At 37.4% G+C, this 144,179-nt stretch overlaps 3 protein-coding genes across 4 annotated transcripts; all 3 read left to right on the forward strand.

The window, feature by feature from the left end:
* The first annotated feature begins 508 nt into the window (after positions 1-508).
* dctn3 (dynactin 3 (p22)) lies at positions 509-5,786 on the forward strand. Its single transcript, XM_055212028.2, has 7 exons — positions 509-688; positions 2,021-2,105; positions 2,201-2,287; positions 4,298-4,381; positions 4,518-4,576; positions 4,899-4,958; positions 5,313-5,786. The coding sequence occupies exons 1-7, from the start codon at positions 587-589 to the stop codon at positions 5,397-5,399; spliced, it is 564 nt and encodes a 187-aa protein (XP_055068003.1). The 5' UTR covers positions 509-586; the 3' UTR covers positions 5,400-5,786.
* A 1,190-nt stretch (positions 5,787-6,976) lies between these two features.
* On the forward strand, positions 6,977-29,159 carry ttk (ttk protein kinase). The gene is made up of 25 exons (XM_073871815.1): positions 6,977-7,134; positions 7,610-7,706; positions 8,001-8,223; positions 8,792-8,898; positions 8,998-9,141; positions 10,562-10,636; positions 11,121-11,200; positions 11,282-11,379; positions 12,856-12,952; positions 14,248-14,353; positions 15,699-15,918; positions 16,001-16,107; positions 16,196-16,339; positions 20,333-20,475; positions 20,581-20,711; positions 20,787-20,916; positions 22,033-22,125; positions 22,206-22,363; positions 22,465-22,616; positions 24,172-24,296; positions 24,376-24,447; positions 24,535-24,711; positions 25,071-25,167; positions 28,545-28,630; positions 28,768-29,159. The coding sequence occupies exons 2-25, from the start codon at positions 7,619-7,621 to the stop codon at positions 28,849-28,851; spliced, it is 2,937 nt and encodes a 978-aa protein (XP_073727916.1). The 5' UTR covers positions 6,977-7,134; positions 7,610-7,618; the 3' UTR covers positions 28,852-29,159.
* A 13,501-nt stretch (positions 29,160-42,660) lies between these two features.
* On the forward strand, positions 42,661-116,486 carry bckdhb (branched chain keto acid dehydrogenase E1 subunit beta). 2 transcript variants are annotated; one of them, XM_073871817.1, is made up of 11 exons: positions 42,661-42,902; positions 43,309-43,386; positions 45,776-45,844; positions 50,451-50,584; positions 52,734-52,889; positions 53,708-53,816; positions 68,139-68,236; positions 68,922-69,032; positions 102,364-102,456; positions 113,352-113,493; positions 115,229-116,486. In XM_073871817.1, exons 1-10 carry the CDS (start codon positions 42,707-42,709, stop codon positions 113,484-113,486), a joined length of 1,179 nt encoding a protein of 392 aa, XP_073727918.1. In that variant the 5' UTR covers positions 42,661-42,706; the 3' UTR covers positions 113,487-113,493; positions 115,229-116,486. The 2 variants fall into 2 exon arrangements, with proteins under 2 accessions (XP_073727918.1, XP_073727917.1); XM_073871816.1 differs by having other exon boundaries at positions 42,662-42,902; positions 102,364-102,447; positions 113,343-113,493.
* Positions 116,487-144,179: the final 27,693 nt, after the last annotated feature.

The following is a 144,179-nucleotide window of genomic DNA, read 5'->3' on the forward strand; positions in this document are numbered from 1 at the left end:
AAAAAAAATATATATATATACAGGTTTAGAACAACATGAGGGTGAGTAAATGATGATGACAGAATTTTCATTTTTGGTTGAACTATACCTTTAAGGCTGTAAAATAAATACATTTCTGCATCTTCCCACACCACTCATTGGTTTTTAGCCTAATCCTTACGAAAATTAATTATATGGTAAATAGTTATAAATACAGCATTAAAAAATGTCCAAGGAAAAAATCAATTAAATTAATTTATCTTGAGATGCTACATTATAACATATTACAGTTTTATAGATATTCTTAGTTAAAACCTTACTTTGATTTAATTTATTTAATCAGCCAGCCACTAATCTAAATACTTTTTCCAGACAGTATTTGCAAAAGATTTTCTCAGGGAACTATAAAAAGTTGTAATAAATAGATAGATATTGAAATTAATTGTTATATTATCAGACTGGAGAAGTTCTGCTTTCTCTTCACTGGCATGCGATGGCAGCACGCGCTGATGCTGAAGCGTCCCATAACCGCTGCGTAGACGAAGAAGAAGAAGACAGTCGTGAGCGTCACTTCCGGTTTATAATACAGCTGCCACTGAAAAATAAGATGGAGGGCAAAAACAATATTGCGGATCTGGACGCTCGTTTGCAAGAGCTCGAACAACGCGTTTATGGAGAAAGAGGACAAAACAACACTAAACCAATAAAGGTGAATTCCCGTTAGATGTGCGCTTAACATGATGATCGCTTTCTCACGCTCGTGGTTGAGAGCCTGGACGGTACATGTTGTTTTGACAGATGAAGACTTTCACATCATAATATCTGTATTATGTTTGTCGTTAGTAGTTATAATGGTTAGTGTGCGAATCAGCTGTGTAAGACATCGCACGCTGGCATTTGACAGATGTTTTGATTGTGTAACTCTTTATGTTGAGGGTGTGGCAGAAAGATCAGATCAGATCTATGTGCTCTAGCAGAATATTATTAATCATCAAACAAAAGGGAAAACGTATATCATCATCATTCTGCTTGTTTTAGTACACCTGTGCTGTGAAGACACTAACTTCCCTTTGGATTGTCATAATTTAGCTGATCTTAGCAGATTTTTGTCTAGAAAGTATCAATTTAACGTTAAATGTGCTTTTATTAATACATTTTTTTTTAGAAATTAAATTTAAAATGTGCTCGAAACCCACCAGTGTTCTCATAAGCTGTGAAATACAGAAGTAAACAATAACAATTTCTCGATTAATCGTTTTTTTATGTGGTCGATTTACAATGGTATAATGTTGTTGCACACTAGCTTACACAGCAGAAGGAAGCTTTAAACAAATCTATGTAATTTACATAAAATAATATTTAAAATTCCCCTTTTTTTCTATTAATTCCCATATATATTCCCATGGAAAGCCTCCAGCCTTGAAAATTCCTGGAATTTTGCAACCCTGGAGTGATATTATCAACTAACAGTATTCATTAGTGATGCACCGATGTATCGGCCGCCGATATTTATCGGCCGATTTTTGATGAATTTGAAACCATTGGCATATCGGCAATAGCACGAGAAAGGCCGATACCGATTGTTTATTAAATAACTGCATAAAGAAATCCATTATATGTAAAAAGCGAGTTAATGTTGTTAATAAAATAAATGCTGAATAGCAAAAAAACACCTTTGAAGGTTGTCATGCTGTCTTATTATATTCGTTTTAGCTTAATTTGTGCATCTCTTATTATGTTGGTCAGTTGAATGTTAATTAGATCCAATCCATGTTCAGTAAAAATAATTTGATGCAGAAATAAACTAGCAAATAGACCAACTATATAGTATTGTATACAAGTGTTTAATATCGGTATCGGACAGAAGTTGTCTGTTTAAATCGGTATCGGCCCAAAAAGATCCTATCGGTGCATCCCTAGTATTCATTGAACATTTCTGCTGCAAACTAAACCATTTGTCACACCACAGGGCAATTCATCATCATGTATGTTTAAATATGTTGAAATGAAAGTTATAATCAACTTTCATTGCTTCCTCCAGTGTGCCGAATCACTCACAAGGATCAGTGCTGCTCTTGCAAATACAGCAAACAAGAGAGAGCGAGTCAAGATCCTTCACAAGAAAAGTGAGAGCCTGCAGACCTCACCAACACCTCATCAGAACATGAACAATAATATGCATGTTTTTATGTAACCTGCTCTTCATTTTCTTTTACTTCAGTTGAAGATTTGCTGAAGTATTTGGACCCTCAGTTCACAGACTTCATAGCTGTGCCAGATGCAATGAAACTGGAGTTTATTTTAGCAGGTCAGTACTTGGATTGATGAAGAAAATATTCTTTGTTTCTAAACATTTCCTGAATAACTCCTAAACATCTCTAGTGATTTCATGTTTTTGTCAGGCAGTAGTCCACTACATGACACACATTGGCTGGATTTACACTGCAAATCTTGATGCCAAATTCCGATTTGTTGCCTGTATCCAATTGTTTTTGACGACCTGCTTACATAATCTTTTAAAAACAGCTCGTATCTGATATCAACATTTACACAAAAAAATGTTTCGATATTAGGGGTGTCACGATTCTCCAAATCCTCGATTCGATTACATTTTCGATTCTGATGTCAATATTCAATTCGATTCTCGATTTTTAAATAAATTTTTTTAAGACAAAAAATTATATGCCTTTATTATTATTATTATAGTTTCACATTAACATGCACATTGCGTGCTTTTCCTTGTATGGGGGTTTGTGGGCTTTACTTTACACTGAGAGCTTGTAGAGAGAGAATTCCTTCTTGCACGCAGATAGACTTAATGCGCGCGTCTTGACTCCTATTATCTGAAATAAAACCGGTGCGTCATAAGCAGCTGCGCTTCTCTCTGTCTCACGTGCATGCGGTCTCGCATCTGTCCAAAGTCTAAACATAAACGAAAGTAATAATCCTTACGTATTTGTTCAGTTTTATGCGTTTCGTGCGGGCTGAGGCAAACTATACCTTTTGTTTAAGATATAACCTGCTGCATCTTGGCGGCTCTCTCGTGCACGTGCAGAGAGCTGCGCTCTGTCCGAAGGCAGATCACTAGGTAGTAATCCTGTTTATGATATGCATTCAAAGAGTTGTAGCAATACATGCCTCGTGTTTAAAATATAAATTGCGTTCCGCTGGATGGATGTTTTTAAAGGCACTTCTGAGAGTTTATTTTCCCCCGCTTGGCAAGCCGACCGGACGTGAGATGGGGGCGTGGCAGCATCGACGATCCCATTTTTTAATTCGATGTTCGGGGTTGTGACTTAATTTCGATCGATTTCGATTTAAAATCGAAATCGTGACACCCTTATTCGATATGCAATGGACACAGACAAAAAGATTATACAAGAGTATACTTTATTTCTGTAACAAGACATTAAACTTAAATACACTAAGCGAAGCCGTCGTCCTCCATTGTGCTGCTAAAAGGAGTCGTGTGATCATGGGTGGTGTCCACCTGAGTTGAAGTCATTTGCCAGCGTCGCATTTTTAATGACGTACGACACGTTTTGACATGGGAATATTCGATCTGTCCGCTTACATTGCGGACGCGAATGCATGTATCCGATTCATATCCGATTTATTTACACATATGAATAAGGCCTAAAACCGATCAGAGAATATCGAATTTTATGCATTTTTTCCTGCTTACACGTCTGTGGGTCATATCCCATCTGTGCCACTTATCTCATTTCCTGCCAGCCTTTTTAAATAAAGTTGCACGCCAGCATTTTTTGTGATTTTCACAAAATGCTTTGCAGGAAAATGTTCGTCTATAAATATATAAACATACAAATATATCAAATAAAAGAACAGACCCTCTGCTTTCAAACAAACAAACAAAACAGAGGATTTTTTTTTATTCTATCTTCATATTGTTCTCTTTTTATTACTTCTTAAATATTGGAAGATTTCTTCAAAAATACCAAGCTGCAATAATTGCATTTTTGTAAAGGAATTTTGTTCGAGATCAGATTTAGAACGATTATCAAAACATACACAGAGTTTAAAATGAATTAAATTAGTTTTTGCTTTAGTTTTTTATCAATTGGGATTACAGATTACTGTAAAAACTCATCAGGGAAGCGTCATTGGCAGGCAATTCTCTTAATTGACGAGATAACTCATCAATAGAGGGGAAAGAGTTAAAGGGAAAAAAATCTGAATTGAGTCAGTGTAAATGCACCCATTCTGGTCGATAGTTGTATTTTTTATTATTTTCATGTTTCTTGAATTAAGCAAACTGAACAATGTATAAAGCTCCTCCTTCTCCTATGTCCTACAGAGGAAGAGTTTTTGCGTTCCCAGGCCGCATTACTGGAACAGGTGCACAATCTGCAACCTCTTCTGGACAGTAACCACATAAAAGGTTAAATCTAGCTTTTTGTTTAACCTCCATTGTTTTATTCTGAATATAGCTTGTGTTTGTAGTTGTAAGTTACTTCACTCCTTCTTCTAATAATTCCAGTATTATAAATGCATTTTTCCCCTCATAACTATGACAGCGGTTCCAGAGTTGACCACTAAAGTACAGCGACTGTCTGAAATCCACATTCAGCAGCAGGTAATAAAATCACTTTAAATTGTTGTTCTCACTTTATTTAAATGCCTAAAGTTGATAACCATTACTTAATGTACTATACAAACATATAAAGAGCTCAATGCAAAACCAGCTAAGTGCGCCTAATATGTTTTCATGTAAATGAGCATTTCTTTATCAGACTCTTAATGGTTTCTTCCAACAAATCAGTATTTCTTAATGGCTTGAGGATTTGAGGCTTAAGTATTAACATTCGGTTAATATCATTATTTTTAATGGAGGTGGCGTTTAGCGTCTTTTACATCTGAGCTGCTCATATCTTTTTATCTCTGCTTCAATCCAACAGGATCAAAATGAAGAGCTGTCTTCCGAAGTGAAACGGCTTTTTGAAGAATACAACAAAATGGTATCCTTGTTTGCAGTAAAAGATAAGAATAACTCATTTCTGCTTATCATGTGGCCAAAACTTCCTGCAGCTACAAATCAGTTCAAGCTCGTTTTGAAACATTTGAGCCTAGTTTCATAGACAAGGTTTAGCTAAAGCCAGGACTAGGCATTAAGATGTTTAAGGATCTTTTAGAAACCTGCCTTAGATAAAGATATTACTGTATCTTGAGACAAATTAATGGCACTGGCTTATTTTAAGAGCCATCAGTGCAAGTTATTTTGTTTTAGTCTAGGACTAGCCTTAAGCCTTGTCTGTAAAAACTGGTGGTACTGCTTTTACACAAACTGTTTGCCAGCCTTAACCCTTTTGCAGATGTTTCTTTTATCAAAACAGTTCTCACAGTGGGATGAAACCCTTCGAACACTGGAAGGACCCAAGCAAGGCCAGCAGATAGATTAGGATAGTAATGTTTAGACTGATGTTTCATTAAAAACTGCTTCTCTCATCTCTATTTATCGGATATATAATTCATTATAAAAACAAAAGTCATTCCTACTCTAACCTTGTTATTCTTTAGTAAAATACAGTATTCATACTGCATTATAAGAAATTAAATTCATATTTACATAAACTAAATCCTCCAGTAATATAAGGTGCTTGGAAGTTATTTTCAGCCTATATTCTGTCATAAGTGAAGCATTGGGATTTTTCTAACTTGTATTTGTTATTATTTATTCCAGAAGTTGTGAGGGTGGTCTTTTTTGTTTTTATTACCCTCAAAAGGTGTTTTGTGAAGAAAAACCTAATAAAAATGAGAACCAATAAAGCAACATTTCAGTAGTGCTATTTATGTTGTCTTTGTCATTTTTATATCATTTCTATCTAATAAACATTTTTCAGAAGAATATGTTTATTGCACACAAAAATTACTTGGTATAATACAGCAGCAAATATATGTGCAAATTAATGTAATCAATATCGAGTAATGCAAGTAGACAAGCAGATTTAACTAAACACACTAATATGTAGGAACTTAAACATAAAACCAAAATGATTAAAAAAAAAAAGAAAGAAAGAAAGTAGTAGTTATGATATTGTGAAGACAGCATATACCTGATGAGAAACATTTTCAATTCAAATTAATCTGCAGCAAAATTTACAGAGTAAATCTTGTTTCATAGCAGCTTTATGATGAATATTGCCTTACAAACGCAAAGAGAGTGAGATGAAGGGTACAATAGTGAGATAAAACTGATTAAATGTATTAATTTCATCTCGTTAGTAAAAAATGCATTTCCTTCCGTAGCCCTGGGTTTCCCAAACTAGAGTTCGTGAACCCCTGGTGGTTGGCGAGGGAAATGCAGGGGGTTCCTGAAATGCTATACATATTAATTACAATTAAATCATAAAATGTAAATAATTATTTAAAAATATACACAAAATATATATTTTTTATTTTTTAATTGTTTAATCTGGATGTCACGTGACCATTACAAAACAACAAAACTGAGGAGCTCATGCAAAATACGTTTTATGTACAAATAAAAGAAATAACGTTATTTAAGCTCCTATAATAATAACAACAACTATGTAAACTACTGCTAAAAACTTTAAAACAAATAAAAATAAATGTTTTTAAAGTTGTAAAATGCAAATGTGCTATTAAATTATTTTTATATTAACTTAAAATGTAAGGGAGTATGTTTATCGTAGTTTTCTACATCCAACATAAGACTTTTCCTTCATATTTTATATGAAACTTTATTTAGACACATTTTTAAAAAATATATTATTATTATTATAAACATACTTATGAGACATAGGTGAAAACAACAATGCAACAGTGAAGAAAAACAAAACAGAAAGCCAAGGAAAAGAAAAATCCAGGGGTTCAAGGAAAGCCAATCGATACAAAATTATATAAAACACCAAAAAAGTATGCATACATTTAAAGTTTTAGTAGCCTTTTTGTTACTAGATAAAGATTATAATTTTACCGTACTGATTTAATAATGACGTGTGAAGAAAAGCCCCACCCCTACAGTGCTGTGAAGATCACGTGATCGCAGGGCGGCGCCGCAAATACGAAACGACCAATAGAATCGCGCGCCTTGGGGAAGTTGCGGATTTTGAAACGGCTGAATAAGAAAACATTTAACTCCACGTCGAATTTATCACCGTTTTCCGTCTTAATGTAAGTTATACGACTTTAAAAACAGTTTTTGCAGCGTCTATAATGTTAACCGTACAATGGAGTGCGTTAAGATGGAGTTTATTATTAATCCTTGTGACAATCGAGATCTTGTGTTGTAGTGAGTTTAGCCACCCGATCGGTGGATCTGTTGTCAGAGAATAATGAAAAGATTTATGTTTGTGTTGATATGTGGCTAACATTTAATGGGCAGTGAGGTCTTGTTAAGAATTGTTAGCAATATGATGATAAACTAGTACAAAGATTAACATATATTTTTGATGATATAAAAAAAAGACAGAAGGGGGGGGGGGGCTAGGTCTGTGGGACGAATATTTTATGTTTGCTTGTCTGATTGGGTGCGATTGTAAGATGCATAGATGTATGCTGCAGATATAAAGATAGACAGACAGATCGTGTTGTTGTCACTGTGTTGTACTGATGTGTGTGATTATATTGTGTATTGTTTAATGTTCAGTGTATAGAGATGGATGAAGAAGAGAGCACAGAGCGACAGATGCAGATCGCCATGCTGTGTCAAAGACTGGCAAAGATGAAGCAGTTATTCAATGATGGTAATAATAACTTACTTATTCCTGTTATAAATTAAATACACGTCTTGTTCAGGTTTCCCAAAGTCTTTAATCTTGAAAATATCAATACTATTTAAAATAGCCTGGATATATGTCACCAATCTCATATATACAATATATGTAAACATTTCATCAGATAGAAATTGGCATTTGTGTGTGCACTCTCTGATAATATTATTCTTCGTAATCCTTAAGTAGTAATCGTTAGGAAATTAAAGAGTATTAGAAATAGCAACACCATGCTATTTTAACCAAATGTCTTTGCGATTTACACAGATGACACGGATTACATTAACCAGGCCATCAGTTCAAACTCTCCTGACACCTGCCGGACATTTCTGACCAAAATGGAGAAGAAGGGCAATCTTCAGACTGATGCCAATTTTCTCACCAAGCTCATTGACTGCTACACTCGTGTCTTTTCCAGCATGCCATTGGGAAAGTACGGTCAAAACGAGAGCTATGCCAAGATGCTGGTCAGATTTGCAGAGTTAAAAGCGTGAGTCACCCGTGGTTCTCCTCTGTGCTTTTATTTTCTCTTGAATCCTCACAAAGCTTATTTCTGTACAGTGACAGACGAGCAATTTTTTTTTGTGGTCAAAAATAATCTTTGTTGTTGTTTTGAAGAGAGGGGTATATGAAGTGTCTTTTCATCTGTTGTGTTTTAGAGACGAGTAGGGTTCGGTAAATGTAATGATCTGAGTTAAATGTAAGCTGTGTGTGCTTTCAGTTCAAATAGATCAGATAAATACAGTCTGAGACAATAGTATCTTTAGCTGAATTAACGCTACAATGTGCTAACAGACACATTCAGAAAAGCTTTTGGGTAAATTTAACCAGTCGGGCAGTGGCCATGGGCGGGGCTTTATCAGTGTGACATCATGTTAACAATAGAATCGAAACAGCACGTCTAACGAGACTGCTTTGGTTTAATGAGGATTAAAAAACAAAGAGAGGGTGGATTTTTTTTCATTGTAGGGTGGTTGTGTTCACACACTTTATATCCAAATTATGCATAGTATTTGTGCCCTTTAAATCCAAATTTTTTTTTATCTGTCTCTCAACAGCATCCAAGATGTGGATGATGCTCAGGCTAGTTTTGATATAGCAAGGTCCCACTGCAAGGATTTTGCTTTTGTCCACATAGCTTATGCTCAGTTTGAACTTCTACAAGGTAAGACGTTGCTTTTAAAGCCACATGTGAAGCCAAACTTCCTTTAACAAAAAAAGTAATTTAGCTTACGAGTGACTGTTTCCTTTTTGTTTCTACAAGGCAATGTTAAGAAATGCACTTTGATTCTTCAAAAGGCTTTTGAAATGAACGCAAAGCCGAGACGCGTTCTGGAAGCTGCCGTGCGAAATCTAAATTCAGGAAAACAGCAGCTCCTTTCTCATGAAGATAAAGAGAACGCATCAGGTTTGTTTTTTTGTTGAAATTTTTTTGGCATGCTAAAAGGTTTTGTCCTCCTAACCAGCTGTGAGTGTGATGTTTGTTGAGACAAGAGATTTGTCCATATTTATGTTTGTTATGTCCATTGTCTATTTTAGTGGTAGACACACCTATAGACGGTTTCAGCAGTAACAACATTCTGCTTTTGTGGAACAAACGTAACTTCCGGTAAACTCCGAAAGGAATCAATAATAACAGAGTCCTTTAGAGTAGTTTATTTCTGATAACAAGCTAAATACCGTATTTTCCAGACTATAAGTTGCACTTTTTTTCATAGTTTAATAAGTAGAATTTAAAGATATTACTACTGACTTGACTCCATGATTCAAACACGAGTTTTGTGCAGTGCTGAGTAGCGCTTGTTGTTTGTTGTAAATCTCCTGTGATTGCCCGAAGCTGGGAACTGTAGGAAGCAGCGGTTCTGATTTGTCATTGACACTCGGGATCTGCTGCACAAAGTTTTCTCCAACGTCGTCCTGTCAGTCATTACTATCCTCACATAAAAAATGTACTCTTCCACAGCAAGCATAAACGTCATATAGATCGCATGTGCATGTAAACAGAATTGAAAAAAGGCTACAGTATGAATAACTTGCTATTAAAGCGACAGTAGCCCCTGTTTTTCTGATCGAAAAAAATTATCCAATCTGTAACTGGAAAAACATTGTATGATCCAAATTGTGAGTTTTGTGAACCATTGAACCACTATTAAATGGTGAGTATATCCAGTGTGGAGATGAGCAGGAACAGTTGGCTTGCATGGAAATCCAGATAAAAAAAAAACAAGAATAGCAGAGCATACATTGTGTTCAGTGCTCCTATAAGCTTTGTAATGGCAAAATTCGGCCCCTTGGTGAAAATTATTTGAGGAACCCTGTGAAATGTCCACAACATCGAGTGGCTTCAGCATCTGAAGTTTATGGACGGTTTCAGCAGTAACAACATAAACAAGCGGCTGTCATGGTTCGCACGTAACTTCCGGTAAACTCCGCTAAGAATAAATAACAACAAAGTTCTTTAAACATAGTTTATTTATATAACAACCAAAAAAACAACACATAGATTACCTAGGAAACCAAAACATTTGTTATTTTCCACGAGGCATTTGTTCAACAGATCAGTTTAGCAACTAGTCAGACCATTAAAAAAACGAAACCGGAAGTAAAGTTCGGATCCAAACGTGTATCGCATCAGCACACGTGCGTCGGATGAAACCGTCTATAGAAATTTCAGTTCAGTTCGAAGCAAATATTTATATTGATGATTGTAATTGGATTATTTTATGTGTTATTTGTGTTTTGATAAATGTTTTGTCTCAATATTCTACATTGAATTTATAATCTACCTAAAAAAAAAATTATAAATTTCTTTAAATATCTGTTTTTAGTGTCTGCCCATGAAAGCAGCTCCAGGAGATCAGATGGAACGTGTGACCTACAGACTGGATATAGTTTTTCTCAGGGGAATGATACACTTAAACATTAAAATGAATATTTACAGTGTCTTTATTATGAATATACCATTTACATTAACCGCATAATGTTATTGTACTAAAACAATATATGAGGAGCTCAGATGCAAAAGCTGCTAAACGCCACCTCTCTCAAAAATAAGATAATGATATTAACCGAATGCTCTCGTCACATATTATCTGTCATCAGATACATTTACTTCAAATCCACTTAATCACGGCATCAGGTCATTCGGAAATACTGGTTTGTTGTCAGAATCCATTAAAGATTTCAGACGCACTTAGCATCTGAGCTCTTCACATGTAGTTATGTGTTGCTGTTTATTACTAGTATGTACCGTATTGGTTCATTTTAATGAAACGTTGACGTTTCTCTAATTTAAAAAGTAAACATCAAATATTAAGTAAATATCAAAGTTTTAAATAACTGTAATAGTTTTCAGATAGTCCATGTAATGGCTTGTTGTAATTTTTAGGAATGATCAAAAGTTCAGTCCACAGGATGAGAACATACCTGCTTGGAGATCAGGGTCACAGCAAAGAAGAGTTGTCATGGTAAGGTGTGAGAAACGGTCAATCTGTTTGCAGATAGATGGGAAATAAATGGATGTAATTAATGTCTGATCCCTCATACAGGCTGATAGATTACCCATGGGACCTCTGTCCATACCTGAAAATGAGAGCAGCGACTCTGAGAGCGTTCAGAAACCAGAAGCTTCTTCCTCCAGAAGCAGGTCAGTCCTGTGCATCTATACAGTTACGGGAGGTAATGTAGTGTATATGATAAAGTAGTTATTTCTTCTGGATATTTATACATGGTTTATATATCATGCATATTTTACTAATTTAATCATAAATATCTTCTCTGATTAGAATTTGTTAGATGCATTTTTATTGATGATGCTTTTATACATTATCTTGGTCTTAACATGTATAACGTCGCTGCCTGATGAAACTCACGTATGTCCAAAATGGTAACTTTTCAGAAAGTGAAAAAAACACCGTATATCAAAAGCAGTTGAATGTAGCGTTGTCATACTTGGTACGGCATATTTACATGTAACCATATTCTTGCCAGTGTCATGATATAATCCACATTTGACCAAAATTGAGTTTAAATGGACATGCGTGCATATTTTACAGTAACTTTGATCGATACGCGTTCTTCCGATCATTCATTAGAATGGCCAAAGTCGCGTTTCGTATTGACAGATGAATACGCTCAGTTTATTAAATAGCCTACGTCTTAGTTAAATACGCTTACTTTATTTAATATATAAGTGTATTAAATGTCTCTTGCAAACCATTAAGGGACAATGAATCAATACACTGACATGGTAATGCTACACAACAGGGGCGTCAGTTTGTGTTGAAAAGTGGTGGGGACAAAAGATCTTATAAAAACATTACTGCAGGATGGGAAAAATATTGAATAACGCGCATCAAAAATGGGCATAGCGTAGGCCAGTCAACAACAAGAAAATACTCAGCATAAATTTATAAACCCTCAACAATGTCGAATGCACACATCACACATGTAACAGTCCCTGCAACACCAGCTCAACTGAACAATGCCAAAGCACCATACCGTAGAAAACAGCAGCGCGTTTAATAAATGATTACAATGAATTTCATTACATATGTACAAGAAAACAAACCATAAGCATACAACGCAACACATGTGAGACTAGACCACAAAACCAGTCTTAAGCATCGCTTGATTTTTCAGAACATTTTAACCAAATGCTTTCAAAAAGTGGTGGGGAAATCCCCAGCGTAAATATCACCAATGCTAGACAGATACTTTGTTTGCACAGTCCTACCGTAATTAAGTAACTCATAGATGTTAGTCTGGCGTCCGGGGGAAACGTTTACCTCGAAGGAAAGTCATTGTCATGTTTATTCGGCTATATCCAGTGCTGAGCTTCGATGAAACTTTACGAGACAGACGAGATGCTTCACAGGCGGAAGATATGCGGCGTGATTGACAGCTTTGACACCAAACGGGTACGTGAAAATCAGATGACATGATTTCACAACTTTTCATTGGCTATTTAGGTATGTGACGCATACTGTATATGGAAATGAACCTGGACATTCAATCTGTCGAAAAATCTCAAAATCGGCAAAATGAACATACGTGAGTTTCATCGGACAGCGACGATAAATGCATTTATTTTTTATTTACTTACTATTTATGTTTTGAACAGACAAGCACGAGGTTCAAGTGTCCGCTCCACCCTTCAGTTGTGTCCCTCAAAGAAAGGCACTCCAGATGGAGACTCCTACAGTTTATTAAACCTAAAGGTATAAGATTAAGACTGCCTTCCTATGAAATGACCACTGTTACTAAACATAAATGACCCCTTGAACTGAAGTATTTTTTACATGTGTGCATTTTATTTCATGTTTCTTCATGTGCTAGGAAATACAGTGAGGAAAATAAGTATTTGAACAGCCTGCTATTTTGCAAGTTCTCCCACTTAGAAATCATGGAGGGGTCTGAAATTGTCATTGTAGGTGCATGTCCACTGTGAGAGACATCTAAAAAAAATAATCCAGAAATCACAATGTATGATTTTTTTAACTATTTATTTGTATGATACAGCTGCAAATAAGTATTTGAATACCTGTCTATCAGCTAGAATTCTGACCCTCAAAGACCTGTTAGTCTCCCTTTAAAGGTGCAGTGTGTCATTTTTAGAAGGATCTCTTGACATAAATGCAATATAATATACAAAACTATATTAACAGGGGTGTATAAAGACCTTTCATAATGCACCGTTATGTTTTTATTACCTTAGAATGAGATGTTTTATCTACATACACGAGGATCCCCTTACATGAAAGTTGCCATTTTGTGCCGCCATGTTTTTACAGAAGCTGACAAATTTTTTTACTTAGTTGTCTCTGGCGATGACATGTTTTTTGGGTGACGGCTATCGTAGCTTCTCTATGTGTTTCAAAAGCAAGGGGTGAGCAGTGGACTGAGCCTTTGGTTACAATTCGCAACCTCACCACTAGATGTCGCTAAAATTTACACACTGCACCTTTAAAATGTCCACCTTCACTCCATTTATTATCCTAAGTTAGATGCACCTGTTTGAGGTCGTTAGCTGCATAAAGACGCATGTCCACCCCATACAATCAGTAAGAATCCAATTACTAACATGGCCAAGACCAAAGAGCTGTCCAAAGACACTAGCGACAAAATTGTACACCTCCACAAGGCTGGAAAGGGCTACTGGGAAATTGCCAAGCAGCTTGGTGAAAAAAAGGTCCACTGTTGGAGCAATCATTAGAAAATGGAAGAAGCTAAACATGACTGTCAATCTCCCTTGGACTGGGGCTCCGATAAAAAAATTATACATTGTGATTTTCTGGATTTTTTTTTGGATTGTCTCTCACAGTGGACGTGCACCTACGATGACAATTTCAGACCCCTCCATGAGTGGCAGACCTTGCAAAATAGCAGGGTATTCAAATACTTATTTTCCTCACTGTACATCTCTACAGAAAAGAAAACTGATTTTGTGAATCCAAAATAGCAGTAATTTTAGGACATGGGTACCTAAAAGTTATCCTTTAATTTTTTTTTATAGCCACCTGTAATAAGTCCAGATAATCATAGAGAAGACATTGAAGAGGTGGACACGATCACAGCACTTCTGCACAAACCAGAAAGAAGAGAGGCTTCTAGAATGGAAGGTAATTATCCAAGAAATATTTTGCCTATTTAGAGGAATTGTTTACTTCCCAAAAGAAATGTTGTCATCTTTATATTGTTCCTAATGCCGGGCTCACACTACAGGATTTTTAAAATCCTGGCCGATTATGGAAACTGATTGCTTGCACACACACATCAGGAGAATCATGCTCGCAATTAGGGCTGGGAGGTATGACGGTATACTTCATTACCGTGAAATAAAATATCAGACGTAACAGATTTTTCTATAGCGTGCATTCCACGGATTGTAAATAAGTAGGCGTGACTAACTCTGCACTCCCAAAACATAAAATAATCCACTCATAACAAACAAACGAGTAAATTCTGTAATTTCATAATAAGTGCCAGTAAATCCACCACGGGTTCCTCCTCCCCTCGTGCAGAGGGGTCTCGAGGTGTCACTCGAGCTGCACCACCAAATAAAGAAACTGCTTCTTGCACATAACACTAATAGTGGTACAGTTTTCTGAACAAGACAAAACATGGGGTTTATATCAATAACACGTGCCCTGCTGGAGTGATGTACTTTGATCATCATTTCCTCATAATACAAACATCTTTGATCAGTAATATGCAAGAATCAACCTTCTTAAAACAGACTTCATGGTCAGTTACAGGGTTCCCACGGGGCCTTGAAATCCTTGAAAGTTATTACTGTAAAATCTGTATAAGATCTGTTTACACACACACAGAGCTACTAAACAGAACTCCTCTTAGCCAAGCTCAATATTATTATTCATGACCCTTTAAAATAAGGTAATTAGGGATGCACCGATATGGAAATTTTGGCCGATACGATAACCGATAACTCTTTAAATTTGGGGGCCGATAACCGATATCTATAGGACGATAAATATTCAAATTATTTTCACAATGAAAAACTCGCAGACCGCGGACATCTTGCCTTTGCGCTAGACTAGCATACTCTTCTTAAGCCCGCAACACGTTTCATCTTCGTGCTATGTCACAGACAGCACCAATCAAAACTCCACATGGCCAGCAATGAGCATTTGAAGTGGTTCAACAAACCAAAATAATCCATCATTTATCGGCTTTCATTTATCGGCCTAATTTTGCTATCAGACCGATAACCGATAATATTAAAAATAAGCAGTTATCGGCCGATAGCAATATGTCGGCCGATATATCGTGCATCCCTAAAGGTAATAATACACCATTTCATTATAAAGGCAAATCCTAGGGTTGTAAATGGACATTTTTGCACTTCATAAAGCCACATACCTTCTATGTAGATATCAGAAAACAATTGAACACACTGTATCAATGCATTCTTTGGCACCTTTAAAGGCATTGTTTCTTTAATAGATACCGTTGACATCAACCAGATCATCAGCTCCAACTCTCCTGAAGGTTGTCAGATATTCCTGAAAAACCTTGAAAAGAAAGGAGATCCTAAATCAGACCCAGCGTTTCTCTCCAGACTTTTGGACTGCTACTCTAAAGTGTTCGCCAAATTTCCCCTGGCAAAGCATTGCAAGACTGAATGCTATGCCCGAATGCTTGTGCGATACGCTGAGCTGAAAGGGTGAGTTTATATGAACTGCACATGTTAACATTTTACCATACAACATACATCTTTACTCATTTATACATTGTCACCTTTGCAGAGTTGAAGATCCAGAGGAAGCTCAAGATCATTTCAGTATTGCCCGATCACACTGTAAAGCTTTCGCTTTTGTACATATTGCACACGCTCAGTTTGAGCTCTCCCAAGGTAACGCGTTATATTTTAATTAGACAATAGATGTTTGAAACTGGTGTATGGTATGTCTTTATAATAATGTGTTTGTTAAATCTCTCAGGCAATTTACGGAAGAGTAATTTGATTCTTCAGAAAGCCTTGAGTTCAAATGCACAGCCAGCTGAAGTGCTTCATACTGCAGTCAGAAATCTGAACTCTGGCAGAACTCGACTGCTTTCTGCCGAGGAGGAAGAGAGCACTCACGGTTTGTCTGATTTCAATTTAATCCTTATTTCGGTTCAGAAAGGACTTTAGCCCTTGACAAACAATTATAAAATTAGTCAGGGTTTCTAACTGGACATCAGTTTCTACTCCAATTCCAGCCTTAAGGTTTTTATGTAAATCATCTCCTCACATTCTCGGTTGCATCATATTTAAGCTTGATGTCCTTTAGTTATCTTGACCTATGATTTGAAACCCAAAATATACAGGGTTCCCACGGGTCCTTGAAATCCTTGAAAGTTATACATACATAGATACAGGTCAATGAAAGTGCTTGAATCTATTTTATGCAAGAAAAAAATCCATATTATTCCCTGTGTAGTGTAGGATAATATCATAAAATCTTTTGCCTTTTAAGCACACGTGCTAAACTGTTCGCATTTAATGCTTATATCTTCTATATGTGAATGTTGATTCATACCAAAATGCTTTTTTGCATAGTTGTGTTTGACACATGAAAACGTTTCAGGTTACGTATGTAACTGTTGTTCCCTGAGAAGGGAACGAGATGCTGTGTCTCCCTTGTCATACTTCCTGCGTCCCTATAACGCCGTCTTTGGCAATATTTCAGATTGCGATATACTTCCTGGCTCCTCATCACCCTGTCTTTGTCATTAATCCTCACCATTGGTTAAATTTAATATACACATTCAGACACACTTACCCCTGGAGACGTCCCCAAAGTGTCACTGTAGTGACGCAGCACGAGTTCCCTCCAAAGGGAACGGTAACGATGTATCTTAAAAGATAACACAATGTAACTTTGGTCTCACTTGAAATGTGTCCCCACATTTAGTCCTTGAACTTGAGGGTATTGGACCAGGAAAGTCCTTGAAAGGTCCTTGAATTTGAAGTTAACTAAGGGGTGGGAACCCTGATGTATGTGGAATGATACTTATTAATGTCTTTGTGTCAGTTTATTGTTTATAATGGTCTGCAAGTGTGCATTTCACATGTAATGCATGACCTTTCATAATAATTGCAAAATGCGTAAGGTCACGCTGGTGCATCACACGGCTAGTGCAAGACAAGTTGTGGTTTAAAAGTACTTTTTTTGCCTAAAATTACAACGGTTTTGCTAGATAAGACTCGTTTGGGATCTTTTAGAGCACTTTAAATACTGCATTAAAACTGCATTTATACTGTAAACTGTTGGGGTTCAATAAAGTCCATTTATATTGAGAAAAATCCTGGAATGTTTTGCTAAAAAAAACTTAATTTCTTCTCAAGAAAGAAAAGACATCAACATTATGGATGACATGGGGCAGAGTAAATTATCTGGATTTTTTTAAGTGGAATATTCCTTTAAAGTTGCAAAGGAGTCTAAATTCCTTGGTATCACCTTTGACAAACTTCTGTTCTTTATTCCATGTATAAATGCTTAAAGGACAAGTTTGGTATTTTACACTTAAAGCCCTGTTTTCAGATTGTTTATGATGAAATAGAACGGTTTTGACTGAAATTTGGATATATGCGGCTGCCCCGAGAATTTTTGGGTTTTTGTTATATCACCTCCCACCTCTACAATGTGTGTATAGGTGCACTGGAACAATCCTTCCTAACGTGCATTAAACTTTCGTTTACAAAGACATGAAACTCACTGAGTGGTCAGGGGTGTTCACTGATATGCTCACACGGAAATCGCTGCAAAAGATGCTTTCCAACAGGTGTTTTAGCATTCGTTGTAAACTTGTGGACCTATTTTTCCAAACGCCTCACACCCGTATATTCTTCCGCCGAGAGCTTGAATAATAGACACTCCAGCCCAGTTGGTGGCGATAATCCGCCTTTGCCAATTGCAAGAATACAAACAACTTTCCCGGCGCGGAGTAATACCTCACAGCACATCTAATACAAGTCAATGGAGTTGAAGGATAAAAACTCAGATAAAACCTGTTGGAATGCGTATTTTGCAGCGATTTTTGTGTGGGCATATCGGTGGGCACCTCTGGCCGCTCGCTGGGTTTCACGTCTTTGTGGATGGAGGTTTAATGCATTTTGGGAGGGATTGTTCCAGTGCACCTACAAACACATTGTAGAGGTGGGAGGTGAAACAACAAGCACCCGAAAATTCTCGGGGCAGCCACATATGTCGAAATCTCAGTCAAAACAGTTCTATTTAATCATAAACAATCTGAAAACAGGGCTTTAAGTGTAAAATACCGAACTTTTCCTTTAAAACAAGGTTCTAAAGACATGAATATCTTAAAGGTTTTATCCAAAACTAATGAGGAGCAGATATGACATCACTTTATAACGTATATAAAACTCTGATCCGATCGAAGTTGGATTGTGGAACTATTGTTTATGCCAGAAAAACATTTATATGATCTTTGGACACTATACATTATCAAGGCATACGACTAGCTTTCAATTGGTGATGTTCTTTAAAGGTGACATAGAATGATTGAACAGAGTATTTATCCTTGTTCTGTGATGTGACATGTAGACACACAAATTTTTGTTTGGGTCTGTAATGCCTTAGAAGCTTCCTAAAAACCTCTCTCAGATAGCTCTATTAGGGTGGGGGATTTCAAACAAGTGGTTTTGCACCTATTTGGCTCCCCCTACTGACTTAACTTGCAATCTCATTACTGATTGGCTGACTTTGCTGCCACTCAAAAAATGTAGCCAATTATTTTAAGGTGGAGGGGCAGTTAGATGCCTGTGATGTCATAAGCATCAGTTTTTCAGATTGGGCTGTTTTCTGGCGGACATTTCTAAAAGAGGAATTTCTGTGAGACTGAGATGTTTAGCATGTTTAGCACTTTTTGTATGTTTGTGAATGTGGATAGACTACCATTATTCAACAAAGACAAGGTAAAAATGGTCCCCTTTAAGCTGATTGATTTAGTAATATTTAGGGGTGTGACGGTTATTATATAACCGTGAGACCGACGGTTATAGTTGAACACCGTCATTAGAACTCTATAACCGACAAAACCATGTTATTAAAATATAAAAAATATATATCATAAAGAATGTTTAAATACTAATTAAAAACAATTGTCAACAGTCTGTGTTACACGCCCCACCATGTTATCACGTCACGCAATGAAAAATACAGAGCGGAGCAGACACTGACAACGCGCTGACATACAGGAGAGACCAGGGCACTTTTTGGTTACTTTGAGATTAAACATATTAAACAAAGTCTCACATTTCAAATCATCTCTTCCTTCTATTTAATTTATAGAATCAAATAAACATGAACGACCATAATAATCTACTAACTCTCCTGAAAGCACATTCACTGCTAGTTGTCTTGCTGTTAATTGTAAATAGACGTAGAGCAAGTAGCTAATCAGTGTTTAGTTTATTCAAATGCTGGTTTCACATCGCAAGCATGAGCAGCAGCGCGTATGCGGAGAGCGTTTGCCGCGCGTGACTATTGTGCTTTTACACGGCTGCGTTTGCAGCGCATATGGTGCAGTTTAATAACAGTATAACAATCTCAAGTTCACATTACTTTATTTTACATGCATTTATGAGCAAAACCTCTTCAAGACGCTTTTTAATCCACATTGTTTTCGTGCTGTTCTGGTCCGTGTAATGACAGATATAGACACAATTATAGACATTAAAAGCCCATGGCACAAATCTGTTTCTCTCAAGATTATTAAGATAATGATAGATATAGGATTCATTTATGCTGGGCAGAGAGTGACAGCACGCAGTCTTCTGGCACGTGTGTTTTTTAAATATTTCATTGCTTTCTGTTAAATTTCTCAAAGTCATTACTGTTTAAACCACACTTACATTCATGATTTTATGGTAAAATGACACTTTCGCGTCAATCCACGAGCATTTACAAGCAGCCCCCCCCCCCCCCCCAGGCGGTTATGTGACGAACCGTCACATTTGACTCACGTCATATCCGTCATCACCAATTCTGAAACCGGCACAGCCCTAGTAATATTAATACAAAGTTATAACTGCTTTTTTATTAAGCATTAAAAGCATTTGTGTGTTGCAGGTACTGTAGTAGAAGCACCAAGAACCAGAAAGGATGTTGAAAATCCTGTAAGGGTTCCCGAGATGCCACAAAAGCCCCCTGCCAAAGAGCCTTCATCTGAATGGAAGATTCCTGCTCTCATTAACAGACATTCATCTCCAGAGGTCTGATCACAGATCAAAAACATTCCTGTTTCACATCTTCACTGTTAATCTGATTCAACATTCCGATTGCTTGCTTCATAAGAATCTGTCTTCTGTCACGTTTAGGAGCGCAAGCCTCCCGCAGACCCCGTTCCCACACCATCCTCTCATCATGCTGTGAGAACACCAGCGCCCCCTCGATTACAACCGACTCTGAACTTTCAGACACCCAACTATAAAGACCCAAATGCAAACAGGTAATGCCCCAGCAGAATGTATGCAGGAGACATTAGGTTTTTTTTTTATACGTTTACTACACTTTTCCTCTGTAGTTTTGTCACTCCTGTGGTGAAGCAGAGGCCAGTGGTCGTTTCTGTTCCATCTACGCTTCAGAAAATGGGTCACACTCAGTTGCCTTGCACTCCAAAAAACCAAGTGTCCTACGTCCAGCAGCCATCACAGGTGAACATGCTCATCAATTCACTTTATTGTGCTAAAATAACTCCTATCATGAAATAAAAGTAAACGATACAACTAGGGCTGCGACAATTAATCAAGTGTCCCCTTAAAAATGCATCTGAAATTGATTCAGAATCAATTCTTTGTTTCATGCACAGCTCGTGCATGTACTGTACAGTAGGAAGTCCTTATCAATCTAAAATCAATATGAGGCGTTTATAACGTGCATTTAAAAAAGTCGTTGCAAAATTATTCAAAATATTCTTTATCTACGGAGCACCTAAGGGGACATGAAGAAAAAATTAAATAAAGTGTAGTTTCGCGTGCGCACGTGAAACTATTGCGCCTGCAGGTGAAAGCTTAAATTTCATGCGCGCACGCAAAACTAAACGTAAAAAAAAATTCTGCACATTAAAGTTTCACGTGAGCAAACTTCAGATTTTTTTACTCCAATGTCACCTTAGGGGCTCGGTAATTATCATGAAAATACCTGAAACAATTTGAAGAGCAGCGATATAAATATTCCTATAGACATTTCCTGGAATAGTGTTTGTAATGTTACTTCTTCTATGGCACAAAGGGAGTTTCTGCACGAGAGCGCCCCCTGGCTTTTGGATGTGCCGGGATTTCACTGTAATTCATTAAAATTAATTCATTGAGAAAACGCGCAATTGCACGATTAATCGTTACAGCTCTAGATACAACAGATGACATTTGTAAATCACCAGAAATTATTTATAAAAGTGTTCAGTTAGATATAGCTATTAAATTTATTATCTTTAAATAATTATTTCCTTGTGTTTATTTATTTTGTTAGATATTTAGTTTATTATCTTCATGTATATTTTTTTAAATAAAAAAGAATTTGAAGAGTTAGTCACTCCTGCCCATGTAGACTGTAGAAACATGTTTATGATGTGTTTAAGGTAAATAGCGCATGTTTTCGCAGCAATCGTGCCGCTCAATTTGCGTCATTCACATAGCCTCGTGCGAGTTTGCGTCTATTTGTGTCTTTGCATTGACTTTGTATGTAAATTATTCATGCAAATCGTTCAATTTGTGAATTTGGTTTGTGCGCCACATTACATTTCTAAACAGACAGTGTTATTTTGCTTTTAGACACCGGCCTCTGCTTTCTCAAATGAAAGCATCACAATCAAGGGCAAACAGTTCTTCATTTTTAAGATGATCGGGCGAGGTGGATCCAGTAAGGTACAAACAAACTGAGCTGGACTGTGTCTATAATTTTACACAAACCACTGTGTGGTAACAAAAGCCGTGTTTATTTTCAGGTCTATCAGGTATTTGATCATAAGAAGCACACATACGCCCTAAAATACGTCAATCTTGAGGAGGCCGATGCGCAGGCGGTGGAAAGCTACAAGAATGAGATTGAGCACTTGAATCATCTTCAACAGTACAGTGATCAGATCATCAAACTCTATGACTAGTAAGTGTTTCCATAACTGACCTCAGCATCACAACTGAATATAACCCCTGTAAGTTAGTGACGATCACACGTCTGATGAGATGTTTTCTGTATGATTGCAGTGAAATCACCAGCAGTTACATTTATATGCTCATGGAGTGTGGCCACCTGGATCTCAACACGTGGTTGCGCAACCGCAAGACCGTCAACCCGCTGGATAGGAAGTGTTACTGGAGGAATATGCTGGAGGCTGTGCACACTATTCACAAACATGGTAACCGCACCTTTTCACCACAAAGAAAAATATCATGATCTAACATTAGCTGCATTTACACTGCGTTTACATTACAGATTTGCGCAAAACTTTTGCATTATTTTCTAAATGTTGCCAACCAACTTTTGCTAAATTTCCATTAATCAACGTGACTAAAATGTAATTTTGTTCTCTCGCAATAAGTCATTCGGTGTGTACGGCCTCATATGGCATGCGTATGACATCAAAATACTGCGAGAGCAACTCCAATGCTATGTACACACCAAACACGGGGCATCTCGTTGCTCTCTCTAGATTACTCGCGGGATTTAACTTTGTGTCAAGCGAATTTTTCACTCGAGTTGAATATTTTCAAGCGTTTAGATGAATGGCACGTGTTTTCACGGTAACGCGCCACCCATATCGCCTCATTCGCTTCGCCCCACGTGAGGGCGCGTCTTTGCATTGACTTTGTATGTAATCTACTCGCGCAAATCATTGAACTCGCATCTGGTGTGAACCCACAGTAAAGCATACAGAACAGTACATTTCTGAATCACTCTCACGGTATTTTAATTTCATACGCTTGTCGGTTCTTCTGACTCTTTCCATTGCTGTTTTGAGAAATATTTCTTGTTTGAATTGCCTGAAAAACCACCTCACCCGAGCGTAAAACTTTTTTGCTATATATGGGAGTTTGTGAAATTGCCATGTTTCCATTGGACTCATTTTCAATTTGTGCCATTTGGCGAGTAATGGAAACGCAGCTATTGTCGAAATTTTTTTGGAAAAATCCAATAGGAAACAGAGAGGAAAGGCCATTAAAAGTGTTAAATGTGGTCTCAGAGGTATTATTTTTTTCCAAATTAGGTATTATTTTTTCAGACAATCAGGTGTCCTGTTCTGATTGAAATTCTATCTGCGTTCGCGTTAGTTCGTTTAAATATGGGCTTTAGCATATCTGGGCACATAATCAAAGATCTTTAATCTCCGTCTCAACGTATGTTTGATGCTGACGTCATATTCAGTGGTCGTTCGGCATCATCTCAGAACACTGCGCGCTCAACAGAAGTGTCTGGCTTACGTTTTATTTTAGACTTGCTTCAAGGCATATCTTCAACGACTGGACAACCATCGTCGTCTTCATGGGCAAATGCAAGTTTTCTAATAGCTGGGTTAACGACCCAGCGTTTAAGGACTAGCTCAGGCCTGTAGTAGGGAATAACAGGCAGGCTTATTGTTCGGTGTGTAAAAAAACATCAATGTCACTAAGTGAAATAAATGTGCAATATGTTGTCAACATCAGTCTCTAAATATAGTCTATTCTTTTTTGTATGTTATATATGTCAAAATCTGTGTAAATAATAGAAAGGTCGCTGATTAACACTTGCAATTCAGTGTCGTGATGGTTTTAAAAAATATTCAGAAGGTAGTAAAAAAGGTATTAAAAAGTAGTAAATTTAACTACTTTATACCCTGAATCAGAAACTTGTAGAGGATCGGGAGTGGACATTTTTTATTTGGGCAATTTGCACTAATTTAAACATTCACTTTAATTGCTTAATTGTTTTTTAAGGTATCGTTCACAGTGATTTGAAGCCGGCAAATTTTGTGATTGTCGATGCTTCACTGAAGCTAATAGACTTCGGAATCGCCAACCGCATTCAACCCGATGTGACCAGCATCATGAAGGACTCACAGGTGGAAATAAACTTTCATATGGATAGAAGATCATCTACGTTCCACATATTACAATTTTTTTGTTGTTGTTGTGTCTCAGGTGGGGACACTAAACTACATGCCACCAGAAGCCATTAAAGACACTTCCTCTAATGGAAGGCCAGGGTCAAAGGTAAAATGATATCATCCATTTGACATTTTGTTAAAGAAGACTGTAGTGGGATCACATTGATGTTTTTTTTTTTTTTGCTGTCTACAGATCAGTCCTAAAGGGGACGTGTGGTCACTCGGTTGTATCCTATATTGTATGACTTATGGAAAGACTCCGTTCCAGAACATCACCAATCAGATATCCAAAATTCATGCCATCATTGATCCGTCCCACGAGATCGGATTTCCAGATATTCCGGAAAAAGACTTGCTTGACGTGCTTAAGGTGTGTAAATATAGTACTGTATCAAACAGTTGTTAAAGGGTAAGTTCACCCAATGATGATAATTTTGTCATTAATTACCCTCGTGCCGTTCCACAGCCATAAGACCTTCATCTTCTGAAATCTGAGGCTCAGGAAGGCAATCATTGTTAAAATAGTTCATGTGACTACAATGGTCCCACCTTAAGTTTAGGAAGTGTTGATACTTTTTTTGGGCACAACACCCCAAAAATTAAATAAAAAAAACTTAATTTGTGTTCGGAAGGTTTGGAACGACATAAGGAAAACTAATGGCAAAATAATCGTTATTGGCTGAACAATGTATTATGCTCTGACTAACGTCCACCCGCTGTCTGTTTCAGAGGTGTTTAGTTCGTAATCCTAGAGAAAGGATTTCCATAGCAGAGCTCCTAGATCATCCGTACTTACAGTTGCAGTTACAGCCACAGCCTGAGTCAGGTACTGTATGTGTTGTTTATGCAATAATGTCATGCCAACTTCATGAGATGATGTTTCTAAACAGCATTAAAGGATTTCCCATTTATCCTTAACATCTCTACCTTTACTATAACTCGTCTTTGATAAGTAAATTAATATTTCTGAAGAAATGTACATGTTGGTACTTTAATTTGTCTGCAAAACTAACATCAAGCATAAATCAAATCTTTTCAAGTTCTTAAGGAAACACATTTAATAAATGGTGTCCCAGCTTTTTGCTGGTGGTATATTTTTTTACTCATGATTGATTTTTTTCCTTGCTAAAGAATGTCTCAGATCATAAAAGGTGTTGAAGCAAACCTGTAACAGTTCGTGTGAGGAATAAGGAAAAAAGTCATTAACACTTAAAGGAACAGTATGTAGGATTGTGGCCAAAACTGGTATTGCAATCACAAAACTTGTGGCCAATACACAAAATGACAACATAAACATCAGTTGAGGGCTGCAACTCCACTTTTTAAATGACAATATCCTGGCCAGACCACTGTTGTCAAGGATATAAGTATTTGAAATGAAAATGATTTCTTAATGTCTAGTGACATATCAGGACCATTTTATGATTCATTGATATAAATTTCTTACATACTGTTCCTTTGACAATAAGGTTCTATAGGCAGCCATTGTTATTGCAGAAATAAGCCCCGGCAGTATGATCATATTAGGGGTGGCACGGTTCATGAAAAAAATCCGAACCGTTCGGTTCGCTTGTCTCGGTTCGGAGCGCGTGTGTGCCGTACGGTTCAACGGTTCATGGCATGCGCAATGTAACCTCATGCCCTGTATGTGACCCCAGATAGCGTGTTTCCCTTTCGCGAATAGCGCGAAAGAAGAGGTGACTGCTGTGGAGAGTGAGTGCTGCCTGTCATGTTACGTGTAGAAATGTCAGAGGGAGAGAAATGGAAGTCTGCCCGGAGTTGGAGGATGCCCCAGCGTCATATAAGTTTGGTGTGTGGAAACATTTTTTATTTCATGTTACCTACTATGATGATATAGATATATAGAACTGCAGGCTATGGGTTGAATGTGTTCAAAACAGCCACACGCGACGACTGCCTTCTCTCCGCCCATTTATCTAATCTGAGGTAATGAACACTGTTTTACGTCTTTTCGTATTCAGCGCTATTTTTAGCCTTTCATTGATAAAACGAAAGCGGCTCATTTCCGCGTAGTTTCATTTTGCTACCGCGTGAAAGTTGCGCGATCTTATTTCATAAACTGCCCCTTAAAGTAATCAGGACAGAAGTAGTCAAAAGTGGACAAAAGAGACGGATTTAAATATTACAGGTGTAAACGTTATGTTTCTCTCTCGTCCACATATACTCTCTGCGGTAAAAAAGCAGCCTCTCAGTGATAAATCTTAGAGCTACACTGAAGTTGGGATTTTGATAAATGCAAGTTATCTTTGTGTGCAAAAGGCACATAAGTTCATGTAGATGGCAATACACATTCTCTTTTTTGCCAAATAAATGAAAAGCATGTTGAAATCATCAATGTCTTCCCTCTTGCTGTATCAAAATCTCACCTGGCTTTCATCAGGGATGTTCCCAATAATGTGCTTAAAGTCAAATTCAGTTTGTGCATGATTACATGATATAACTTTTTTTAATACTGTATCCTAAATTATGGATAATTAATACATTAATAAGATAATACATTTCTGGAGTGTTAAAAATTAAAAGAAAAAAATAACAACAAGAACCGTACTGAACCGAGAACCGTGACCATCGAACCGTGATATGAACCGAACCGAGGGTTTTGTGAACCGTGCCACCCCTAGATCATATTTTAAGAAAAAATGCATTAAATTATTAAATGGGCAGGAGTCAATTATTCCTCTTGCGCTACGGTAGCCACAGAATGTAACTATTAGAATAAAGCATTCAACAGCCGTGTGATATAACAAAGATTAATAAATGCAGAAAAACATTATTGCTTATCCTTACTACCTAACCCAACAAAACTGTGCCGGACTGCGATTCATACCTCCCTACTCCCCCAGAAGCACGCCCTCACACTGTACTTTAACTGGTCTGAGACAGGCACGCTTTTGCAGCACTGTGCTTTCATACTGCCACCGGTGAGGGCATCAAAATGGCCGGAAGTCATTCATTTTCAATGTAAGCCGGCAGCGAGCTCCGTTGGGCAGCGGTGCGTCATGTATGAAGTGAGCATCGAGGAGAGTTGACATCAGCTCAACTTTATGGTAATGAGCTATGACGCGGTTTGGTGGCAACCAATCGGAAAGTGGAAACGTCCGCTTGAAGGGATTCCAGAGAATGCATTCGAGCTTCCAGTACACCTTTTCTATAGCGTCATTAGTAGGGCAGCAGGAGCTTTTATTTACGCTCTCGCCGGTGGCGGTGTGAAAGCAGAGTAATGCTACGTACACACCAAACGCGGGGCATCGCGTTATTCGCTATAGATTACTCGTGGGATTTAACTTTGTCTCATGCTACTTTTTTGCTTGAGTTGAATATTTTCAACTCGGGCGAAGACGCGTATGAAGCCCCATTCAGACAGACAGCGATGTTATCGCTGTGTGTCGCCCGTCTCTTTTAATGAGGCGTTTCTAAATCTGCTTGTCATAAACAAATGAGTACCATCCACCCCAGTAACTGACAAGAGAAATGTGACGTGAACTCCACTGCTTCGTTCTCATTGGTAGTCGCTCCCGACATTTCCATAAAGTTAAACTTTTCTCAACTTTCTTGCGTCGCTGGACACGCCCATACGGTCGCCAATGGTCTCTTTCGCTCGTGCCGCCGGAAGTTGCCCAGTTTCCATTGAAATGAATGAGATTGCATCGCTCTGCTACTGCTGGTCGCTGGCTGTCTGAATGGGCGTGAGGTGAATAGCTTGTGTTTTCGCGGCAAACGCGCTGCCCGTATCGCGTCATCCGCACCGCCCCACAAAAGGACACGTCTGATCGCGTCTTTGCATTGACTTTGTATGTATTGTACTTGCGCAAATCGTTGAACTGGCGTCTGGTGTGAACCCACAGTAAGGATGGAATTGTTTTGAAGACAACAGGAAGTAACACACTCTCTTAACACTGGAGTCCATCGTAATGTTAAGTCTGTGCCCGGGCACGATACAGAGCGATCAAGTCAAACGAACCAGGCTTTGGGGGTAAAACGCGCTTGTGCGTGGTTTGGTTGGGATAAAGTGAGCACGCTCCAATGTAGAACCTTTACTTATATTAACAAACACAACATTGTCCTCAAGTGTCGTAAATTTCCTGAATGATTACAAAATGTTTGTGTTATTAAGTTTGCACTACACTGCTCTACAGCAATACTGATGATATTTGCTTTCAACATTACCTTTCTGTTTTGCAGCAGAACCATGTAACAGTGATTTAAAGAGAATACTGAATGAACTGGCGGCTCTTCAGTCACCCAACAGTATCGCCAGAGCTGCCAGTGTAAGTGTTCAACAGTTATAATGCAGCTGGTTTTGTATGGTATCGCTAGACTATAAATAATCAACTTAATCCAGACGTAGTATCCCACTATCATAAGTTTGTGAATTTAACTCTGTCTTTCTTGACTTCTGCTGCAGAACCTTGCCAGGATGTGCAACAGTGGAAAGAAATTGGATGTTTCTGAATGTGTGAAAACGACCAGTCAGACGCTGTGGAAATAAAACTGATGCTACTGTGAAGGTCGTCCTCCATGGCACTTGGAGATAACAGGTCCTGGATCTCAAAGCAGGACTTGAAGCCACTATTCATGATTTCAAAGCTTACAAGCTGCTGAGCCATTTGTTTAATTTTTCACTTTAGATAAGCTCTAAAGCTTCATGTATGATCACTATGCCACTTGTCACCTTGTTCTAGGTGTGTCAATGTTTTACTCCTATCCCTCCTGAACTCTTTCTTTTTTATTTGACTATATTGATACATTCTAAGAAACAATGACATAACAAATAAACCTTTCTATGTATATTCTGAATATTGTATTTATTTGTCATTTAGTAGTGTTGCAGCTTGATAAATAAAAAAATATTATCTTCTTTTTTAGGAATGTACGAAATGAATATCTTCAAATATCATTTTAAAAATACGTCAAAATATATGTACAGAAATATATTTTAAAAACAAATATTTTGTATATATTTTAAAATATTTTATATTCATGAATATTTATATTCATGTCTCATTGGAAGAAAAACATTTTGCAAACATATACTTTTTGTATACATACTTGTATGTTTTATACAAACTTTATACAAATATTTTGGCCAGGATTAATTCTAAAATTATAAATGTATTTGTTGCCCCTGAAATGCTTTTGCATTTCAAAAATATATTTAATTAAGCTTTACTTTCTACAAAATGTATTTGGATATATATTTAAAACATTTTTGGCCAAAGAAGTGCATGCGCACACACTACAGGGGATGCAGAAATCAAACTCTTGAGTATTGGTTACTATACAAGGTAATAAAATCACTTTACTCATAGTTTTGTTTTTAGTTGGAGACAGGGCCGCTGGAAGTCATTTTGAACAGGGGGTGCTGTGATTTTTTTTTTTTACAAAAAAACCTATGAGCCTGTAGGCCCAATTTAAAATACATTTTAAAAATAAATACATTGAGTTTCACACTACTTTATTGTCATATACACTTTAGTGCACACAGCAGGGTCGGACACACACAGACATCAGCTTAATATATGCGCGATTATTAATCAGAAGCAGAAATACTTATAACAATTCCAGGGGAAATTACTTTCTTTACAACTTCAGACATACATTACATATGAAGAGTTTCGTTGCAAAACGAGATAAATCCATTTTTTAACATTTTTGTCAAAACATGTTTATTATTATGTTATCATGTTATTATTTAGTTTTATGGTGCTACTTAGCTGTATTTTTTAAGTAATGAAGGTTTTAAATCAAAACAAACCAACTGCAGTTGCATTGAAATTAATTGGAATGCACAACCAAAAAACGCGATTTCTGAACAATTAAAAAAGCGGTGGTTATCTCGTTTTGCAACGAAACTTTTCATATATATATTTACATACAACATATAATATTATAACAACATATAATATTAAATAAACTTCAAAATTTTCAATGTCCAGACGAACATATTTTACTTTCGTTTTTAAGTTAGGATCACACGTCGATTAACAGTGGTAAAATATTCTCACAATTACATACCTTATATAGACTTTTTTTACTAAATAGTACTATTGCTGGCTTTTTTAACTTATAAATAATTCATACATTGAACAAAAATAATAATGGGTTTAGATCTGATATTGTATAATTTTATAAAGAAATACATGCTGTATAATTACATTTTTAGAATATATTAGGCTTTATATAAGGTTTGTACTCTAAAAATACTTTATTTGTTACAAACATGATATAAAGAATTTACAAACGTTCTCATTTCACCATATCCACAGGTAAAGAGTCATTATATACAATAAATTCGTGGGGAAGCATTTAAAAAACATTTAAAAATAGATGCATTTGTTTAAAAGCAAAGCATTTATTTACTTAGCTACAGATGAAGCAGCTACTTTGCGCCTTCTACGGTCTCATAATCGTTCATCATTTATGTTCAAGAGACTCAATAATAATCTTTTACATTTTAATCCTTTAAAAAGGCGTGTTTGTGCTGCTTCGCATCCATGTATGTTATAACAAACCCGCGTTGTCATGCCGTTAATATGCGCATATTATCAACGCGCTCTTTACTCTAGCAAAAGACACTTGCGTCGCGCATTGCGCCGGTTGTATAATAAAGTACAAAGTCTCTCATGAGGGGACTAATGCCCAGGGAGTTCAGAATTTCTGTGTGGGCATGCATCAACCAAAGGTGTGTGAGTCTTTTCTGGATCCTGGTGAGTGCGTATCCATGTCTTCAAAAGACGCAAGGCGGAGAAGTGCGCTCGGATGAGGCCACGGAGAGGGGTAGGCACATGAAATTAAAATCCAAAATACACGTAATAACCTACATGTGTCAAAAATAATTTCCTAACATATTCATAAGTAATATATAGACGGGGTTGTGTTGGACTTTAAGGCGTCCATCTGCATGTTCATAATTGGAGGAAAGACACAAATATCTAAATTGAATATTTATTGATCAGATATGAAAAGGTTTTACAGCGCGCCGGGTTGTTTCAAGGCCACAATAGGCAAGCAACAACCCCCAGCATTTGGGAAAACAACTATTTATAGAGTATGTGACGTCGATCTTCTTCTTAGAATCTCCACCCACAAAGGCTGCTTTTCCTCGTGAATCTGACTCCCTCACCACACCCAGTTTTAGCCTAATAGGCAAAGATAAACACACAGACAAAGGAAAAAACAACTGCTCTCCCCCAACTTTGAGAGTCCTGCAGTTTGTTTCTTCTCCCCCCAGTACTTTTCCACTTTACATATGATTGACTTCACATAGCATTACATATGATTGACTTCACATAGCATTTTATAATGCTTTCTTAAAAACAAATCATTAATAAAACATTCATTTATTCATAAAAAACAAACTGTAAGATAAAAGTGATTATTATGTAGAACACATTTCAATATCATGACATAATTTCATTATTCGTAAAATTGGTTATATGAATAAGGCACACATTAACTTCTTTAGATAGATAAACACATATTAAATCTTTTACTGCAATACTACTTCTAAGCAAACACTTTTATCATCATTAAAAAACATCTGTTCAGTATGTTTTCCCTTAGGGCTTTTTACAGCCCCCCTGGCTCCCACACACACATCAGCCACTTTGTGCCCTCGAGCATTTCATCCCTACATGTCAATGTCTTATTACAGGGCAATCTTCTACATTAGTCATGGGCACAAAGGCATAATCATTTATATATTTTAACACATTAATATTCATAGCAACATGTAATTGTATAAATCCAAACACCTCTACATGTAACAATCTGGAAATGAATGATTGCCAGTGAACTAATATCAAAAGCATGCACTTCTTTGTTTTCTCCTTAAAGCTTTGCTCTTATCTCCTTATCTCTTTGCTCGGCCACCAGCTGGAAATTCCTTCACTCAAGCTACCTCCCCCCAATAACCCTCCACACACAGACAGCTCTCTTGTACTCAGCACAGAAATCATTGTTTTAATAATACACATGAATTAAGATTATAAACAGCACGACTAATAAAATAAAATAAAATCCCACAGTTGCCGGTTTACAAACATTACAGGGTGCGCGAGCATCCAGGAGGCAGAAAGCCCGATTGGTGAGCTGATCCGCTTCTGCAACAACCTTAATTATTGAAGCGTTCTTTATTGTTTGTATATAAATAAAACTTGATTTTAGTTGGAACTGTTTTTCTGTCTTTATTTTTGCAGTGTTACTGTAATACATGTATGAATTATAATGTTGGGCTAACGTAATAGTCGCATTTACTGGTATGTTAACATCAGGCACCCAGCACTGACTCTGTTGGTACTATTATCCACGCAACAACTCCTTTGCATTTTGACTTACAGACACAGCTAGCCTACAACACAAGGCACGTCTCTTCTTTCTGCCTCTCGCAACCAGTTAATGACGTCGCCGAGCAACCCATCTATAAATTGTGCAAACATTTTTACTTTAAAAAAAAATCTCCCTCTCACCAACAGGGGGTGCTGCAGCACCCGCAGCACCCCCACTTCCCGCGGCCATGGTTGGAGAGTTATTAATGAAGACTTGGTGCAGGTCTACATGTTCTCGTCATAAAATTAGAAAATCATCAAAAAGTTTTATTTATTTCACTATTTCCGTTCAAAAAGTTAAACTTAAATTCATTCATTACACAAAGACTGATGTAAATGTTCATTTATCTTTGTGATGATTATAACTGACAACTAAGGGAAATCCCAAATTCAGTAGGCTCGGCCAATCACATTCTTATTGTACGCATAGGTATCTCAGGAGACAGGAAATAAACCTAACATTGAATTCGGACATGCCTTGATGCCTTCCTGCCTTGGAAAGCTGCCTCAGAAGCAGCAATTTAAAGTTTTCGGATGCAGCCAGTATCTCAGAAAATTAGAATATTAAATAGTTGAATTTTGAAACACCTGGTGCCACACTCTAATCAGCTAATTAACTCAAAACACCTGCAAAGGCCTTTAAATGGTCTCTCAGTCTAGTTCTGTAGGCTACACATGATGGGGAAGACTGTTGACCTGACAGTTGTCCAAAAGACAACCATTGACACCTTGCACAAGGAGGGCAAGACACAAAAGGTCATTGCAAAAGAGGCTGGCTGTTCACAGAGCTGTGTCCAAGCACATTAATAGAGAGGCGAAGGGAAGGAAAAGATTTTTTGTGAAACAAAACCCATTCAAAAATGTGGGGGAGATTCACATAGAGTGGACTGCAGCTGGAGTCAGTGCTTCAAATCCACCACGCATAGATGTATGCAAGACGTGGGTTTCAACTGTCGCATATTGTGTCAAGCCCAAGGCCGCCTTAATGCACGGGCTTACCTGGACTGAAGCCCAGGGGCCTCCCATGTTCGCGTTCATGATGAGCTGAAAATGTCATTTTGCTTTGTAACTTGTCAGGTTTTCTGTTAATCACTCTAATTGCACGTTACATGTCTGCTGATTGGTCCGTGGTAACTTACCTTGAAATAAAATGTAAGACGTAACAGTCAGATTTTTCTATTCCGCGTAATGTAATTAAGTGCGCGTTGTCAACTTGGCATTCCTGCATGTTAGACTGAGTGTGACAGAGAAACGGGAAATAATCCATCAACAAATGAAAGAGTAATTTCTGAAATTTCAGAATAAGCACGTGAGGTGCAGGTCTCTCTCTCTCTCTCTCTCTCTCTCTCGCTCGCGTGCACGCTCTCTGTGCTCGTGCAGCTGAGTCTCTGGCATGCAGAAGTCCCTCCAACCGTGCGAAAGAAACTGTGCCGACAAATAAAGAAAGGAGTTCCCGCACATAATGCTGTTAGTTGTTATAAAGTTTAAGTTCACTCGCGTGTATATAAGTGACGCGTGCGCAGCTGGAGCGATGTAGTTTGACGCGACGTCAGCTCCCGGTACACACATCTGTTGGTTTAGATTAGAAAAACGACAAAGAGACGTGTTAGAATATGTGATATAATGTCCTCAGTTGTTCTTAATGTTGTATGTTGTGCATGTGAGTTGTCACAAGAGGGCACCAAAGTGTTTATTATTATAAACGCGTTTGCGTATGTGTGTCCTCTGTAAGCTACCGTAGTTCTTCTCTGTGTTCATCTGTGTGAGCTGTTCTGACCGTGAGAATGATGTGTCGGCAGCCAGAAAATAAATATGCCTATAATGGCTAAAGAAAGATTAATCTCCATCCTCATTTGATCCTCCGAATGCATCGCTAGCTGCAACAGTAGCACAACTCAACAGGTTATGGGCCCAGGAGTTGTTCGGAGGAGCTTGTTTTCACTGTTAGAAAGTCGCAACGGACCGCGTGCTAACAATGGCGGATGAACAAAGAAGGACGTACAATATACCTCGACTAATGTTCGATGGAGATGAATCAAGGTATGAGATTTGGGAAACTAAAATGTTGGGACATTTTCATTTATCTGGACTAAAAGACACGGTGTTAAAAGAACCGCAGTCAGAAGCTGAGATAGCAGCGGATGCAAAGAAAAATGCAGACGCATATGCCGAACTCATTTTAATGTTAGATGATAAAAGTCTATCATTAGTTATGAGAGATGCGCCCAACAATGGAAGAAATGCTCTAGAAATACTGAGAGGATATTATGCAGGGAAGGGGAAGCCCCGTATAATAAATTTATACACGATGTTGACGTCGCTTCAAAAAGCAAACGATGAAAGTGTGATGGACTATATAATCAGGGCAGAGATCGCCATTACGGCACTGCGTAACGCAGGTGAAACGTTAGGAGACGGACTGCTAGTGGCTATGGTCTTAAAAGGACTGCCTGAGAGTTTTAAGCCATTCGCAATACACGTGGCGCATACAGATGACAAAATCACGTTTGCTGAGTTCAAGACTAAACTACGCGATTTTGAGGAAACTGAAAAGATAAAAGCTACTGAGTCAAGCGACAGTGTGATGAAAACTCATGGGAAAGCTGGACGACGACCCGCAAAGACGAACGCACGTGAGTGGAACAAAGATGATGCAGAGATAGTGTGTTTTAAGTGTGGTAACAAAGGCCATAGAGCTAGAGCATGTCGACAGAAAGTGTGCTGTAGTATATGCCGAAGAGACACACACAAAGACGCAACATGTAGACGTAAGGACATTAAAGACAGAAAAGATGGTGTGAGTAGAGCCTCAGAAGATGTCGAGGACTATGCTTTCAAGATGAAAGACAGAGAGACCCGTATCCAGCGGCAGCCAACGTGCAGCATCAAGGGAAATGGTCTAATGGTGGACACGGGGGCTACGTCTCATATCATCACGGACATAACTATGTTCAAGAGTTTCGACAACACTTTCAGGCCTGAAACACACAGCATCGAGCTGGCAGACGGCACTCGATGCAATGGAGTCGCTCAGCGGAAGGGAAATCCTGAGGTTTTCCTAATCGACAGCGGAGGACAGCAACGAAAGTCAGTGCTAAAAGACGCCTTATTTGTGCCATCATACCCCCGAAGCATCTTTTCAGTGAAGGCAGCGACCGCAAATGGAGCTACAGTTGTTTTTAAAGAAAACAAAGACACCTTGATAACCAGAGACGGTAACAGATTTAACATGTGTACGGCAAGTTATATTATTTGCATACTGGAACTGAATCTAATGATAAGTGTAAGGCCTGCCATGACATACAACCGTGGCACGAGATCTTAGGTCACTGTAACTATGAAGACATTGTTAAGTTGCAGGGTATTGTCGAAGGCATGCAGATCAAAGGTAAAGCTGGCAGACCCGAACAAGAGTGTGAGGTGTGTATTCAGGGAAAGTTTGCCCAAACCAGAAATCGGGACCCTGATGCTAGAGCAAAGGCACCATTACAGATGGTACACACAGACCTTGCAGGACCAGTAGCTACAGAATCTATGGACGGTTACAAATATGTGCAGTCATTCACTGACGACTATTCGAGCGCAGTGTTTGTATATTTCCTAAAGAAGAAAAGCGACACTGTACAGGCTACTGAAAAATTTCTAGCGGATGTATCCCCTTACGGGAAAGTAAGGTGCATAAGATCTGACAACGGAACTGAGTTTACGTGCAATGACTTTCAAGCATTGTTGAGGAAAAACAACATCAGGCATGAAACGTCAGCTCCGTATTCCCCGCACCAAAACGGAACCGTGGAGAGAAACTGGCGTACTCTTTTTGAGATGGGAAGATGCATGTTAGTTGAAAGTGCATTACCAAAGCAACTATGGCACTACGCAATACAAACAGCTGCAGTGGTACGCAACAGATGTTTCAACAAGCGTACAGGACAGACCCCTTATGAGTCGATAACTGACAAGAAGCCAAATGTGTCAAAAATGCAAAAGTTTGGATCTGTATGCTACACTTACAAGCAGGAAAAAGGAAAATTTGATTCCAGGTGTGACCAAGGTCGTTTTGTAGGCTACGACAAAAACAGCCCAGCGTACTTGGTGTATCATCCAGATACAAAGAAAGTACAAAAACACAGACTAGTCAAATTTGTGAGCAAAGCGGCTGCAGAAAAAGAGACACAGACAGGTGAGCAAGATCTAAGTGATGTTTATGTCGGAGTGAAACCCAAGACTGGTGAGACTACACAGAGAAGGAGTACAGAAAATGCTCCAGAGCCAAGTGTACAGAGTAGAAGTACAGATAGTGATAGTCTAAATGAAGCAACCAGGTCTAGTGATCGCAGTCAATTACAAAATGTGACAAATGGTGAACCCGAGAGTAGAAGATATCCGACCAGAGAGAGAAAAACACAGAGTTACTTGGATGACTTCGTAACTGAAAACAGTGATAATGATGAGGTGAATATCACAATAGATTATTGCTGCAGAGCGGTGTGTGGCATTCCACAGACTTTTGAGGGAGCAATGAGGTCAGCTAACTCAAAAGAATGGATAAAAGCCATGGATGAAGAAATCCAGTCTCTAAACGAAAACAAAACGTTTACCCCGACGATACTGCCCATCGGCAAGAAAAAAGTGGGGGGTAGATGGGTCTACTCTATAAAGACTGATGTAGATGGAAAAGACAAGTACAAAGCCAGGTTTGTGGCCAAAGGTTACAACCAGAGAATGGGAATAGACTATGGAGAGACATTTTCGCCCACTGCGGACTTGACAAGTGTAAGGATCGTGCTACAAAAAGCTGCACAAGAAAATTTACTCCTACATCAAATGGACGTGAAAACCGCATACTTGCATGCTCCCATAGACTATGAGATCTACATCAATCCACCAGAGGGTTACCAAGAGAAAGAAGGTATAGTTTACAAACTAGAGAAGTCACTTTACGGTTTGAAGCAATCCGGGCGAAACTGGAATAAGATTTTGCACGATTGTCTTTCTGAGAACGGATTCACACAAAATGCAGCTGATCACTGTGTTTATGCCAAAGAGTCAAATGGAGAAAAGGTGATCATAATTACATGGGTTGATGATTTAATCATTGCTGCGAGCAATCATGAGAGACTGAAAGAAGTGAAAGAGATGCTTGCAGAAAAGTTTAAGATGAAAGACTTGGGTAAATTGAAACATTTTCTGGGTATTGACTTTAATCTGTCAGATGGGTGTATAAAAATGACACAGGAAAAATACACTAACAAGATACTACAGCGTTTTAATATGCAAGATTGTAGGATCAGAGAAACACCATGTGAACAGAAATTAGAGTATACTGAAAATGCTGTAAAGATGAAAGATGTAAAAATGTACAGAGAAGCTGTGGGAAGTCTTATATACCTGACTGTTTGTACCAGACCTGATTTGAGTTTTGTTGTGAGCAGATTATCACAGTATTTTGCTGAACCTACAGAAGAACAATGGGTTACTGTGAAGCATGTGCTTCGATATCTCAAAGGTACAGCAGAAAAAGGGTTAAGTTTTAGAAGAAATGACTCTGAGAAATTAGGCATACAAGCCTACAGTGATGCTGACTGGGCATCTGATGCCACAGACAGACGCAGTACTACTGGATACTGTGTGAGTTTAAGCCAAAACAGCTCTCTAGTATCATGGAAGACTAGAAAGCAGCCAACGGTGGCTCTTTCCACATGCGAAGCAGAATACATGGCGCTTGCTTCAACCATACAAGAGTGTTTATACCTAGAACATTTACTGGAAGGTATAGATAACTACAAGTATGCACAAACTGTGGTACATGAGGACAATCAGGGAACAATTGCTTTTGCCAAAAATCCTGTGAACAGAAGGAGATGTAAGCACATAGACATAAAGTATCACTTTATCAGGTCTATTGTGAATGAAGGAAGGGTAACTTTGATGTACTGTTCTACTGATAACATGATTGCTGATATAATGACCAAACCTGTTACTAAGTTCAAATTAAGTAGGTTTGGAAATGTTCTTTTTGGAGAATAATATGTGTTTGACAAAGGGTCTACATGTATTTATATCTTCTATTTTTGTTATATAACAACCTGAGTACAAGTGGGGGTGTTAGAATATGTGATATAATGTCCTCAGTTGTTCTTAATGTTGTATGTTGTGCATGTGAGTTGTCACAAGAGGGCACCAAAGTGTTTATTATTATAAACGCGTTTGCGTATGTGTGTCCTCTGTAAGCTACCGTAGTTCTTCTCTGTGTTCATCTGTGTGAGCTGTTCTGACCGTGAGAATGATGTGTCGGCAGCCAGAAAATAAATATGCCTATAATGGCTAAAGAAAGATTAATCTCCATCCTCATTTGATCCTCCGAATGCATCGCTAGCTGCAACAGTAGCACAACTCAACAAGACGCAACGGTAAAGGTGCAAGTCTTAGAAAGTAAAGAGCGAAAAGACGATCTCAAATGATCATCCCCTAATAGCACCATTCATATTTATAATCTCCTTATCTTAAGATCTTATATACAGGTATGTTCCCTGTCTGTCTTGTGCATATTCATGCTTGTTCGTTTTACATGCTTATGTATGCATAAATACTAAATACAATGCAGGCTAAATAAATAACTGTTTAAAAAATAAGATTTTGTCTGTAAAGACTTATCTTTTGTTATCATTAATGCATTTTCACTTTAAAACTAAACTTATATTTTTAAAACTGTGCTGAGTATTTGGTTAGTGAGTGGCAATGAATTTTCTGCAAATGTGTATATTCCAAAAACTATATAAATATAAAGCTTATAGACATATATACTTTCACACATTTTGGTTTTATTATCACCACAAGTTGCTGTGTGTGGTTGTTAAATAAAGTGTCTTGTGTTTATGCTCAAGTGGGCTCAGTGATATGTTAATAATGATATTATGGTGTTTTCTGGGTCAAAGAGGGAAAGCTCACTGTGGTATGTCTCGAAAGAAACTAATGCATTTTGTGATGTAGATTACCTAGATATTACACTTAAAAAAAAAAAAACTAGACTATAAATCGAGGGTATGGGGGGCCTACAAAACCTCTCAGCCCCAGGGCCTCACATTAGGTTAAGGCGGCCCTGGTCAAACCACTCTTGACCAACAGACAGCGTCAGAAGCGTATCACCCTTTAAAAGGACTGGACTGCTGCTGAGTGGTCCAAAGTTCTGTTTTCTGATGAAAGTAAATTTTGCATTTCCTTTGGGAATTAGGGTCCCAGAGTCTGGAGGAAGAGAGGAGAGGCACACAATTCACGTTGCTTGAGGTTCAGTGTAAAGTTTCAACAGTCAGTGATGGTTTGGGGTGCCATGTAATCTCCTGGTGTTGGTCCACAGTGTTTTCTGAGGTGCAAGGTCAACGCAGCCGTATACCAGGAAGTTTTAGAGCACTTCATGCTTCCTGCTGCTGACCAACTTTATGGAGATGCAGATTTCTTTTTCCAACAGGACTTGGCACCTGCACATAGTGCCAAAGCTACCGGTACCTGGTTTAAGGACCATGGCGTGCTGTACACGCTCATGCTTTTCATGTTCATACATTTCAGTTGGCCCAGATTTCTAAAAATCCTTTCTTTGTATTGGTCTTAAGTAATATTCTAATTTTCTGTGATACTGAATTTGGGATTTTCCTTTATAATCATCAAAATGAAAGAAATAAACATTTGAAATAAATCAGTTTGTGTGTAATGAATGAATATAATATACAAGTTTAACTTTTTGAATGGAATTGGTGAAATAAATCTACTTTTGGATGATATTTGAATTATATGACCAGCACCTGTATATTACTAAATACTGCACAGTATACACAACATACTTTGTTTTGAAAGGAAAGTATAACAGATGTTATGCAATAATATATTGCAAAATATATGCTACGTGTCCTAATGTGATATCACATTGCATATAAGTTGTCCAGTTATGTTGGACAATATTTTGTGTATTTTTTCCTAATTTAATTGATAAGAGTGTAAAATAGATGTTAACAATCAAAGCTATAATTCATCTCATAGGAGATAAAAGATTGCACACATTACATTGTGGAATATAACATCTGTGCTCATTTTTGCAAAGACATGATATCCACTTACTTCATTTATACAAAAAATGTGAATACTGTCCAAAAACACACTGCCGTAATAAAAGCAAAATGTAAGTATGCTATTCACATGGCCGTAGCAAATTGGTGGGGTGTTAAGAGTTAACAAGTGCCATCCCAGTTGAAAAAAGTGCATTAAAATACACTTTAAGGACACTTCGTGAATGTAACATTTTCTTATATTTGTCTTGTATTATATGCAATGATTTTGTAGCTAATATACCAAATCTTTAGTTCTTTTTAAGGTTAAGTAAGAACACGTAAATGTACATAACTGTGCTACTTTGAGACCCCATTTATTAAAAAAAAAAAAAAAAAAACTATTTAAATATTACTGGTATTTAATATATATTTTTTTAATATAAATTTTTTATCTTATAAATGTATTTGCTAGTATGTAAATGCTTTAGTTATATTTTTATTAGGTATATTTATATTTTAGGTATATTTTTTTCCTGGGATCTATGTATTTAATACCTTACTGTTGACTAAGGGTGGATTATTTATTTTTTATGCAACAATGCTTATCATTATAATCATTTTAATAAATTGTTTGAACAAGAACTTTGTTTAGTGCTCTTATGAATGCCTTTAGGATGACTAAAGGTTAACTCCTAAATTGAATGAAATAACATTCAATTCCAAAAGGGGTCATGGCATGAAAATCTGACATTTTCCATGTTTAAGTGCTCTGATTGGGTCCCCAGTGCTTCTATCAACCTAGAAAATGTGAAAAAAGATCAACCCAGTAACTTAGTTTTGGTAAACCATTCTTTACAAGCACATGAAAAATTGGTTGTTGAAATTTGACTCTCCTTATGATGTCATAAGGAGCTCTTATTATAATAATACCACCCCTTAATCTGCACTATCCAATCACAGCACTGTCATTTAGTGCAGACAAAAGCACAATTGAGTTTCTGTTTCAACAAACCACCATCATTGTGATCAGTGTTTGAATTTCATCAACTCATTTGCATTTTAAAGGACACACCCAAAACGGCACATTTTTGCACACACCTACAAAGTGGCAATTTAAACATGCTAAAATAAATTATCTATATGGTATTTTGAGCTAAAACTTCACATATGTGCTCTGGGGACACCAACGATTTATTTGACATCTTAATAAAGTCATGTGCCATGGCTCCTTTAATGCTTATGTTCTGTTGAGATTAGCTTTACTGTTTATACTTGTGGTGTTGTCTCAGAAATAAATAAGAGAAATCAATAACCTACACATAATAATCGCTTTATAAATATCACATTAATTGCTAAAACACTTCGTCTAAGATGATTTTTAATAATGGGATCTGGAGATTCTGCTCCCGCGCCCTCGCGGCTTGAGTCAATTTCCGTCATTTTACACTAAATGAAAAACGAATTAGTCATTCAGAGAACTTCAAATAATTTTATTATTTTAATATGATTTTTTACAGTCTATGGGCTATTCCTAATAATATATGGAAAGTGGTAGCAAAAAGAAAGCGATCATCAGTCACCTGAAACAATATTTTATTTTATTTTAAATAAAATATATAGCAATTTTTAATTATATATGTACGGTATAACTTCTGGTATTTTAATAAATGAAATATTATGAATAAATCTGTGTAATAGATAAATTGTAAATCCAAGACATAAGTAGACATACATTAACATTATGTATATGGTAGTGATTTCCTAAAAGACAGCCCAAACTTCACCTAACATGATGGTCGTGTTTCAAAATTCAGTGCGCCTCCCTCCAACCTCTTCGTCTATTTTTTTAATTTAAAGTACGCGTTGCGCGGTGTTTGAGCACGGCCTGCAACCCTCCCACGCGTTTAGCCAATCAGAGCAGTGCTTCTGCGTTAGCGTGGTGACGTCGCAGCGTTCTTCCTGTTTGCCTCTGAACGCAATGGCGGCGGCTGCGCGGCTTCTGTTGAGAAGTTCAGGCGTTAAGTCCTCTTTTAGCGGCTTACCCGGCAGCGTGCACGGCAGTTTGGGGATAACTTTACTCAGACTGTCCCCGGACTGCACAACCAAGCCGACAACACAGAGAAGACATGCAGCGCACTTCACCTATCACCCTGACCCTGTCCCCACTCAGTATGGTAAATGCCCTTGTTTATATTTCACACCGGCTCAACACATAGTGGGATATGAAGTCATTAAATGTACGATTTAAATCATGCAAAAGACTGCAGACATTTGCATTGTGTGGGCAAACTCTCAAGTGAATTTAAAATATATATAAACAACATACAGCGCTTTAAACAGCATCTCTCCTCCTAAACCTGAACCAATAGAAAGACTCACACACAGATCCTGCATGTGATGATGTTTGGAGAAAAAGAGACAGCGCTTCGGTTTTGTTTCTAGTTTCATCAAAACTTGTAATTGAAACTAAACTGATTGTACTTGATATGATTATGTTATGAACATGTAATGAGTGTGGTGTCCATGTATCCAAACTACATAAAAGTTATGACAGTGTCACAATGTCTCACTGATTTCCAGGATCCACACAGAAGATGAATTTATTTCAGTCTATAACCAGTGCCCTGGACAACACTCTTTCAAGTGATCCCACCGCAGGTATTAATGTGATGTGTTATCTGTTGTCTTGAAATGAAATGTTTAGGTTATTTGGAGTTTTAATGTAGTTCAAGATTCAGTGTTGTAAGCCAGTATTTTTGCAGCAAGCCCATAAGGACAGTTCACCCAAAAATAATAATTCTGTAACGTTGTTACAAACCTGTATACATTTTTTTTGTTCTGATAAACACAAAGAAAGATATTTGTAAACAAACAGCTCATGAACCCCATTCACTTCCGTAGTATTATTTTTCCTACTATGGAAGTGAATGGGACTCATGATCGGTTTGGTTACAAACAATCCTCAAAATATGAAGAGTTTGGTTCCAAAACGCAATAAATCCATTTTGACAAATTTCGGTAAAAACATGTTTTCTATACCAAGAAAGTGACAAGATGAAAACCACTATTTTCTGTTACAGACTTTCACACAGCATCTTTAGGTTATAAAAACATAAAAAATTCAAATCCATAATTTGATTTTCAAAGATTTATTATAAAAACTGATTTTTTTTTCACAAAATGCGATAAATCCATGACAAGTTTTTTCAAAATGCTATAAATCTATTGAATCAATATATAAATGTGCATTCGTCTTTGCAATTTTATATTCATTTAGTTGACTAGTGTTATACACTGATAAAAAATAAACATTAATGTCATTAATCAAACACTTACTTTGTCATATTAAGAAGTTAGAACACTGTCATTGCTGCGGTTTTACTTGACGTCGTCGCTTAACATTTTTCACAACGATCAGCTGTAAAATGTTTTGGTCCTGCTCGATTTTTGTTGACTTCGAGTAAAATAATGTAAAGTTTTTCATAAGATCCTCTGGGGTCAATGTGTTAGCATTAGAAGCTTGATGCTGTCGGGAGAACAAGCACCCGTCTCCCGAGTGCCTCTCGTGTAAATTATTAGATGTTGATGGCTTACATTTCTTTCCCGTCACAGAAAACCATAACAGGTTTATCAATGCAATTAAAGTATTATTTTGTTTTTGTTTGTTTGTTGATCATGAAGTACAAAGTAGATGAGGAAAACTAAGATTGCGTGTACTCAACGCGCCACCATTGTTTGTTTACATTGCGTGAATGGTGCGCTGTAATTTGTGGAGCGGATTTATTGCATTCTGTAGAAAAGAGGGAGTGGCGTTTATTGCGTTTTGGGAAAAAAGGGAGAAAAGATGACAGAATAACACGGCGGATATTGGATTTTGCATAAAATTAAGAACTTACTTTTAAATACTGACCTGATAAAATACTGATTCTTGCAGTAACTAATTTTTTCAAAAATTGCATTTATTGCGTTTTGGAACCAAACTCTTCATATATTCCTTCGTGTTTTTCAGAATAAAGACATTTATACAGGTTTGTAATAACACAAGAGTTATTGTTTGTTTCTAACTTATATGATTGACTTTTGTCCATGAAAGGTCCACAGGCAGAAGTTGTATGTGTTTTTATAAATGTGACAAAGTACCATTGTGACAATTGGCTGTCAAGTTCACAAAATTCTAAAAGTAATTTGCATGAAACAAGCAAACAAACAAACAAAAGCTACTGAAGTCATTCAGTGTTTCAATGTGATCATCTTCACCTCCTCTGAAGCTCTCACATCTTATTTATGTGCTTTAAAAGGTACCTATTATGCCCGTTTTTAAAAGATGTGATATAAATCTCAGGTGTGCCCGGCATGTGTCTGTAAAGTTTCAGCTCAAAATACCACACTGATCATTTGTTGTAGCATGTCCAAAATGCAACTATTTGGGTCTGTACCTTTAAATGCAAATGAGCTCCTCACTCCCTTACCAAAATAGACAGTGAGTGCTTTTAGTTAAAATAGATCTGATTCATGTGAACACAGTCTGAGACAATAGTATCAGTAGGTAACAGTACAAGTAAAAGCTATGGTAATGCAGGACTGTCAGTTAGTGGCAGTGGGTGGGGCTGTATCAGTGTGACCTCACATTGATAAGAGAATCAAAACAGTATGTCTAATAAGACTGCTTTGGTTTAATGGGAATTAAAAAAGGAGAGTGTGGATTTTTTTCATTGTAGGCTGGTTGTGTTCACACTGCTAACACTCATTTATGTCCAAACACCTTGTAAACTGAATTTTGCATAACAGGTGCCCTTTAAATATGCACATAATGCACACATTTAGTTTGCAAATAAAAATGAACGCGTGGTCTTCATTCACTTTGTGAACTTTTAGGTGAAGCTCTGTGTGAAGTTTATAGATTTTAGATCTGGTACTCCTGAAATGTTACTTTAAAAAAGTTATATTAATAGAAAATAAAGTTGTTTTATTTTTAACGAGTATGTTTGCTTGTATATAACTGACAATAACAGTTTGTGCTGATGTAATAGACATGTCTTTCTCTTAGTCATTTTTGGAGAGGATGTCGCTTTCGGTGGTGTTTTCCGATGCACCGTTGGCCTGAGAGATAAATATGGTGAGTATACCATTAAATCTGCTTATACTGTGAGTCACTTAAGGTGAAACATTTGAACTGTTAGCATTAATCAAATCATGTTCTGACACAAGATGGCAGCACAACACAAGTTCAGTTCCTGACTGAATACGTTCACATTATTTAATGATGAGATGAGCAACATTAAAGTTTGACTTCTTTGACAAGATCTTACTCCATCAGTATTAAAGATATATCAAGGTTATATTTTCCCTCAATGTTCTTTACATTATGTAGAATGGTTTTATGTAGAAAACAGTGAATCACAATAAGAGTTCACATTTATGCATTTGGCAGACACTTTTAAGTGCATTCAATGTCTAAATTTTCTCAGTATTTGTGTTTCCTGGGAATTAAACTTTGTTCTACTAAAACAATGCTTTAGCAGTTTTAATAGTATACATCCTTACCACCTCTTGTATGCTATTTAGTGAAAGTATGCGTGACGATTTGTTTGATTCACATGACATGTGGCATATTTCATCTAAAGCCAATGCTGACAAAAAGCTGTGGAAAAAATGATGTTTTTTAAGTCGTTCAGCAGATATGAGCTAGTTTGATTTTGGGTAGGGCCAATAGAGACAGATTGGTCTGTATTTGTGAGTGCAACGCCTAAATGTGTGAAATCTTTTAACACATTGATACCAGGACAGACTGAAGTAACATGCTGTGTTTCATCATCTTCTGTTGATAGAGGGCGCTTGGACCTACAGAAAACCTTAAAAATGTTCAAATGATTTGCACTTCATACATAAAAATTTTCCAGTTTATTCCAGCATTTCTGACTCTGGACCACAAAACCATAAGGGTCATAAGGGTCAAATTTTTAAAATTGAAGATTTACACATTATCTCGTTTGAATCTGAAGGTGCAAAAAAATAATCAAAATATTGAGAAAATCACCTTTAAAGTTGAAGTCCTTAGCAACACATATTACTAATGATAAATAAATTTTTGAATTGCTTATGGTAGGAAATTTACAAAATACCTCATTGAATTTGATCTTTTCTTAATATCCTGATGATTTTTGCCATTAAAAACAGTAATTTCCCTGTTTTAATATACGGAGATCATTTATATGTTACAAAAAAAATGCCAACAGGTTATTTTCTGTATTGCAGCTGATCTCTGTTCTTTTTTTATTTGTGTCAATATAATGTACTTAAAGTTTTATTTAGTTTTTTATCATATCATATAACATTCGTCATGTTTATGTATTGCCCCTTGCTTTGAACCGAATGTAAATTGGGCTTTCCATAAAGAAAAGCACAAGTGGAAATGACGTCCTCAGCGTTTGACGTCTTCATTCATTTCCGTGAACTCGATCAATTATGCAAGAATAAATGAAGGAGACTAGGATTGAACGAGACACCCTCTGCGAGCCATATATAGTTCAATTATTCCACCGCAAAGCAACATATTCAGTTTTAAAGCAGGAAAACAGACATTATGGTAATGATAAAAACCCATCTGCTGTTTTCCTCTTAGAAATGCTATATATAGAGACACTCCATGCTTTGAAATCAACACATTCTCAATGTTTTTCTGCCTTTTGTGTGGCATTGACGTCACAGGTTTTGACCTTTCGGAGGGCGTGGGGCGTATTATTTGTTAAAGGGAACAAGGCTTTTTTATGTCACTCTTATTTGAGAACATCTCAGACCTCTGCTGATATAGCACTCAGGGGTCAATGCATAGATGAAGCATGTGAACGGCTGGCCCGCTGAGTGACGCAGGTGTAACGTAATGCCGCTACTGTTCACCTGAATGCATCTGCTCTCTGCAATCTGCTTTAAATTACTTTCTGTGAAAGAGATTACAGACAGCGAACGGTAAACACTGTATTTATCTGTCAAACACCCATCACCAGCTTATATAGAGTATAACACACCTCACTCATTCAACACTTCTCTCCTTATCACCTTCTTATTGAACAAATACTTTTGTGGATGTCTAGGATAAAGGTCTATGTCTTATAGCAGGATTGCCAGCTTTGGATGGAGTAAGATTTTTTTTGGTAGTTTTTAGGGGATAGGGTAGGTACAGAGCCCCTAAGGGGACATGGAGCAAAATTAAAGGGGGGGTTCAATGGTATTTCAAGCATTCTGACTTATTAACACAGTTATAGAGTTGTTTCCTCATGCTAAACGTAGACAAAGTGTCAAAAAGCAGTTGGACATGTTACAGAGTATTTCTGTGCCGAATGCACTTCGCCAGGGTTCGTACAAGCTTTTTTCGAGTTCCAACTGACGTTTCAGGGGTTTTCTATACGTATTACTTCTTTATATGGGCACTTCCCCTGGAAAACCCCGCCCACCCGTCAATCAGCGGGAGACTCTACAACTTGCAAACATCTTATCACGCCACTCAGCTTTGTTTAATTTCAAAACTCAACAATGGCACGAATGAAGAAGTGTGTTTTTGGATGTAAGGAGAAGAAATCCAGCCTTATGGAAACAATGGATATAGTTTATTATCCGAGGTAGCAGTGGAGTTTTGCGTGTGTGTTTGATGCGCTGGATTTTCCCAACCGGGTCACGAGTTGCACGCGGTAAGTAAGACTTCTGTCTTATGTTGGAAATATGCGCGTGCATATTATATAAATGTCACAAACATGTAGTGAACCATAAGTTATAAGTGTTGTATAGTGTTGCATGACTCGTACTCGCTCCACCCGCGGTAGTAACTCCTCCTAAAGCTAATCTTTCTTTTATAAATCTGATTAAACTAAAGACTCTTCAGAGATATAAAGGATATCATACTACTCTATAGGTCCTACAGATTAACATCAGAAATGCAGAAACGGCGTGTGTTACGTGAGCTTTAAATAAAGTTTAGTTTCGCGTGCGCACGTTTAGTGTTATGTGCTCATGTGAAACGATCGCGCATGTGACAGCGATAGGTTCGCGCTGGCACGCGGTAGGTTCGCGCTGGCACGCGGTAGGTTCGCGCTGGCACGCGGTAGGTTCGCGCTGGCACGCGGTAGGTTCGCGCTGGCACGCGGTAGGTTCGCGCTGGCACGCGGTAGTTTCGCGTGGGCACGCGATACGCAAAACTTTCGCTGTCACGTGAGCACACAACACTAAACTAAAAAAAAAAATTGCACAAAGGTTTTGCGTGAGCACATGAAACTAAACTTTAGATTTTTTTACTCCAATGTCACCTTAGGGGCTCGGTAGGTAGGGGATTGGTTGTGTTTAAAAAAAAAATAAAACCATCCTTATCATAACTTATGTTTGATCTACATGACCCCATATTACTACACAACGTAACATATGTGTTCATGTAAAGTGTGTATGCAGTCTGGGAGATCCATTAAAAGATCTGTTCATTCATTTTCTTCTTAGGAAGGATGTTGTCTTTAAAGTGGGTAAATAGCAAATCATCCCCCAAATCCTCAGTGAAGTGGTATCTTATGAAGTGGCCATGCAGTATGGGATCATAGATATACATAGATGCCACATTGCCCGCTGAATCATATGCCAACACTGCCATATTATAATGGTTGAAATAACTCTGTTATTAGAGTCATGTCTCTTTTTTTGGATGGTGTTATAGGTGTGTATCAAAAGAAAATCAGAATAATCAGAATTTAAGTTTTTTCTTATATAATATAAATGTTGTAACTATTATTAATCACTTTAAAATAACATAGACGCATAAACCACATTAGGGTTGGAAAGGGGCGTAAAGTCTTGAGTAAATTCTTGGAAACTTTCATGGGAGCTTAATCTGGGGAATTTTGGAAATATTCCAAATTGGAGACTTAACAGGAATTTACAGGAATGGAAATTTATATAAACTATATCATACACAAACATAAATAAACATTTTGTTTGGCCATAAGCAGACATGCATGCAAGGTAATATAAATTTTGAAGTATCCTGATACTTACGCTCATGAAGTCTGGATATATTAAGCAGAACGTAGAAGAAAGAGCATCACAGTTCGAGCTAACTACATGATAGATAGCCTCATAAATGTTTAATGAAATAGTGTTAGCTTACATATAGATATCTGATTTACTGGCTAACTATCATGTGTAAACACATTTTGGTATTTGCTAGTTAAACTATAATGCCATAGATCAATTCCCAGTTAATTCCCATGGAAAATTTCTAGCCTTGAAAATTCCCAGAATTTTGCAACCCTAAACCACATTCATGTTTCTGTTCATGTTATTGAAAGTATAGGACACATACATAGCTTTTGGTCTTTATGATTATTCACTGGATTGTTCTTGTTCAGCTATGTATAAAAGCTTTCTGCTCCAAATATAGCATCTTATTTATGTGGTTCTGTACCGGATTTAACGGTGAAGAGGAAAACAGGCTGTTTTATGGGGGTTTCAGTATGTTAGTGCTGTTTTGATTTACAGCATAATTCAGTTATAAAAAAACACTGTGCAGAGTTTATGGTTTGAAATACTTGAATTTGTTCAAGCTTGTTTTGATTAGCATGCATGTTTTTCAGAATCATTTGCATCTGCTTCATACTGTAAAGTCTTTCTCTTTCTTTAAGTTGTCATTGCAATTTCATGATATTTAAGTTTTCAGAATTAGCTGACGTTTACTCTGTACTCGACAGGTAAAGATCGTGTGTTCAACACGCCGTTGTGTGAGCAGGGCATTGTGGGATTTGGCATCGGTGTAGCTGCTGCAGGTGCCACCGCTGTTGCAGAGATACAGTTTGCTGACTACATTTTCCCAGCGTTTGATCAGGTGAGCTCATTTTAAAGGGTTTGTATTGTTATAAACATCACTGTAAGCTTTTTTCCCAACTTTGTTTTACTTTTAGTTTACTTTTTAAAACCGCGAGTACGTATTATTGACCTGTCAGTATGGGTTTTAAGCTTTATGATATTATAAAACCAAAAAACTTGAGATACTTCAGAAAAGTTTGATATTAAAACTTTAGAGAAAATGTTGTAGTATATGATGCTGCACAAATCAAATGTGTAGTGTGTGATGCCCAGTTTTATTTTTGTAGCCATTTACAGCAGTTGTATGATAAGTAAGTCATATTGCACTGTTTACCCAGATATTGTTTTTACTTAAAGGAACAGTATGTAAGAAATGTATAATTAATCATAAAATGGCCCTGATATGTCACTAGACATTAAGAAATCATTTTCATTTCAAATACTTATATCACTGACAACAGTGGTCCGGCCAGGATATTGTCATTTAAAAAGTGGAGTTGCAGCCCTCAACTGATGTTATGTTGTTATGTTGTGTATTGGCCACTAGTTGTGTGATTGCAGTACCAGTCTTGGCCACAATCCTACATACTGTTCCTTTAAACAATGACATAAACCTCACTTAATATGTAGATTTTGGCCATATAATAAAAAAAAATCTTAGTTCATTTAACTTTTAAGCATATAAAATTCATTAAACTATTAAAGTGACTTATAGTCAGTCATAAGGGGTTGTTTTTCTGGACAGGGTTTAGATTAATCCAGGACTAAGCCTTGGTTATATTAGGACATCTAAGTTTTTGCAAACAAACCTTGCAAAAAAAAAAAACAATAATGGTGTTCATGGAGACAAAACAATGGCACTAAAATATGTAAAAAATATGTCAGTTCAAGGTGTTTTAAAATAAACGTGCATTTTAGTCTGGGACTAGGATAAGCTTTGTCCAGGAAATTGCCCATAAAAGTAATATAATTAAAAATAGAAAATGTTTTAATCAGTTAACTAAGTGGAGATGGAGTGAGCAATTAGTATAACTAATTATTTCAAGTTAAATCTTCTTAGAATTATGTTTAATGAAATTGCTCAATTACATTGGAATTACTGGATATTTCTACACTAAACATTTTTGTTAGTTTACTTAATTTTTTAAGGCAACAACTTCCCTTAATTTTTAATTCAACTTGTCCGGTTTTACATTGTGTGTACGCTGTAAACAATTGTTGGTTCCACTTAAAAAAGTAAGGTTGTTTGGTTGCCTTAAAATTTTAAGTTAATTTAACTTTAAAAATGTTTGTCAACTTAAAAAAGGTAACAACCTTTTTTTTGTCAACTAATATTTTTGAGTTAAATTAACTCAATTTTAAGGTAACCATGTAACTTTTATTTGAATCAACTTCTTTTACAATGTAGTTTTGAGTTTTAAAAGTTACAGTGTTTTCACAATAGTATAGTAAAAGATTAAATAGATTCAGTATTTTTCCCCCTCTGAGCTTTTTTAAGAACTGTTAATAAAGTAGCTTCTCTCTTCAATATAATCCATGTCATGTCATGCTAAAATTTGCACCTGTGAGATTTTAGAATAAATGAGTGAGCACATCATGGCTTTCAGCTCTCTCAGAGTAAAAGTGTTTATTTTTTGTGAGTGTTTGTATAAGCCGCCGTTGGGAGGAAATGTCCAGTTTAAATGGGCCTGTGAGGGTGTGCTCAGTGTATCCCTGCCTCGCTGAAGATGGATGAGTTTCCTTTCTATTGTCTAGGCAACCGAATACCAGATGCACTAACAGGAATATTTTACATACACGGTGCTACGCCATTATCTTAGTTACACACCCTGTACATCCAGAAAATGACCCAGCGGAGACACGGACGATATTTCTGGGAGCTCCGAATAATTCTGATAGTTATAATGTAATTACGCCCTAAAACTCAACTTTACATTGTTTCTTCTAAGCAGATGTTGTCAAGCTTTGTAAGAAAATGTCCTGCTGTCACGCACGGTTTGGTTTAAAAATCGCCTTTTAACTTGAAAGCTTTTATGAGCGCAGTTTTAGGCGCATTAAACCGCATTAGCATGTCTATTCTTGTGCGCAGATGTGAGCTGTTATTGATGTTTTTATTGTATGCAGTTGTAAATGCATTTTTCTTTTTCAAACTTTTCATGCTTTTAAAGATTGTAAACGAAGCCGCCAAGTATCGGTACCGTTCGGGGAACATGTTTGACTGTGGTAACCTGACCATCAGAGCTCCTTGGGGCTGCGTGGGTCACGGCTCGCTTTATCACTCCCAGAGTCCAGAGGCCTTCTTCGCACACTGTCCTGGAATAAAGGTGAACTCTCTCACACTGAAAAATGACATTTTAGACAACAATAAAGTCTGAACAAAACCACTACAATTATTATTTTATTAAATCTATTCATGAACAAATTTATCAGAGACACGTATGTAGTCAAAGGTCATAGGTCATGGCCTTTTCTGAAAAAATAAAATACAATTGTTTTATAAAGAGTTTTTTGTCATTTTAACATTAGGCTAATATTTTTACATAAACGAATGTGTTAAAATAACACATCTTGTGTCTAGTTAAGGACAAAACATCTCTGTGTTATTTTTGGAACAACATATCTTGTGTTGTCCCTTTTATTTATATGAACTCAAAATCAACACGAAATGACACATAATGTGTCAAAAACAACATACAATGTGTTAAATAGTTTAACACAAAACAATGTGTTAAAATGAACACATCCTGGGTGTGAACAGTGTTTTTATGCTTGTGATCAGTGATGATGTGTTGAATGATATGTTTGAATCTGGCATCACCTCAATAACACAACCAGCAAGGGGTTAATTCACTAGAAAAAACTGTAATGTTTTTCATGAACACCAACATTTGTGAAGATAATTTTCTGTACAATAAAAAGTTGTAAATGAAGATGTCAGTAGCATTTCTGTTTGTGTATAGAATAAAGTCATACAGGTTTACAACAACATGACAGTGAGCAACTGATGATATTTTTGGTTGAACTAATTCTTTAGATGTTTGTTGACTATATATATGTCATTTATGTTGTCTAAAGTATTTTTATTTGGCTACATTTTTAGGCAGTTAAAAATGTAGAATTTATTTACTTTTTTCTGTTTTAGATTGTTGTGCCGAGAGGTCCAGTCCAGGCCAAGGGTCTCCTCCTGTCCTGCATCGCCGATCAGAACCCCTGCATCTTTTTTGAGCCCAAAATCTTGTACAGAGCAGCAGGTTAGTTGTCAGAGATGAGTTAACTTACTGTATCATTCACCACTTCAATGTTAAACTCTTGTTTTTATTATAAGCAATAAGAAGGTATGATACATGTAAATGCAAGGAACTGTTTAGCACTTAATGAAAACTAGTCATTGGTCATTTTGAGATGCTCAGGCCGATGACCCAAAGTGGCTTTTCACCTAAAATAAACTGATTGTGCTAATAAAAACATACTCCGCTTTATATCTTTATAAAACACAAACCTAGAGGCCTTTAGAATAGGAAAATAAATTAAGCAGACATTAACAAGAAACATGTTTAGCAGTAAAGAAAAGAGATCTTATTCAGCAGAAATGTGACCCCTGCCTTGCTAAAGTCACATATTCTAATTTTGAGGATAGTTGTCATGTAGGCATGGGCCGGTTACCGGTTTTCAAGGTATACCGAGGTTTCAAAACCACTAAAGTTTTCTGTGATACCGTCTCCAAGGTATGAACTGTGTTTACACACAATGAATTTAATCATGTAATTAAATTCATGTTTACCTTTCAATTACGGTACATATTTTTGAAAGAATATTATCATTTACAGGCTTTATTTTTACCTGGCATAAATGCTGTATGTTGCTTAAAAATAAAATGTATTGTGTCCAGTTGAAAACTTGATGTTTTTATACACAGACATTTGAAAATAACACATTTTAGTGTTATAATGGCAATACCGCAACACTGTGGTATTTTTGCTTACGGTTATCATACCGCCCGAATCTCATAACGGCTCATGCCTATTGTCATGACAATAAAAATGACAAAAATTTATGATTACTGCTGTAAATGACTAAGCCTTCAATATAAAATACTTAAACTTTTATTTATAATCTGAAAAATATCGAAAATAATGATTTTGTTGCCACTACGTTTTATTATTTTGCGCAAAAATCTCTGAACTTGGCTTACTAAAACATTGACTTTGATTGACGTCTCTTTGTTCACTTTAGGCACAAAAACACCTAATGATTCTTATATCATTCGTTTTAAGAAACTCTTTTTTAATTATTAATAATATTAATACCATAATATTAAATCATGAATGACAATTGTGCAAGGCATAGGGCAACCACGATTTTCACGTTAAATTCATGAAGCTATGCCCTTCTTGTTTTGCACATCTATCATACATGTATAATAAAGGCTGAGTACATTAGTCCCTTTCACACATACAGTCTTTACTGGTAATTTACTGGTAAATCACAGTTAAAAGGTCATGTGTGAACAGAACCTTTCCAGAAAATCAGTGCTGCCAATTTACCAGTAAGACAGGTTGTAAGATTACCAGTAATTTACCGGTAAGCGCTGTGTGAAAGAAAAATATAGATTACTGGCATTTAGAACAGATGACGTCAGGCCGTGCTGACAGCTTCGAGCCAATCATAACGTTTTTTTCAGATGACATGTTTACCCCCGCAATGTTTACGGATGTTTCCACATACACCCTGCTTAAACGTCGAGCACACCTGAAGTTAACATCCACATTTCTTCACCAAAGTTGTTTAAAACAGCTTACCATCTATTTGCCTGAATTGCCAACGTCCTTAGTGAATCCTAATGTGCAAACTCAGGTTCCGTTTGACGTTGCCTGTAACGCAATGTTGTTTGGTCACAAGCAACTTCGCGACCGTCAGCGTTTGCCACAGATGTAAAAACAACAAAATACGGACCGTGGATATGAAGTCATAACCCGCCATTGTTTACAAATACAGCGCTGAGCTCGCCGTCCGCGCACCACAGGTAACTTCCGCTTTCTCTTCCTGTTTACTGGTATGTTGATAATGATGTGTGAATGATGTCTTACTGGTAAAAAGACAGAACGTCATTGCGTGTGTGAACAGCACATTTTTGTATTTACTGGTAAATTAATTCTAGTAAATTCATGGTAATTTACCGGAATTACTGTGTGAAAGAGGCTATTGTCAAGAGTTAAGAGAGTAATTTGTTTTTTAGTTTAAAATTGCTTTAATCTAACTGATCAACACAAACTTAACAAGCACCATAATTCAACTGATTTCTCAACAACTTTAAATAAAAACCTTTAAAGGTTTTATCTTTGTGTATCTACAGCATCTGCACTGTGGATGAGGGAGTTGCAGCCAATGTAACACCGGTGGCTTTATTGTTACCTGACTTTAACCTGGGCATTTAGATATGCAAGCTTTTCTGCAATATCTGCGTGAAACATTATAAACATTGATCATCTCATGTCGACTCGACTGTTTTAGCACCCATGCATAATTACAGACAGTCTGCTTTATTAACAAATTTCCGTTTACTCCGCGTGAGCTAAATGTTTTTGTTCTGTACTTTGTTACTCATTTATTTCCATATTTTTTTTTTTAGGATATAATGTAAGTTGTTATGGATAGCATTTAACTTCATCTGTCATGCTAAGATGATGACAAAATCTAAATGACTAAAAATGATCTCTCCAATTTAATTTAGCCTAAATAACGATTTTGTTTTTATACTTTATAGATGCACGTTAATTTATCTACTAATATATTATTGAATATTAAAGGGAACCTTTGGTCCAATTCATGATTTTACATTTGTGTGTAAGTGTCTGTTAATACATGTTAACAATATGCAAAAGGTACAAACCCCAAAGAAACGATGATGCAAGCATCTCTAAGATAAATCTCTTTCTTGGACTACAACAAACACACGGATTGTAGGCAACAGTTAACTTCCTTGGATTGTTGACGTAGACAAGACCGACATTATCATAATTCCTCCCGCTTTGGACTCAGCCTGTAATTTAACTCCTGTTAGCATTGGACATGGTAAGGAGCGTCACATTTCCAGCTGATGTCAGGGGTATTCAGGCCAATCACAACGTATAGATTAGCTGGCCAATCAGGAACACAGCACTTTTCAAATCAAAAAGTTTTGTACAAAATCCATGCGTTTCAGGGATATCTGGAGCTACAAAAATGTATGGTATGTGGAAAATAATTGTGTTTTTTTAACTATAATTCACGCAAACACATTGTATTATACCAAATACACAAAAAACGTTGTTTTTTAGAAATGAAATGGGTGCACTTTAATATGCATTGCCTTCTGTATTTCATTTGTTTTGTCAATACATATGGTCTACTTCTGTTTGTAATAGTACACGGTCAGTTACATTTAAAGTGAATCAGTCAGTGATAGTTATTTATCTGTTGGATGATAATTTCTGCCGTATGGTTGCTGAAAGCAGGTAAGATATGGATAATGTCAGTCAGATATATACCAAAGGAATAATTGGTTTTTATGAATGCTTCAAACGTTGCTTGATTCTTTGCAGCTGGTGACAGAAGACAAGCCGTCTCTCATTTCTCTCTTTTCTTCTTCCCTTCCATCTACATGTTTTCTTAAAGTATGGCTCAATTTCAAGTGCTTTGGTTGAGAATTTTCCAATTCACTTGCACATGTAGGGGATTTATTGTTCATTTTATTATCATAGACTTTAATTTGGACATGTTTGGAAGATCTTTTCATCAAACATCAAATTATGGAAATCCTGTAGGTCACAAACAACACTTTAGCACACTTTAGCTCCTCCCACATTTATCTTACCTGTTGTGCTGCAGGGGTAACTGACCCTGGAGGGAGCTGTCAAAAAAGGTATATTTAAGTATACCCAGTATATTTAGTACTAAATTGAAGAATAAACAAAACAAAGTGGGGTTTGGCAATCAGGCAAGATCTGTAGCTACCCCTGAATACATTAATTTTACACAATAACATTAGCTCAGTGTTATAGATTTTTTTGCAGAGAAGTCAAAAAGCTGTTTGTTTATGCTGTCGCTTCTGAAGCCAGCTATAGACGTTTCATTGGACGCATGCATGTTGTCGCGGTTATGCATCTGGCCTTAAGTAAACTTCTGGTCTCTGTTTGTTTAATTGTCTGACTGTTGGCTAAACTGAACTCTGAAACAAATACCTTGTTGAAAAAAAGTTACTTTTTCCTAAAGATGAGGGGAGATGGCATTTATGGATCAACGCTATGTGAAGGGAGGTTTGGCAGCCAATCTGTTGTTAACATTGTATACATTCATTTTACACAGTAATGTGAGCTCAGTGTAGTTTTTAATACGCTTTAGCTATGATTTGAACATTTTTATTTATTCTTTATGGAAGTTTACCGGAAGTTTGGGCCATTGGACCGTCTATAGGCGAGTATGACATCAGGCTTCGCCCACTTTTATTCAAACATATTTATCACTTCAAATGTAAACGCTACTTTAAAACATCCGAATGTTCACCAGCGTGTACCTGATGCTCAGTTTTACGGTGGCAAGAAAAAGTATGTGATTTAATGCAGCGTATGCGAAATGCGCACAGCTGCATGCACATTTATAAGCTCCTCCCAACCGGTCACACCCTGATTAACCGGTGGGAAAATTCTGTCACCGCAACATCCCTAAAACATGTTTACACATGTTTATAAAGACATATAAAATCTGATTTTTTTGTGTTATTTTTAGACACATTTGGTTTGTCAATACCCTTGACTTTAGTGCTGCCTCATGATTAGTCGCGACTAATCGTTTGCAGAATAAAAGTTTTTGTTTACATAATATATGTGGGTGTGCTGTGTATAATAATTATGTACACACACACACACACACACACACACACACACACACACACACACACACACACTGGTTTCCATGTTTTATGGGGACATTTCATAGACATAATGCATTTTGTACTGTACAAACTATATATTGTATTCCCCTTACCTACCCCATTCCCTAACCCCAACCATCACAGAAACTCTTCTACTACTTCACATTTTCAAAATGCATCATTTTGTTTGATTTATAAGCTTGTTTCCTCATGGGGACATCAAAATGTCCCCACAAGGTCACAAAAACACTGGTATTCCTATCTTTGTGGGGACAATTGATCCCCACAACGTGATAATTACCAGGTACACACACACACACACACACACACACACACACACACACACACACACACACACACACATATATACACATAATTAAGAAACATTTGCATGTGTATATACATGCTTGTGTTTATATATAATCTATATTACATATAAATAAAAATATTTATTATATAAATAAATTTTTTCTTAAAATTATACATGTATGTGTGTGTATTTATATATACATAATTATTATACACAGTACACAAACATATATTATGTAAACAAAAACTTTTATTCTGCAAGCGATTAGTCGCGACTAATCACGAGGCAGCACTAAAGTCAAGGGTATTGACAAACCAAATCTGTCTAAAAATAACACAAAAAAATCATGTCTTTATAAACATGTCTAAACGTGTTTTAGGGATGTTGCGGTGACAGAATTTTCCCACCGGTTAATCAGGGTGTGACCGGTTGGGAGGAGCTTATAAATGCGCGTGCAGCTGTGCGCATTTCGCATACGCTGCATTAAATCACTTAAGTATCCGCATGCAATGCGAGGGTAACAATTGTTTTAATTAAGTGCTCAAGTTGTCCCAAGCTGAGCTGGCTTTTTCCCTATAAAGCGCTTGAATGATGGGTTAATTATTCTTCTTAAAGGGACGCTCCACTTTTTAATATGCTCATTTTCCAGCTCCTTTACAGTTAGGGATGCTCCGATCAATGCCGATCTCCACTAAAAATACGTGGCCGATCACTATTCTGAATCGGACAGCCGATCTTATTCACAGCTATTTCATGTACTACGGCTTTTGATCAGTAAGTCCTCATCGATCTAAAATCACTGTTAGTTTGAATCGTTTATAAAATGCATTTGAAAAAGCAACACTCGTCAAACATAATTATTAAACATATTCTTTATTTTCATGAAAATACCTGAAAAATGTTAAACTTTTGCCGCAAGCAACGGCATTGACACGGCGCCGACGGATCCACAATTCAGTTCGGCAACGCCCACAGAAAATTTAAAGTTGTGATTTTCTAGGCAGATATGGTTATGAACTATACTCTCATTCTGGCGTAATAATCAAGGACTTTGCAGCCTTAACATGGCTGCAGGAGGCACAATGATATTACGCAGCGGCTGAAAATAGTCCCCTTGGTAACTTTCAATAGCAGGGGACTATTTCTGGCCACTGCATAATATATCATCCATGATAATTATCAAGGATGAATTCAGGAAGAAGTTTTTAGTGTCTGCTCTCTCTAAAGAATCTTAATGATTTAATTACAAGAAAAAATCAAAACGATGATGGAAGATGGTGCCGTGGTAGGCAAGACATCTAATCGGTGAGATGCTAAAGCACCGTGTATCACCGGTTACACCGACTATTGCAACAAACATAACATGACTAATTACTGGACCCACATGTTTTTTAGAAAACTGATTGCCTTAACAGTCTTTCTCTTCACTTTTTTGGCTGTCTTTGTAAAATTGAGCACAGCTTTTACTCCTACTCACACATAATGTTTCTGGTAAAATAAATACATGAATGCTCTAAACTTTAAACTTCTGAACTGGCTGATTTAGGATAAATGAACAGTGGGCTGCTTTAGATCTGTTGTTGTGTTTTTATGTTCACTTGTAATGCTGAATTATGAGTCTCTCGGGATTTTAGTGGAATGATTTTCATTTCCTGATAGTACTGGAACTTGTTTTAGGATTCTTGGTTTTAATTTTAGGGCTGTGCTTTTCATCTGATTACATTTATTCTTACGCAATGGAAATAAAGGGTTCAGCAGGTTTGTATAAATCTTGATTTATACAATTATTTCAGGGTAGTGTGGATTTTCATGTTCCCATGTTCTCATTGGCTCGAAAGTGTACAGTTGGATTATTCATTGTACTTTATGTTTGTTTCTGTCTGCTGAACCTGTAGAGAAAGTTCAACTAGATTTTTACTTATTTACACTTTGTGTGTGGTTGTTGCCCACCTAGAGTTTTTATTTCTTGAAAATTGTTTAAGTTATAAAGATGATGTTTTATAAATCGTAAAGAAACACCTGACATAGGTGTCTTCTACAGTAAGTCTACATCTCGCTATTCACATTTAATACAGTTAATTCACATCACATTTAATTAGATGTTCAGGTCACCCTATAATTATTAGTTTCTTGTAGATATGTTGTTTTTAAATAACCCTTTAAATGGGTCATCCTATTATGTTTTTGCACCTTTTCAACTTTCTGTTCAAGTCTTTGTTCAACACTTGTAGTTCTTGTGATAAAGATTTATCTACACCTGCTGTATGTCAAGATAACTAACAATGCATTTCATTCTGTAGCAATCCCCACCATGCCCTTATAATCACTTAAAGACTTGATCATCTGCTGTATAAGCTATTCTATGTATTACACGGATTGTGTGTGCGTCTGGGTTCGTATAAACCTTATTTTTCATTTTATTTATTTCCAAAACACGCTCTTATAAAACAAAATGTTGTAAAATTGTGTAATGTAGGACCCATTTAATGTATGGTGTGATGTCTTTGTTTGTATAATCGGCCTTATAAATCAAATATCACTTAGAAAATACATACCATACTCAACAGTCCATTTGTTTTGAGGTATCATTTATGTCCTTTGCACAAATGTGACCTGTGCTGGCAAAATGAGTCATTTTTTTCAAAAATTAGTTATTGATATTTTGACATTCTCAATTAATAAAACTCCAAAACTATGTATGATTTGTTGGAATCTGACCAAAATGACCGGTTTGAAGTTATGAAAATCAAGTTAAAGATTTTTGAGGGTTCAAAAGCAAACTCCATACCTTAAAATCACTGGTAAAACTAGTACATATGGCACACAAAGTCAAAAACAATACTAAAGGAAAATGTATGTCCCCCATTTTTTTTTCTCATTCATTTGCTCCTGGAAAGAGGACCTAGTAAGTTACCTGGAAAGCCCTCAGTGTGAAAAAGACCCAAACAATGCCATAATGTCGCACGTCATCGCAACAATGAAATTATGGTTCAGCGCTTTAAAACAAAGGATTTACATGCAGATCAACAGTCACAACGAGAAATGTCAGCAAACTGGACTAAAGCAGATATCAGGTAACTTAGCTCATCACTATTCGTGCTGAAGCGGAGATCATTCAGCAACATAAAAGAATTGCGCGTCACATACTCGTATGATCTTATAATAAACAAAAATCCCATTGTGCGTCATTGCAACAAGATACATCATTCAGCTCCTCAAAACTGTGTTTTTAAATGCGTATTAACAATCATGAAGAAAATTGTCTTCAAACTGGACTAAAGCAGAGATCAGGGAGCTTCTCAAATATCCTGAGATCATTCACCAGCATAGAACGGCACTCTTTTATAGTCTTATCATAAATAAAAGTGCATGCGAGTGGTTTCTGGAGAAATACTAAATAATAAGCAAACTTCAGACATTGCGGAGAAGAAACTTCCAAGTGCAGGACAAACATGTCACTTGTCTTTCCGGGATCTTTCCGGTATCTGTGTGAATGCACATGCACATTCCATTGGCAGTGTGAATGAACAAAAAAATTAAACAATTCCAGAAAAATTCCAGGTGCATTTTACGTGTATGTTCCGTAATGTCCGTATGAAAAAAGCTATAGAGACATACAGCTTTAAGATCTAATGCAGTGGTTCTCAACTCCAGTCCTCAGGCCCTCCACCCAGAGTGTTTTAGATGTCTCCTTATATGAAACACCAGGGCTGCGATCAGACCCAACAAAATGTTGCACAATGTTTTTAAAACAGAAACAGTGATGCATTGAACACCCTGTTCTGATGACACAACAGTTGCAACTACTTTAGCTGAGAGAGCCATTCTTTGTTCATTTTTGAAATGTTCCCTGGAGCCTGATGAAATCGTTATAAGTGGGTGTTTAATACTGTAAAATACACTTGATGTACAGTCACTGCCCTTGCCGTCCAGAATAAAAAGACAACCTTCCAACTTGAACTCATTGTGCGAGCTGACTCTTTAGTACCGCCTGTTGCTGCTGAATGGACTAAAGCTCTGACACGACCAGTGTTGGGTGTAACTAGTTACTAAGTAATTAGTTACTCTAATTTAATTACTTTTCCCTTGAAAAAGTAAAGTAAGGGATTACTCTTATTTTTTAAATAGCACATATTAATGCCTGATTCTGCAAAACCTTATTCTACATCCTTAACCATCCCCATTTCTATCAATACTTAAAATAAACAACTACTTTAGTATTAATAAGCAGCAGTTGGAGTATATTGAGGCAAAATTAGTTAATAGTTAGTTAATACCCTAAAGTGGGACCAGAATAATTGATGTACTTATATATATTATTTCTTCAATCCATTTCAAGCCTATCCTTGTATCATGTACTAAATAAAATTTAGAAAGTAATTAGTAATAAGTAGGGATGCACCGATATAATTTTTTTGGGCCGATACCAGTACCGATTTAAACAGACAACTTCTGGCCAATACACTTTTATACAATACTATACAGATGGTCTATTAGCTAGTTACTTTCTGCATCAAATTATTTTTACTGAACATGGATTGGATCTATTTAACATTCAACTGACCAACATAATAAGAGGAGGCACAAATTAAGCTAAAACAAATAATAATGAGACAACATGACAACCTTCAAAGGTGGTTTTTGCTAGTCAGCATTTATTTTATTAACAAAATTAACTCTTTTTTTAACATATAATGGATTTCTTTAATAAACATATATATAATAAACATAATACACATCAGATATTTTATTCCCCAATTGTTAACCAAACATTCACTAAAGACATAACAGATTATATCTGCGGGAATTCTTGTCAAAGTAGATATGTTTAAAACTGTAATTGTGTCGATGCGTATATATATCAGGGTCACACACTCACGCATCTGTGTGCATGCAATCTGTCAGTCAGTGCGAAGAAGATCGTTTTCATGTCTTATTTCAACATCAAGCAAGTCATGTACTTTATTTTCTAATTCCTGCATGTTTTAAAACCGAAACTAAAATGTCAGACACACATGTGGATTGACCCACTGATCTATATAAATGACTGGATTGCGCATAGAACGCTTAATGTAACAGCGTGAGGTGAAGCCAGCACAGAGCTCGAGCCGCCATCTTGGTATTCCCAACAAACAGAGGGCGTCATTGACTTCCATTCAAAATCATGATATAAATTTACCCGCTTTACAGCATATCAGTCACACAAGGTTAATTTTTAGGATATGTGTACGTAAATTAACTGTTCATTCTGGTGTGTTTTTTTGCAATGTTTATGTTTTAATCGGGCAGGATAATGGATTAATAAAAAACCGTTGAGGTGAGTGTGTCTGCTGCGTTCTGTTAATGACACGGGTATAAATAAAGTTTTTTTGACATTCAGCTACACAGTCAGCATTATTTCTCTGAATAAGTTTAGGTAACTTGTAAGTTTAGAAAACCAGCAAATTATTGCATGCACATACGGTACTTAAGTATGATTATTTATTTAGATTTCAGAATGAGCACGTTTGTTATTAATACTAAATATGCTGCGGCCGGCCGCTGATCTGATACTGTAATGAAGATTGATGTGTAATAACTGATTAAAAAGCAAAATATACAACTTTCAGTAAATAACTATGTACATGCTTAGGACGTTTGCGTTGTAATAATGTACAGGGTAACGTCAGATATAAAAACTAAGACTTGTAAAGTGATGTTTTATCATTAAAATCTAATAACATCCATTGATTTAATAGAATATTTGGGTATACCAACATGGCGGCACAGTGGCTTCACAATTGTGACGTTATGCGCAATCCAGTCATTTATATAGATCAGTGATGGAGACGCATATTTGTATTAGAATATGGTATATTGCTCAAAAAAATGTACAAATAAAGATCATTTTACGCATTCAATGTCTATTTAGAGCATTGAGATTGCTAAGCGAAGGCTTAATGTACTTATTTTTACGAAAACCTCAATTTTGACCAAAATTGACATTTATGCTTTCTTTTGCCTTTAGCTTAAAATTAGACTCATTCAGACTCAATTTGACTCAAGTTTTTCTTACTTTGAGTTCATTCCAACTTGTGCTTTCCTATTTTTGAATTGGTTTTGCCTTTAGAACGCATCTCAATCTTCCATCTCTAAATGATTGAGCGCATCTCATGTGGAAACACGAATCGGTCGTCCAGCCCTCTTCCACTCAGAAGTATCTTGAGAATTAGTGATTCATATTTACTGCACTTCATTCATCACATAAACCCTGAGGTTTAACCTCAAACCATCAAACCAGTGATCACTGAGCTCAGCCTAAACCGTGCCAGCTATCAGCCATTTACTGTCATCAATTATTGTAAATGCTTTGAAGCTCTGCATCACACTCGTTCTTTTTATATCGTTGCACCACAAACAAGTTCTCAATAAACACTGGTGGCAGAAAATTGAACAAATTGTCTTTGCGTGTATGTAGAGTTCCAGTGCTTCATTTCCCAGTGGAAGTTTGTTAATAATTTTAATATTTTGAACCCGACAGACAACTGGATACGATTTGGAGATCGTAAGCTGTTGACTCGGTGTCAAAGGGTGAACAGGCCACACTAGACTCAGTTTCGGCTTCAAAGTTGTCCGGTTCTGCGTGGATAATATTGGTAATTGAGCGCAGTAATATTTTCGACTGCAGTCATCGTCTCAGTTTCCACATCCTGACAGCATTTGATTGATTGCTATGCTTTCCATTTCTAAAGAAAATCTTTGACAGAAATGTTTTATTGCTGTGCTGGTTTTTTGTAGTTATCAGATGGATGTCGCTGCAATACCAAACATTTTTGAACAATCGTACATGCCGATACTGTTACTGTTCGAAAACCGTTTTTTTTAACCTGTGGGCCACAATGCTACTGTCACATAGACTCAGCTGCTTCTGAATGTTCAGATTTATTATAGTGAGCTGAAATGCTTTAAGATGAAGTACAGAGAAAATCTTGTTTAAACATTTTTGTGACTGTGACATTGCCAAATAACTGTGGCACTTATAGGATCATAAAAGTCCTTAAATTTTACTTGGCCTATAAAGTTTAATCCATTTACAACAACAACATCTGAGCACTGCCTAAATACAACCAGAAAACTTTCACTGTACATATGATACATTACAAGCTGCTCGGTCACGGCTGATTTTTTCAAGATTTTACTTTGAGCACAAACCAAAAATAAACAAATAAATAGACAGATATTTTTCCACAAGCCTGTTTCTCATTCTGAACAAAAGTACAATCATAACCAACCTTACCAAAAAAGAATCAGTTTCAGTAATGTTCAACAAAATTACTTTAAGCTGCCTCCAAGTCAAGTTCCAGAAAACACCAAAGCAGATCTACACTGAGCCTTAAAGCTAAGATTAGGCTTCAACAACAGATGTGGAAATGCATTTAAATAAAAACAATTAAGCTATTAAACAATTTAAACAAAAATGCAGAGTAGGTCATTAATAGTCGCTGTATTTGAGACCAGAAACTTTTCATCTCAAAACAGTCCTGACATCCTTCTACCAGCTAAAGGAATAAAGCTCCAGACCAGATCTTCCTCAAGACCTTCTGGTGTTTCATGAGTTTCGTTCTGACATCATACTGTCACTCCAGAATCAACGCTTTCATTCTCAGCTTTCATAAGCTTTTGTCCCTGATCTTCCCCACCAACTGTATTCACTCACTGGAACATTGTGACCCACTTTAACAACAAAGTGGCTGTTTGCCCCTAATATACAACACTACCAAAATTGAAGCCTTTACAGAAAAGTAAAGATGTCTCTTTTTTGTAATCTCTTTAACCATAGTACATAAAGCTTAAAATAATCAGTTCGGCATGAAGTAGAGCAGTTTTGGTGTATATGTGGGTCACATAATCCTCTTTCTGGTCATCAGTTTCTCTTCACCCTTGGCTCTCATCATTGAATCAAAGTTTCTTTTCTTTTCAGTCTACACCTCACAGATGTTCAGTTTATATGTTTTCTCTAATTATTGCTACACTAATGACTATGAACTGGAGAGACCAATACTCTCTTCAGCTGTACTCGGTTCAGTCATCTTCAGTGAAAATACAAACTCTAAATCTAAAGTTAGCGCTGACTGACTCTGTTCACGGCTGTTCTCTGATCGACTCGGGTTTAATCAGACCCGGTACCTGAAGTAATTAAAATGGGTCCGACTCGGGCCCGACTGACCTTTCAAAATAAAGAGCTGTGTCCTGGATGCAACTATGATCAAGTTCAGGAACATTGAAGGATACAATGTGACACTGAGCTTGCTTTGCGTCGAACCCAATTCATCGAGAAACAGAGAGCACGCGAACGCACAGTGAACTCATAGGAAAAGACACAATGCAAGCATAAATACAATTATCACGGACAAAAAGACAAAGTTTGATGCCAAATATACATGAGTGGTTGTTGATATATCTGTGAGAGCCGCCTAAGTAAAGTGAATGTGTGGGAAACACCTTCTTATTTGTGTAATTTGGACAATCTAAGCATGCAACTCACAAAAGTTATCGCAGCTCCATGCGATATGTATATCGCATACAAGGCCTTCGCGACAACAATAATTTTCCGATATATCGTGCAGCCCTAATGTTCACGTCGTTTACATTAAATATACTTACGTGCTGATTTCCGACGTAACACAGACATTTGATGCAGTTTTACTTACCGCCTGCGACTCGCGACCCGGTTGGGACAGCCCCATTTCAACAAAATCCAGCGTTAAACAAACACACACGCAAAACTCGGCTGCTACCCCGAATAAACAAACAATATCCATTGTTTCCATAAGGCTGGCTTACTTGGAAAGCTGAACAAGTCTTTCTTCTCCTTACATCCCAAAACACACTTTGTCGTCCATGCCATTGTTGAGTCTTGATATAAAACAAAGCTGTCGTTTGTAGTGATGCCTGTGACTTCTACTGGAAGCAACAACAATGCTATTGAGCGTCTTTGTCATTCTCGCCTCTCACTCTGATTGATGTGTGGGCGTGCTTTTCCAGGGGGAAAGTGCCCATAAAAGGAAAATAGGGTCACTGATATGTAACGGGTACCCATGTTTGAAAAAAGAACTTCTAGGAAAGAGGGGGCGCGGGTTTGCCCCATACTTAATCACCCGCTTAACTGCTTTTTGACACTTTGCATTTGTTTAGCCATGAGAATTACAACTCTTAAACTGTGTTAATATGTCAGAATGCATAAAAAAATCTAATTAAGCCCCCCCCCCCAAATGTCTAATCTGAAAAATCCTCCAAATTTACACAGAACATAGTGAAATGTTTATCATGTATATTTAGTGTTCACCAGCCCTAATCTCTCATTTTGTTCTTCAGTTGAGCAGGTCCCCACAGAGGCCTATAGCATCCCTCTGTCTCAGGCTGAGGTCCTGCAGGAAGGAAGTGATGTCACAATGATCGCCTGGGGGACACAGGTAGGTCTTGTATGGATTTGCTATCTAGACTGAAATCCTAAGGGATGTGTTTTTGGTCAGAGGGCTCCTATAGGCTGATTAACTTGGCCTTACCTGAACCTCTGATGTGTTTACCAGAGGATTATGATTTCAAAAACTCTCCGGGTGTCCAGAAGCTCAACACTTCACAGATTCATCCCGCTGAAAAACTGATGTGCAGGTTAACAAAGAGCAGAGAGGCGTTAAAGGTCCCAGAAAACAACATTGAACATTGATTAATTTGAAGAACAAACAAGAATAGGATTCAAAATAGGATTTGCCATGAAAACCCCCAAACTAGGGTCAGGAGATATACAGACTGAATTGTGTTTATTGCTAATATAAATTAACAAATGTTGTGTACAGGAAGATTTTAATAAAAAGAACAGTTAATTTCCAAAACTTCCTCATGATCTGTTTGTTTCAGTGATTCTGTACACAGATGTTGGGTTTGTGTCATCTTAAAACTTTCACAGATGTTCTTGTGTTGCATTTGTCATTTACTAAAAAAAGAAATGTTTTAATATAATATATTGGTGCAAATGAATATAGAATGAGTAAATAATCTTGTTTAGAAGTGCGTGTTAAACAGTATGGTCAACATGCTCTTGGCTATATTGGTCAATGTCTGAAGTCAGTCTGTATCGCTCTGTATGTTGGTCTACAGGTGCATGTGATAAGAGAAGTGGCCTCTATGGCTCAGGAAAAGCTGGGTGTCTCCTGTGAAGTCATTGACCTACGGACAATTTTACCCTGGGATAAAGAAACGGTTTGCAAGGTAGGATATGACCAACGCACTCCATTAGGTTGTTTTCTCTTAAAGAAAATTTTCTGCCAATAGAAGCAAGTTTAGATAGCTGCAGGGCGTGCCAAAGGTGCCGCAAGGTAAGGGGCATGCCGAAAGGTTTCTCATTGGTCAAATGTGCTTTTTGCTGGCAAATAAGGGTGTCACGATTTCGATTTTTAAATCGAAATCGATCGAAATAAAGTCACAACCTCGAACTTCGAATTAAAAAATTGGATCGTCGATGCTGCCACGCCCCCATGTCACGTCCGGTCGGCTTGCCAAGCAGGGGAAAATAAACTCTCAGAAGTGCCTTTAAAAACATCCATCCAGCGGAACGCGATTTACATTTTAAACACGAGGGATGTATTGCTACAACTCCTTGAAATGCATATCATAAACAGGATTACTACCTAGTGATCTGCCTTCGCACAGAGCGCAGCTCTCTGCACGTGCACGAGAGAGCCGCCAAGATGCAGCGGGTTATATTTTAAACAAAAGGTATAGTTTGCCTCAGCTCGCATGAAACACATAAAACTGAACAAATACGTAAGGATTATTACTTTAGTTTATGTTCAGACTTTGGACAGATGCGAGATGCGCATGCACGTGAGACAGAGAGAAGCGCAGCTGCTTATGACGCACCGTTTTTAGTTCAGATAATAGGAGTCCAAGACGCGCACATTAAGTCTATCTGCGTGCAAGAAGGAATTCTCTCTCTACAAGCTCTCTCGCGTAAAGTAAAGCCCACAAACCCCCATGCGAGGAAAAGCACGCAATGTGCATGTTAATGTGAAACTATAAAAATAATAATAATAATCATAATAATAATTAGGGATGCACCAAAATTTCGGTCGCTGAAAATTTCGGCCGAAAATGGCATTATCGGTTTCGGGCCGAAATAAAAAATCCAGCCGAAAATGTAAACCGAAAATGAATGTCAACCGCGCCCCTCCCATCCGTGCGCTAGCGCTTGGGTTTCACTCACGGTGATCAGTCGTCTCCCACCCCTCCCCTTCGTGCTCAATAGTGCTGCAACGACGCATCGACGTCATCGATGACGTCGACTACGCGACGCGTCACGCTGTTTACATTAATCTCGCGTAATGGCGGCTTCTGCTCCTGGCAGTGTTATCCATACATTTGTTTGTTTGTGTGCGCCACAAACTCAACAATGGTGGCAACATATACATTTTTATTTTAATTTAAAACGGCTTCATTTATTGTTGTGAGCGCTGGGTGGTGCCTCTCTTGTGCACGCTCTCTCTCTCTCACGCTCTCTCTCTCTCACGCTCTCTCTCTCTCACGCTCTCTCTCTCTCTCGCTCTCTCTCTCTCTCTCTCTTTCTGTGCGTGAAGCCCCTAGACAGCGCCTCTCATACATGACACTGAGTGAAAGAATTAAAAGTTGGATGTGTTTTCCATGCGGATTCCTTTGTGTACTTGCATTTTCACATAAACGTCAGATGCTACTGACAGAGAAGACGACTGATTCGAGTTTATCATGGAAGGTTAGCAGTGTTTTCTCACACACACTGGTTCTCTATGTGCTTGTGCGCGAGCTCTCTCTCTCCTATGCCCGCGCATGTCTTCTGTAGTAACTCTGTGTAAAGGCAATTTTGTAATTTGCGCCGAATTGTCTGCGATGTCTCTTTTATAAATCAAGATTTTAGTAACTTAGTAGTTAAAGTAACAGCTGGTTGGATTAAACACAAGGTTATTGGGTCATGTTTAGTCACTATTTTAATAGTCTTTGGGGTGGTTTCCTGGACAGAGATTAGCTTAAGCCAGAACTAGACCTTAGTTTAATTAGGAAATATAATTAGTTTAAACAAACATGCCTTACTAAAAACATTACTTGTGTGCATTTTCAGGACAAACTAGGGGCACTGATGTGTTTGGGGATGTGTCGGTGCGGGATGTTTTCAGTTTGGACAGCTCTTGTATTTGTTTTGGTCTGGGACTGGTCTGATCCCTGTCTGGGAAAACGCCACTATATGGCTGACAACAGAACAGATAATATGTGAAAATAGCATTCAGTTGTGTTAAAATGCTAATTTCAGACCTCATTAATGTACAACTTTGTTCTTTTTTATAAATGTTTGCAATTTCTTTGTTTATTAGATTTTTCCCACCTTTTTGCTGATCCGAAAAATAATCTGATCTGTGCCTCAAAAACTGTAATGTGATCCGAACTGTGAGTTGTTTTTATTCGTCACACACCCCTAGTAAAGTTAGTACACAGTGATAGCCATAAATGCAATTGTACTAATAACTGGCATAATAATTAATTTCGGTGTTTCGGTTTCGGTTTTTCGGCCTTGGTTTACTTTTTTCGGTTTCGGCCAAGAATTTTCATTTCGGTGCATCCCTAATAATAATATTAATAAAGGCATTTAATTTTTTGTCTTAAAAAAATTCATTTAAAAATCAAGAATCGAATTGAATCGTGACATCAGAATCGAAAATGTAATCGAATCGAGGATTTGGAGAATCGTGACACCCCTACTGGCAAATGTGTTGACCAATCAGCGTAAACCATACAGATGCGTCATTTTCTTAATTTTGATGCTGTATATATCATAAACATATTTAATGCTGTTATCTGGTGAAAATGCAAACTTTTGAGCATTATTCCTTGACAACTAAATCAATTATTTTGTAAAAGTAATATGATCATGAGACTACACACTACATGACCGGTATGTACTAGACCAAATCAGAACATAGACTTTGGTGCCTAATTTCGGAGCCTCATAAATACCTGTATGGCCAACTAAAATATTTCTCCCTTCGCTTAACTAGTCCATGTTTTATATTGCTGTAGTTTTATATTGATTAAAAAAACTTCCTTTGTTTTGAAAAATCTAAGGATCTTGAGATTGATTTATAAGGCGGGTACAATGTTTTCCATCTACTCGTTTTTGTTTAATGTTCTGTTTAATAAAAGCGAGTCATTTTACCGATTCTTTTTGTTACCATAAAAACTCGTCAGAAAAGCATAATTGGCAGGGAAATGTTTTCTCTTAATTGACAAGATTACTCACCAATGGCAGGTAAAGAGTTAATATATAATGTTTGGTCATCTTATTACTTGAAATCACAATGAAAGATATAGTGTCAAATTTTATGTGCATTTGCTGAGATAAGGCTTTTCTACATGAGTCCTGACAGCTTGCTGACGGCCCTGAACTCATGCCTAAGACAATATTGGGGCAAAAATTAATATAGGCAAGGCAAGTTTATTTGTATAGCACATTTCATACATGGAGGTAATTCAAAATATGTAAAAATAAGAGAGACTCAAAAAAATAACTAGGCACAATGTTTTGAAATCAAACGCATATTCTAAGCTTCATATTTAAAATCTTTAATATAAAAACGCAATGTTTACCATGAAATAAGGTGCTTATAATGTAAGCCAATAGTGTTACATAAAACCTGCAGCTTTCGCGATCAATTTTAAAGACCTTTCAGCCATTACCTTTTGGCACTCCCATTACTGCGACCTACAGCTACCCATCTCAATAAAAGCAGTAATTGTTGAGACTAGGGATGTTAACAATTAATCGATCTTCGATTAATTGTCGATAAGAATTTAATCGGTAAAACTTAACGATTGTCGAAAAGCAAGCACGTGTGCGCGGCGCCTGCGCAAAGCACATACACAGCATGTGAAAACAAGCGCGCAGAAGTTAAATGAGCCATGATCACAATGATGCTCGATGCCAAACACACACCTGACCTTTTTAACATTATGCGAGAAGAGGCTGGCTGCTAACGCAACGAAATGGCATCCGCAGTGGATCTGATAGGGTCCGATACAGAAAATGCAAATACGGTTACTGAAAGCAAAGACCCTCTTCAGGGAAGACTACAAGATTAGCATAGCAACGCTGCTATACACAAGTAAAGGAGACCAGAAGCCGTTTTTAATAAACAGATTAAAATGTAATCTTAAATTCTGGCAAGAACTAAAATGTAAACTGTAACTGACTGTCTTTACACTCTGAACGCCGCAACATATATCATTAATCATCATTATTGACTGGCTAAAGCGCTACATGCTAAACACTGTTGCGGGTTTTCTAGTGGAAGGTTGAAATCTCTATAATATAAGCTTTCTTGCTAAAAGTACGCCGCAGGTCTAAAGCTGAGGTGACGACGGGAAAGTTCCCTTTCGTGTGCTTCTTGGATGTAATTACAACAAACGGTGCATCAACGGCTCGGAAAGTGAGGTGAACAACTAGAAAAATAACAATTGATGATAATGAAACTTTTATTTTGTCATGGACGCGCAGACTTTCAGAGTGCCCATATGAGGCGAAGTTTACTGTGTCTATTAGTCATTATATTTCATTACGAGATTAAATTGCTGATTTTTATCAAAACACCAACTAAATCGACTCATTTTACAATCCCACTAGCATGTTATTTAGACAAAATAAAATCTTTTATTTTGCGTGAGGAAGCTGTCGTTTTTACGCACACTTTTATGTCATATGCTATATGCCACTGCTGTAATGGCTTATTACACTATTATCGTTAACGATTATTCGATTGATTGATCGTTAATTTAAACAATCATCGAATATGGGAAATTGCATTAATTGACATCCCTAGTTGAGACCGTATAGGAGCTGAATAGAGCATGGCATCTAATTAAATCTATGATACAGTATTGTTTTGGCTTTACGACCAGATCGAGACAGGTTTGTTTGTTTGAGAGCAGCTTCTTAAATAAACATGCTAAAGTTCAGTTGTGTCACCTTATTAAGCTGCTTACATGAAACATGATAGTGTGTTTACTGTTCACATGGCTGCTGGGAAGCCATTTATTCAATCAGATCCCCTCGATTTTCCTCTAGTACCTTTTGGAAATATGTTTTTGTTATGTTTATACATGATATCCTTTAAATTAGTTCACAATGTGTCACCGTATGTAATAACAAGATATATGCATACAAATGTTTTATACTAACTGTTCTCTAGTTCAGTGCTTCTCAACTATGTTCCTGGAGGCCCACTGCGCTGCACATTTTGTATGCCTCTCTTATCTGACAGACTTAGTTCAGTTCATGGTAATCTCTACTAATGAGCTGATAATTTGAATCAGGTTTGTTAAATAAGGGAGACATAGAAAATGTGCAGAGCAGTGGGCCTCCAGGAATAACGTTTGCTCTAGTGGATGTGTGAATCCCTTCTATTGGGATACGAATCGCATCGCCTGATTATTGTCGATAAACAGCCCTAGTGTTTTATCAGTGCATTTAATGTGTCACAACTGAAACACTGTAAATGGAGATAATAGAGGAGTGTGAGGAGTCTTCACTTTAGAGAATATGATAAGAAATTATCTTTCTTTTAATCTTTTAAGTGATCTGCCAAAGTACAGAGCTATAAATCTTGCCACAATCCAGTTATCTAAAAAATGCACATTTTTCTCATTTTCCTTATAAGCATGTTTCTTTGGTTTCTCATCTTAAGATCTGCTGACAGTCTGATGGCTTCCAGTCATGACTTATGCATGTAGAGAGTAACTATCATGGCCTTGACTACATGACTTTTACATGTCTTCTGTACGGCCTTTACTGACTGTCTCATACGTGATATTTCATGTGATGTCACGCAGTGGTGCGGGCGCCATTTGTAGGACCGAATTGCAACATGCTTTTATTTGTGCTGTGCTGGTTGTGTTAACAGCAAATCACAATGAAGTGGATTTAAATTTCACAATATCCCCTAAAAACTCTCAACATCATCAGAAATATATTGCTACTATCATGAAAATATATAGCTGGCTGTATAGTTACCTTAATTATATGGTTACCTTTTCTTTTAAAGTGCAAAAGTGAATATTAAAATATTTATATGCAAGTATTTTAGTATGGGCGATTGATTTAAAGATTAAAAGTTTTATATTAACTGTGTAAATCCTGTTTTCACTTCTACTACACAACAAAAAAAAAAACTACTTTCTTTCTTTAGTTTTTTTGTCTTAGTATTTTTGTCTTGTTTTCAGTACAAAAAATTAATAAAAAATTCTTAAATCAAGATGTATTTTCTTGATGAGCAAAATGACAAGTTTTTTTATAGAGAAAAAACTAACATTTAAGTGAATTTAAACAAGCACAAAAAATCTGCCAATTCTTACAGAATTAAGCCAGTTTGCTCATCAAGAAAATCTTAATTTATTTTTTGTTATTTTTACTGAAAGCAATACAAAAATACTTAGTAAGAAAGTCATTTTTTGCAGTTTACTTTTAAAGATTTTATTAATTTTCCTGTCTGTTCTAGTTGAGATCATCTCTGTGATTTTTCAGATTTTTACCGTACTGTTTCCAGCTGTGGTCTGCATTAAATTATGTATAAAAATGCTATGCATGTAATTTAGCTACTTGCATTTTGAATTTCAGAAATAGTTTCCAGGATGTTACACAATTATGATTTAGATCTGAGAGATTTAACACATCACGCTCACATTTACTCCATTAACCATTAAGTTTTACATGTCTCACTGTTGCTTTCCTTTAGATGGCTATTATTTCTCTGTAACAACTGATAGCATATTATAGCAGATTAACACTAACAAAGTCTTTCTTTTAATGACGCATGTAAATGCTGCATTCTGTTCAAGCTCATTTGTGCTTTCAGGATGAATACTGGTGGTTCTCTGATGCAGCTGTTACATAGCAAACGCAGTTTATTTCAACTTTAAAGTCTGTGTGTTATTCTTGCTGCAATTACTCACATATATGGCAATACATGGAAATGATTATGAGTTAAAGGCGGTTTGGGTCACTGCCCCTTAATTAAATGTTCATGCACAACCCAATTACATGTAGACATTTAGCAGATGGCTTTATCCAAAGCAGCTTACAAAAATTCGGAAACAATAATGTGATTTATCATAGGGAGGCAATAATACAAGAAGTGCTTATAGCAAGTTACTAGTTTTCACAATGACGAAACAAATACTACGCATTTTTGATTCTGAAGCAAACACATTCATCTCTGTCCCCTACACATTGAAGTTGAAGGCTGTCGTCATTAAAAAAAATTGTATTTGGATTAGTGATCGACAGATTCAGATTTTTTTTTATAACAGATATCAAATATTTGGCTGCTTATGTGCCCGATAACCGATATGCTGAACCGATTTACTGTTATACTTCTGTTTTTGACACAATTACTACAACACTACTGAACTGAACAAACCCTTATAATAATAACCATCATTCCATCTATGCATACAATGTAATAAATAGAGTTGAAAAATACAGGAAAGTATCAAACAAAACCACTTATATATCAATGGATTTCTTAACTGGTATTTTATGTCAGAATAATTAATATTTTGTTGTTATATCTTTTGAAATGGCTGTTGACAAAGCACTGTTTATCTATGCATTTACTCGTGCATTAACTGTATCAAACCGTGACAGCTTGCAGAGTAGGGTTGTGCCGATAGACGATAGTATCGTGTATCGACGATCTTCAGACATATCGGCAATGGCAGGCTTTCATGGGGATAGTCATGACGATAGTTGGTGAATGGTTATTATTATCATCATAGTTTTACATTAACATCCACATTGCATGCTTTTCCTCACATGAGGGGTTTTGGGCTTCGCTTTACGAGGAGAGCTTGTAAAGAGAGAATTCCTTCTAGCAAATCCATCGTGTCATGAACAGCTGCGCTTCTCTCTGTCGCATCTGCGCGAAGTCTGAACAAAAACTAAAGTAGTAATCGTCATGTCTTTGTTCTTTTTGATGCATTTCATGTGAGCTGAGGCAAACTTTACTTTTTGTTTAAAATATGACCCGCTGCATATTGGCGCCTCTCACTCTCGCGTACGTGCAGAGAGCTGCGCTCTGTCCGAAGTCAGATCACTAATCCTGTTTATGATATGCATTATAATGAGTTCTAGCAACACGTCCCTCGTGTTTAAAATATGATTGTGTATGAATATGATCGCGTTCCGCTGGACCAATGTGTTTAAAAAGGCACCTCTGAGAGCACCACTGCTTGACACGTGTAGTCTTCTGCAACAGCACCTAACAAATGCATTGAATTGTTTGTGTATGTGCGCGCACGTGTGTGTGTTTGCGCAGATGCATGTTTTTACAGTTATTAAGTAATCATGGTTAGGGTTTTAATGACGCGCTCGCATTAATGGCATCAGGTTTAAGAAGGTTGCGGTCATGACGGTGTTGCTTTTGTTCTTTTTTTGTCCACCAATCAAGTGACTTGTTATAATCAGTAAAAAATTAACAAATAAAAGAACGAGTAAACTACTGCCCCGCCCCCCGATACTATCGTGTATCGCCGATCTCACAGGTTGACGATAGGACGATCTCAAAATGGAGCATATCGCCCAACACTATTGCAGAGGTAATAAATAATTAATTTAAAGGCGGAGTCCACGATGTTTGAAAAACGCTTTGGAAAAGGAGACGGGCCGACTACCAAAACACACTAATAGCCAATCAGCAGTAAGGAGCGTGTCTAGTAACCGACATACTTGCCGGGTTGCGTATGTGTGGGGCGGGTCTATCAACAGAAGGTCCAGATTCTATTGGGGTAGGGGCGTGTTTCTTTAGGTGATTTCAAATATCAACATTGACTTTCAAACATCATGGACTCCGCCTTTAAATCCATAGACATTTATTTAGATGTTTTTTTGCGAGTAATGTAAATTATGTTCACAATAAGCTACATGCGTTGGCTGTGCTTGAGCCTTCAACCCAGGGAGTGAATATGAGCGTGATTTTACGAGGCTAATGATGAGCATGAATAACAAATTTAATTCAGCGTTTTATTTCCCACAAGCATAAATTCATGGATGTTTCATTCATGTAAAGCTATGTTGTTATTGGAACAGGATTTGATGGATCAGTCTGCATGACTCGTCTCTATTTCTTAGTCAAGCTGCATACATTGCATATCAAGCATTTATAACACATCTCATCTGTGCATTAATGGCTGTTATGTTAAAGGTGCCCTTCCTCTGTCGTTTTTTATTGCTTTATACTGTTGTCTGAGTTCTACTCGTGACGCTCGGGCGGTTTTTGGATGAGACGTTAAACCGAGGTCCTGACTCTTTGTGGTCATTAAAAATCCCAGGATATCTTTTGAAAAAGAGTAGTGGTGTGCCCTGGCATCCTGGCCAAACTTGCCCGTTGGCATACTAATCATCCCCATATATTTTAATTGGCTATATCACTCAGTCTCCTCTCCAAGCTGGTGTGTGGTGGGCGTTCTGGTGCAATATCCAGGTGGATGCTGCACTTTGGTGGTGGTTGAGGAGATTCCCCCATTCATATGTAAAGCGCTTTGAGTGCTGCTGAAGAGCGCTATATAAATGTAACAAATTATTATTATTTAGATCCAAAAACATCAAAAGCAATAGTAATAGGCCATTTTGTACCCTGGTTTTGAGGCTGGCTTGAGAAATGATCCGTTTTGATGGGCGGGCCACACTGAAGACTTGGGAAGTAAACGCCCACTGCTATGACTGGATATCAGTTTTTCGTAGTCAAACTAACTTTCAGTACTCATTTAATCAGTAATCAGTTTACTGTTAAGTGAGTGTCTTTATACACACACACACACACACACACACACACACACGTGTCTTTTATTGTAAACCCTTTCGACGCGTGTGCAGCATGAATTCGTGTGAATTTGCGTCCCTCGGAAGAGAAGTCACCGGCGCCACTGATAGTGACACACAGTACTAAAGTGTTTTACTCACATAAGCTGCGCCATTCGGTCCGGATCCAATATTACTGGAGTAGCATTGCGTTTTAATCGCAGTCTCTCTTCAAATCCAGAGTTCTTCTGAACATCCAAACACGGAGCAAATGTAAAGCTTCCCTCGTTTGATAGGAATGATGTCTCTTGACGATGGAGTACAGTACTGTCTCAAGTTGGAGAGCTCATGAATAGTAATGAGCTTGATCAGTTCCACGTCACACTGAGCAGCTGACCTGATTTCTCCGCTTATTTCTTTCCATTGGCTAGAGCTGGTAGAAGTTCATTTTCATATTCACGACACAACACAAACACATATGGACCTAACACATATCAAAAATACAAGTAAAAATGGTTTTGTGTGGAAGGGCACCTTTAAATAAAGTTGATTAATTAAAGTCCTTTTGCATCACTTTGCCGTCATATTTGCTGTGCACGCTGTTGTTGTTATTTCCTCTCTTCAGACACTATAATGAAATGGCAGTCCAGCGTGCAATTCTCGAAACACCCACAAGATGACAGCGTTTATCGGTCAATCTGATTTTACAAAACCAATTCCCGATAATGGGAAAATGCTTAAATATCGGGAAACCGATATATCGGTCGATCTCTAATCTAGATCATATGGTTTTGGGTTTCTTCTGGGCGATAAGCAGGATTGCTAGTCAACAACTCTGAGATCTGATATATATATACACATGTTGCTTGTTGCCGTTTGGATTTGGCAGAAATTGCAGTAAAACTGAAAGCTTTGTTTTTTGCTCATCTGGTGTCTGGAACAGTTCAGTAAATATAATAGACGTTCATTTGAAGGATAAACAAAATGGCCAGTTTGCCCTGCCAGACCATCACCATAGATGATATAATGTGGAAAATGATCAGTTCATGCACATTTACACTGCCAAGACATGTTTTGAAAATATCATAAGTTGTGCATCTGACCCGTTCAAAGTCTTTGTTATGATATGGAGCTGAACTCGTTCACTATACTAATTGTAAGGATTTCCCCATCTCCCCCTTTGGCTATGAAAGATTAGTTAAATCTGTCATTGACTCACTTCACGTCATTTCAACTTCAATCTACTGTAGAGCTGCTTTTGACATTTGAGAAAGAATCTTCCCGCAGGGCTTTTCCATATAATGACAGCAAAAAAAGACCACAGAAAGGCAGAAAACATTTGATTTGTGAACTGTTTCAGAAGCCACATGATCGGGAGCAAACTAAAACTGAAGTTAGTGGAAATCTGACCAAGCTCCATTCTTAGATGACCATTGGTCATTATTTGACGTTCAGATGTCATTTTTAAAAATGCATTACATTGACAACCTGCCACTTTTTTGGTCCATTGGTATATTTATCTGTGTCCAGTATGAGCTACCAGGATATAACCCAGTCTTTCAGAAGGGACAGCTCGATGCGTGAAGGCCTGTGGTCAGTAAAGCTTGGAAAAGCTGAGTCCTCATTACAATGGAAGTCTTGTTTCCATATGGGTTCAGCTGTGTATTTAAAAGTTATTTTGATGTGCTCCATACCCTGAAAGTCTCAACAGCAGACTTGTTGTTCCAAAGCAAACTTCTCGTCTGGTTAACTTGACCAGGAAGTGTCCTGAGCCAGCAGGTCACCGCTCTTGATTTTGTACCTTGTGTACCAACTGCATCTTAAAGTTGTGCATGTTAGAGTCCCCTGGTGGTGAAAATCAAGTTTTGTTGTTTATATGTTATGTTTTTAATATGCTTTAAGACAAATCATGTGCAAATTCTTCATTCAACACCATTGCTAAATCTAATTGCTAACATCTATTCAGCCTGCTGTTCTGTCTGCTATTGTTTAGTTGAATAACTTGCCTTTCCAGATTAAATGTCTGTTCTTCGGCTTGAATTTTATGAAATCATTTTCTAAATAAACGCAACGTATAGTCCACTGTGACTTATATATGTTATTTCGTCTTAATGATGCATTTTTTAATAATTGAATGCGGCTTATATTCCGGTGCGGCTTACAGTCTGGAAAGTACGGTATGGTATTCTGATGCTCAAAGATGCGTTTTAACCATAGACTGTAAAAAATATGGATGTAGTGTCTGTGATGTCACCCATAGGTTTGTCAAAAGCTCTTTTGAAGCCATTACTTTGGTGGGGCTTGCCATCACCATCTTGGCCGCGCATCAAACGCAAATAACCGAAAATGGATAAAGAGGTGGGAGGGGGTGAAGCTGAGGTGGCTGGTTGCTGAAACCACGCCCCCCAGCTCAACGGGTCACTCAAGTGGCCACGCCTTTCATAATATAATTTAATATAGTTTAAACAGATGAGTTACAAAAAACTCACCCCCTCACAGTTGTCATAAAGGGCAAAATTAGCTATACAGACCAAAACTGTACAAGCAAGGCTGTAAACATATTTTTTTCTGCTGTATAGTTGGGCATTTTTACATGGGGGTCTATGGGGATTGACTCCCTTTTAGAGCCAGACTCTAGCGGGCAGTCGATGAATTGCAGTTTAAGTCACTTCCGTATTGGCTTCATCAGAGAGATCGGAAGGTTTTACATGTTAAAAGTTCCACGTATGAAAGCATGTTGGATAGAAGGAGAAAAGCAGCACGTCATGTTTTCTGCATGGTCGTGTAGTCACGAAATGTGAACCGCCCCTCAATTAAGATTTTTGTTTTATCTAGGGATGAGATGTTTTCGAAAGTAAAAGCCTTTTTGCTTTTATACGTGCATTTGAAGGAAACTAGCGCACACTACTTACGGTAATCTTTCTAAAGCTCTCTCAGTCTTTAGATGCGGTTCTCGGTGTGTTTTTACAGAGCTTGTAATCGTAGATGTGCTGCTTTGAATGATCACAACTGCTCCCCTTGCTTCATAGAATGATTTTCCCAATGGAGGCTACTTGACAATATAATACTACTCATCTGAGGTTATACATCATCTATCCTCCCGCTGACCTGATGCCTGCGGAGCCAGAGAGAGACGTCTGATGGATACACACACCGGTGAATAAAGGAGTGACCCGGCTTGTGTTAATGGGATTGTTTGCTCTGTAAAGTGAGAAAGCGGGAGGAGTTCTGGAGCGTATTCCATGTGGATATGCTGTTGCCTGAACCTGTCGAACCCACAATGAAAATACACGTCATTACACGTCTCATTTCGCGGCACATGCCAGCTTGACTGTGTTTGTGAAGTGACTCGGAGAATAATGAATCTGCCCGGGATTTGAGATGCACAGACCGTGTTTTCACGTATGAATTCAGATGAGGAATCGCGTGCTAACGTTCTCGACATGATGTGAAGTTTTGTAGCCAAAAGCTGAACTTTTTCAATATCATTTGCTAATTGCCACCACTTCCCATGCAGTACTGGCTAAAAGAGCATTACCTGTGTGTTGGTTTCAAAGCCTCAGAATTGAGCAACAAATTCTTGCTTGTACTGTTTGAAAGCTTTTTCTCAGAGGGAGAACATGTAAAACCAAATAAACTAGATATATTTGTACAATTTACCCCAAAGCTATGCTGCTTTTGTGGAATGAAAGGAGCAGTTCAAGCTAACATCAACACAAGATGTCAGGCAGAACATGATCCATACAACACCTGCGCTTTATTTCTTTATTGTCAGCTTTGATAAACAGACCAAAATGTCAGTCATTTTTGCTGAATTAAGTAGGTAGAGATTTTTGCTAAATGGTGCTCAAGAGTTTTGACTACTAGTGGTTTGTTACAGTAAAAAATATTGTCAGCAAGCGTTTTATTAGTTCGCAGTTATACCTTATACATAAATTGTAAAAGCATTAAGGATTACCACAAACAATTTTCATTTCATATTTAACATGAAGAAAACAACGAAGGAAATTGATGGATGCACGACATTAATCTTAAAGTCCCAGTGAACAGGAAGTCACAACGACTTCCGTATTGTGACGTATTTCAAGTGAAACGGAATATCACACGAAGGAAAATAATGGGTGTGGCTTGTGTTTTCCACTGTGAATTGATTGGATATAGAAAAGTAGGCATATCTTTGAGAAATGGAACTCATAGCAGACTGACAGTTGGAGGGGGCGGAGTTAACAGATGCTCCCGCCCAAGATGTCAAGCTGACATCATCAGAGAAGGATCAAGAGAGCAGAACTGCATTTTTCATTAAAAAAATAAGAATTGTCAGTTTGATATCATGGGGCCTTGAACATCCACGTCTTTGGCGTGAACAATGTGTGCATGCATATGAATAAAACTTATTTTAACAGAAAAAAACGTTTTCAACTACTATTTTTTGTGATCCAAAATAAAAAAGCGCCAGTGGGAATGCAAATTTTTGCAGTCAAGGCGCAGGTTTAAAAACAAAGGTGCAAAAAACAACCAATACAATCCACCAAGATTGATGCAAATAAGTGTACGGTTTATACATGCTTTTTTGGGGCGTTAATTAATGATGCAAATACCAAGTAAAGTAGTATTGTACTGTATGATTTCTTAAAAATACTATCCTCCTATAAATTTTGCTTCTGAAAGGGAAACTCGTACAAATGCATTTGCAATAGGGTCAGTCACAAAAGCAACTTTTCAATGCAAATTTCTCATTGCATGTCTTTAGTAAATTCTGACAGTAGCATTTTTAACAGCAAAAGAAGCGTTTGTGCTGCTGCAAGCTGTTAAAGTCTATTCGCTTTTATCATCCTCCTGCCACATAATGTCTTTGGTCGGGCTCATGGTTTGCTGGTTTGCATTAGGAAATACAAGCACATTGACATGAAAAAGATGCAGACTTGATCTTTGCCTTGTGTTTGTGTTGCTGCAAAGAAGTTTTGATGTTCATTACATGCCCACTATTCAAGCTTTGATTAATGCATGCTTGAGGGTCGACTGCCCGACTGGTGGTTGAAGCAGTTAATTTTAATTTAGTCCTCTGCATGTTTAAAGGGCCGTTTCATTGGTAGAAACATTAATCTTTATTAAAAATGGGTCATATTTGTAGTCGAAATGTAACATAAATTTAAAATTTTGTGCCTATTTGACCAAGAAAAGACAGAACGTGACTTTAGGGCACATTTGTATGCAAAACTACAACTCCCACAATGCACCACAACCCACAGCTCTGCAAGCCACTTCCATTAATCGTAACACCGCTCAGATATGCTATTGTGTACATAAATGCCACGTTAGTAAAACAAAGAAAATAGAGACACTCACTTTATAGTCAGACGTCCGTTTATCCCTGCAGGCTTTGACTGTCGCTTCCAGTTTAGGATTCTAAAATATGTATACAGGATGCTGTCTGTATATGGTACGAAGCTTGGGTAGGAGCAAGCTTCATTCAGTTTCTGATTTTATTGTAACATGAAGTCTGGCGACCGTCACGACCATTCAAAAACATGATTGGGGTTCTAACGATACAAAGCTTGATGCAAATCGGTGAAGTGTCCCTTTAAAGGTGGAGCATCAGGATTAGTTTTGGGGGCTGCTGGAGAACATTATCTATGCTTCAGCAAATGAAGGTTTCACATTTTGGTCCGATTGGTCTTCACATTGAAAAAAAACTTTGTAAGATATGTAGATTTGGAGTGTTTCTGTAAGAAACTCTGCAGGATTGTAGCTCTCTGGAAGTGGATTTAAATAGACCTGTCATTGCAAATGCTTTTTGGGCGCTTTTGTTTTATTTTTGGAGTTGAACAGTCCCCATTTATTTTCATTGTATGAACATTTTTGTGTCTTACAGAAGAATAATGACAGAACTTCAAATGTTAGGTGAAATAACATTTGGAAGAATTGTTATTTGTCAAGAAAGTTTGATCTAAAAAGCCTACAGATTCAGACTTTAATAGAGGTTTGAGTGAAATGTTATTGTGTTTGCGTATATGTTTGCGTGTTTCTACTCTATGAATATCTGATTTAGCCAGTCAGGATGGAAACCTTAAAACTCATTCTGCCAAGCTTGCAATGTTGTGCAACCAGCGAGTGCCCCAATAAAACGGTACCAATTTTGAGCCACAATTCAAGGTTCTGAAGTTCGGTTAGTGAGACCAATGAGGTTATGATGGAAAAGTAAACAGATTAATCGGTCTCTGATCAGATCAGACACTGGAACAGTTTTTTGTGGACTCTACTAAAACTCCTTTTTTTTTTGCTTTATAGTCCTGTTAGGTTAGACTTCACAGTTTATTAAATACTAAAACAACCTTTAGTGTTTGCCGTTTTCTTTGGTCCACAAACTGTCAGATGTGATGCAAACTTGACATATGTTCTCTGTAACGTGAATCTTGTTACCAGGACTCTTAATGTGCTAAAAGGCCAATGGGGAAAAAACAACATCTTTCAGATGTCAAAACTTCCTGTGGTCCAAAAAGGCTATTTTTAAACTAAGATGCAAAAAAGACTTCATCACTGTTGTATGCTGAATGAATTACAATACAAACATCCACGTCTGCACATCAGCAACACCTATTCAGTGTTCAAATATTTGGCCATTATTTATATTTCTAGATGTATATAATGTGTAGAAATTAGGGATGTCAATTTATGCAATTTACTATATCCGATGATTGGCTAAATTAACGATCAATCAAAAAAATAATCGTTAAGTATAAGTGCGCAGTAAGCCTTTACTGCAGAGGCATATAGCCAATGACATGAAAGTATGCATTAATGACAATCAAAGCACCAGATTTTTCTCTAAATAACATGCTAGTGGAATTGTAAAATGAGTCAATGTAATTGGTGTTTTGATAAAATCATCAATTTAAACTTATAAAATATATAAAGTATAATAAAATATATAAGAAAGTAAAACTCCATCACATGAGCACCTTGGCATCAGTCGTGCATGCGTCCATGACATAAAGGTTTCATTATCATCAACTCTTGCTCTCTAAGACGTTGTTTGTTGTAATTATATCCAAGAAGTACACAAAGGGCACTTTACACCTCCAGTTTGGACCTGCGGCACACTTTCAGCAGAGATACTTTTTATTCATATATTATGGAGATGGCAACCTACAGTATTCTACCATTAGAAAACCTGCAACAGTCAACTTGACTAGCGTGCAGCGCCTCAGTGAGTCAATAATGATCAGTGACATCTGTTGTCAGTCAGTTACAGTTTACATTTAACAGTTTCTTGCAAGAATTTAAGATTACATTTTAATCTGTTCATTAAAAACGGCCTTTGGTCTCGTTTCCTATGTATAGTAATGCTAAGCTTGCAGTTTTCCCTAGAGAGGGTCTTTGCTTTCAGGATTCTAACCATATTTGCATTGTCTGTATCGGACCCTATCAGATCCACCGTGGATGCCATTTTGGTTGTGTTATCAGCAAGCCTCCTCTCACATGAGGTTAAAAAGCCCAGGTGTGTGCTTGGCATCAAGCATCGTTGTGATCATGGCTAGTTTAACTCCTGCGCGCTCGCTTCATTTTTTTCTCCTGCTGTATGTCTTCTGCACTGGCACATGATGATTTTTTGACCATCGTCAAGTTTTAGCGATTTAATAATTAGCAACAATGAACCAAAGATCGATTAATTGTTAGCATCCCTAGTTGAAATGTAGCACTTTAATAGATCATCATGATAAAACAAAAGCAATGTTTCATCATGCTACAGTTTCTCTCTTTTGAATAACTTGACAGACCCAGTTTTTTATGGATCTCTACAGAACTTTTTTAGTGAACGAATGTTTTCTCCAATGTTACCACTTTTAAAATAAGTACATGATCCCACAAAAACTGTTGATGGTAATCAGTCTCATGCCTTTAGCACGAAACCGTGCAGAGCTGCACCTCACATGACTTGAACCACAGCACAGTGTCTGGAAGCAGCTATGGACAATATGGCAGAGAAAGAAAGGCTGGTGGCTTGGTTTAGGTCCTGCATATTTATTACTAACCCTGGAATATGTAATGACATTATTAACAGGCATCACTTTGGTTTGGATCCGTTGGAAAAGCCAGCGCTTCGCACACATTGTCAGAAGATCGTGTCGTAACTCATTGTTTCAGTGCTTTATTTGTGCAGAAGAAAATGACTCATGACTGATCAGAATCCAGCTTCCAGTTCACGCTGGGTCATGGCATAAGCCGACACCCATCAGCCACTGAACCGATTGACTCCTCATGTGGCCCACAGACTGCTCTGCTTTTTTTTGGGGGGGGATATGTGGTGTTTGAGCGAATTGCTGGACCTTACATACACACATGCTCCTACACGATGTGTTCATTTTAGATTTTTATGTATGCATACATGAGACAGTGGTTAAAGCGAGTCCTATGGAAGTACAAATACTTTGTGCTATGGAACAGCATTTAAAATGTTATTGAACAATTTATTAAAAGTATTACTAACACTCTCCAAGCAGTAACTTGTGAAGATAAAAGCAAGCCAAGCACTGGATTTGAATCCAGTTTGCTGTTAACTTTTATTACTAAATGCTACACAATACATGCCAGGGCTCAACATAAAGGACTGATCGATGGCCCGGTGCGCTTAAGGAATACAATGAGTTTAATTAACTAAAAAAATGGAAGCAGTGGTGTAGTGCAGGGTAAACGCAAGTTATAACCACTATATAAGAATAGTTCTATAAATTTATACTGATCCTTACACTGAGAAGTCAAGCAGAAGAAGTTAAGTGACAATTATGGCCCATTTTGGAGTGAATTATATATGCAAAACTAGTCTTATATGTCAAATGGCACCCTTAGATGGGCCACTTAAAAAAAAAATAGAAAAAGAAACCTACAGGGATGGTTCTGGAATGGTTCTCTTTAGGTTATTAAAAAGACATACAGTTCCTATAACATTCTTATTTAGTTCCTAAAATAATGGGATGTTAGGGGAACGTTCTGTGTTTGTTGGGTTACCACCCTCCTTAACTCAGGGAGCTGTCCACACGGAGACGCGTATCACTGCATACGTATAAATTTGTTATCGTATTGGCGTTTCATCCACACGGATCCGGCGTTTTGGGAGGCTGAATCCGCTATTTTTTGAAACCGGGTCCTAAAGTGGATAAATCTGGAACCGACACCCTTGTGGTTTCGTCTGTACTGCCAATCCGTATATTTTGTGAAGCGAAAACGTCATCACATCACGTGTCGGAAGCGTCACACGTAACAGCAACAACAATAACTGCGGACTACGTGATTGTGTTCGTGCTACAGAAGCTACTAAAGCCTACTAGCTTTATTACAGCAAAATCTATTGCTTCTATGCAATTGTGGTGAGCAACAAGCGATAATGGACAACACCATACGTTGGTTATGCGCATGCTCAAAGTCTTCTTCTCCGTGTATAGTGTATATCTGTGGCAGAATTGCAGCGCCCCATACTGGTCCGGCATATATACTACACCGCTTTCAGTCGGTTTCAATGGTTTCGTGTTTACGGATAATTTTTTAGAGCAAGGAAAAAAAATGTTCGGATAGGGAATGCACCGGCTTCGTGTGGACATAGCCTCATTCTCTCTCTCTCTCTCTCTCTCTCTCTCTCTCTCTCTCTCTCTCTCTCTCTCTCTCTCTCTCTCTCTATTTTCCTTTTTCCACAATTCACTGACTGCCCTCATTAGATCTGCTTTTCCGTCTGTTCCTGCAGAGTCTGCATTCTTCAACTCGGCACTCGTGAGATTTCTTAAATTCCTCTCTGTGTCACGGTTTGGATGAGAACAGACAAAATCCACACAGGCTCATAAAAAAAGGACGAGTGGCTTTTTATTCACTGGAAGCTGTTTTTTGTTTCTCTGTTCTTAAGTGCACCTCTGGTCAACAACTTACTCATTTACTACGTAGTGGATGCAGTGAGGTCACTGTTTCTTACAGTCCCGCTCATATAGTAAACGTAACCGCTGTGCATGCATGGCTCTACAGCAAGTTTTAGGGTCTATGTGAGTATAGTCGGGATGATCAGTAAAGCAGAGCGAAGTTTTAAGAGCAAAAAGCTCTCGAGGGCAAACTTGAACATTAGCCTCCACATTCCAGTCAGACAGCAATCTTATACGTTTAGGCTAGACACATCTACAACTCCAAAAACCACCACACCAGAACCATTGAGTCATGTCAGTGAAACTGAATTAATTTGATTCATGAATTTATATTTTTTCAATTTGTGAATCAATGACTAGATTCTAAAAAAATTGTTGGTAGTATGATCCCCATATCTGTGCTTTCATACCGCCACCGGCGAGAGCGTCAGTAAAAGCTCTGGCTGCCCTACTAACGACGCTATAGAAAAGTTGGAGTGGACGCTCTGACGCTCAAATGCATTCTCTGGAATCTTCTCAAGTGGAGGTTTCCGCCTTCCGATTGGTTTCCGCCTTCCGAAAATTTCCGCAAGGGATGCCCCAATACCAATACTGGTATCGGGTATCGGCTTCGATACCAGATTTTCTAAAGTACTCGTACTCGTTAAAAGTCCCCCGATACCTGGGATCGATACCACGGTCTGAGAAATGTCTATGTTTGAGTGGCGTGTAGGGGGTTAATCCCTCTTGTGTTGTCCAAAGAGACAGAGTTTACAACAAACTAAAAAAAATACTTGAGTTGCACTGTCACTGTTTACATTTTTTTTAATCATTTTTTATTCTGTAATATGTTGCTTTTCATTTTAAATAAATTTTCTTAATTCCAAACTAGTCCCTTTTCTTTTGTTAAATTATATGACTAAAGCTGTTACCTGTAAATTTAAATTATGTTCTTTTTTATTAAGTACTCGGTATCGGCAAGTGCTGCTACTTGTACTCATATTTTTAAAAAATGGTATCGGTGCATCCCTAATTTCCGCCTTCCGATTGGTTGCCGCCGAACTGCGTCATACCTCATTACCATAAAGTTGAGCTGATTTCAACTCTCCTCGACGCTCACACCGTACCTGATGCGCCGCTGCTTGATGGAGCTCGCCGCCGGCTTTCATTGAAAACAAATGACTTCCGGCTACTTTGATGCTCTTGCCGGTGGCAGTGTGAAGGCACAGTAATATGTGAGATGGCTGCCACTGCCGTTGTTTTTGAGCAAGGCACTTAATCTCAGAAGGATTGTCTCCACCCAAAAACTAAATAAGCAACCCTCAGCCCACATCATGTGGTGATGAATAAAGATTCTAGTTACTGTGCTGTTGCGTGAATGTATCTATACATATTTCCAATGAGTGTTTTGAAACACTGATGGTCAGCAAAGCTGTTGTGACCGCTATGAGCCGGTTATTGTGATCCAGGAGAGCTCCAGTGGCAGCATGATGTTGCATGGTTGTTTTTGTCCTCTGGGTCGACTGAAGTTAGTTATGGTTAGAGAAATCAAGCCTGAGCTGGCTCTTCTCTGGTGTAATCATGTGGCTCGATGAATTGAGGTCCAGGTCACACTGACTCCAGAACTAAAAGTGTCCCACAGGGACACTGTCCAAGACATTTGCACAGGGCTCCAATGAAAGCACCCGGTATGTTTCAGGGTTTGAAAATGAGCAGTTATGACTACCGTTTCCATTTCCACACCAATCGTTTGACTGACTTGTTAGTGACATGCAGAATAAAGCAAGGCCATCAGAACCAAAAACAAAGATGAGAAATCGTCTTTTCCACCTCCATCATTCAACTCCAGTACTGTAAAAACTTCCACTTAACAGAAACGTTGTGTTGACAGATGTTTAAGGCACTTGGAAAAGAAACCTAAGCAATAATGGACAAGGTTCGTTTGTTTTCAGTCTTTCTGAGAGCTTCGTTGCGGAAGATTAACGGTCATTGCATCCACCATTTTTCAGATTGTTTGCATCGTAAACATGGTCAAACGTTAAGATCTACGTCTGTTAGGTAAGACACCAGCTGAAATTCCTCCAAACTCAAAGAGGACTTTAGGTTAACCTTTAAATGGATAAATGTTTGCACAGGAGCTCTATTGTTAGCTGTGGATTCCCTGCCCACCTCTCTTTAGCTTTTAGGTGAGTGTAATTGAAGGTGATTATAACGTGTTTTTGATCTCAGTGTTGTTGCATCAGGTCTGTGGTTTGTGCTGTGGGGTGGTGGCCTGTTTTGAGGAATAATGGCAGGCCACGTCAGGCGCTGAGTGAACTGAATTGAGTTTAATGGGGATTTATGGGTTGTTTGGAGCTATTTCGGTCTGAGGTCTCCCCTGGCGTCCAGGCTCCTTATTGGGCACGTCTGGCAGAGGGCCTGTTGCTCCGATGTGCGTGTGCATGAATAAGAGTGCTTATATTACCCCTCAGCCTCTTGTTTCCCAAGCATGCTAATAGCACCATGTTAAGGCGTCGATTAAAAAGAGTCAAGCTGTGCTTGAAATCCATTTGTCAATTGAAAGTACTGCGGTGGTCCTCTGTTTAAAGGTTCACTCAAAAACAATTTGTCACTGCAGTGACCCTGCATTTTCTGCAAGGATGTCAGTTTTATCTTTCTCTCATTTTAGTTTTCAGAAGCCGGTCATGTTGTGCCTAATTAAGCTTGGCACGTTTGGCACCACAATGCAGGGTTAACCCCACAAAAGAGGTGCTAACCCTGCTTCAGAGCAGTGTTTTATAACCCTGGGTTAATTTCAGGGATAATCCTGCTTCTAAATTACAAAAGTGTAACGCTCCTTAACCTAGTGTTAAAAGCAGGGTTTAGAAAGAAGATAAGCCAGGGTTAAGCGCAGTGTGAAAATCCCTTATGACTCTGAATTAGGTGGTTGATCTAGCAATATATTCATAGAAAATACAGTTGACGACACATTTATATCAGAAATAAGGGTAGCACTTATTAACAAGATTTTAAGCCTGATTTACCGTTCGCCGATTGGGGCGTTACCCCATGAGTGGTTTATCGCAGCCGATTTTTCGTCCAAAAAAACTCAGGTATGTGGTGTCATTGCGATTATTTTGCTGCTCCCGATCACGTTAAAGCCTCCCCAAGCCCAAATCGATTCTTGATCAGGCTGCCTCCAACATAACAGCTGCAATAGCCAATAAGAGCGTGCAAGCTTCATCCGGATGTTGCATGCTTTTATAGCTGAGAAAATACACCCACAAACATGACATGAAAGAGGAGTATAGAAAAAAAAAATATTGACTTGGACAACTTTTGCAACACTACAACTGCTCTTATGCGGCTTTCACATAGGATGCGGTGTGCGCTGCGCTCGCCGCTGGGTTCGGCGCAGCCAAGCGATTTGTGCTCTGATGGCCAGACCAAAGTAGGCGGGGTTTTCAATAAATTACTACAGTGTTTATATTTGCGTTAAATAGTCCACGAGGAATACAGAGACTGATGTTGCTCGTCTCCATTTCACGTAACTTTAAGCATACCTACAACAAGCTGCTTGACTTAAAACACACCTGACATGCCAACTTGAATTGCTACGTGTTTCCATGAGACGGCTTTCCTTCCGATGTCTCGGTAGGAGCATAAACTTGTATTATAAAGCCCTTAGAATCCCGAGTATAAGCTCTCGTCTATTTTGCTTGTTTGGATGCCCCGTTTCTATTGGCCGCGCGGGTAATCGTCACAGAGCGCAGCGCAAAAGTTAAACTATGTTGAACTTTGACCGCGGCGTGAGCGCAAGCTGCGCTCCGCTGCGCTCGCGCTTTGCTCGGCGCAACAAAAAACCGCCCTCGCGCGGCGCAAGCCATTGAAATGAATGGGTTTCATAGCGCAGCGCAGCTCACACCGCATCCTATGTGAAAGCCGCATTATGAAGAACTAGCGCAACAAATTTTTTTTTGAAGTGTGCGTTTCACTAGCCTCGGTTTCCCCATGCTGCCTTGCGCGAAAATGTATTCACGCTGCAAGTCTAGCATGGAAACTATGGTCCTTTTTTGCCCCTGAAATAGGGAACCAATCACAGAACGGGGAGGGGGCAGCAAGACGATGACGGCGTCTATGCAACACACTGAAGCAGTTTTGTTATTTGTTATAACTTGGCAACAGACGCGAAGTTACTTTTCAATGCAGCCTTAGATAGTGTTCTTAGTATTTTTGAACGCAAGTTTATTTAAAAAAAGAGCAACTTTTGGCGTTAAACAATTTCATATCCAATAAGGAGGTTTGTATATGGCAAGACATGATAGCCACAGAGTTTTATAGGACCAACCTGCTTAAGTACAATTAAATGGTAAGTGGTATTTATTAATATCATATTGTCATTATGGCTGTACTGTTGTTGTCACAGTGCCACTAAATTGTGTTGCTTTTCAATATCAATATACAGCTACCGGTTTAGTTGCATAGCTTTTAGCTGTGTGCACACAAACCGAAAAAAGTAATTTACGTTTGAATTGATGTTGCTCTACATACGTCATCTGGGATAATTGAAACTATTGGCTATAAGCTACGTACAGACGCATTTGATAGACATTCGTAGCGCCCAATAAATGGCTCTGGGCATTCGTAAACCACGCCTCAAATACGAGAAAATGAGCATAGGGTTCCTAGACCAAGTCTCATTCTCGATGAGACTGGTCTGGTGTTAGCCAGGCTAGCGTTTCACATATTTAATGCGTTACCTTTCGATGTGATTACGTAATACGTAAGGTCGCGCTGGCACATCATACGGCATAAGTTCATTTGTGTTTCAAAGTACTTTTTTGCCGAAAACGCTGATGGTTTTGCTAGATAAGACCCTTCTGCCTTGTTTGGGATCGTTTAGAGCCCTTTGAAGCTGCATTGAAATTATAAACTGTTGAGGTCCACTATACAGAGAAGTCCTGTAATGTTTTCCTCAAAAAATGATCGAGATTTTTTTCATGAAAGTCCAGTAATCCTTTAACAAGAAGTTTCAAAGTAATATTTTCACTAAATATTTTATATAGTATCTGAAGTGGTGCATGACTACGCTGTGCAGTATGTTTAATGATACACATACATGACAAACTGCCTTTAAAATAATTTTTTCTATTTTTCCAACTCATGTAAGACATTTTTATTTTGTATATTTTTATTATATTTCAAACCTTGGTCCAGTTGGTTTCGAGTCCAACTCTTCAGATAGTGTGAGTGTCCAGTAGAGGACCCCTGTCTGCCCTGTTGGCTGAGTGCAGTGATGTGGTGTGGTTCATTATGCAGGGTGTGTGTGGGAACAGAAGAAACATGACATTCCCTCCAGTGAGTGGCCTGTCCTAATCACAGCCCTGCAGCACAATATGCAGTAAAGGAGCCACCGCGTTCACCACAGCGGGACAAGGCACACAGACACACTGAGGAACAAGGCAAAGAGGAAAGTAACCCTTTACTCGCCAGATCTCAGTCCTTCTGTTGCATGTCTCTACTTTTATTTACCTCACTTATTTTTATTTTCAGATTAAATTGATAAAAATGTATAATTCTGGTCATAGAATGTGAACGGTGATATAACGGGTATAACACTCTTATCTACACTGTAAACTAGTTAAGTTAGCGCAATAGTGAAACAATAGTGGCGTAAGAGACAGTAACAGATGACAATCCACAGAGCCCAACGATTGTTCATACTTTTCGTGGAGACACTTGACACAGACACCTGTCGAGAGCCGGAGGTGGCACAAGGTTCCAAATACTCTATGCAGCATAAACCCTGCTTTACTTCTTTCATATCAGAGACTCTCCAGCTGTGGTAGAATTGATCATAGCATATCTGTTAGTGTTAAATATAAAATGTGTGATGTTTTTTTATGCTTGCTGTTGGACCCTCTTCAATCTGGCAACCCACCAGTCAATAACCACCATCTGAAAATACATTTGCGAAGTCAGTACACTGAAAAAAATGTTATGTTGATAATTTTATTATGACAAGAAGATTCACACAATTAATTTATCTACCTCCAGATATATTTTTTAAGTTGAGTGTACTTATAATTTATCAATTGAGTGTACTTATATTTTATATGTAATTTCAGATTAATTATTCATAATTATTTTGAGTAGAATTTGCTAAATTTTTTATGTTCAGTACACTAAAATTAATTATGTGCAAACAAATCAATTTAATGGTTTAATTTCTACATACTAAAATTAAGATAATCCAATCGTTTTATAATCTCTTATTCTATTTAACTTTTCACATTTAACTGCCACATTATGTTGAGCAAGTAAGAAGAGACTCAATAGATCTCAGTACTGGCATAAGCACAGTTATTGCTTACATCATGATTTTCATTGTGTCGCCTATTGTCTATACACAAGCACCACTCTTCTGAATGATGGTAACCACAAAACTCAAAACAGAAACAGAAACTCTTCTAAATCTCAAAGATAATTTAACCTGAAACACTAACAAGTCTTTCTATTTTATTAAAAACACAAAAAATAGCGTTTCATTTCAAATTTTACTCTCCAAATGCAGTCCCATGCAAGGCATGCTGGAAAGTACAAGCCCACTGCCTAGTTAGTTATATTTACTTAAATAATTCAAGTAGTTTCAACACAAAATTTCCTTACAAATTTGGGTGGATTTTACATAATAAAATTAAGTGAAATTTACTCAATAATTTGTTAATTTAGAATTAACTTAATTTTTTTGTTATTTTTACTTTTTACATTTTTTTAATAGAATTTAATAATTTCTTTTAAGTTAAATTTACTAAGGCACAGAATCATTTTTTTCAGTGTAGTGTTAAAGAACTGCCTACGGTTAATATGCAAGAATTGACTGCTGTCAAACTCTTCCCAGAACGAAAACGTTCCTTTGTGTTTGCGTATGCGAGAGAGGGAGATAAAGAGAGAGTACGAGTGTCCAAAAAAAGCCTTCACTCTGTATTCATCATGTGTAGTCTCTTCTTGGATCAAGCTGTATTTTAAATGACTGACTTGAACATTGGCGGTGTTGAGAGGTCAGCCATAAATAATGACAGGATGACAGTGCCGGCCACCAGCTCGGTCTTTTTTAGAAGGACTGCGCTGCGAACCTGGGAGCCAATGAGACAGAAGCTCGGTCGTACGGACGGGTGACTCATACGCACAGCACATTGTACAATAAAATCATCATCCGCGCCACAGGCCCTAATGTCAACACATCAGCTTCCCAATAAAGACTCTCTTCAATTCTGAAGACGGAGACATGTGTCATAAAATGCCGCGGGAACCTCGTAAAGACAAAATTGGATGAGTTTGTTTTGGACTTGCATTTGTATTCCTGGTTCTGCAGTACCTCCTCAGGATGTTTACTGAATAATTGAAGGCTGTTTTGACTGACAGTGTGAGCATCAAAATGCACAAGAATGAGTTTGAGTTTGACAGCTGGCAATGGTTATTTTTGGCGTTTAGAAGACTAACACGCCAAAGGCCAAGATAAACGTAAAAAACACGTTGGATTATAGTCAGTGATGGTGATGTGGCCTTGTCTACTTTAATTGCTGTGAACTGATTTTACTGCAATGAAAGCCGAAAGGAAAAACTTTCCCGACAGAAGAATCTCTGAAAAATATGAGCAGGATTAGAAATGAGGAGGTGTTGTTTGCTTTGAAAGCTGTGTATTGAATGTTTTAAGGGCAGAAGTTATTTAATCTATGGCTATATTAAGTTGATGAGTAATATAATGCGTGCTGTCTTGCGGAGCATTCCAGTCACTGATGTGTTTTAAACTCCAATATGTGACTAATGCTGTTATTTGTCATTATGCTTTTCACTACGTCACTGGGGTATTTCTGAAAAACAATAAAGCCAATCCTCCACTCATCCTCTGGAGTCTTATCACCCAATTTTCTCTTGTGACACAGTAATGACAGTGAAGGATTGTTTGCATCTCTACTATCTGTGGTATGTGCTGTGCTGCTTTAGTTTGAAGACACTAAGTGCTCCATGAAAAATATTTTCCCTGACATTGTACACTATACTACTAAAGGTGCATTGAGTAGTTATCTACATAACTATATTATCAGTGGTGTATAATGATTTCACATAATGAACTGTATTGTTTTTATTACCTTAGAAAGTGATGTTTTTATCTCCATACCCCGCAGGTCCCTTTACATGGAAGTCACCATCATGTTTCTACATTAGCCCTAAACTATTTTAATCTATCCTAGTCAACTCTTTTCTACCTTGTACACCTCTATAGCTCAGTGGTGGAGCATTGCATTAGTAATGCCAAAGTCATGGGTTTGAACCCAGAACACACATGCTGATAAAATGAAGAGTTTCGTTGCAAAACGAGATAAATCCATTTTTTAACATTTTTGTCAAAACATGTTTATTATTATGTTATCATGTTATTATTTTGTTTTATGGTGCTACTTAGCTGTATTTTTTAAGTTATGAAGGTTTAAATCAAAACAAACCAACTGCAGTTGAATTGAAATTAATTGGAATGCACGACCAAAAAACGAGATTTCTGAACAATTAAAAAAGCGGTGGTTATCTCGTTTTGCAACAAAACTCTTCAAATATTCCTTGTAATACAAGCGGCTTTGTGTAAAAGTGTATTTAACTCTATTCAGCTATTTTCTACTTCAATCTGCTCAACTTTGTTCACAAAATCAGCACAAAATCAACAAAATGTTGCGATGTTTTGCCACCCTGCATAATTTGTCATTTCATCATCAAACAATAGAAATAATTAAAGGAACAGTATGTAAGAAATGTATATGAATTAATCATAAAATGGTCCTGATATGTCACTAGACATTAAGAAATCATTTTAATATCAAATACTTATATCACTGTCAACAGCGGTCTGGCCAGGATATTGTCATTTAAAAAGTGGAGTTGCAACTGATGTTTAAGTTGTCATTTTGTGTATTGGCCACCAGTTGTGTGATTGCAGTACCAGTTTTAGCCACAAGTTTTGTGATTGCAATACCAGTTTTGGCCACAATCCTACATACTGTTCTTTTAAAAAGTTAAATAAAAGATCTCATAAAAAGATGTTCTGTCATGATACAGAGTACAAGATACAAGTTGCCTTTTATTACTAACCACACAAACCATCTCTCTGCAAAAACCTTTTTTTTGCAAATCTCTGGAAATTGCCGCAAAATATTGTTTGTTATTCCAAAAATCACCAAAAAAAAAAATAAACTGTTCTGCTCTATTCTTATAATACCCTGATCTGTTCTGACTCTTTTGTACTCATCTCTGTTCTTCTTTTGTCTGTTCTTTGCTGCTATTGCATTTACGCATTTGGTAGATGCATCCATAGCCACAGTGTATTACAAGGTATACATTTTATCAGATCTTTTTGCATTGCTAACAATGCTCAAGCACTGAGCCACCTAATATTTAATCATTGCTGTCTGAATCAGGTTACTGCATTTCTTGTCCAGGTCCTGGAGGTCCAAATAAAAGTCCTTAATTGTATCATCAGTCATTTGTTAGGACGATTTGCCAAGTGTTTATGTTCAGCCCCTCACTGACTGTTTAAAGTTATGAGACAGCCTTTAGGAAATGCCTGAAGTCACACCCTTACATACTTGTTATCTTCTTGAAATCTCACACACTTGCTAGCATACAGCCTCAACATTCTGCTGCTGAGCCCTCCATAGCTGAGAATAATGTTTGCATTTTATCACGCTACAACTGAGCGTTTCAGAAAAAAATTACTTTTTTATCATCCTCAGGCGACAGCTCTGTGTTGGGTGTCTTATTCTACATCAGGACTAGTTATTATCAGAGTAAACCAAACTCATGCCACATTATAATCATGTCATTCTACATAAACAAAAGCTTAAAGAAATTCCTTGGTTCCTCAAATGCATGGCCTAATGTCTCAGCAGACACATAGCTGCACATTTAAACGTTAAGACAGGTTACCGAGGTTGAATTTCTCATTACCTAAACTTACTTTTCCAGCACTGGTGAAAATGTAAAGTTTGTTTGGGAGCATTATAGAAGAAAATAGGAAGCTTATCAGATCTGATTTTCAGTTTTCACTCGGATGGGAATGTGAATGACAGTCCACTGTGAATACATGAAATCAGGGCTGTCGGCATAGCAAAACCTTAAGTCTCATACAGTAGTTAACAGCTAGTTGAGTCATGTGCGAATACTGATGACCAGAACCTAATGGAATCTGCAGACCTCTGTATTTACTGCACTGTTTACTGTGTTTGGGAGAAAATGTAAACATGGTAAAAATGAACTATATGAGTACCACATGCTGCTTGGTAGATCAAAGTGTTTGTTGTGTGGAAAATCAAAGTTTTTTATATGAAATGTATGCAGGTTTGTAGTGAGCTTTACTCAAATCCAGCCCTGACTTCATTTATCTATAGTACAGTATACAGTACTACTTGTTTTCTGTTTGGATCAGATTGCTTTATGTATTTATTGCATTAATAAATGTTACAATTACCATAGTAGCAAAGCTAATTACAACACAATCTGACTGGAATTTGTATGTTTTGTATGAGGTGCAGGGTTTCCCGCAGAAAATTTGTGGAGTGTATGCGTCATGATGAAAATTAAAATATTTTTATTTAAAACACTCAAATAAAACGTAATTTTGAAGAAACTATGACAGAAAATGAACACATACTAGATTATTAATAAATTAAATGTTTTTACCTCTAACGGGAATAGCTGCGTGGTGAAGTGAAACCAAAGGGTTAATAAACACAAACTAAAGCAGATGTTCTAGAACGTCTGGCGAACAATGATAGATATAGTGCAAAGATTGTAAAAACTGATTATTTCCCACTAATAATGACATTATCTTAAAGGAGTATAACTACAGGCATGTAAACCTAGCTAGCAGGTTGCTCAAACAACAAAATCACCAGCTAACTTACTTTAAAATTGCACAAACTATATACTAATAATGTAACAGGCTTAAATAAATAAAGCCAAAACATAAGTCCACTTACAGTTCTCACGGTTTTATCAACTGGCTATCCTCCAGACAGTGACAGACTACGTCTTTATCTCATTTTGGCCGTGTGGCGGTGCATGCGAGATGCACTTGAAGGCCTTTTTTGCAGCAATTTTTTTTGAACGACCTAGTTAAGGCGGTAGGGTTTCTCAGCTTAGGCGGGCCACCCGAACTGAAAAGTGCTGCAGGAAACCCTGTGGGTGGGCAATTCGTATAAATTCGTACAATCTCATTCGTATATTTTAGTACAATTTGCTTCCACCCGTATGACATTGGGGTAAGGAGTGGGGCTTTATCATTGCATTTTTCTAGTAATCACTAGAGATGCACTGAAAGGAAAGTTCTTGGCTGAAGCTGAATAAAATGAAACACTTAGCTGAAGCCAGAATACGAACAAGTGAGTTTTTTTCCTAATTATTTTGCCAATATTCTCGCATTTTCAGAATGTCCTTTTTACTATATTTATTTCACATTATTTAACATTGATATCTGACTTGTTAAAACTCTTCCATTTATATTTGTCCACATAAATGAGTCTTGGCTAAACAGATATTAATCCCATCTTCTATTCCTGTACAAAATGCGAATAACCTATTCATTACTATGCTTTAATAAACTTGCAACAACTCTTATATATCGCTGTGTGTTGAGCCGCAGATGTGCGTCTGCATGCAGGGTCAAACACGAGGCTTGGTGAGCAGAGGGGAGAGAGTGAGTCAATGGCAAAGTTAACAGAGCTTTTGTTAAGGCAATTCATCTGCAATTAATGTGATATTTCCCCTCTTGTCAGTGAACTACGGCTCTGTGTAATAAATGCCGCTCCATCTGAAAGCAGCTGATGGCGATTTATTACTAATCAAGGAACCGGCTTTACTTACAAGATGTGCATGGCAATTACATGAGATTAATCATGCAGCCTTCTGGTTTAATGTAAGCGTGTTTGTCATTGTAGGACTTTACTGGTTTTAGGAAGTTTTTATTACATACTGCTCTGACGCCCTTTGTCGATTTATGACATGAGATGAAGAGCTAAAGTCTTTCGTTCTACATGCTTGTGCATTCAGCAGAAAAATACCCATCGTCGCCCCTGTGTCTTTCTCATACGCTGCATGGTGTTCAGGATGTCTTGATTTTAAATGATAAATGAAACTTGTAGTGCTGTATGTTTTCAAGTCTTTTTTGGAAACTTTAAAATGCGTTTGCTGCATTTGCGCCCCTCTCACAAACAATTCGCTGCGTTGCTATTCGATCATGTCATCAAAGACCTCATTATTAAGTAAAATTAATTTGTATTTTTCACTTGTTCGGCAGGGTTTCCCGCAAAAAAATTGTTAAGGTGGTAGGGTTGGGCGTGTGGGAGGGGCCGGGGGCGTGACAATCAAAGGGGCGGGGCATATGCATCATGATGAAAATGTAAATATTTTAATAAAATAAATAAATAAAATATTTATTTTTAAAACACTCAAATAAAACTTAATTTTGAAGAAACTATGACAAAAAATGAACACATGCTATATTATTAATGAATTTAGTGTTTTTTTACCTCTAACGGGAATAGCTGCGTGATGAAGTGAAACTAAAGGGTTAATAAACACAAACTAAAGCAGATGTTGTAGAACGTCTGCCGAACGATGATAGATAGCGCAAAAATTGTAAAAACTGATTATTTCCCACTATAAATTACATTATCTTAAAGGAGTGTAACTACTGTAGCGTGTAAATGTGTTTAAACCGTGTGGTGTGAATCACGTCTGCGCTATTCTCCGAGGTGTTTTATCAACTGGCTAGTTATCCTTCAGACATTGGCGGTCCGGACCACGCTCGCGGTGTGATGTTAATATTATTTTTTTCTTGATGACCTAGTTAAGGCGGTAGGGTTTTCAAGTTTAGGCGGGCCGCCTTAACTGAAATATGCTGCGGGAAACCCTGTTCTGAGATTAGGGAATATATAGAAGTACTGTATGTGTAAATGACCTCCATTAGTCATTACAGGACTCTGTGGAGTGTGATGGTAATTTAGCCTTTCTCGTGAACATGTACTCTATTAATTATTGAATGAAGTTTTGTTGAGTCTTAGGGCTCGCCACAGGTACACGTGGACTCTGTACAGACATGTTTAGGTAGTTGTTTGATATATTGGTGTAGTATTGCAGGTGTAGTTTGGGTTTCTGGTGTTGGGTGAAGCTCTAGAAAAACCAGATGAGCTCTGTCACTATCCAAAAGTCTGTCTGCTGTCATGTTACATTCATCTAAAACAGCATGCAACCATTTGTATCCTTCATCTCAAATAAGATCAGTCTGTATTTACAGTTATCTTCATTCAACTTGAGTGCTCACATGTGTGAAAATAAACTGACCTGTCTGGCTTGCACTCTTCACCTCATGATACGCGCAGATTGCTCCGAATGTAATTACACAGACTGTAGAAATGAAATTAAAAGCTTGCCAGATAGACAACTGACATCCGCTGCAATGCCAGGTTCACTTGCAATAGATCCTCTTCACTCAAAACATGAAAAAATTACACATTTTGCGAGAACGTTAACTGTGGCTAAGGTGCTGGCGTTAAACATTGTCAGTGTTAACTGTACACGTCATACATTTGTAGATTTGGCAGATGCTTTTCTCCACAGTGATTTAGAGTGCATTCAAGCTGTACATTTAATCAGTATGTGTGTTCCCAGAGACTTAAACTCAATGACTTTTGTGCCGCTAATACAATGCTCTACCAGTTTTACTAATAAATTGTTACAATGTACATGAAATATATTGTCCCTGTTGTTGTAAGATATTTGTTGAAATAAAAAAAACAGCTCTTTTTCTGTTTTCTTGCAGTCGGTGGTGAAAACTGGTCGCCTGCTCATCAGTCATGAAGCTCCAGTCACGGGAGGATTTGCTTCTGAGATCAGTGCTGCAGTTCAGGAAGAAAAGACAATAAAAAGTTGCTATTTTGTACCAGAATGAGGTCAGGTGGTAAACAGGGAGGCAGAGAGTTTACAGATTTAAATTCCTAATGACAGCTGAAATAATAATCTTAAAATATTTTATTTGGAAATGCGTATTCTCAGAGAACTCCGTCCTAGGAATTGACAGCCAAATAAAAAAATATTTTGTAAGTTTTCTCCCATAGAAGTACGGATGCGACGATAAATGCCGATATACACTAATAGTGCGTGGCCGATGACTATTCTGAATGCACAGATATTTCATGTACTACAGTTTTTTAACAGTAAGTCCTTATCGATCTGAAATCACTGTTAGTTTGAGTCTTTAATAACATGCATTTGTAAAAGCAACACTTGTCAAACATAATCATTATACATATTCTTTATTATCATAAAAATACCCGAAAAGGTTTGAAAAAAGCAATATAAATATATCCTTAAGATAGCTGCGTGTCATAGCTGCGTGTGTATGGTGGTTCTTCTACAGCGCATATTGAGTTTCTGCACGAGAGCGCCTTCTGGCTTTTGGATGTAGCGGCATTTCACCATAATTCATTGAGAATCATAGCAAGCATCATTGGCTGATTTATCGGTGCATCCATAAACTGTAAAAAAAAGATGGACGATGCCTGTTCGCTCTCTTCCATTGGTGAAAGTGAAGCCGCCAGTGTCCCGATACTACGCTGACATCTTGGGTCTTGAGTCTGCGCAGTAGCTATTTCGGGACCAGTCCTGCACAGTAATGAGCAGGAAGTAAAGCCGCGAAATCAAAACCCCGCCCTGGCTCTCGCAGAATGCGCATATCACACGATATCACAGCTGTCAATCATGACGTGACACCACCGTTTTTATATCCTTAAATAACTAAACACAAACTTATTTTAAAAACAAACACTTGAATTTACATCAGCGGGATAAAAACTACAGTAAATGACAGAAACCAGCTTCGGAAAAAAGATAATTGAAGTGTAATAAAATGTTTTAGTTGGTCTCAAGTCCCATTGAATAACATGGGGAGGCGGGGTTTATAACCTATACTGGGACCAGTCACTGAGGGGCGATCGAGACGTTTTGGCTTCACTTTTCAGGGCTTGTGTGCATCCCTACATAAAATTCAAATATGCATGTGTTATGGATGTGACAGGACATGATATCCAGAGAAAAAAATCAACATTATGGATGTTCAGACTATTACGGCACTGTTGTTGACAATTAAAACAATGAAACACTGACATTCTTGTAACTTGTAGGATGAAGTGCCCTAATGTGGGACAATTTTGTGACTTCTGTGAAATGTGCTTCCTATTTGATGATTGCTTCACCCGTACTATTTAATGTCAATTCACCCCAAATCATTTTGTTTTTTGCAAAATTCAAAAAAATAAACATGATGTGTGTTCTGTTCTCTCTCCCCCTGGAAACACGTCATAACATTAACTGTAACTTAATGAATACTTGTCAGACAAAGCAAAGATAAATGTCTACATCAGGGGTGTCCAATACGTCGATCGTGATCGACCAGTCGATCGCAAAGGCAATGCCGGTAGAGCGCACATAAGTTAACTATGTATCCTCTTGCTGCTCCATGGCTCCACGAGCTTTGAAAAACCGAGCTCAAAATTGGCATGGTCTTAGATTATTTGTGAAACACGTAAGTCTTTTTGAGTTGCTGTGCCTTTCTTCTCATATGTGTTTTTTATAAATCTTATGCCTGCTCGATGCAGCTCAGTAACTTTCCGAAGTAAACTTCCGAAATTTACCAGGATGCAGGATGCAGGAGCTGTGTGTGTGCGCACGCGAGCGAGCAAACGAGGGAGAGAGAGAGAGTGCAGATTTATGTGCTTCTGATATATTGTCATTTTCTTTCTAGTTTGTTTCACTAAACCGTATCTCCGCTATTTTAAACAGTACTCGACATGTACTCCAGGATTTTTTTAAACTCCTCAAAAAAATAGAGTAACGGTGACAGCCCTAAATCTAATGTAGAGATATATGCAGTATAGTCCACGCATTTAAAGTGTTTTTAGCATGTAGAACTTGTCGGCTTTATCATTTTAAAAGTAGATCACCACACAAAAAAGTCTGGACACCCCTGGTCTACATAATGCTTAGAATTTCGTCTTTTAAATGTGAAATGTGTATAATGCTGCGTTCAGACCAGCCGCGGTAGAGGCGTCAAGCACAAGTGAGTTCAATGATAAGTCAATGTAAAGACGGGTTGACGCGCATCTGGAGGTCTCGCTGCATGAAAGAGGCGTTTAGCGCAGCGCGGTAGACGCATTTCTGCCCCAAACGCGCGTATGGTGCGAATTGAATGAATTGAGCGTTGTCGCGGCAAACGCGAGAGTTGAAAAATGTGAACTTTTGCAGAAAAACATGCCGCGTTAACCAATCAGGAGCTTGCTCTAGTAGTGACGTGTTTACAGGAAGCGAGCAGTGTCGCAGAAGCCCCTCCCATGACACGAATTTCCGAGTGAATGTCTCCATGACTAGAATTTCACGTGCTAATAAAGCGAGTAAACTCCAAATGTTCAAGCGGCAAACAAGATGCGGTAGACGTGAATTTGACGCCTCAAAGGCGGCTGGTGAGAACCCACGGTAAGAATAGGGAGACTTATCGTCTTTCTCCTGTTACTGAAATGAGCTGAGATCGCCACACCCCGCACCATTAACAGGTAATCAGTGCTCAGTGCCTCATCCAGTTTCTGCATTCAGTGCTATGAATTGGTGTTGTTTTATCCGATTGCAGCAAACCGAACATTTAAATCCTTATTTACTCGCGCCTGTCACTGAAAGTTCTTTCCAGACGCGAGTGACCTTTTGGTGCTTCCGACAAACAGTACGACGTGATGCCCACACACACACACACACACACACACACACACACACACACACACACACACAAACACACGGATCATCATATTTGACGCGCTTTGTGGTATTCTTATAAATGCGTCTGCAAACGAGACATCTAAAACCTTGTTTGTTCACATCTATCTCTGCACCGCAAGTTTATTACATGCACGATCACACGCCTGGCCAGACATTCATTTGTGTTTCTTTCAAACAACACATGACAGAGTAATGGCGTCTGTAAACAAAGGCAAAGTTTTGATAAGTTGACCACGCTCATTCCTTACTAAATTTAGATAGATAGATAGATAGATAGATAGATAGATAGATAGATAGATAGATAGATAGATAGATAGATAGATAGATAGATAGATAGATAGATAGATAGATAGATAGATAGATAGATAGATAGATAGATAGATAGATAGATATTGTTTGTGTGTGTGTTTATATAAGTATACAGACATGACTTTCAAAATGTGCCTTGACCCTTATTTGTCTGGATTATATTTTTAGCTATAATTTAAATTAATCACAAAACAAAAAGAAAGTGCATTTCTTTCTTTGAGTTTCCTCTCACCTTCCTGCCTGAAAGGCTCATTATGCGGCTCATTATGCAAGTTAATTCATTCATTTAATTCATAAACCATACAGGAGTCCACAGGAAATGATTTGCGACTGGTCTTGTTCAGAAAGCAGCATTTCGCACCGACAAAACAAACTCTGACGTCAAGCAAATGTGGCTCCCCAACAAATGCTTTAACGTGAATACAACCCTAAACTTGCGTCACTTGTTTTTTAATGGATGGTAGTGGACACGTGACCAAGCTTTGCTGTCCTTCACTGGGTTTTATCGGTATTTCTAATGGGCCATGAATCATATGTCTGTCTGGTGGAAAAGAATGTAAAATAATCCAGATTTCTGCCGGGGGTCAGGGTTACGGGCAAAGTGTCTTGCATGCATTTCAGTTTAGTAGAAATTGACGTTGGTGCACTGCACACAGATGCACATGCATGTGTATCTGGAGTGTTAGCTTGCCGACGGTGGAAATGTTATCAAGAGATTCATCCATGCATAAATGGAGAGCGAGTCTTTGAGTGCAAACATCAGTCACGTTTCCATTGACGTCAACGTTTGTTTAGCACCTGCGTGTGCGTGTCAGTGAGGTTGGCACATAGGGCAGCGCTCGAGCAGGGATGAGTCAGTCAGTTGTGCCGAGATAATGACATTGAACGGAAATGACTTTTAGACAAGGATTTCAGCAGCATGCTGGCCGTGGTCAGGCTGTTAACGTCTACAGCAACAGTGGCAATGGATATGCCCCCTATCAAAACACCCATAACCCAACACTCTCGACACAACCCGTCATTGCTGCAGTTGTCACATTGTATTTTTTAGTAGTTTTGGTTTCTAAAGCAATCATCATTTTTCATGACTTATATTTGGAGTATATTAATAAATGTTTTATATTATAAATTGAAACATTTGGGATCATAATCATGTTTACAGACATCAATGAAGCCTCAAATCATGAAGCAGATTGAGCAAGTGTGTGGTGTTTTTTCATCCAGGCAAATGGATGGATATTTTTCCTAGCATACAATAATAAAGGCAAAAAGTAATGCTGTGTTTGAGATAAAGTCAGAGGTGGGAATATTTCAGTTTCAATATTCTACCTATCTGACTTTTTCAACATTTTAGAGCTATAATTGGGTCCCCAGTGCTTCTATCAACCTAGTAAATGTTCAAAGATCAACCCAGTAACTTAGTTTTGGTAAACTATTCTCTGCAAGCATGCGAAAAAACAGGTAATTGAAATTTGGCTTCCCTTGTGATGTCAGAAGGGGATAATACAGCCCCTTAATCTGCACTATCCAACCATTGCAGTGCTATTTAGTGCAGAGAGAAAAAATAACTGACAACCCAATTGAGTTTCAATTTCAACAAACCACCATCATGGCGATCAGTGTTTGCATTTCATCAGCTCATTTGCATTTAAAAGGACACATTTTTGCTCACACCTACAACATGTCAATTTGAACATGTTATAATAAATTATCTATATGATATTTTTGAGCTAAAACTGTTCATTTGTACTCTGGGGACACCAAAGATTTATTTGACATCTTAAAAAAATATTGTGAAATGTCCCCTTTAAAGAGTGTCAAAACTGTTGGTACGTCCCAATCAGCTCCCTTGTTCAGTAGTCAGGGCACTGATCAGGGAGTCGGACATTTTAAGGGCTGTCTCAAGCGCAAAATCCTTCCAGTGCACTGGAACATTAGTTCCATAAAAATTCCCACAATGCAACGCAAAAACCAGTGAGCATCGCTGGTCCCTAATTTCCCTTACCAAAAATCATGTGACCTTTTTGAAGCTCGCCATCCGAAAAATCACGTGATCCAACTCAATAAACTTTATGAAATGTGACTTTTAAAAAGCAAACGTTTGTTTTAGTTTAAAATATAAACACACATCGCTACACAGTAAGGGACCACAATCTACTCAATATTTAAAATAACAATATTTATTTAAAATTGTAAAAAAAAATATATTTCAAATTAAGTAATTATATTCCCCAATTTTATGCACGGATATGTAAGAGAAAAATTACAGCATTTTTCACAATGTCCTGTTTAAAAATTAAGTCAGAGAGATTTTTGTCAGTTTACCGGTTGTTGATGAGTAACAGCTGTGAGTGATCACAACGCGCTTAAGCAGCCACGTGACAGAAAAATAAGTGAACATTTGTCCCAATGTCAAGTGAGTTAGGGTCCTTACCAGTGCCCGAACCTGTGTACATGATATACTGATTCACGACCTCGGGAGCTAGGGAACGGATTGAGACACAGAGTATGCGTTATTGTACCAAACAAAAGACTTTGTTTGATATCAATTGGTGCTTTGAAAATTCTTTAAGATTTTGTTTTTTGCGTTTCACATAAAGGTGTGCATAAAGGGTGCAAAGTCAAATGATGCGACTATATGAGTTTGGGGTTGATTGATCTACCCTGAGTTCACAGGTCGAAAATCTCCACTTTAAAGGAACACTCCACTTTTTTGGAAAATAGGCTCACTTTCCATTTCCCCTAGAGTTAAAGATCTGAGTTTTTACTGTTTTGAAATCCATTCAGCCGATCTCCAGGTTCGGCGGTACCACTTTTTAGCATAGCTTAGCATAATCCATTGAATCTGATTAGACCATTAGCATTATGCTAAAAAATTACCAAAGAGTTTCAATATTTTTCCTATTTAAAACAACTCTTTTGTAGGCATGGGCCAGTATAATATTCTGGCGGTATGATAACCTTTAGCAAAATACCAGTTTCACGGTGTTGCGTTATTGCTATTGCAACACTAAAATGTGTTATTTTCAAATGCCAGGTAAAATTAAAGCCTTTAAATTATAATATGCTTTCAAAAAATATATAATATTTCCGTAATGTATATTAAATTTAAACATCAAATCAATCACATCATGACTTAATGATTTAATGAATTTTGTATAAACACAGCTCATACCTTGAAAACGATATCACAGAACATTTTAGTGGTTTTGAAACCATGACTGTTTAAAACCTTAGTATACCTTGAAACCGATAACCGGCCCATGCCTACTCTTTTGTAGTTACATTGTGTACTAAGACTGACGGAAAAAAAATTAAAAGTTGTGATTTTCTAGGCTGATATGGCTAGGAACTATACTCTCATTCTGGCGTAATAATCAAGGATTTTGCTGCCATATCATGGTTGCAGCTGGCGCAATGATATTAGGCAGCACCCAAAAATAGTCACCTGCTTGGTAGCTTTCAATAGAGAAATCTGTCTGATTACACGATGTAACTACAGAAGAGTCAAGTTTCAATAAGCAAAATATCAAAACTCTTTGGTCATATTTGAGCGTGATGCTAATGGTCTAATCAGATTCAATGAATTGTGCTAAGTTATGCTAAAAGTGGTAGCGCCAGACCCGGAGATCAGCTGAATGGATTCCAAAACGGTAAAAAAATCAAATGTTTAACTCTAGGGGAGCTATTGAGCCTATTTTCAAAAAAAGTGTAGTGTCCCTTTAAATATGCTGTTCATTACATTATTTCTGAGTTTGAGGTGGGAAAGATCATAATTCTGAGTTGTGTTAAACGCAGCATAACCCAAACTCTATGTCAAGATTCCAGTATCTGAAAGACATGGAGGGATCTTTAGACCCCCTGGATCCCTTGCAACAGCTCATCTAAAATACCCTATCAACCACACTGTCTTTGCAACCGTCCATAACAGCCCAATATATTAACATCAGATCAGATGAACTGATTGAACTACGCACAGAGAGAAATTAACTCTCAAAACCTCAGACCTGGACAGGAGAACGATCCTGTTATTCCAGGACTGAGCACTGGAATAAGGATATTTTTCAGGTAGATCTCCCCGTTCCTGGACAACTCGATGGAATAGTTGGAATAATAATGGATATTTTTCCTGTGTGTGTCTGTGTGAATAAAACAGCCAGATTCCTCTGGAATGTGTGTGTATGCGTGCAAGCGTGTGTGTGCTAACTCTTTTATCTTTTACATTTAGGCTGTATCTGTTGTTATTTTTATTTAGGTGAATGTTTTTTATAAATGGGTGTTGCAAAATTCATTAAATGTTATCATGTTTTTTCCATAAAGTACAGGTATTGTAGTTAAGTACTGTTTGGTACATGCATACACATCTGTTCATATATCAATTACAACAGTCCATATTCAGACAGGTAGATATATTTCACGTAATGATGCACTGCGCATATAAACATTAATGTTAGTTTAACTGAAAGTGTACAGACGTTTACAGTTCGCTGTGGCTTTAGACTGTACTTTTCTTTTCTCCTGCATTTCCAGTAAGAGCATTTTGAGGTTTGTTCTTTCTGTAGTCTGTGTATGGTCTCGGACAAATTCGGTCAGTGCTCTTCTGTGGACATATGGCAGGTTGGCAGGTGAACGTCTGCTGTGGAACTAAATATTAAATGACACAAAATTACCCCTGGCTGCAGAGCCGAGGGGAAAAAGCCGAACGGTTTTTGACTCTGAGTTCAGTCCGTGGTGAGTCAGGCCCCCAGGAGAGTAATGGAGAAGAAAATAACTTCACCGCTTGTATATTTAGGCATAAATAGTTTTTAAATAAAGTGAGTTTGTGTTTATCTGCTGTTGTGTAACTTTACTTCATTAACACATGTTTTTTTAACATTCTGGCCCAAGATCAGTCAATTACTCAAAAACGCTGCTGAAAACAGGAAAGCGTTCCAGTTTAAATCTGGATCTACAGATTAACCCGCAAATGACTTTGACGTCAACGTTCAGACTGTAATTTGTTAAAAGAGTAATTCAGCCAAAAAATTACAACTGTCATCATATACTATCAGTATCATATAAAACCATTTCTCTTGCCGTGTCCAAACAGCTGCAAAAACTAAACAAGGACTTCTTAATCTTTTAAAGGCAACTGTTAGCTCTGTGTGATGAAGACTCTGAAATGAAAGTCATTTCTCACTGTGACTCTTGCCAGTGTTACTCCCTGCAGCTTACACCAGATACTGAAATCACTTCGCTACTCTGCAGAATCAATTTTTATTAAAGTATAAACTACCATGCATGCACAAAATATAAAGTTGGAGAACATAAAAAGTGAGAATGCACAAAAAATTTGTTCGAAATGCACTCCAGTGATCATAAACCACACTGAGTTTAATCTTAGATAAACTTATTTGTAAGCACTAAAGGCATTAGCTATGTCTCATCACATACAATCCCAAATTAATGATAATCTGTAGGTCGAGCATCAGCCGTCAGTCCGTCACGTGGATAGCAAAAGGTCCGTCAAGCCCACTTTGACCACTTGGAGGCGCATTAAGCACAGCCGCAGGGACCGAGTCGAAACATCCAAGGACCTGCTTCAGATCACCAGATCTCCTCCGGCTTTCCAGAGTTGGAACGTGCCTCTGCGTGCAAATCTGAAACACATTTTTGTGTTTATACAGACCGTCATATATGACAATCACACAGCATTTCAATGGAGCTTGACGCTCTATTGTAGCCACTTCAGAAGACCTAGAAGTTCGCCCAAAGTGCGAGATGTTTCATGCTTGGCACACGCGTTTTCCTTGTATGGATTTGGAAACAGAAAAGCCAAAGATGGCCCATTAATAGTCGGTATTGCCTTACAGTGAAGATTTTAGGTTGGCTGAGTATCAGAAGAACCATTAGACCCCTCTAAGCGTTTCCTGATGCGCAAGTTTGGATGGTTTTTGAAAACAAGCGTAGTGTTTTATCATTTGGAATTGGGTTTGTCAAACTCCAATGCGGGTTGTTCTGCTTTGAGCCTTGTCATGCTGTTTAAATTAAAAGTGTAGCTCTATAATACTTGGAGTAACCTTACATCAGGTTTTTGTGTCCTAAAGTACGGCACAGTCCAATCCAAACACCAATATGCAGCAGGCTGTCCTCAAAAATGGATTGATCGTGCAAGAGACGCTGAGGCCACCAGGAAAGAGACCTTCTGTAGGAGCATTCAGTGGCCTGGTGCTTCACCGCTCACAGCTGTATGGGGAAGCGCCAAAGAGAAGCCACTTTTAATGTGACATATCTGCTTTAGTTTGCCAGAATGCATTTGGTTATGTGGTCTGATGAGACCAAATCTCAGCTTTTTGGCCATGAGACTAAACGACATGTTTGGTGTTAACCATACGTTGTGCATCTTCAGGCGTGAAGCTTGCTGGTGGCAACATCGCTGTCTCCTGAAGAACTTACAGATTAGAGAGTCCACATAAAGCCTTGTGAAGTCTGTAAATCATGTGCAACTTGTGAGAACATTTATTTTAAATCAACCCAATGCGACACTGGAACGGCATAAAAACAACGCTGTTCGTGTCCTGATGTGACCGAATAAAGCCAGATGTATGCATGGCCTGATTCGCATGCAACCTTACTAAACTTGAGATCTGTCTGTCCACACCAGGAGTTCCACACAAGTCCTGAAAATTGAAGCTAATGTTGTTTATATGTGCTGATTGCAAACAAATTCTTGAGATTAGATTTTGATTTACTTACCGCCTGTGTGTTCGTACTCCTGAACTGGCTCTTTTTAACGTTGGGACCGCTCCATCGCTCAGTTGTTAACGATTGGCAAATCCGATGTCGAACTGACTTGTTTGTAAAGCAGTTGTCTCTGAAATGCAGGGAACAAACATAAACCCATTCGCAATTACCTTGCTGTTCGGGAAAAAGCAAACAGCATCCACTGTCTTAAGACAGGCTTACTTGGAAAGCTGAATATTGTGAATATATGCTATTGTTGATTCTTGATATATAACAACGCTGTCGCGTGCAGTGATGCCTGTGACTTCTAGTGCCCATAAAAGGATTAAGGGGTCCATGATATGTAACAGTTAGGGGCGGGACACACCAAAGCTTTTTTACGTGTTTGAAAACGCCTGGAGGACATCGAAAGTAGCTGTTTTTTCAGCTGAGCACTTTGGTAGCTGTGATACTTGAGCTGTGAGCCGCTTGGTTGTTGTGATACTTGCCCCGCCCCTCCTCCACTGTGATTGGACAGGCATGTGAGAACTAACATTGATGAGCAGAGCTTTTCGCCCAAAGTTGAATCTCTTTCAACTCTCGACGCTCAGTGCTGAGCACAGAAGTACTGCCGAGCGCTGGCTTTCAGCACGCAAAAAATCTGCCAGCTGCTTGCTGTTTTGAAAAACGTTGCCCTTCAACAATTGAAAACATGCGCCAACTGTAGGCGTAAAAGTTTTGGTGTACGCGCCTCCTTAACCATGTTCAAAATCGCAGATTCAAATACATGAAATAGCATTACCCCCCCCACTCGTAGAAGTACTCACTTTGTACTGTGCATAGACTTGAAGAGAATTTTTAATAAATACAATTTGTGTGTTGATCATATATTAAATAATGTGTCGTTAATGTGCATTCATTTCCATGCCACCAAAATATTAATTCAAATGTCATTTGTGTTTTGTGCAGGAAGAGTGTTTCCTTAATTTAGAAGCGCCCATTACTAGAGTGTGTGGGTATGACACACCGTTCCCTCATATCTTTGAGCCCTTCTACATCCCAGACAAGTGGAAGTGCTTTGATGCTGTCAAGCGTATGATCAACTACTGAAGCTCAGGTATGTTTTTTTTTACCATTTATACTAAAACTGAATCACTGTATTTATTTAGTGAAGCTTTGATGACTTTGACAGCTTGTATTTGAAGCCTGTTATCAAAATACACTGATTTCTGTGTTTGAATGGGAAAACAGGCAAGCAGTTATTTTAACAATAAAAATGTTCATCATTTAGACTTATTTCCCTTCAAAAAACAAAACAAAAGTTGACGCTTGGCTAGATGTTAACAGTTCTGTTTTCCATAACTCAAAGCTGATGTCAGGGTTCCCACGGGTCAAGGAATTTATAGAATATCATGGAATTTTAACTTTTTCCCCACCATTGACGAGTTAACTCATCAATTAAGAGAAAAAGAAAGAGTATGTTTTGATCCAAGGTTAATATAGTTTTGCTTTTTTAAATAAATTTTTATTTTATTATTGTTTTACATTTTGCTTTAAGTTTAGTTTTAGTTCGTTTCATGAATAGTTTTGTTAGTTTTAGTTTAGTTTTTATGTTGCAAACACATTTCTATTTAGTTTTTATTTGATCTAGTTTCAGTTATATATAGTTATTTTTTCTGTGAAGGAATGTCTGCCTGAATCCGGTAAAACGTTAGTTTTGGGGGAAAAAACAGCCGAAAACACAACAAGATGACATTTTAAAGTCAAAACCTCAAACTTTTAGCGCACCTGCTATGAGTTCTTATGTTTTGCCTCCAGCTAGAGTGGTGACGTCACAGTGATGTAGGCGATTTAGGGGTCTATTATACACCTGTTTGGTTTTAATCTAAACCACGTCAGATTTTCCGCCACAGGATGAGAGCTTATTAATTACGAAAACGAAAAATAATTATTATTTTATTTCAGTTAGTTTTTCAATAACTGTTGCTAGTTTCGTTTAGTGTTAGTTTTTCATTCATTTTAAATTTTATTTCAGTTAATGAAAATGTTTTTTAGCTGATAGTTTTAGTCTTAGTTTCAGTTTTCGTTTACAGAAATAGCCTTGTTTTGATTATCCCTCTAAATCTGATCTCTATCAAAAGTCCTTCACCAAAATGCAATTATTTTTTAAAATGTGTTATTTTTTAAGAAACCTACCCATAGCTGATTTAAAAAACAACAAATAAAGGTAGAATGAGTTTTTTTTTTTTTTTAAAGTAGGGTCAATTATTTGATATATTGTATGTTTATATATTTAAAAACATTTTCTGGAAGGCATTAAACGTTTGTGAAAATCATAAAAATGCTGGCGCTGGCAATTTAAAAAAAAACACTGGCAGGGAAAGAGTTAAAAGGTCTATTCCAGACTTTTAAAATCAGGAAGTTTTTATTATTTTTATGTCCATGTCATGGAATATCAGGGATTTTTGTTTGTCAATTTTAGTTTCCATTTATCCAGTTGTTAAATTGTGACGTAAGGAATGCCGTTTATGGGTCCATGCCTCCACTGATTTCAAGTAACACTACAATGTAAACAGACATTTCTTATTTATTTCAGTCATTGAAGCTTAATTTTTGTATAAACTCACGGTGTACACTGTATTATCCAGGCTCACGACATCACGGACATGGAAATTTTAGCTTTTTAGTCGGTGAAAGTCAGGAAATGTGAGATTTGGCTTAGGGTGGGAACCCTGTGATGTTGTATTGATTACTTTTTGAATTGTCAGGATTTTGGTGGCAAAACTAATCCAGCAGTGCATGTGGCCCTTTCTTTAGCACTTAAGCAAACATTTTCCTCTTTTCATTTACAGATGACGGGATTAAGATCATGGACATCTCCTCTTGACCAGACAACAATAATCTCAACGTCACTGTTTAAGTTACTACTTGTAGATGGGACCATGTTTCCAGACAAGCTGTCATTTTTTGGGTGGAGAACATCATTGATCTGTATCTGGAGAATCAACGTGGTTCATGAACATTAACATGCAGACATCAGATGGGTGTTTTGCTGTTGAGTCTAGTCTTTGATTGTCTGTAATATTGCTGTTACATATAGTGTGACCATCTTAGTTTTGTTATTATACTTAATTGGGGATCTAGTAATTAAAGGGCCGGGTTTATGGTGTGATCCAGTGTTTCTCTTTCTAACTGTAGTTTTATAGTGACTTACCATCCCCAAAAAATGTTTGGGTTAATTGAATAAATCTGAATTGATCAGATTAAGCCGTCTACATTTAAACAGCAGCATCAGTTTGAATGATCTACAGTCAGGCACGTAACACTTTTCACTTTCACATTTCAGTAACATTAAGCCAAATCAATGTTATATTGCACACAGAAATATTGTGTGAAATACTCCAGCCGTAATTATATTGAAGTCTTTTTATTGCTGCTCGCCAGTGCATTATGGGATAGACAGTAGATGAACAGACCTTCAGAGCTTATCTGTGCATTTTCAGAAAGTTGAATTGCTCCATGATCTCTATTTGACAGTCCTCTGAAGTTCAATACCACACAAACAAGAAAGCTCATGACCTACAATTAGTTTAATGTCTGTTAATGTTAAAGTGTCATTTTAAAAACATAACTTTGTCAGTTATGTAAGCAAATTAACACTGACGTTTTCTGCTGCTACTTTGGAAGTTTGTACAAGCTGATGTTTAGCTTGATTCTTTCATGTATTAATTAAACAAATTCAAGATAATACAAGAATAGAGAAAAATCCACACTTCCACATCTTGCAATAAATCCAAAATGAAACAAAAATGGTAAGACTTTATTTCAATAGTCCACTTTAGACATTTGACCATAAGTAACTTTGCAACTACTTATCACCAATCTTTAGAGTATTAGAATGTCTGAAGTGGACTTTCAAAATAAAATGTAACCATTAAATTGCTGGACAAAACGCACAAGAGGATAAAAAATAGCCAATCAGAAATGTTCATGAAATTGGGTGGAAAACAACAATGGCACCCAAAGAAAGCACACAGAATGTAAAAGAGCAGTCAAAAGAATGATAATGCCTTGTCTCTACACTCTCAATAAATTTGGTTTGTGATTTTTCTGTTGTTGTATTTTGATTCATTAGTTTTGAGTTGAATTCTTGCGATTATTTATTGGGAAATTAAGTTTAAATGGAGTTCTGGAGAACAGACGGCATCTTCTTTTGGTTTTGTACACAGTGTGCAGAATTATTAGGCAAGTTGTATTTTTGAGGATTACTTTTGTTATTGTACAACTACAGTGCTCTTGGTCAATTCAAAATATTAACAAACTCTCAAACCTGAACATTTAAGTAGTAAAAGTGAAATTTTGGCTTTCTTAAGCGAATATTTCTATGTACATCAGGCAACTATTAGTGTGCAGAATTATTAGGCAACTAAATGAAAAACAAAGATTTTGCCATCTCACTTGTTTTTTTTTCACCTGTTAGAGTGAGAATTATAAACAAACTTTACATTTACAAATAAAAATGTAATAAAAAAATGTAAAATAAAAAAATATATAAACTCAGGGACCAATATAGCCACCCTTCTTTTCGATGGCAGTCGCGGGCCTTCCATTCGCGGATTCAGTCAGTTTCTTGGTCTGGTCTGGGCCGGCATTTTGTGCGGCCGCAGCCACGGCCTCCCGGACGCTGTTTGGAGGGGTGTGCTGTTTGCCTTCACTGTGGATGTCCTGCTTGAGAAGGGGTCCAAAAGTCTCAATAGGGGTTAAGTCAGGTAAAGAAGGGGGCCATGGCATTAGTTTTTCATCTTTAAGGCCTTTACTGGCCAGCCACTCAGTTGAGTACTTTGATGCATGTGCTGAAGCGTTGTCTTGCATAAAAAAGTCTTGTTGAAAGATGCAGATTTTTTCCTGTACCACTGCTTGAAGAAAGTGTCTTCTAAAAATTGTCAGTAAGTCTGAGAGTTGTTTTTTATTTCCATTTTCAACCCAAAAAGGTCCAACAAGCTCATGTTTAATAATACCTGTCTGTGCCTTCCTGCCTGTAATGTAGAAGACACTTTCTTCAAGCAGTGGTACAGGAAAAAGTTTGCATCTTTCAAGAAGACTGATTATTTTGTAAGACAACGCTTCATCACATGCATCAAAGAACTCAACTGCATGACTGGCCAGTAAAGGCATTAAAGGTGAAAAACTAATGACACGGCCCCCTTCTTTACCTGACTTAACCCCTATTGAGACTTTTGGACCCCTTCTTAAGCAGGACATTTTCAGTGAAGGTAAACAGTACACCTCTCCGAACAGTGTCCGGGAGGCTGCGGCCGCGTCCCCACAAAACGCCGGTTCAGACCAGATCAAGAAACCGACTGAATCCGTGAATGGAAGGCTTGTGACTGTTATCGAAAAGAAGGGTGGCTATATTGGTCACTGAGTTTATATATTTTTTTTATTTTACATTTTTTTATTACATGTTTATTTGTAAATGTAGAGTTGGTTTATTATTCTCACTTTAACAGGTGAAAAAACCAAGTCAGACGGTAAAATCTTTGTTTTTCATTTAGTTGCCTAATAATTCTGCACACTAATAGTTGCCTAATAATGATGTACATAGAAATATTCTCTTAATAAAGCCAAAATTTCACTTTTACTACTTAAATGTTCAGGTTTGAGGGTTTGTTAAGATTTTTAATTGACCAAGAGCACTGTAGTTGTACAATAACAAAAGTAATCCTCAAAAATACAACTTGCCTAATAATTCTGCACACAGTGTAGTTCATCTCTGGTCATGTTTTACATAAATATTCAAGGCCAAACCAGTGAATCTGCTCGGTTGGATTGAATTACACAAAAACACCTTGAGCGCATGTACGCTTGTTTGGCATTTAATCACGTCAAACTTACAGACATTTCAGTTCTTTACTGTCAGTGAAATAATGAATCATCTCTACAGAACATTGTGTAATATCACAGGTAACTCATTGCTGTAAATGTAGGTTTGTTTGCTCTGGGAAATGACAACTTTATTTCTATATATAATGACCTTTGCAAGCCACTGAAAGAAAGACCAAAAGCGTTCATTTTGTTGCTTTATAAAGACTTAAAGAAATGATTGGTGATCATGGACTGCTCTTTATTTATATAAAATGAAGTGACATTTGACCGAGCAAGTGAAGGAAACTGTATTGTAACTGGGAACTTGTGGGAACATGAGCTACATGAACAATCTAATTATTCTTGACTTTTAACATGGGTTAAAAAAATAATCTGTTTTCACTAAAAACTCAAAACATACCAGAGCAAAATGAGCATTTATAGACAAGTTTAAATGCTATAAATGGTGTCTGTTGCAGCTTGGTTTTAACTTTCTCCACATTATAAGTCCACACTGGGGTACAGGACCATCTGAAATCACTTCCTACATTTGTTCTCTATATATTTAAATATACCCATAAACGATTTTGAGGACGTAGTCTGCTGCATCTGAGCTGTCTCACTGCAGTCTGTCTTTTTTTTCTTGTGTATAAAGTTTCCTGATTGGCTTCCAAGGCACCATAATGTCACATCTAATAATCTAGGGCCGATTTCACAGACAAGGCTTAAGTCTAGTCTCAGACTAAAATGCATGTTTGAGCTGTCTTATCTGGAAATAATTTACCCTGACAACTCTTAAAATATATCAGCGCTATTGTTTTGTCTCAGAATGCAGACCAGTAATGTTTTTCTAAGTCTCATTTAAATCTCCCGTTTAACTACAAATTCGAGTTTAAGTTCAAGTCAAGCACTTATTTAGTGACTATAAAGGCTATATGGTGACTGATCAAATGACCTGATCAAAGCAATATGTTATATATTTACGCAGAGATGTTATATAATCTAAATAAACCACCACTTGTATAAAAATAAATGGGAGAAGTTTGAACCAGTCTGTCTGCTTTAATAAAGGAAATCCCACCTACAACATTAAAGAGCCAATCAGTCTTCATGTTTGAAGACTCCTGTGAGTCCTTTATCTTTACTTCATCATGTTATATATTTGGGATGAGCATATTGGCCCCATGGTTCAGAGCACGGCCACCAAGCATTCACCTGTGAGCTGATCTTCCAGCCCTGCTAAAAAACAATAGACACCATCACAGAAATTCTGGTTTTATTGGGAATTGTATTGGTTCTAATGGAATATGGCCCAAAACACACTACAGTGTAGTGGTTTAAATGGTAAAAGCTAATGGTTCCTATTGGTATTTTAATGGCAACCATTAGAATTTCTGTAATGGTTTTTATTTTATTCAGCAGGGAGGTCTGCTTCTCAGCTGGTCCTCTTCTTCTTGTATGGTCTGTTCTTAGAGGATGAAAGTTGGATTATTATTTTTACCAGCAGCTAATGTTTTCAACAACATACTGTACCCTCCAGAAACACATTTTCAACCTACGTTATTTGATTTTATTACTTTACTTAAACAATTAAGCAAAAAACTAATTTTAATTGAAAACTGCTTACCTTACCCTGTTACCTTTAATTTATAATAATATTTGAGCTGTTGTGTGATTTTGTTGGTAATATCAGTTTGACTTTATCTCACGTATAAAACTAAACCAAACTTGCAATTTTGTTTCAAGCAGAGATGGCAGAGCAACGTGATTTCATGAGAATAAGTGTGTATTTTGTATCTAAAGTAAAGTTAGTTGTACCACACGTACATTTACTTACAGTTCATACAAGGCTACACTTTAAAACCTTAAAATGAATAACCTCTCTATAATCATTTAACTATTTTGTAATATTTAGTTTGTTTACTATGACACACAAAAGGTGTTGCTACTATGTAGGCCTAGTTTTCTACAACAAAAGATGATAATTTTATTAATTTGCTGTAATCCACATCTTTAAAATTCATACGATTGCAAGGAACAGTCAAATTCAGTCTTTTATCCAGCAATCTTGATCCCAGTTCTCAGCAGTTACTGTAAACGTCAAATTTCGCATTTGTTATGAATTTAAATTCAAATATCACGCCTTAAGAAGCTTTACGACACATTGCTTTATGGCAGTGATATCAAACACTCATTGGCTCTTGTGTGATACATCACAGATTTGTGACACTGCCATCTTTCATTTGAAATCTGAAATGTGCGCCTTGACAAAGAGAAGCTGGATTAACGTTTATTATAAAACGACTCATTCTGGTTCTTCATTCTGATTGGTTGAAATGCTTTCTAAGCCGTGATAAAATACCCTGGTAACCCCACGGTTCAGACCGCATTACATAAGTATCATTGCGCACTGTTGCTGCGTACAGATTTATGAAAATGAACACCACACTCTTTAATCATATTTTTAATTTGTCTACAATTGCACAATTATGGCGATATCCAGATAAATGTCAATAAATATTGTTGAGTCATCTCGTCGATAAAGAGAAAACGTTCTCTGAGGAGTTTCTAACTCAAATTCATATATCCGCTATTATCCACTAGATGGCGATCTTACCCAATTTAAACACTGACGCATTCACTCAACACTGAAAACACAGCGTGTAAGTTTTGATGGCTTTGAATCTGATGATCTTTTACATAAGTTCTTCACAAAAATGGAATTATTCGAATTTTAAGAGCTAATAAGAGAACAAATGAAGATAGGATAAAACTTTTTTTTTTAAAGGGGAGCGTCTGTTCTTTAATTTGATATTTTATGTTTATTTAAAGAAGATCATTTTTCTGTAAGGCATTCAACTAAAACGGGGTGGCAACTTAAAAAAAAAAACGCTGACGGGGAAAGAGTTACCGTTAAGCATGCTTCCAAGCATATTTGATTATCACTTCAACAGTTGCTTTATATAAATGTTAATGTATGAATTAGATGAATGTTAATTTATAAAATAAACACCACAGTCATAAATAATATTTTTATTGTGTCTTTGCTGCGTCTGTGTTGGTTGGGAACTGCGATCTGTTTCAGTTACACTTGATTCTGAGGAACTACTTTGTTTGGTGGACGAGTAATATTTGTACTAGTATAATTACAACTTATTTGTGTTTTATTTTATGAAATCCTGCTAAAGTTATGCATATGAAGTGACCATTTTATAAAAGCAATAAACTCCGCAAAGCAGTGGGGTTACAGTGCATTATATAACAGCTAAGGGGCCTAACGTCGTGCCTAACAACGCCCCTTAGCTGTTATAAAATGCACTGTAACCCACTGCTTCTTGGGGCTTATTGCTTTATTTAAAAATTAATAACTTATATTTCTCTGTACTTTATAAATACCAGAGAGGACCACAGCTGCAGCACATCCTCATTTAAACTTCTTTTAGTGCTGCTTTTGAAATTTCATAATAATTCATAATAGTTATTGTGCTTACACTTGTCTGTCTGTTATGGATTTAATCTCTAACAGTAGATCATTTTAAGAACGGTTTTGTGTGAGTTTAGGGGTAGGACTGTATTAGTGGCTTAAAATATCTTTGAAATGCTATATTGTTACTATTGTTACTTAAATCTTCCTACACATTTCTATCCATCACGTTGCATAATATAAAAAGAATACAAAATGTATTTTTAAAATTTTGTATAAAAAGGAGTGGGGTGAGGGTGGTTAAATTATCAATAAAATGGTTAAAGAGACATTATACAGCAATTGTTATGGTATGAAAGATATGTTTTACGTTTTGTAGCTGTAAAAATGTAATAAAGCTATGATTAAATGTTGTGAATACGTCTACTTGGATGCTTCAACATCTTTTTAAATGTACAGGTACTTACAAAAATGTAAATGTACTTACAAAGGTAAGTTTTGTGTTTTTGAAAGTTACGTATTATTTCTGCATATTAACAGTAAGACTATGGTGGATAGAGAGTCAAAAAATTATACAGATTGCAGCTTTAAATGTACGATTTTTACAAAGGTTGAAACTTTATGTTTGTTCACAACATTGTTTGTAAATCATTTCCAGTATGATTCAGAGTTTGGAAATAAATAAATTGAAAGATTGAAAAGTTTAAAGCGGCAAGTAACCAAAGGGTGCCGAATATGCCAATAATATGCTGTGCCAAATTACAGAGAGGATACCTCCACATTTGTAGCTGAAGCCAGTCTGGACTGTTTGTACAGTTGTCCGTGTTGAATAAATGAACAATACAGTTGTTACAGAGTCTAATTGTTCTTACCAAAAACCTATATGTAGGCTAGCATTCATCACTGTGCTTCTGCAAACGTTACATTAGGATACGCTAGGATTGGTTTGCTCAACCACAAATTGTGGACGGAGTTTAAAGATAAAATGGCATCATTCATTTTGGTCATAATGTAAGTGGAATGTGACCGCAGTAGTGAGGTGGGGACCTGCGTTGGGCGGGGCAGCTGAGATGACCTCAGGTTGAGTGTAGGTTCAAACATCCGTCCACTGACACTGTATCATTACTGACTTTAACATATTACTCTACATCAGTCCACAAGTACTCTACAATACTGACTGAAGTTAATCTGATAGACAGTATAGTGTCAGTCCAGAGGATGTTGCTCCTTTTCGGCAAGGTGGCGGGACATGTCTCGCATTACAATTCACTTACAAATATTCACAAGTTAGTGCTGATTTCTAATACTTACCTGGGCTGCTAGATCTTTTTAGACCATATTGCCTTTTTCTTCTGTCATAAATTAGGTTATTTTTTAAATTGTCTTTTTTTGTGGAAAAACTATTAAACAGATGATATGGATTATAGTACAAAATAACCATTAATCTTCTTTATACTTTAAAACTACAGGGAGTGCAGAATTATTAGGCAAGTTGTATTTTTGAGGATTACTTTTGTTATTGTACAACTACAGTGCTCTTGGTCAATTCAAAATGTTAACAAACCCTCAAACCTGAACATTTAAGTAGTAAAAGGGAAATTTTGGCTTTCTTAAGAGAATATTTCTATGTAAATCATTATTATGCAATTATTAGTGTGCAGAATTATTAGGCAACTAAATGAAAAACAAAGATTTTACCATCTCACTTGTTTTTTTTTTTCACTTGTTAAAGTGAGAATAATAAACAAACTCTAATTTACAAAAAAAAAAATAAAACAATAAAAAATAAAAAAAAATATGAAGACTCAGTGACCAATATAGCCACCCTTCTTTTCGATAACAGTCACAAGCCTTCCATTCACGGATTCAGTCAGTTTCTTGATCTGGTCTGAACCGACATTTTGTGCACCCACAACCACAGCCTCCCAGACACTGTTCAGAGAGGTGTACTGTTTACCTTCACTGTAAATGTCCTGCTTAAGAAGGGATCAAAAGGTCTCAATAGGGTTTAAGTCAGGTGAAGAAGGGGGCCATGTCATTAGTTTTTCACCTTTAAGGCCTTTACTGGCCAGCCACTCAGTTGAGTACTTTGATGCATGTGCTGAAGCGTTGTCTTGCATAATAAAGTCTTATTGAGGGATGCAGATTTTTTCCTCTGCCGCTGCTTGAAGAAAGTGTCTTCTAAAAATTGGCAGTAGGTCTGAGAGTTGTTTTTTATTTCCATTTTCAACCCAAAAAGGTCCAACAAGCTCATGTTTAATAATACCTGTCTGTGCCTGCCTGCCTGTAATGTGGGGGACACTTTATTCAAGCGGTGGTGCGGGAGGGGGTTTGCATCTTTCAGGGAGACTGATTATTTTGTAGGACGGCGCTCCATCGCATGCATCAAAGTACTCCACTGCATGGCTGGCCTGTAAAGGCCTTAGAGATGAAAAACTAATGACATGGCCCCTTCTTCACCTGACTTAAACCCTATTAAGACCTTTTGATCCCTTCTTAAGCAGGACATTTACAGTGAAGGTAAACGTACACCTCTCTGAACAGTGTCTGGGAGGCTGTGGTTGTGGCTGCACAAAATGTTGGTTCAGACCAGATCAAGAAACTGACTGAATCTGTGAATGGAAGGCTTGTGACTGTTATCGAAAAGAAGGGTGGCTATATTGGTCACTGAGTCTATATATTTTTTTTATTTTTTATTGTTTTATTAATTTTTTTGTAAATGTAGAGTTTGTTTATTATTCTCACTTTAACAGTTGAAAAAAACCCAAGTGAGATGGTAAAATCTTTGTTTTTCATTTAGTTGCCTAATAATTCTGCACACTAATAGTTGCCTAATAATGATGTACATAGAAATATTCTCTTAAGAAAGCCAAAATTTCACTTTTACTACTTAAATGTTCAGGTTTGAGGGTTTGTTAACATTTTGAATTGACCAAGAGCACTGTAGTTGTACAATAACAAAAGTAATCCTCAAAAATACAACTTGCCTAATAATTCTGCACTCCCTGTATACTACACATTATTTTTTCAATAATGCATTACAACAATACATACATAATACATTATAATGTTTATACAAATTTATTGATCACCGCTGTGTGGACTTGGCAGCCAGGCAAGAATTTAAGGACCTGTACACTGTAAAAAATTCAGTAGAAATTACAATGGTATTGCAGCTGGGTTGCCGGTAATTTACTGTAGATTTAAATTTATGTTATCAACTGGCAAGAGTCTGTTCAAAGTTAAAAAAACTAGACATTAACAAGTCCTTATCTTAACAAAATAAAACCATACAACAACAGCCTCACGCAAAGCATTCTGGGAACCAGAAATCATCATCAAGCTTCTTCTGTTTTTTACTTCAGATTTTGTTTCCCAGAATGTTTTGCTTGATGCTGTTATTTTTACTCAGTAAAGACAAAGACTTGGAAATGTTTAATGTTCATTTAACTTTGAACAAAATGTTGCCAGCAAATAACACAAATCTAAATCCACTGTAATTTACCGGCAACCCAGCTGCAATTTCTACGGATTTTTTTTACAGTGTATAGCTAATATTCAGGGTTTCCACGGGTCCTTGAAATCCTTGAAAGTTTGTAAATCTGGAGGAAAAAATTCAAGGCCCTGGGAAGTTTTTGAAAATATACATGCATAGATACAGGTCATTAAAAGTACTTGAATATATTTTTTTAGAAGTTTTCTGGGAAAAAATCCATATTATTCTCTGTGTAGTGTAGGATAATATCATAAAAAATCAAGCCTTTTAAGCACACATGCTAAATTGTTCACTTTAAATGCTTATATCTTCTGTATGGGAATGTTGATTCATACCAAAAATGCTTTTTTGCATAGTTGTGTTTTACACATGAAAACGTCTCGGGTTACGTATGTAACTGTTGTTCCCTGAGAAGGGAACGAGACGTCTCCCTTGCCATACTTCCTGCGTCCCTGTAACGCCGTCTTTGGCAATATTTCAGATAGCAATATACTTCCTGGCTCCCGCGTCACCCTGTCTTTGTCATTAAGCCTCACCATTGGTTAAATCTGATATACACATTCAGACGCACTTACCCCTGGAGGTGTCCCCAAAGTGTCACCGCAGTGACGGAGCGCAAGTTCCCACGAAAGGGAACTGTAACAATGTATCTTTAAAGGTAACACAATGTAACCTTGCTCTCACTTGAAATGTGTCCCCACATTTAGTCCATGAATTTGAGGGTATTGGACCTGGAAAGTCCTTGAAAGGTCCTTAAATTTTAAGTTAACTAAGGTGTGGGAACCCTGAATAATGTATACATTTATTTTACACAGTAAGGTTAGCTTGGAGTAAAGGTTGATACACTTTACCTATTTAAACTATAGTTATTTATTTCCCTTGTTATCACATATAATCTACTCTAAAAGTCTACCGGAAGTAAAAGCTGTTTATGTAATTTCTGCTAAATATATAACAGATAGCATGCTTAGGTAATAAATAATTCATCCAAAATATATTGCTTGACTCCAGCAAGTTAACTACTGAAAAACTAACCAACCAAAAAGGAGTGTGATTATATGAAATCGAGCAAGGACATTATTCTTATTCAAGCAAGGTGAGTTAGATGAATGATCATCAGACATGCACGTAACTTTTGGTCTCTTGAATTAAGACTTTTGATTTAACTTGTGAATCAAAAAGCTTATGAGTCAAAACATCAACCTTTGTTGTAAATTATAAAGACTCATTCTGATCGAGGTTCTCATATAAAATATATATATTTTAAAATCAAGGTCATTTAACTGTAAGAGCATAGATGAAACTGAAAAGTTTATCTTTCATATGAGCTCTGCACTGATACTGATGTACACTATAACTGTATACGCTATACGTATGACACACACTAGGCTATATGGATTTTTGAGATAACGGCATGTACTGTGATGAGTTTCTTTTAAGTCAACCAACAAATTCTGATGGGGAGACCCAATAAATTGTTTTTGCTATAGTACTACGGTACTTAGCCTCTGTGGTATTAATCAGATTGTGTTTGTTAAGATTGTGTTTTGTGACCACATCTTATAATACAGAAATCCAGGTTCACTTGCAATGAAAAGTCCAATTTAAAGCATGCTTTCGTGTGCAGTCCATGTGTATGAGTAGTACAGCATTTTTATTGAAAAAAGCAAACTGCACCCATGGATCTATTTCATAAAGGAGGCACATCTGATGAATTCACTGGAACAGAGAACGGCTCGGGATGAGTGTTACAGATGTCAAGCATGTATTTGAACTGTGTCTGCGGGAACGCCCAGTCATTTTGTTTCACCATATACCTGCCACTACAGAGCTGAAATTTAATAGCATACATTGGCAAAACAGATTTCACGGACTGTTTCCCAGTCAACACACACACACACACACAATCCCTAAACCAAACTAATCCAGTCAGTCAGAGCTTGTTGTTGAGACCACACTGGTAATCTGGGTTTGTTTTATTCTAACTTGTAAATAAATAAAAATCTTTACAGAATACTTAAAGGACAAGTTCAGTATTTTACACTTCATCATGCAAGTCCCGCATATTTTGCGCTCGGAAATTTGCAATTTATGCTGCGAAAGTGCGGCGTATTTGAAAAAATGTGGCCCCCGCATAAATATGCAGACTTTGGCTGATGATGCATTGAATTATGCGATCGCATGATCACATTCCTCTGCAGGGCCTGAATTATGAAAATACAAAATCATACAAGGCTACATAGCAGAAGTGCATTGACCTCAGTGGTTGATGTTCATCATGGCATCATACACACGCAGAAGTGAATCCTTTAATTGATCGTTCCATGTCTGTACGGAACAAGATTCGCTCCTGAAAATGCAATAATTGACACAGAAGTACCCATAGCAACGTTTTGTAAAAACATTACAGCGTTATGTTTTGCAATAAACCTCCATCTTGGCATTGTGTGTTGTACACATTAGGTTGCTCCACAGAGCGCTATCTTGCAGTGTTGCCAGGTCCTCATCTTTTTTGTACTTGCATACTGTTGTGGCAATAACCGTCTATGGCTTTTGGCTCAAGAAGTGATCAAGTTTTTGATGTTATTAAAGTGTCAGTCCCAATATTTTGAACTTTGAGGTAAAGCATTTGGATTTATTTCTGTTTATTATTGGGTTTTTTGTGCAAAATCTGGCAACACTAGGAAGCCAATGCTCGTGCCTCTGTCATTTTCTGCACCGCGCAGAAGACTTTTTCCCCTTCTAGGCATTTTTATTCAGAAGAGAGACCTATCATGTCCATGATGCACGTTTTAACACTTTATTAACTACTAGTTGTTCAGTTTGGTTATGTGCACACTATGTAGAGTTTCTGTAAATGCGGTTGTCACTACCATCATTTTGCGGGAGTTAATTCGGTTGTAGAATGCGATTGTCAGTCCCGTAAATGACTGAAGTGTGTGGGTACAGAACAGGATTAAGTATTAAAAGGTGAAGTGACAACCAAATTAATATGCAGTGTTTATGGGACCACAGCACAGTACGGTGACACTCATTGAGTGACAGTGATGATTTATTTAGTGGTTCAGAAATTGGAGACTGGCTGGAATATTCAGTTTGGAGTTCATTTTCCTGGAGCTACTTTCTGTTTAGGGTTTTTGAGTCAAACTTGGTGGACTTTTAAGTAAACTAAAAAGTGAAAGGGTGAAAAATGACTTCACTTTCTGGACTCCTCTGGACAAAGACGGTTTTAAATTTCTTTCACTAAAACTTGACACTCTAAAAAATATTAGGTTGTTTTAACCCATGGTTGGGTAAATATTGTACAGAACCAACCAGTGGATTAAAAAAAAACGTATGCTTGATTGTTTCAACCCATTGATGGGTAACAACACCCCAGCGTAGGTTTATTTTTAACCCAACTGTTGGTTCAATATTTACACCAAGACAACCCAACATCTTTTTAAGTGTACTGTTGTCTACTCAGTTTGGAAAAACAGCATGCCCATGTCCATCCCTTAATATTGCGTATGACTAACTGACTGTAAAAAATACCAACCAGCTTCACAAAAATAATTGCCTGACAAATTCGGCGGTGAGCAAGCCAAAAAAAGTGTCCAGGAAATAACTCAAAGCTTAAAAGACGAGGAAGACTATTACTGCAAAGGTCATCTGTCAAGGTTACAGTATATCCCACCTGAGACCCTGGGATAGACTCCAAACCTCCCAGGACCCTGGAGAGAAGTGAGTTCGGAAAATCTTTTATGGGATGGATGGGATATTTTATTGAAATGGGAATCAGTAGAGATATTCACATAGCGGGGTGTGTATATCACAAACGCAGATGATTGGATGATGTTGGATGTGCATGGGCAGATGGGGCACAGGTGTGAGTCTGAGCAGAAGCCAGTAAACCTTGAGAGGAGCATCCAAAAGATGTGGCTGAAAATATAAGAGTAGTATAAGTAGTTCCACAATTGTATTTGTTTAAATGTATTTTACGATGTGCACCTCATGGACTTAGAAAGTCATTTATTCATTAATGATGTTATTATGTACTGATTGGAAATTGTACTGACTGGTAATGCAGATTGTAGTGACTTATAGATCTTATAGACAGAAACTAAACTGATATCAGATATGTGATGTAAACTGGCATATTTCTAAATAAAACAGGATACAAAAGAAATGTAAAATAGGATGAGACTTGAAAATTTTCCCACTAAACTCTTAAAATCAAAGTCCTGTAAACAAGCACTTTTTAGGTGTTTAAAGGGGAAGAGTTAACTATATTAGTGCTTGGTAACAGCAGCCAACTAGCAGTCTTGTATTGGAGTAACTTTATAGAGCGCTTTGGTTTGTAGTCCCGAACCCCAGAAAATTATGGACATTTTCAAATCATTTCCTTGTATAAAAACATAATTTATAATATAAAAAAAGATCTGTTAACATCACTTGATTACAACTTTCCTGCAATGTTCTACAACATAAATACATTCGTACGTCAAATATGAATTTTTAATCTGTTTTGAAATCTCTTCAAGTTATGCCAACCACAGACCGTATTAAATCGAAAACTGCTATCCTAAAACCCAATTATAAATTTCTGAGGCAACCCTTGACAGGGAACTAACCTTCCCTCTTGGCTGACAAATGGACGCAATGGCTGTTTTCATAAAAGATTACCAAAACAAACATTTTTATTCACTTAGAATAACAAGCACATCAAGACCAGAAGTGTCATTTCCAATGTGAAAAGGTCAGATGTCTTAGACTTAATGTTGACTTTAGGTATACAGATAATAATTAAGACATGATTTTGGGTTCGGTAAGCAGCCAAACAGCCTGAAAGATTATGACTCTCGACAGCCACATTACTTCAGAGGCCAACATAAATTTTGAAGAAGAAAAGAAAAAAGAAATATTCGCTTAACATAACATACATGATATTCTTCTTTATCTACGCTATGATACTGAATGAATTCCTGTGTCAGAAAGAGAACTGGTTCATTTGTACCCTTGGCTAACAGGAGGTTTAATGGAGTCTCATCCCAGCCAACGATTTTGGCTAAAACAAGGTAAAATTTGGCTAACCATAGCCCAAAAATAGACTATATGTGCATACGCTTAGAACATTTTAAAGAAATAAAAGCAAACACCTTGAACACTGGTTGACTTTGCTTACATAACTGGTATATAGTACATCTCCAAGTTATTTAGGCATAACCAAATTCAAGGTAATTTAGGGTAGAAGTGGGTTACTCATAGCCAGACTATAGTTAGCCGTCATTTCGGTTTTTGCTTGCTGGGATGCACACTGAGCTGACTGAGCCGTTCTTCTCTTCATCTATTTATACGGAGGGCAGTGAGTCGTGCTAACTAACAGTTGCTAAGGAGAGTCAGAAAACACTGAAGAGTGAAGATAAATTGTCTGACAGAGTGTTTGTTTATCCGTGAATGCCATGCTGTTAGAGACAGACGACGGCTGTGTCTTGTGTGACGTACGTACTTCTCATTTGGTGTGGCAGCAAAGTCATTTCCACCACTAATTTAAGGATCCTTACATGTTACACACAGTACTAAAACCTAGCAAATGTGCCAGCGGTCGCTGCTGGGGAACTTCAACACTTTTCACATGTTGTAACTGTGTGTCGATATGCCACACAAGATAGATTTGAGTTTTAAAGGGATAGTTCACCCAAAATGAAAATTCTGTCATAATTTACCCACTCCCATGTTGTCACAAACCTGTATAAATGTATTTGTTCTGATGAACACAAAGGAAGATATTTTGAGGAATGTTTGTAACCAAGCCGTTTGTGGACCCCATTTGTTTTCATAGTATTCTTTTTTCCTACTATGGAAGTGAATGTGGTCCACGAATGGTTTGGTTTCAAATATTTATCTAAATATCTTCCTTTGTGTTCATCAGAACAAATACATTTATGTGGGTTTGTAACAAGATGAGAGTGAGTAAATGATGATAGAATTTTCATTTTTGGGTGAACTATCCCTTTAATAGGTTTTACATTTAGTCTTAGCCATTTTATTCCATTTTCTTACTTTTTGTGGATGTAGTACGGTGGCCCTGAAGTGCAAACCACAACAACAAATTACTAAACAACAACAACAAATTAAAAAACACCACAATAAAATTAAAAAACACTACACCAAATTAAAAACCACAACAGCAAATTAAAAAACACTACAACAAAATAAAAAACAAATACAAAATAAAAAAACACAACAGCAAGTTAAAAAAACACAACAGCAAGTTAAAAAAACACTACAGCAAATTAAAAAACACAACTACAAATTAAAAAACACTACAACAAAAAGCCGAACTGCAGTGTCGTCCAATCAGCGATGTCTCATGTTGCCCACTGGTACCTACCTCTTCCGGTAGGTTAATGTAGTTGTGTTTTTTAATTTGTAGTTGTGTTTTTAATTTATTGTTGTGTTTTTTAATTTGTAGTTGTGTTTTTAATTTATTGTTGTGTTTTTTAATTTGTAGTTGTGGTTTTTAATTTGTTGTAGTGTTTTTTATATTGAAGTTGTTTTTATTTTCTTGTAGTGTTTTTTATTTTGTTGTAGTGTTTTTTTACTTACTGTTGTGTTTTTTTAATTTGCTGTAGTGTTTTTTAATTTGTTGTGGTGTTTTTTAGTTTGTTGTAGTGTTTTTTTTATTTGTTGTTGTTTCTTAATTTGTTGTTGTTGTTTAGTAATTTGTTGTTGTGGTTTGCACTTCAGGGCCACCATAGTACGGACTTACCTTTCCAGTTACGTTTTATGGACTTTGGATATCACTTTTCTTGGATTGTATATAAATGGTGCACACTTTGGACTTTTAGCATACTTGTTTTAGAGTATGGCATTGTATTCCATGCTTTTTTAGTGTTGTTTTAAAGAGCGCCAATTTTCAGATTCAGGATTTTACATTTCCTTTGGTGTACAAATCTCAAAGTAAACAATGACGCGAGTTCATCATCTCCAACGTAAATCTCTTTTCTTGGACTAAAACAAACATATGGATTAAAGGCAACAGTTTTACTTCCTCTGCCTGTTGACATGGACACGATGGTCATTATCATAATCAAAACAATACCAGCATGGACCAGCATGGGAATTATGCTGGTCTATGCTGGTTTAGCTGGTTCTCCTGACGTTCACTCTGTCCTCCTTTACCACAGGTAGCAGCTTGAACACAAAGACACAGTTGAGTTGGACTTGGGATACTTCTCACCTTTCTGCTGTTTACAGCTCTTGGTAGGTATGACTTTTCCACCGTTCGTTTCCTTAACGTTCACTCTCGTTCTCTCTTCCTCTACAGGAGGCAGCTGGAACACAAGACACGGTTAGCTTGGACTTGGGATACTTCTCACCTTTCTGCTGTTTACAGCTCTTGGTAGGTATGACTTTTCCACCGTTCGTTTCCTTAACGTTCACTCTCGTTCTCTCTTTCTCTACAGGAGGCAGCTGGAACACAAGACACGGTTAGCTTGGACTTGGGATACTTCTCACCTCTCTGCTGTTTACAGCTCTTGGTAGGTATGACTTTTCCACCGTTCGTTTCCTTAACGTTCACTCTCGTTCCCTCTTTCTCTACAGGAGGCAGCTGGAACACAAGACACGGTTAGCTCTGACTTGGTTGCTTCTCACCTCTCCGCGGTTCTACAGCTCCAGGTAAGTGCCGCTTTTCCACAGCACACCCACTCGCTCTAAGGTCAAGGTCGGATTGACACGTAAGGGGGGCGGACTTACAACGGCTGCATGCACAAGGAGTCGAACGGGCTGCGATTTCCTCCACAGGGCGCCGGGGGCAAAACCCTCTCGGCGAGTCCAATGGTCAAGCAGAGGGGCGGAAATGACACGCCGTCTCGCCAGGTCAAGCGCTGCCCTATCCTCGCTACCCGTAGGGCGATTGAATACCGGACAGGGGCGCCCTTTTGTAGAGACCACGGGGCGGCGGAACTCCTTCGCCTCTAACTCTGCGACAAGGGCATACACACAGGTAAGGTATCACTGTAAATGACCCGTATTCGTACTCACACACACTGCCAGCTTCTAATCTTCACCGCCCTTCTTCCAAATTGGCCGACACACAGACGGGGAGAGCTTCCAGAGACCCACGTCGTCACTTCACACTCCAAACAGCGCACTGCGTATAATAGATGATTCTTCCTAGGACCGTTGGCCTCTCCGTCTTTTCCTCAATGAAATGGATGGTGTGAGGTTACGTCTGACAAAACACACAGCACTGGCACAGCAACCCACAGCAATTACACAGCACCACTTCAACATGAAAAAGTTTGCAAAGCACAAGGACTCACCCACCACACTACAGGTGTACAAAAAAAGACGCCAGACGTCCTCCACTTCACTTGGGTTTGATGAGAGCGATGACAATACGACCTGGATGAGTTGGTCTGTTGCCGTAGCTGCTTAGATAAATGTTCCTGCGGCTCACCTACCACACTGGTTCAGGGGTAGGGCCGCCCACCTTCTCCTGGAGGTATCCAATAAATGCACAGGTTAATTTTATATTTAGTCCCAACACAAAAGTTGATAATCACAGCGGTCCGCCTTTGTTTATGTTGCAAAACACAATCCGTTTTTTCCTCCTTTGCTCCTTTAAACGTATTATTTAAACGGATGTTTCTTCTACCCGTAGGGTTTTCCGTGACTCCTACGTGTCCACCGCAGACTGCGAACGAGAGAGTGAGAGAGTATAGACAGCCACCAATGCGTATCGAACGAGCACAGCTCCGCAACGTAACACACACTAAGCACGCCAAACTGCGATTTTACTGCTCTTAAATACTCCTCTGTGTGCCTCCATCTTCCAATCACCCGGCGCACCGCTTAACAACCCACAGCTGCGCTGGATTTGGCTGATTACAGCCCTCGCAATGCCACCGGATGTCCGGTGTTTCCTCTTCCCGGTCTGGGCGGAAACATCCGGGCGGAACCAAACTTTCCCAACTTTTGGTTCCGCCCAAAAAGATCGTCACCTTGTGACAGTCACAGCATTCCAGCACCAAAACACAACATACCAGCACCAAAACACAACATATGTGAAACACTACATGGGATGCTGGTGCTAATGCTGGTTTGGTGCTGGTTTAGCTGGTGCTAATGCTAACACAACATATGCTGGTCTTGCTGGTATGCTGTTTTTTTCAGCAGGGTTGTCAATTATACAATCACAAATGTGACCCGTCACGGAAACCAGTGACACAAGTCGGCAGCACAACTTTCGAGATAATGAGAAATTTGTGATTTTAGTTTTTTTGCCGAATCTGTTAGTTGAGATAACGAAGAAGCCTCTCCATGTTTGAGATAGCAGTTTTTGTATATTTAAAAGCATACATTTTGCGGTTGAAATCGGCTTGTTGGGCATCATTGTCTGTGTATATTTACATACTGTATAAGCGGCTTTTGTTTGTTTTGTTTTTGCCCCCGCCCCTCAAGGGAACAGTGTGGCTACTTGATAGGGATAGTTCACTCAAAATTGAAAATAATGTCATTAAAGACTCATCCTTATGTCGTTCTAAACTGAGAAGACCTCCGCTGGCCAATCAGGGACACAGCGCTTTTCAGATCGATGAGCTTTGTAACAATCAATGCATTGAGGAAAGCAGGATATCTGGAACAACAAAAACATACTGTATATGGAAAATAGTGTTTTTGTTTAATCATAAACCACACGGCCACGTTGTATTATACGAAATACACAAAATAAGCAAAAAATAGGTGCTCTTTATGTCTATTGTCAAAATTGTAAATACACTTATTTAATTGATTTATTTGTTTGTCATCCTTTTTTAATCTCACTCACTAAGATCTGACCCCTTTCACCTTTGTAACTCAGCTGTGGTCCGTACGGGGACTATTTAAGATTGTAAACACTGTGTTGAGCATTGTTAAAAGATGATGAATACCTCTGTTAATGCTGCTTCTTTTAAAACATCTGCTGGTTTTAATGATGAACATGTTTTACACAAATGTGAATGTAAAATGTTGCGTGCTGAAGTTTTGTTCTTAAAATGACTTTTTAAAAACTGGAGAAGTAAAATTAACCATGAAGTGGGATTTTAAATTACGTAAACTGTAGGAATTAGTGATGCGCGGTCCCGCTTTTATGAAATATTTGGCCCGCCCCAACAGGCCCGCACCACTGTATCTATTTTTACAACCCGCCCCGCGCCCGCGACCATTAAAATAGACATACTAGGCATTTGTAATGTAAATGAAAAAAGGCTTTATTTCAGCCTAAAAGTGCTTGGAAACAGCCATTAGATTACGTCCCCCTGTAAACTAGCAACAACATACACCAATGAGCCATATAAACCAGCATGGTCATATTAATATAGAGATAGGATAATGATAAATATTTTCAACATTTACAAAGCAGCGTTTGTATTATCTATTTACAAATTCTCTACCTTAATTTTTCCCGCAGATCCTCTTTCATCTTTTAATTCTCCGTTTGTTTTGTTGTTGTGGCTAGCAGCGGGAGCTACTTGTCGCTTCTGTGACGTGAAGCCCAAGGTTTGGGGATATCAAGTTACGTTGCGCAAGTTACGTTGGGAAAGTTACATTGCTACGTATGCCTATGTAATTTAACCTTATCAAAGAACCTAATAAAATATGAAAATATATATTCCCAAATATTTAATATATGCTACAGGAAATTAGACGGAACATACATGTTTTTATATTTTGTATTTAATGACCCACCTCAACCTGCACCGCAATAAAGTTACAATTTCTTTACCCGCCCCAACCCGACCTGTGGGTTACCCGTGGGGCCTGCGGGTTAGGAGATGACCCACGCATCACTAGTAGGAATCTGTAAAGGATGCTACATGTTTTAAACTGCGAGGCAAGTAATGGGCTTGTCAAGATCCTGTCAGAATCTTGTCTTGTATTATATCTAGTCTTTGTGGCAGGCTTCTGACAGTACCATGTTTTGTGTGGGAACATGTGGCCTTATATGTTCCTATCCAGTCACGTGTTTTTCTTGTCTTGTCTCTTTTACCCCGCTCCCTTGTGATAGTGATGTTAGGTTCTTGAACGAATCGTTCTTTTGAGCCGGTTCTCAGGAAGTAACCGGTCGAGCCGGTTCGCAAATCGAACTGAATCGAACTTTAGTTTTGGGCATAGGTTCCGGGTTGATGACACAGGACGCACAGCCGAAATAGCACGTCGGACTCATAAAGAACCGAACGAAGTTTGTCGATGATTGCCGAGGCGAGGATTGCCGACGACTCTGACGGATGAGTTGCTGACACTGCGTGTGAATCACCGAGGATTTGAACGAGCCTGATGCACAAAGTTTTTTGTTTTATTAGTTTCTTGATATGCTTGTTTTATTAGAAAGCTTTAGTTTTGATACGATTTATTTTGCATGCAAATCATATTGTAGTTGTTTAAGGAAGACCAATGAGTTTAACACACAAGTTTATTTATTATTTATACTTACACATATCCGTAATTGTGCATCAGTGTCTTTTAGGAATCTTATTCAAGTTGTAGGTTTGTCAAAAATTTTTTACGATTTATTAATTATTTATGATCCGCGACTTAAACTGTGACCACAAACATTACTAACTTGTGAATGCAAGGCAATAAATCAGCTATGCCTTCAAAAAAAAACTTTTTATCTAAATGTTTTAATGTGTTGACACAAACGACTTTATTTGAATGTTTCATTGATACAATAAATGCGTATAGTAATGTCATTTCATGATGACGTCAGGAACCGGTGAATCGGCTTTTTGAACCGGTTCAATGAGCCGAACTGTCCGAAAAGAGCCGGTTCGCGAAAATGAATCGGACTTTGCATCACTACCTTGTGATCCTCGCTTGTCTATTGTTTTCACCTGTTGTCCTCATTATTTCTCCCCTATTTAAGTCCTTGTTCCCATTGTTCTGTCTACGTTCATTCTGTCATGTTCCAGTCATTTATGATCCAGTTAAGTCAAGTTCTTTGTTGTAGTGTTAGTCTAGTCCAGATTATTGTCTTGTTTAATATAGTATAGTCAAGTCCTGTCAGTGTTTTGTTATTCAGTTTGATGTTGGTTTTGCCCCTTCGTTTTCATGTTTTGTTATTAAAGTCTTAAGTGTTTATCTACTTGTGTCTGTGCTTGGGTTCGTTCTCAACCAATCCTCACAGGGCTAAGCTATTGGAACCAAAGAAGCATCCAGAAGCCGTTGTCTCCCTACCCTCATCAACTGCCAGCCCTGCACCATCCACGATCTCCCCTGGTATTCCTCCTGCCAACAGTCCCTCCACCTTAAGCACTTCACAGACCGTCAACAGAACACCTGACAGTCTTTTCCACCCTCCCCTTCTCCAAAGACAAACTTATCAGCATGCAGGTTAATGACGTCATGCTCCAGGAACTGACCATCTCTCCACCCACACCCCAGACCAACAACATCAGTGTAAGGAACCACCAGGGCCTGCTGTATCTTCAGATCCAGAAGGACAATGACCATGGTAGGATAAAGCTCATCATCACCTCAAGCCCTGGTCCAACAGACGATACAGCACCTCCATTCAAGAACTGAGGAGAAGCATCACTGCTGGCTTAAGACTCTCCTCAAATCCTTGAAGTGGTCTGGTGGCCTACAATCCGTAAAGGTGTCTGGACATTTGTCAAGAACTGCCAAGGGTGTGGTGTGAGGATCGAGGACCCAAACCATATCGACAGCCTCAACATCACCTTTCATGGAGGTGTTGCCATGATGTTTGGTTTCAGCCATTGGACCATACGGATGGATATATATTTTATTTTCCCCTTACAATGCAAAGTCAGATTAATTTCCACGAATCAGTTCTTTTCAAACAGTTCAGCTCATTGAACCAGTTCAAAAAGCAGTAAATCTCTTTTCTTGGACTACAACAAACACATTGGACCATACAGATGGCAACAGTTTACTTCCTGGTATTGGTGATGAAGACAAGACCGACATTATCAGAATTCCTCCCGCTTCAGACTCACAGTCTGTAAGTTAACTCCTGTTAGCATTGCATTATGAACGAATCTTTCAAACATGGTAAGAAGCGTCACATTTCCGGCTGACGTCAGAGTAGACCAATCACAACGTACAGATTAGCTGGCCAATCAGGGACACGGAGCTTTTCAAATCGATGAGTTTTGTACAAAATTGGGAGAAGAGTGAAATCTGGAGCAACAAAAATGCAGTGTTTTCATTTTTTCAGTATTGCAGAGAAACCAACTTCTAATTCATTACTCAACAACAAAATACTCATGTTTTGAAATGTATAAAAACTTTTACATTTGCTATTTTTTAAGTAACTTCTGAGGTTTGCTTTTGTTGAAATTGAACAGATCCTGGACTGAAATGGTCACAGTACAAACTCTCTCAATTATCAGCGTTTATAATGTAATGAGCAGATTTTCAGACAACATGTCTGTATCTTATAGCTATGATTTGCTGGTAGGTTCGCTGCAGCTTTTATAAGAAATGTTATATTGTGTTACAGATAATCGAGCATACAGGTGATCTGAAGAAGTTTTATAGTGATTGCATTTAAACTCAGATCTGGAGTCTGGAGACAATTTCAGGTGTATTGAGATGCATGATCCTTGCAAAGCAAATCAAGTGATAAATCAAATAAGATTGATTTAAAATAGACACTCCTGTCTTAGATTTATATTTATAGATTTGGATAATTCAATATCCAGGTAAGAACTCATACAGTACATCTCTGATATTTGTCCAGTGCACTGGGAATCAATAAACTATCACAACCAATTAAGAGAAAGACAAGAAACACGAGACAGCTTGCAAATGCAAAGTACACTAAATTTTTAAGAAGGTCAGGTCATGTTTGGAAGATTATCTGTTGAGGTTCATCTCATGGACATTTATCTTCTGAGACCAGCCTAATAGTGACTTTAACTTTTCATATCACACCTATAGTTTAACACATTAAAAGACCAGAACATTTTCCCATATTTCCATAAAGAAATGGCAAATGTATTCAACAAACTCGTTATCTGTAAGTTTTATATCAAGGCCACACACAAAACGGTCAGTCAAACACATCTATTCACTGTTCCAAATATTTAATCATCTCCAGTTTGTCAGAGTTTCTTTATTTTTAAGAAGGAAATACTTGAAATATATCATGCATACCAAACAGTTATGTTTTATCTATGAATTATCAAATTCGTTAAAGCACAAACCTAAACGGATTAAATGTGCACAGGTAAACTGACACCTGTTTCATGAGAGATACAGTAAGTGCTGCCATGTATCACCGTAAAAACATTGTTCAACTAGTTTGAATTCGACACTGCATCCTATAAAACAACATCTGGATCAGTACTACAAGGTTTTAACATAATGCTTTAACTGTTTGTCTATTCAAACATGTGTTTGTTCTAATAAAAATAACTATGCTACTGATCATTTAAGGGAAGTTCATATTTGTGAGCTCAGAATTGGTTCTTATGAAAGATGCTTTTGATCAGGAGAAAATTAAAGAAAATGATGAGCAAACGATACACAGCGGGGTGCGAGAGTCACTTCTACTACTGCAAGTCCGGACAGCCTAAAACTTCAGAGTCAGATGAGGACCTGTTCTCAGGTGCATTCAATTAAAATATCTCTACAAGTTGAACTCCATCTGATATCACTTCAGTTCAATGTAATGATATTAATACATGTGGAAATCATTTTCTCACAATATCCTCTGAAGTGCTTTAGTGCCAAAGCAGAAGTGCTTGTGTGGATTAAAACACTTTATTAATAAACTTCACCATTGATGTGCTTTCCTCTTGGGCTGAATATGCATGTAATAGAAACTGAGCAGAATGGGATACATTTTCAGCGCTGTTTTTCAAAACCTGAAAATGAAAAATAAGAACTGAATAATAATAATAATAATGTTTGTGTTTGCATATATTTCACATTACTTTTGATATGCAATGTTTTGTCAAATCATAAAGACAAAGTTTGATGACTTATACTTATTGTGGTTTGTGATACTAAACTGAAGTAATATATAATATAAGTAATAGAAATTGTAAGTACTGCTGAAAACAGTTTGATTCATTCAGATATTTCTATTTATTTAACAAAATCATTTAATTTAGTTTATCTGCATTCTGTTTTACTCTTGAATGTTGGCAGTGTGATAGATGTTATTGGCAGATGTACAGTATAGCAAATTACTAACAAATGTCCCTTATTTGTAGTTCATTTTGGATCAATGTGTTATTTGTAAGTTCTTGTTTTTATATACTAAATAACATTTCCAAGACGGCAAAACTGTTGCTTATTACAATATTGCTGAAATATTGTAAAACAAAATTGTAACAGATGACCCACACTGTATATAGCTACGTATAAACAGGTCACATATAGGCTGTATATAGAGAGAACCATGCTGGTCTCACTGTTAATATGTAGTATTAATACGTAACTGTACTTTTTTGGTATGTTTAAATAGTTGCTGAAGCGTACAATGTAGACGTGTTTGCAACATTTAATTGTAGCATTATTAAGTTTTTACAGCTACAAAACGTAAAACATTTACACATCTTTCATACCATAAACACTGCTGTATAATTTCCATTTAACCATTTTATCAATAATGATACCTCCCTAACCCTACCCTAAACCCAAACCCTTTTATACAAAATTTAAAAATATGTCATTTATTATTTTTATTTTACACTCTTAGAACAAATGTGTTAAAAACAACACATTAGTGTTGATCAGTGCCGCTGCTAGCCATTTTGGTGCCCTAAGCATAATTCCTTTATGATGCCCCCCACTCGGACCCCGTGAAAAAAATCTGTTTTTGCCAGTTTAACTTTTTACTAAACATACAACTCAATACCAATAACACAATAGAAGCATCACAGTAGCCTATAAAACTTAAAACTATAAAAAAGAGAAAGTAAAATCTTTACAGTTTTGTTGACTTTGTAAACATATGTAAAATAGCCAACACACACTACACATTTGAAAATGCTAACTTTTCTTCAGTAAATAAAAAATAAATATAAAATGTCATTATGAATGATATAAAGCAAGCATGTTTAATTCTCTGCATTATTGCACCTCATTTTATTGTGATTTTATATTAGATAAGATTTAAGAAGATTGGATATTCTTGTTTATAATTATTGGTGATTATTAATTTATTCAAAGTGACATTTAATTTGGGAAAAACATGTCTGGATTATTTTGATAGAGTTGTTAGCCTACCATGTGCACTGCACTGACTGCTAACGTTAAATGTTACTGAGAAAGTATTAACCACCGTCACATCAAAATAAACCATGCTTAATATCCAAAGAAAGATAGTAAGAAAGTAACAGCTAGCTGGCGTCAGTTATTTGTAAAACGCATATGCATAGGTAATTTTAAACAGTAAAATCTCAATTTAGCTTGCAACGCAGTTATAACAACATAGTTTGTTAACATTAACGTCAGCGCATTATTGCGCATAACGATTAGCAGCAGCACATGCACATTTCCAATGATTGAACATGGACTTACCTGCAAGTGATGCACAGGCATCATCTCGCAGTTTCTTATTCTTTCTGTTCTCAAATCCTGACTCCTGCTGTCTTTTCGAGGCCATAAAAGCCTACTGCCTACTGTCTGTCAAACTTTGTCAGGCGCCCGTGCGATCAACTGGTGCAGAAGACCATCCAATGCGAGGGTAGCATACTTTCTAGACTAGAGCAATTCAATTATCTCGTTTCCCCTTTTTTGTTGAATATACATGGCTTAAAAGTGCCTAATAATATTTCTATAGGCTAATGAAATAATATCGGCATTATAATTTTTTTCATTAGGCCATTATTTTTGGTGCCCCCTCAGCATTTGGTGCCCTACGCACAGCGCGTGATGCGTGAAGTGGAGTGGCAGCGCTGGTATTGAATCTGGGACAACACACTAAATGCGTTGAAATTATTGAAACAAAACATTTTGTGTTACTTTTAACACAACTTGTGTTATATTTTAACAGAAAATCAACACAAAATAAACAATGTGTTAAAAGCTTAACACAGAAAGATGTGTAAATCCTTTCTAAGAGTGTATATAATGTAATGGGCAGAAATGTGTAGAAAAATTTTAGTAACAGTAGTAACAATATAGCATTTAAAAGATATTTTAAGCCACTAATACAGTCCTACCCCTAAACCTATCCTAAACAGTTTATTAAAAGCATAACAGACAGACAAGTGTAATCACAATAATTCATTTATTGCAACAACAACAAAAAAAAGTTAAAACGATCATGTGCTGCAGTCATGGTCCTCTCTGGAGTTTATGATGAAGTACAGAAAAAATATTAAAGTTATTATGAGAACGCTAATCCAGCTTCTCTCTGTCAAAGCGCGCATTTTAAATGTAAAAAGTACATCGACTGAAAGACGGCAATGTTGCAAATCTGTGATGTAGCACCCAAAAGCCAATTGTGAGGATTATGGAGAACAGATGAACCCAAGAGCAGACGATGTCGGGGAAAACAGAAAACACTTTATTAACAAGAAACACAAAGACCCACGAGGGGGTATGAAACATGAAACACGAAATACTTGACAGATAACACTACAACTAGACTTGGTAACTAGACTCTAAATATACATGGAACAAGAGAACTCGACAAAACATAACACAATGATCCTGCACAGAACTAAAGATACACTGACATTAAATAGAATAAACCAAACAAGATAACAAGCGGGAACAGGTGATGGGAATAAGTGATAATTAACAATAAGCAGGAGGACGAGGGAGCGGGGACAAATGACAAGACACCGGAGGTACATGCCAAACACAAAAACAAGGCATGAACCTCCACACAAGGCCAGGGACTGCCAGAACTCTGCCACCATGACAAAATACAAATATAACAAGACTTCAAGGCAGAGTCCTGACACCAATGGCCGTTTGATATCACTTCCATAAAGCAATATGTCGTAAAGCTTTTTGAGGCGCAATATTAGAATTTGACTTCATAACGAAAGCAAGATTTGACGTTTACGGTCACTGATGAGATCTGGGATCAAAATCGCTGAATAAAGGGCTGAATTTTGATCTTTTCCCCACAATCGTATGAATTTAAAAAATGTGGATTACAGCGAATTAATAAAATTAACATCTTTTGTTGTAATTATTGTTTGCATAGGAGAGGAGAAAACGCCTTTTGTGTGTCATGGCAAACAAATTATATATTACAAAATAGTTAAATCATTACAGAAATGTTATTCATTTTAAGTTTTTAAAGTGTATTCTTGTATAACATTGTGTCATTTTCTGAAAGTCATGAACATTTTATTAGATAAATGAGTAAATACAACTAAAAGCGTCATTAATATGAGTAAGAAACGCCAATAAGAATACAGTACTGTACATACAAATCTGTACGTCTGTAAAGCTGTTAGTGAGTAAATAATTATTTAAAACTTTCAACTATAAATACTGTATTTTACTCTATGCTTCCACACAACAGATGTAAAACTGCTACAAACATAAACGACAAAATTCTTTTAAAAAAAGTCAAAAGTATTTTCATTGTGGCTAGACAAATGCCATTGTCCTGTTTTACTTTATATATTGTTTACTTAGACCAAATGTCATGCATTTCGGTTTCATATTTAGCTTATCCTGATGTGAGCTTTATGCCCGTCGTGGACAGACAGTCTTTCATTACAACAGCGGAGACACATATTTAAAGTTCTGTGGCGTCTGAGAAAATTTTAGGTTGAAAGCACAGAGAAACAGATCGTTCAGTTTTATACACTCAGCACTGGCAGTCAATTCATACGACAATTGAATGGCATGAACAAGCAAAATAAATCAATCAAAAGTTTACTGAACAGTGAAATCACTCTTGCATGCATTCAACTGCAGAAGATAAAGGTTTACATGGTTTTTACTTGCATTTGTAGTTGCCAACTTGTGTCACACAAACTTTCCTGAAACACTCGACACATTGCATTGCAAACAACTTGAGATGCCCAAAACCGGCAACATT

Source organism: Misgurnus anguillicaudatus, chromosome 10 (assembly GCF_027580225.2).
Source record: "Misgurnus anguillicaudatus chromosome 10, ASM2758022v2, whole genome shotgun sequence".
Classification (NCBI taxonomy): Eukaryota; Metazoa; Chordata; class Actinopteri; order Cypriniformes; family Cobitidae; genus Misgurnus; species Misgurnus anguillicaudatus.

What these genes read in the sequence shown, in the direction of transcription:
- dctn3 (XM_055212028.2), top strand. Translation starts at nt 587, where the DNA reads ATGGAGGGCAAAAACAATATTGCGGATCTGGACGCTCGTTTGCAAGAG. An exon ending in GGACAGTAACCACATAAAAG is followed by an intron (nt 4,382 to 4,517) that starts GTTAAATCTAGC and finishes TAACTATGACAG; the next exon opens with CGGTTCCAGAGTTGACCACT. An exon ending in TTGAAGAATACAACAAAATG is followed by an intron (nt 4,959 to 5,312) that starts GTATCCTTGTTT and finishes ACCCTTTTGCAG; the next exon opens with ATGTTTCTTTTATCAAAACA.
- ttk (XM_073871815.1), top strand. Translation starts at nt 7,619, where the DNA reads ATGGATGAAGAAGAGAGCACAGAGCGACAGATGCAGATCGCCATGCTG. An exon ending in GAAGCAGTTATTCAATGATG is followed by an intron (nt 7,707 to 8,000) that starts GTAATAATAACT and finishes CGATTTACACAG; the next exon opens with ATGACACGGATTACATTAAC. An exon ending in ATGGAAGGCCAGGGTCAAAG is followed by an intron (nt 24,448 to 24,534) that starts GTAAAATGATAT and finishes TGCTGTCTACAG; the next exon opens with ATCAGTCCTAAAGGGGACGT.
- bckdhb (XM_073871817.1), top strand. Translation starts at nt 42,707, where the DNA reads ATGGCGGCGGCTGCGCGGCTTCTGTTGAGAAGTTCAGGCGTTAAGTCC. An exon ending in TTCAAGTGATCCCACCGCAG is followed by an intron (nt 43,387 to 45,775) that starts GTATTAATGTGA and finishes TCTTTCTCTTAG; the next exon opens with TCATTTTTGGAGAGGATGTC. An exon ending in AATCTTGTACAGAGCAGCAG is followed by an intron (nt 53,817 to 68,138) that starts GTTAGTTGTCAG and finishes TTTGTTCTTCAG; the next exon opens with TTGAGCAGGTCCCCACAGAG.